At 41.3% G+C, this 144,179-nt stretch overlaps 1 long non-coding RNA gene across 1 annotated transcript; it reads left to right on the top strand.

Annotated features, from left to right (window-relative positions):
- The first annotated feature begins 39,961 nt into the window (after positions 1 to 39,961).
- Positions 39,962 to 125,380, top strand: LOC137501482 (uncharacterized). Its single transcript, XR_011018564.1, has 3 exons — positions 39,962 to 39,999; positions 50,238 to 50,320; positions 125,292 to 125,380. It is a non-coding gene; the product is annotated as an uncharacterized lncRNA (long non-coding RNA).
- Positions 125,381 to 144,179: the final 18,799 nt, after the last annotated feature.

Genomic DNA, 144,179 nt, shown 5'->3' with positions numbered 1-144,179 from the left:
AGTTCACCTCAAAACAATATGAGTGGGAGCTCGAGAGGGTTAGCACTCTCTATCCCAGTATGTAGCTTTAAAAGAGAATAAATGAAAAGAGTAGTTACATTTAGGAAACGGTTACATGGTGGAAAGCTTAGAACCCGCCCCGAGAGTTAAACTGCTGAGCTAGCAAAGAAAGAAGTTATTAATCGGCCATTACCTTGTTGTTGACCGCTGCCGAGGAAAGAGGCGCTTCCCGCCTCCTGCTATGTACTTAATACACTGAAAGATGGAACAGAAGTGGCCCGGAGACCCTAAAATCAGCAGTTTATATCCTCTCGCAGAAGTTTCTAGGCATTAGGGGAATGAAAACACCCTCCCGCACATTCTTTATTGGCTAGGGTACAGAAACATATCCAAGTAGGGGGAAGATACATCGGATTGGTCGAGAAAAAACTCAAAGAAATTCGGGATTGGATAAATCTAAAACAAGGGGAAAAAGAGGGGTATACAGCCAACTTAAACAATAACAGAAGGAAATTTAGCAAAGAACAAACATTTGAAATAAAAATTTCTCCAACAAAATAGTTCTTTGACTGCGCACTAGGTTGCACTATTGTTGATCTTCAGTAGTGTCCTCTAGAAGAGAAAGTTCACACTTCTTACTTCAAGCGAAACAAAAACACATCAAAAATGACACAGTTCAAAAACTCAAAGTTTTCCATGTGGTGACATCTTCAGAGAAAGTAGAGAATTAATAGCGTAGATAAAGTTCAGACTTCCTCCAACAGAGGAGTTTCAACTGGCGCACATTTTGAATTAGCGGTGTGGAGGTGTACCGCCCGGTACAATAATAATAATAATAATAATAATAATAATAATAATAATAATAATAATAATATACCGGGCGAGTTGGCCGTGCGGTTAGGGGCGCCAGCTGTGAGCTTGCATGCAGGGGATAGTGGGTTCGAACCCCACTGTTGGCGGCCCTAAAGATGGTTTTCCGTGTTTTCCCCATTTTCACACCAGGCAAATGCTGGGGTGGTACCATATTTAAGGCCACGGCCGCTACCTTCCCGCTCCTGGCCGTTTCCTCTCGCATCGTCGCCGTAAGACCTATGTGTATCCGTGCGACGTAAAGCAAATTGTAATAATAATAATAATAATAATAATAATAATAATAATAATAATAATAATAATCTATACATTTAAAGAGTTTGCTAAAAGCAGCTTTGGTAAATCCGTTCGTCCGTTCTACTGGATCGATTTATTCCATTTTTGTTTTAATTATCTCCGGAGTTACCTGCCGGTGAGTCATGAGACATTGATAGGTCTTTAAGTTCAGTCAATTTTGAGTAATCATAAAATCAAATCGTTAAATTATCACTTCAATAACTGCAGGCGAAGGCTTACCCCAACCCGCAATTCATGTTTTACTTAGCAGGTTGCTAAGCGACTGACACTGTAATTAATATTCTGATATATGTGATTTTTATCCTTAATAATGCCATTGCACGCTGCCATTTTTGATTAATACCTGTCAAGCCCGATGGTATACACTTACTCTACTCACGGATGAATATTCTTCCCTACTAGATACTCTTTGATTCTCCAACCTTTGCCAGCTTCTTAATATATTCACCAGATGGCAGAGCGTTCCTTATAACTTATATCATGACGAATAGAAGAACAAGTGTGAGGACTCCTTGAGTTCAAGCGCGCCCCGCCGGGCAGCGCTCGAGTGGGCAAGCTCCACAGTACCGATCAGCTGGTCTTAGGAATGATGCCAGAGGAAATTTATTACTCCGTAACTGTTAAGTATATACACTGTCTTTTAAAAATAATGAGATATTACAATCAAAATACCACGGCAGGGTACAATGGAAACAATCATACATCCAGCATATTAAAACAAACACCCATGAACTGAATTAGTCGGTTACTGAACTTTCGAAAGCTTGCGTGAAGATTTGGCACCAAATTAGGGAAAATGTGAGTCACTGCACCTGGACGTAAATTCCATCTCACATGAGAGATATCCACTTTTTCAGCATTCACTATAAATTTATCTGATTTTACTGTCGAAACATCAGAGAAAAGAACATGAAAAGTACTGCTGTTACGCATTAACTCAGTTTCATTCCGTGGAATAGCTTTGGCCCATTTTTCAAATTGATTTATATCCCTCGGTGGAGAAAAAGTTCGCATATCATCAACTAGTCTACCATAGCCTGACTTAGAGCCAGACACAAAACAGTACGACATCCTGAACTATTAAATCAATCAAGCCATATAAGACACATGCTTGAAGTTCACAACACACAATGAACTGAGTTTAGGAACTGAAAGCAAAGAACCTTCAACGTATTCATTGAAATATCTAGCACAGTAACGTCTCCCGCACTTTTCTATACCCGGGTTGCCGGGACTACTGGAGCACGTGTTGGATATAATCGCTTGCAGTGCTTGCAGTGGCGGGACCACAAACCACCATACTATAATGGCTGAGTCCTCACACTTGGTCTTATATTCGTCATGCTTATATGTTGCTAAGAGAATAAAGTCTACGTTCAAACAGACCCCATCATGTCATACGCCTTAGACTTTACCTGGGAACACCTATCGGAAGGATAACCTAGCTACACTAGAAATAGTGAAGCCCATGTATCCTAGAAAACTTATCTGCCTGGCAAAAGAAGCTCCTTTAAGACTAACCTCTACCCTCACAAGACAACCGTTTTATATAGAAGAACTGCCATAAAAAGTACCATTGCCTTATACGACACAATACTAAGCTTTACATCAAGAACTGCGGGATAAAAACAAGCGAATATATGAATAGATTTTTACCAAAGAGACGGCATGATGACGTCAGGATGGATGAATTCTGACTACGAACTGTGCTTCTTATGAAATGTTCATAAAACCATTGAAATGGGCAAGCAAAACAATATGACTACGTCAGGAATATCAAGACGAGTTATCTGACCTTCTTGTAATTATGCGGCAGAGCAGCACGCGTCTTCTAATAATAATAATAATAATAATAATAATTTTCTATCCACGTCTGTGGGGTCGTGGGCGCGAACTGTGGCGCGCATGTAGATTTGGCCTTACGGCCGGATGCCCTGCTGACCCAACCCTATCTGGAGGGAAGTAAACACTGCTGCGTTTTCCTGTGGTGGGTGGTAGTGTGATGTGTTGTCTTGGTATAATGAAGAGAGTGTTGGGACAAACCAAAAAATCACTCCCTGAGCCAAAAGAATTAATCACACACGATTAAAATCCCCTAACAACCGGTGAAAATCGAACTCGGGACGATCCGAACCGAAGATCTCAACGCTGACCATTCAGCCAAGCAATTAGACATTATTATTATTATTATTATTATTATTATTATTATTATTATTATTATTATTATTATTATTATTATTATTATTATTATTATTATTATTACATTGCGGCTATTGATAGCCTGGTGCAGCTCTCCAAAGGCAGACCCTTTGACGAGGGTTGTTGTGGAAGAGGATAATGTTGTGTATGAGTTTCAGAGATTTGAGACATTAGAAACACACCTTCCCCGAGCCAAATGAATTATCCATTTAAAATTAAAATTACCGACACGGCCAGCAATCGAATCCAGGTCGCATTGAGCCGAAGGCCACTACGTTGGCCATTTTGTAATAGTTTAGCATTTACCTCGTTGTTACTATTCTCCTCCTTCCACTATTCTCATGATTTCATACTAAAAAAATTATCAAGGTTCGTGTTGGGGGGTCCTATAGTCACGCCTCAGTTAGTGAACATGAACAAAGGGTCATAGGCTTAGTAAATGATCCTGGGGCTCGGGTTACAGTTACTATGGAACAAGAAGATATCATGAATATATTCTTTATGTTCAAGTGGCTATGACTACCCGATTAACTGGTAGTTCCTGAACCATCATCATCATTATCATCATCAAAAATAATGTCCTTGTTCCATGAGCTATCCATTTTAATGCCATCCACTATTGTTTGATTGTGTTGTACCTTGGTCGTCCTTGTGATGTACTTCCTTCAATGAACCGTTCAGCTACTGTCTGTATACATTCCGAATGAAGCAAGGCATGTCCCAACAGGACAATCCCCAATTGTGAATGTGGTGTACTAAAGATCTTCAAGATTTTCTCTGGTTTACTATCTCCGTTCATTTCATAGCATTGTCAAGGAGGATAGTGAGGTAGTTTCCCCTTGCCTTCCTCACTAGCAATATCCCATATAATGGAAATTCCTTGCATCCGACGTTGTCTTTTATTTTCTTATTTTTTTTTTTGCGTCGCACCGCCACAGATAGGTCTTATGGTGACGATGGGATAGGAAAAGCCTAGGAGAGGGAAGGAAGCGGCTGTGGCCTTAATTAAGGTAGAGCTCCAGCATTTGCCTGGTGTAAAAATGGGAAACCACGGAAAACCATCTTCAGGACTGCCGACAGGGGGTTTCGAACCCACTATCTCCCGGATGCAAGCTCACAGCTGCACGACCCTACCCGCACGGCCAACTCGCTCGGTCTCTTACACGAGATGTTGTTATGGAATTCCAGTGGCGTTTCCTACACTGAACGTTCTCTATCCTCCTACAAGCGCTCCACCGTGGACCCTTGATCCCTAAACCGTAGGAGTGAAAAATCTCAGGTGGTGATGTCGGTGGTGGTGATTATTGTTTTAAGAGGAAGTACAACTAGGAAACCATCCTCTATATAACACTAATCATAGAGAAAAGATGGAAGGGATCCGACACGTTGAAAAATGAAGATATCGGTCAAAGAAATAAAAGGCCCATGAAAGGCGTGAAAATGAAAGATTCCCTAAGCCTCGATACCTAATACCGTTGGGGTCGTAAAAGAACAAGAGCTGACTAAGGGAGGTCGGATAGGATAGAAGAAAGTAAGGAGCCTGGCACAAGTAAGTGGAAAAGGTTCTAGGACTCAGATAAGGGCCCCGTAGTCGCCAACCAAAACTCGCAAGTTCAGAGACGCTGGGGCCACTTTTAGTCGCCGCTTACGACAGGCAGGGAATACCGCGGGTGCTATTCTACCGCCCCTACCCACAAGGGAACGAAAAATCTCACTAGAAGCATCGAGCTTCACAATATTTTTCGAACGCGCTAACAATTTTCTGTTCATTCGTATATTTCCAAATCCAATTCATTTTCTTTCGGTGATCAAGGAATCTTCCTTGCTTATGGTAGATAATTATTTAGTGCGTTTCATTTTCCCGTTGCAAGCTGAAATCGGAAACATAAGATTGTATAGTCGCTCAAAAAATGAGCCCATGGTATTGTATGTTCCTCACATTTAATATTTTATCAGACGTTTTGATAAACGTAATTCACTTCCCATATAGGTACAAACTCTATGGCTACCCACAACAGACAAAATATAGGATATAGGCTACGTTTCTGGGAAAAGTGAACCTACTTTGAACTTAAAAAACACCATAGGCTTATTTTTGGAACGACTGTACTTGTAGGTTATTGTTGATAAATTGATCACCCAGGCGAGTTGGCCGTACGGTTAGGGGCGTGCAACTGGGAACTCACATCCGGGAGACAGTGGATTCGAATTCCACTGTCGGCAGCCCTGAAGATGGTTTTCCATGGTTTCCCATTTTCACACCAGGCAAATGCTTCCCATTTCTAGGCCGTTCTTGTCCCATCGTCGCCATAAGAGCTATCTGTGTCGGTGCGACGTAAAGCAAATTGCAAAAATAGCGATATCGTGATCGAAGCCATACGATCATACGTTTTACGTCGGATCTGAGCCAGAGGAACGTGAGTAAAACATTGGTTAATTTTAAATTATATTTCCTGAAAATTTAATTTTTAGATGTTTATGTACCTTATCCTCAGCTATGATAGTTTGCACAAAAATGTTAAAATTCGATGTATGAGCCGAGATATGGATATAATTTTATATTTACAGAATTATAGTTAAAATTATTAAAATTCTCCTATATATTATATGCATAAACTCTCTTGTGAAAATCTTAACATATACTGTACATGGAGATTACACATGGAAAATCTTTCAGAAATCTGTTGAATAGTTTATGAGAAAAGTGTACATTTATGAATTTAAAAAAATTATGATTGGATCAAAATTTTTAAATTAAACCAAAAACCCTAACAACTTTGCAGCAAGTATGTTAATATAATGTCAGACACGGTACAACATTTAATTTCCTTATCTTTAAATTGTTGGTTTGGTGCATCTTTATGTAAGTATGTGTATTTCATGTACTCTTCGGTAGTCTCACATACCGGGATTAAAACCCTGGTACGTTGCCTTGGTGAGAAGCCGGGTGCCAATGCCAGTAAGCTATCATGCACCGTATTATGTTGACGGGGTCTGAAAGTAGCTCATCTCCTTCCCTCAGATGGTCCTGCGAGAACTGTCTATGTTTTACGAGGCTCCACAAACCGTACTTGTGTTGGTCTGTTCTCGGTCTGACTCTTTCGGCCTCTACCAAGAGCGGGCGCTTTGATGTCAGAGGAAGGGAACGCGATGCATCGCATTGCAGCCGATGTCAATGGCCGGAAAAAGCACGGAATCAGCCTGTCTTCAAGCCATACATGAGAAAGATATGTTCACACTCAGACAAGAAATGAACTGCTGTCTTTCTTCAACTTAGCTATTAGATGTCTCAGAGAGAATATTCATAGCCTATTGTCTAAAACGAAGAATTGTGGCTGAAGTGCCATAGCTTAGGATGTTTCAGTGTCCCTTCATGTCCACATAGCCATAGCATACTAAAAGTCACACACAGTTACTACAGCCGTTCAATGGACTCTCCCGTAAGCGGACGTCAGAGGCATGTCTAGCAATACAGATTTCAAGCGTGCGTGCAATGAAATGCTTACAACATATGAATGAATGTATTATTTGCAATCCTAAACCTTACAATCTCTTTTCCCTTCTCCGCTTTTTCTATTGTTTCTTATTCTTTTGCTTCGGTTTCTTCTTTCATTCTTCATTCAAGGGGATATGTCGGTGTCTGAGAAGTTTCCTCTTCGTGGTGGTGGTGGTGATAATTATTTTAAATCCATGGCTAAATGGTTAGCGTGCTGGCCTTTGGTCACAGAGGTCCCGGGATCGATTCCCGGTAGGGTCGGGAATTTTAACCTTAATTGGTTAATTTCACTGGCACAGGGGCTGGGTGTATGTGTCCTCTTCATCATCATTTCATCCTCATCACGACGCGCAGGTCACCTATGAGCGTCAAATCAAAAGACCTGCATCTGGCGAGCCGAACTTGTCCTCGGACAATCCCGGCAGTAAAAAGCCATATGCCATTTCATTTCAGCTAGAGTACAATCAAGCAAGCATCCAATCTTGACTCGACTCAGAAGATAAATAGCTCCTATCCTTCGAATGAAGATTGAATAAAAGGAAGGAAGGTTTAAAAGTTTTACGGTAGGTAGGACTACTGTAAATTCCGACTGCTGCTTTTGTGTTTTTGTAATTTCAAGTATTTTTTTTGTTTTTAGGTGCTAGGTTCTTCTTACATGCTTTATTGCTAATGAAAAATCTACAGCCCATTTCCAGTCTTTCGACTGGGTGAGAAATGGAATAAATGAAGCCCCCAACCAGCTGCGGGGGTAGGAATTGTACCGGCTGCCGAAGCCTGTCGCACTCCTCTGGGTCAATGAATAATGAAGTGATATTGTAGAGTGTTGATGGAATGAAATATGACAGGATATACCAGAGTACCCGGAGAAAAACCTGTTCCGCCTCCGCGTTGTCAAGCACAAATCTCACATGAAGTGACCGGGATTTGAACCACGAAACCCAGCGGTGAGAGGCTGGCGTGCTGACACCTGAGTCACGGAGTCTGTATGTGTTATTATTAATAATAAATGTATATTGATTAAACCATCTGAAATTTACGGAAATATCACTGTTTGTGATACGAAATAAATAAATAAATAAATAAATAAATAAATAAATAAAGCCCCCTGAGTGGTGTAGTGGTTAGTGTGATTACCTGGCGCCCCCGGGTTCGATTCCAGGCTCTGCCACGAAACTTGAAAAGTGGTACGAGGGCTGGAATGGGGTCCACTCATACTCATGAGGTCAACTGAGTAGATGGGAGGGGGTTCGATTCTCAGCCATCCTCGAAATCGTTTTCTGTGGTTTTCCACTTCTCCTCCAGGCAAATGCCGCGTGGTACCTAATTTATGGCCACGGCCGCTTCTTTCCCTCTTCCTTGATTATGCCTTCCGATCTTCTCATCCCCTCTCAAGGCCCCTGTTCAGCATAGCAGGTGAGGCTGCGCGGGGCGAGGTACTAGTCCGCCTCCACAGTTGTATCACCCCGTACCAAAGTCTCATGCTTCAGGACACTGCCCTTGAGGTGGTGGAGGTGGTATCCCTCGCTAAGTCCTAGGGAGAAACCAACACTAGAGGCTAAACTGATTAAGAGAGAAAGAAAGAATAATAAATAAATAAATAAATAAAATAGTAAAGCAAAGCAAGGCCATCTTCATATAGGCCTTAAAGGCCCTTTTAGGGGAGGAAAGTAAAGGCTTCCAGTATCCATAACCCCGGCACTTGATGGGGTAGAGTGGTTAGCTTTACGCCTTTGCTCCCAAGAATTAACCTGGTATTCATTTTTAGTGTAAAATAAATAAATACGTAAATAAATAAACAAATATTTGGGCAGCAGACCTCCTCTAAAATGACATTACAGTATATTACATTAATTTTCCCAGTTACTTGGAATGAAACTTACGAGTTAGTTTAGATTCATTCATAACATAAATTGTCCTGATGCCATTTATCACGGCCTGTGACGTTCTGGACCACATTTTTCGTACATTCCTGTGTTAGAGTAAATGTGAAATGGTGAGTTTTCTACAGCAATGCCTTTGAACTGGTAAATGATGAAGAGCGCATGAAACAAAAGACGCTGCAAGAAAATAGTTCACATCTGCGTTGCGTGATCTGTAACAACTTCCTTCTTCTCCCAACCATCTGTCGTTCAATGGAGTATTATTACCAGTATTTCTATGCAACAAACAATTATAAGCAATTTCAAAGCAATCACTGTGGAAACTAGTCCGGTTCCATAGCTAAATGGTTAGCGTGCTGGCCTTTGTTCACAGGGGTCGCGGGTTCGATTCCCGACAGGATCGGGAATTTTAACCATCATTGGTTAATTTACCTGGCACGGGGTCTGGGTGTATGTGTTGTCTTCATCATCATTTCATCCTCATCACGACGCGCAGGTCGCCTACGGGAGTCAAATCAAAAGACCTGCACCTGGCGAGCCGAACCCGTCCTGGGATCTCCCGGCACTAAAAGCCATACGCCATTTCATTTACTATGGAAACTAAAAATTATAGACATTAGATTCCATCCAATTAAGTAACATGACAACGTAAGTGAATAGGCTGAAACATATTTAAATAACCTTTGTGTTTAATATATTAATAACAAATGCAAAAAGGAAGTTTATTACTGGTACAAAGTAAAGATCATCAAAGGTAAAATATATACTGAGACAGCATGAAATGAAAAAAAAAATATATTTATGACTACAGAAATAGTTTCGGCAAAAACTTGAAAATAAATCTACATTCTGCCAATCACGATTATATTTAAATTATTATTATTATTATTATTATTATATTATTATTATTATATTTATTATTATATTTATTATATTTAAATGAACAACATTCATTCAAATAATAATAATAATAATAATAATAATAATAATAATAATAATAATAATAATAATAATATAAATCCACCACTTTTCTCACATACTGGTGGGATCATACGTGCTATTTGTGTCACGCATGTACTTTATTCCCGTTTTACGGCCGGGCGCCCTTCCTGATGCCAGCCCTATGTGGAGGGAAATATTCCCTATTGCATGTTTTCGCGCCGTGGTTGGTGTTGTAAAGTCCCTGGGGCATAGGAACTAACCAGACGTCGCTAAAATTCCTTAGTCTACCTATGTGGGAATCGAACCAAAAGTCTCATCGTTTATCATTCATCTAAGATCCGGCTCCTTGGCTTAAGGGCCAGCGTAGTCGCCTTCGGTTCAGAGGGCGCCGGGTTTGATCCCCGACCGGGTCGGAGATTTTAACCTTAAATGGTTCTCTTCTGGCTAACCCCCACATTCCTGCCACTCGCACACCACACACAACACATCCTCCACTACGAAAACACGCAGTTCCCATACACTGTCGATGCCGCCCACCCTCGTTGAAGGATGTGCTTTACAAGGGCTGCACCAGGCTAGGAATAGCCACAAGAAATTATGATTATGATTATTATTATTATTATTATTATTATTATTATTATTATTATTATTATTATTATTATTATTATTATTATTATTCAGCCAAGGAACCAGACGAGTAATATAGTAATTTAATGGCGTGTGGTTTCGAAGAGGCCTGGTGCATGTCTTTCAAGTGGACGCCTTACAGGTGACCTACGCGTCTGTGAAGATGGGGTCCACACAATATTAATTCTAATGCTAAAGACCGTACAGACGCCCAGCTCCTGAGCCAGATGAATTAACCAGTAGAAGGTAAAATCCTCGACCCTACCAAGAATGGAACTCGGGGCCCCTTGGACCAAAGGCCAACATGCTAACCATTTAACCACGGAGCCGGACAAATAATAATAATAATAATAATAATAATAATAATAATAATAATAATAATAATAATAATATATGTCACTTGAGCTATCTGACAGAGAGCAGCGTAGGTATGCTATTTCTAATACCAGAGATGCCAGCATTGATGTACAGCGTATGACAGAGCGGTGATAAAATCAGGTCCTTTTCAATTGCGAGTTTGCTATCAGTGTAGCAGTGTTTACTATGGAGAGAAAAATTGTTGATTATGTTGTCCTTGAACTGTGATGCAGAGTGGTGAAACTAATTTATAATTAGATGTGTAATTGTGAACTTGTATGAGAGACGTAACAGCATTCGTCTCAGATGTCAAAAAGGGTCTTGTTTCTGTAAGCAGTAACTAAGTATGTCCAACGTACTGGATATAGTAACGGCGGAATGTGGTGATGGTGATGGTGGTGGTGGTGGTGGTGGTAAAAAATGAAATAGTGTATGGCTTTTAGTGCTGGGAGTGTCGGAGGACATGTTCGGCTTGCCAGATGCAGGTCTTTTGGTTTGACACTCGTAGGCGACCTGCGCGTAGTAATGAGGATGAAATGATGAAGACGACATATACACCCAGTCCCCGTGGCAGCGAAATTAACCAACGATGGTTAAAAGTCCCGAGGTGGTGGTGGTGGTGGTGGTGGTGGTGGTGGTGGTGGTGGTGGTGGTGGTGTTTATTGTTTTAAGATGAAGTACAACTACGCAACCATCCTCTATATAAGATTTATCAGAGAGAAAACATGGAACGGATCCGACACTTCGAAAAATGAAGGTATCGGGCAAAGAAATGCAAGGGCCAGGAAGAGCGTGAGACTGAAAGACTCCCTAAGCCTCGATACCTAATACCGTCAGGGTCGGAAAAGAACAGGAGTTGACCAAGGGAGGTCGGATAGGATAGGTGAAAGGAAGGAGCCTGGTACAAGTAAGCGGACGCAATGCCAGGACTCAACTAAGGGCCACGTGGTCGCCAACACACGCTCCAACGTTCCGAGCCCCTGGGGCCCCCTTTTATACGCCTCTTACGACAGGCAGGGGATACCGTGTGTCTTATTTTACCGCTTCCACACAGGGGGTAACGACGGGATGAAGATAATCGGTTTCATCTTTCGGGACAACACCAGTCGTGCCAGAACAACGTCCAGAAATTACAGAATGATTTGGAATATTTACAGTAAGATGGAGACCTATCTCCCTCTTCTTCATAGCTGTGGTGAATAAGACTTAAAAAAAGCAAGTAGGTGATAGCACAATGAATGTCTTGCTCTTTGCTGATAACATCTATTTCCGTGGAATGACTGCAAGGATGAACAATGTGATAAGATCGACGTAAACAGTAAAAGAACATGATCTTATTTTCAGTGAGGTGACGATTATTCAGAAAATTAAATCTTTTATTATTTGTTCTACGTCACACCGGTGCAGACAAGTCTTATGGCGACGATCGGACAGGACAGGGCCAGAACTGAAAAGGGAAACGACGTATAACAGTTCTTAGGGTTGCTGACAGTGGGGTTCGAACCCAACTTCTCCCGACTGCAAGCTCATAGGTACATGGCCGAAACGGCTTAGCGAACTCGCTCTGTTATGTAGTTAGTCTGGTAGTTTCATTGAAATGAAAATATTGAAGTAATTAAAAAAATCAGATATTTTAGAAAACGGGAAAGATAATTTCCGCAATTGATTCCATTGATGAGGAATTTACAAGATGTATCTAATCTGGAGAAGCATTTTATAAGAGTTGTTAGAGATACATTATAGGCCTAGAAGTTACCGCTGCCGGGCTGAGTGGCTCAGACGGTTGAGGCGCTGGCCTTCTGACCCCAACTTGGCAGGTTCGATCCTGGTTCAGTCCGGTGGTATTTGAAGGTACTCAAATACGTCAGCCTCGTGTCCATAGATTTACTGGCACGTAAAAGTACTCCCGCGGACTAAATTCTGGCACCTCGGCGTCAACGAAAACCGTAAAAGAAGTTAGTGGGACGTAAAGCAAATGACATTATTATTATTATTATTATTATTATTATTATTATTATTATTATTATTATTTTGCTAGTGGCTTTACGTCGCACCGACATAGACAGGTCTTATGGCGATGGTGGGATAGGAAAGGCCTAGGAGTTGGAAGGAAGCGGCCGTGGCCTTAATTAAGGTCCAGCATTTGCCTGGTGTGAAAATGGGAAACCACGGAAAACCATCTTCAGGGCTGCCGACAGTGGGATTCGAACCCACTATCTCCCGGATGCAAACTCACAGCCACGCGCCTCTAACCGCACGGCCAACTCGCCCGGTATTATTATTATTATTATTATTATTATTATTATTATTATTATTATTATTATTATTATTATTATTATTATTATTATTAAGTTACCGCTGAAGTGCAAGCGTGCTAACTGTCTCGCTTATTTCTTCCCGATTTTGGCCTATGGCTGAGAGGTATGTACCGTGAGAACAAAGATGAAATCGAGATCCATTCAACTGAGACGAGGTCTGTCAGTACCAAGGTTGAAAAGATGACGCAAATTTTGAAATGAAAATATCAGGATATTTGCTAGAGGTTGACAATACTTGAGGATAAAATAACCCTAGTGAAACTCGTGTGGTACTGTCAAATGAAACGAATGGACACCAACAGAAATTATCAACAGATTATACAACCTGCAACAAAACGAACGAATATTAAGAGGTTGGTCAAGTATGAGGTAAAGATACATGATGAGAGACAGTTGGAACAAGGGTAGAACAGAACTGATGGTAAGGGAAAATAAAAGAAGAGAAGTTCGCCTAACTATCGAGTAACCGGAACGACACGGGATGTAGGACATACTGTATGTATGTGTGTAGGCCCTACGATATGTATATAACATTCACTTCTTGAATGGGAAAATTAAAATTAAGGAAGTGTATGATCGAACACTTACACTAACGGTAATTTCTAAGTTTTACGAAAAGAAAAGATCAAATTCCTGTTTCTCGCCGAGTAAATCCCCCAGGTGATGCAATTTAAGAAAAGACTATGATTTCCTCAATTTCACAATAGATTGAAAATATATTTTTAGAACGACCTTAAAAATTTTCTGACAATGTACTTGAGACGAAAGAATATGTATTATTCATATTCCATTGCATTTCATAGGATTTGGATGGTTGGTCTGAAAAAAAAGAATAGCTATGGACCAAGTTGTTAGGTCTGAAGGGGACTTGAAATAGTCTGAAGATCGTACAGTAAAACTTTCATTATGATCCGTATTGACAGTAGTTACAATTGGTATGTAAAATGGGTCCGCCTACTCAATCGTATCGTCGTACTGTAATCTGTTTACCCTCCAGCGTCGGTTTTCCTCCGAACTCAGCGAGGGATCCCACCTCTACCGTCTCAAGGGGAGTGTTCTGGAGCTTCAGACTCTGGGTTGGGGATACAACTGGGGAGGATGACCAGTACCTCGCCCAGGCGGCTTCACTTGCTATGCTGAACAGGGGCCTGGGTGGGTGATGGGAAGATTAGAAAGGATAGACAAGGAAGAGGGAAGGAAGCGGCCGTGGTATTAAGTTAGTGGGAAACCACGGAAAACCACTTTCAGAATGGCTGAGGTGGGAATCGAACCCACCTCTACTCAGTTGAACTCCCGAGGCTGAGTGGACCCCGTTCCAGCCCTCGCACCACTTTTCAAATTTCGTGGCAGAGCCAGCAATCGAACCCGGGACTCCGGGGGTGGCAGCTAATCACACTAACCACTACACCACAGAGGCGGACCGGTCCTACTCAATACCACACTAATCTTCTTTTTCTTCATTTACTACCGCTTTTCCCATACATGTAGGGTCGCGGGTGCGAACTGTATTGCACATGTGGATTTGGCCCTGTTTTGCGGCCAGATGCCCTTCTTGACGCCAACCCTATATGGAGGTGTGTAATCACTATTGCGGGTTTCTGTGGTGGTTGGTAGTGTACTGTGTTGTGTGAATATGCAGAGGAAAGTGTTGGGACAAACACACAGTCCCTGAGTCAGAATAATTAATCGAAAGAGATTAAAATCCCCGACCCGGCCGGGAATCGAACCCGGGGCTCTCTGAACCGAAAGCCTTAACGCTGACCATTCAGCCAATGAGTCAATGCCACACTAATAAAACATGTAATTATATTTGGTCAAACATCAGTTATACTGTGAATATTTAGTACATGGGACCGGTTTCGGCCGCTTGGACCATCATGAGTCGTAAAGATTTAAAAAAGAATTGGCACAACTAAAAACATAAAATACCATGAAACAAACCAAGACATCTAAATAAGTTACACATGGAAATCAATATCAGATAGAAAACTTGGTGTCAGTTACGTCCATGCGTCTACAATATTGTGTAATGAATTTTGACATTGGCGTAATAAAATATCATTCAACATGCCAAGATATCAAGATAAGAGAACACACGTCAAATCAATCTCCGACGGAAGGCTTAGTGACACGTGTCCGTAAGTCATACAATGTTGTGCCCTGGTTTTGAATTGATGAGTTATTGTGTGGAGTCTATTCTTGACTAGCTTGATTTTAACAAGTAACTTACGTACACTTGTGACTGTTTGAGGGGGACTTCAATAGTAAATTGCAAAAATAGGTAGTGACCCAGTAGGTGTTCTGTCGATACGGATCAGACCGATATCCCCTTCTCTCCTTCCAACTTCCACACAGTTCCAAGGGAGTCTGTTCAGACTGATGATGGCCCAAGCGGCCAAAACCAGTCCTATGTACTAATTATATGACAAAATTTGACCAAATATAGTTAGATGTTTTATTAGTGTGGAGCCATTTTACCTACCAATTGCTATAGTCCGAAGAGGTTAGTAAGAAAAAAACTTAGCATGTAAACCGTGTCTGCCGCCTCTCTCCAAGTGCTGCACTGTCCAACAAGGAATAGCAACCACGCGCTAAACTGATAATGGTATAAACCCAAATATGTCAACTGCAATCAATGCTTATTGTACAAAATTTAGCTGTCCACAGCGATAATAATACTTGTTCATAAGTCTAGATAGATACTGGCATAAGTTAACAATGAACGGAAGGAAACTCAACTGTAAACCATGATTAATGTACTAATTTAAATATATTGTAGGTGTTGATATCGTACCGGAACTGGCCGTACATCAAGTATATCTTTAATAAAATACGTCATAAATAATGTATAAAATTTCAGGCCTAGCAAATGTATTTTCGGCGCTCAAGCAGTCAACCAGCAAAACGCTTCGTCATCACACAGACAGCGTGGTGTCAAGGTCAGGTTGCGTCATACGACCTGGAAACTTCCAAGCAACAAATTTTCTATATCCTAAACCAATTGAAGTATCGATGCAGAAATAACGGCTTCTTATAGTGCACATTTTGAAAGACTCCTCGTGTTAATTTCTCGAAAATCGATCCAGGGATTACGGAAATATTCAAGATTTTATAAAACATTACGTCAGAGTTAGATCTGTATAAAAGGCCATAATTCTTCGTCCTGTCACTTCATTTCACACCGGCATCACAAAGATGTTCGTTTGCCACATTATCCGGAGTCGGCCTGCACGGCGAGATTATGCCTAAGTGACGTGCGAGTTGGGAACATAGAAAATTTCCGCCGTTACGGTACTTATAAACATTCAGTAAGTTGAACCTCGTTCAGGAACTTATAAATAATAAAGAAGGTGATTCTAAGATTTGTATAACTAATCTTTATGTGAATGCTAGAAGCGATAATAATGATTTTTCAAAGTGAACTCGACTTAAACTTTAACCTTACTATGTGAACAACAGAATATTCAGAGACACTACTTTTCGTACAACAAGTGTTTAATAATTCACTTCGACATTATATCAAATGCGGAAGTGAAACTGATTTGTTGTTTTTTATGCGAACATAGTTTTAGCGACAATAATAATTGTTCCGAGGTATCTGTGGAACAGCAGAGGTGAAAGAAGGTGCTGGTGGGAATAGGTCTCAATTACGAAATTAAAGTTAATTTAAAATTGAATAAAGGTTATATTTTCTTTTCAAGATAAATAAATAACAGAATATAACAGGTACCAAGTAGCATATCAACAAATTAAGAAAGTACAATTACAGTTTGTTACTGGATTTGGGCTTCGAGCCCCAGACTCACAATCCTTGAGCAATGAGCCCAACTTTACCTATATACAAGGTTCGAGAAAGGGGCAGAAAACCCCAATCATGCCAAGGAACACTTACTCCCAATTACCCAGTAAAGCCTTCCTCGAGGCACACAGAAAATCCACTTTTAAGAAAGAGCAAACCCGCTCTCAAAGATCAAGCCTATTCAAAGGCCACACCAAACTCCACCTTCAAGCTGCCCTCCAGGCACACAAGAACAGGGGTAAAAATACCCAACCTACTGAGACCTATTCACTAAAGAAACAGGACAATAACATGGCCCCAAAATACCAACTTGAGTGGAGGCGTAACTTGCACTCCTAATACACCTTTTTAAAACCTATTTGGCTCTTAGGCCGCTTATCCAAGGGCTAATCCCATACTACGGAGGTGACACGATAGGAAAATTTATTACATTATGAAGCGAAGAAAAACGGTTATGAAAACGTAGTCACCTCAAAAACAATATGAGAGGGAGCTCGAGAGGGTTAGGCACTCTCTATACCGATTTGTAGTTAAAGAGACGGAATTTATACCAAGTGTCTTTTACATTTTAAAGGAAGGTTACATGATAAATGTTTCGAACCTGCCCCGAGGATTAAACTGCTGAGCTAGCAAGAAATGAAGTTAATAGAAGGCCATTACCTTATGGAAGAACTGCTGCCCGAAGGAAGAGGCGCTTCCCGCCCCCTGCTACATAATCACACTAGGAAAGATGTTACTGCAGTGGCCCGGAGACCAGAAAATCAGCAGTTTAAATACCCTCGTGGAACATTCGAGACCTTTCAAGAATGAGAACCCACACCCCCCCTCAACTTTATTGGCTAGGATCAAGCAACATATCCATATCGGAGAAGACGTACGTTATTGGTCAAAAATTAATTAGAGAAATTCGGGATTGGCTAAATTCAAAACAAGCGGAAAAAGAAGGGTTATACTGCCAACCCAAAAAATGACTGAAAGAAATTTTACAAAGAACAAACTTATGAACACAAAATTTCTCAAAAAACAGTTCCTTCACTTCGCACTGGTAGTTCTTCAGTAGTGCCATCTAGAAGAGAATGTTCACACTTCTCGCTATAGAGAAAACAAATATAAATCGAAAAAGACACAGTTCAGAACTCTTCAAAATTTACAATAGCGACATCTTCTGAGAAACTTTAGAATTAACATGGTGGTTAAAGTTCAGGCTTCCTCCAGTAGAGGAGTTTCAACTGGCGCAATGCTTGAATTAGCGGCGCGGAGGTGTACCGCCCGGTACAATAATAATAATAATAATAATAATAATAATAATAATAATAATAATAAAAAATGCTTCGCACAGAATCCAATAGTTAGGAATGCTAGTGATTTTTCCAAGTGATTTACACTATACGAATAGATACAAGTACTCTCATAGACATTCATATAAAATGCAAGTGAACTGTGCTTTTAGTAGATCGCTACAAACATTCAGTTTCTTTAGAATTATAAATAATTCTAAAAGTGAAGTTATCCATCAGACGTTCTATTTATCGCAGTGAATAGGAACATACTGTGTCGTGATGATTTCCAGTGAATAATGCAAATTTTAATTTAGTAGAAAGACTCGACGCAAGTGACAGGAGTCAAAATTTATATTTTTTCCTGTGAAAAGCCACCACAAGTTTCCCAAGAACAACTTATTTTTCAAATTTTACGTTTTGAGTTATAAGTCAGAACCGAGATAACGATTGAAATTCACAAAGTGCTGTGGTTTATGTGAATCATTCCGATACTCCGGGGACAGTTAAATGTGGACACTCGCGTAACATAATCAGTGAGTGACTACGCCGCGCTGGGACATTCAAGAATCAACGACGACCCATTGCTGCCTACAAGAGACCTTGGTTCCATGGTTTGGTTGCTGCACACGAGGGATCGTGTTTCCATGGCTGGGTCGCTGTCCATCAATGAGGATCTATGGAAACAACTTCACTTTAACCAGCACAGATGTAAGGTAAACCTTATGTGAATAAATTCAGTTTAAAGACTTTTGAACTCATTGTAGTTAGGAACTCTACACCCAGTATGCCCTGTGATTTAGGTATCGTTATTCTCCGAAATATCAAGTCATGGCTTACTATAAAATAGTTTCCTGGTACAATATGGACATCGGTTATGCACAAAAGTAAATGAGAATAAGCACATTGGATGAATGGTGCGTTTGTGCTACTGGGAATTGAGCAACTCGTATCTTCAGTGTCCCAGATAACACTGTCAGGAGCGTCAAATATATCACATTCAACTGGAAACATAGCGGCGTTCTTTCAAGCATGCTTAATCATGTTATTGAATGTGGATAAGCACATGAAGGTTCGACGAACTTCTTCCACTGACGAAAAAAGTATACATCCGAAGGTTAAATAAGGGAAGTAGCACGAGGTGGAATGGTTGTTATCTGGTTGTGTTCATCGGGAATTACAAACATATTTTGCTTACGGAATTAAAATGAACGAGTCAGTATGGGAAAGTAAAATTTTCAACACTGTCATTTTTTATGCCTGTTTAAATACCCGCTAGACCCTTCGCGAATGTTCCTTGTAAGACAGCCCTGGTGAAAATGCGAACGTGCGCCGCGTCATTGAGTACCTAGGTAACTGAAAGTGCATATCACATATACAAGGGGTAGGAAACCCGAAGTTTTGACAGCTCTGCACTCCGACCGATCAGAGAAAGGGTGGCCACGGTTCCTCCGTGGCTATACGCCTCTATATATTTGGGAGACGGATGGTGGTTGGTCCCCATCGTTGGCTGTCCTGAGAAAGTTTTCTGTAGTTGTCCATTCTCTTGCACTAAGGCGGATGTCGGTAAGGTTCCCAGTATAGGCCACGGCCCCAACACCCTCACCTTCTGCGAGCACCTTCACCGTAACAAATCTCCTGGCCTGAAAGACAGCGTTATCGTCTAAGATGCCCGACTCATCCTTCGGGAAAGAAATGAAAACATTTTATTATTAGTAGTGACCCAAAAGTTCACCTCTGTGGTGTAGTGGTTAGTGTGATTAGCTGCTACCTCCGGAGGCCTGGATTCGATTCCCGGCTCTGCCACGAAATTTGAAAAGTCGTACGAGGGCTGGAACGAAGTCCACTCAGCCTTGGGAGGTCAATTGAGTAGAGGGGGGTTCGATTCCCTCCTCAGCCATCCTGGAAGTGGTTTTCCGTGGTTTCCCACTTCTCCTCCAGGCAAATGCTGGGATGGTACCTAACCTAAGGCCATGGCCGCTTCCTTCCCTCTTCCTTGTCCGTCCATTCCAGTCTTTCCATCCACTCACAAGGCCCCTGTTCAGCATAGCAGGTGAGGCCACCTGGGTGAGGTAATGGTCATCCTCCCCAGTTTTATTCCCCGTCCCAAAGTCTCATGCTCCAGGACACTGACCTTGAGGCGGTAGAGGTGGGATCCCTTGCTGAGTCCGAGGGAAAAACCAACCCTGGAGGGTAAGCAGATTAAGAAAGAAAGAAAGAAAGAAAGAAAGAAAGAAACCCGAAGTCGAAATGAAGGAACAGTCTGAATCAGTGATTGATTTTCATTATACTTACGACAATTACAGTAAATGTAATTCTATGCTGTCCAGGACTACAGAAGTATAAGTCTAGTACGTCTAGAAATGAAATTAAAAACACAGACCACATAAGCCTAAATTTAATTTTCCTCAGACTTCTTTCTTGCAGATTTTGAAAATCGGGGAACTATGTCATTTACTGTCAGCCGTAACTGATCAGAAACGAGTTTGTTATTCGTTATCTACATTCATTTTCATTATTTTCATTTTTGAAGATAATTGTTCACAAACTTAAGTCACAGAGAGCATGGCTTCAACAGAATGAACACCGGCCATGTCCTTACATCCAGCTTTTATGGTACCGGTATCTTCACATTGCAACTCTGTAAGCCTAAACTGAAGCTCTATCCTCACGAAGACCAATAGCAGCTTGCTGAATACAAATGGAAATGCGGTCAAGAGCCGGCCAGAGAGTGGGATTTGGAGAGGCTGGGAAGCAAGAGAAATGCACAGCGAGTTAAAATCTAATCCCCAGTAAAATTTTCAAGAAGGCTGGTCGAAGAAAACTAATGGACAGTAGTAGATTTGCTATTTAGAAGCCAGGTTACCATTTCTAAATTACTGTGGAAAATGCAGAAACGTAACAGCCTTAACCAATATATATGGGGAAGTATACTCACGGAAACCGTGAAGGACTCCATGCATACTGTATTCTACCCCACTATCATATTTATATCAATTAAATACTCTATTTCCAGTCTAATTACGATAGTTCCATTTCAATTTAGTTTCACGTCACTGTAAATTGTATTTGGCTTTTAATTTACAGTACGTAATTACTATTTCTATTTCAAAGCCCCTGTGGTCACTCATGTTGTACGAGCTGACATCAAGCATTAGGAAATATACCGTACAGTATAGCGTCCTCAATTCGGCAGTAGAATATTACTAAATAATGTCAAAGCATCTAATCTGAGGCGCTTCAAGTTACTGACCAGAAATCAGATAAATAATATAATAACGTGAATCTGGCCTCTGGAAGGGCCTGCTGCAAGTCCTATAGGCAACCTGCGTGTCTGTGAGGATGTGGCTCTATTTAGAATGAATTTATTGTTGAAGCGGGGCAAAAATACAGTCCCGGAGTGAGAGGCAATATCTGGTGAAGCAGTCCGGGAAACAAACCCCGGGCCTCATTGACCAAAGTTCAGCGTGAAAACCAGTTAGCCATGGCACACAAAGCAGATTGTACATGAGAAGTTCAATACAGAACAGTGTTCTTATTCTTTTTCCCGTTCATCCGGGGTCGACGTTTTCTGACAAGTCGTTTGCATTTCCCTTGGTCCCAAACGGCACTTTCTCTTAACTTATTTTTTATGAGTTCCTCCCGCACACAATCAATCCATCTTATTCTGGGTCTACCTATCTCCCTTCTACTTTCCACCTCCATCACAAGCATTCTACTTCCCACATAATTTTCATACCTGCACTTAATGTGGCCAAACTAGAACAATGGATCTTTCCACACATTTCAGTCACTTTAACCCTCCCTATTCCATGCGCTAGGATCATGTGAAGTTTTCGTGTGGTACAAATACGTCATTAGTGATGAATTGTGCTTTGTTTATGGTTTCTTGGAGGGTTTGTTTACACTATAATATGTTTTGTGAGAGTGCTAGTGTTATCTCGTGTGTCTGTATGAAATGTCGTATGGCTTTTAGTGCCGGGATATCCCAGGACGGGTTCGGCTCGCCAGGTGCAGGTCTTTCTATTTGACGGCCGTAGGCGACCTGCGCTTCGTGATGAGGATGAAATGATGATGAAGACAACACATACACCCAGCCCCCGAGCCATTGGAATCAACCAATTAAGGTTAAAATCCCCGACCCGGCCGGTAATCGAACCCGGGACCCTCTGAACCGAAGGCCAGTACGCTGACCGTTCAGCCAACGAGTCGGACCGTGTGTCTGTGATCTGTTTATATTGGTTTTCGACACAAATATTTAGTAACGTATATGCCATCAGTGTCAGCCATCTTCTTCTATAATTACAACCATAGGTACCACTACATAGAGAATCACTCTGTAAATTTCCTTACTGCCTTTGTCCTGAGTATCAGCCATCTTATTTATCTGCCATTCTATCCAAAGATATAACGAAGAAGAAAGACACTCTGAATGTTGTCAACTGCATTGCCAAGACACGGAGTCTATCTTATTGAGGCCATTATTGGGATCTACCACTCTTTACTGGACGTTCTTACAAACGGGTATTATTTTTGCTATATATGCACTGTTTTATTCTCAGCTGAACTGTTAACCCAGAAAGTTGGAAAGGGTTGGCGTCAGGAAGGGCATCCGGCTATAAAAAATTCCTATCAAAAACATACAATACAGAACATTAGATATATAAAAATTTTCTACTCTGAATTTTTTAAACTTCTTTCATAGCTGTACGAACAAGTGACTGATTTTTTCTTCTCCTTTGCCAGTGATGCGAGTGTTAAAATATTTTTTACTCTCTCAGTCTTCTACATTTTAGATCGCCGTGGTAAATTGTAGTTAAAGACCATATTGGTATGTACATAAAAGTCCATCACCTCCTAGATTTCTTGAATATTCTCACTTATCAATCACTATTAGTCTTTAGGGTCGATATTGCTCTGCTTGTTACCCTTCCACTTTTTCTCTCTGAGAATGGCTGCCTAGTTGTACTTCCTCATAAAACAATAATCACCACCGCCACCTGTCAACAACGTAAAACGTGCGGGCATACGCAATTCTCGCACACAAGAGAACGGGCTATTTTACAAAAATACTGTTTATTGCTTGCTGGTATACCTAATACATGTACCGGTAATTTTATCATATTAATAGATTGTGCAAAGTGATCTGATGTGATAGAATCCTAAATGGCCGCTATAGCCTAAACCACGAATCAAAGACATTGCAAGGAAAATAGATGTAAAGGTGGAAGGTGCATGCATTAGAACTGCACATTCTGCATCCAAGAATCGATGTGCCAGGATCGATAAAGCACCCGTCATCTTCTAAATCGGAAGCCTTTTGAGTCCAAATTGCGAGTTCGATCCCGGCTCAGCCCAGTTGTATTTGGATAGGCTAAAATACTTATACCTCTTGCCAGTAGATTTTCTGGCACGTAAAAGAACTCCCACGCGATTAAATTCCGGGGCCTCGGCGCCTCCGAAAACCTTAAACGTATTTAGTGGAAGGTAAAACCAATAACATTATTAATTACTCAGCCCGCCACAGTGAATCACTAATGTTGGAGCAGCTTCTACATTGAGGGCCATCAATATACTGACCAGAAAGCATATTGCGGATGGACAACCTAATCTATAAACTCTAAACATTGTGAACTTTTCCACATGTCTGTGAGAACAACTGACTGGTATTTTCCTGGTTCTCTTTACCAGTAATGTGTGTGTTAAATTATTTTGTATTCTTTCAGCCTCTCTCATTTTAAGTTAAGTAAACTGTAATTGAGCCCTTGCTGGCAAGATGTAGTGTTTACAATGCACTATGTCTTCTGGTATGGGCTAGAGCAATTTGTTACTTTCATTGACCTGTCTCAGTCTCATCCTTGGCTTTGACAATATGAAAGTGACCGGGGTATGAGCGATGCTAGTAATACCTTTCCTTATGCAGCCAGTCCCTGTAATGAATGATGTGAAAATATCGCTCATAGGGTCTGTTGATGTGTGTAAATCAGTGGGCTTGGCAGACTGATATGCAATCGCAACTTCTGACTCGGTGAGGAAAGCAACGGGAAACTACCTGACTCCTCATTTCCCTAGTATGCCTCTTCAGTGACGCCTAGGCTGTCTATGATAGCTTTTGGTGGAACTGTGGAGGATCAAACCAGCCTTCGGGCTGAATACCCAACATACAATATACAAACTGTAATTAAGTTGTCTGTGTACAACCAGAGTGTTCCCAACAATGTGCAAGCAATCGGACAATAGATAGTGCGAACCGAAGACAACAAAAAAAAACAAAAAACGTTTCTATGAACATCCGCCCTGAGTTAAATGGTTTACGGATTTTGCCTGCTTTGCCGGAATGGAAGGAACATTAAAAGAAAACATAATTTTGGAGTCGGGAATTATATCTTGGTCCGCCCCTGTGGTGTAGTGCTTAGTGTGATTAGCTGCCACATCCGGAGGCCCGGGATCGATTCCAGGCTATGCCACGAAATTTGAAAAGTGGTACGAGGGTTGGAACGGGGTCCACTTAGCCTCGGGAGGTCAACTGAGTAGAGGTGGGTTCGATTCACACCTCAGCCATCCTGGAAGTGGTTTCCCACTTCTTCAGCAGGCAAATGCCGGGATGGTACCTAATTCAAGGCCACGGCCGATTCCTTTCCTCTTCCTTGTCTATCCCTTCCAATCTTTCCATCACATTTACTTTCATTATTTATAATAATAATAATAATAATAATAATAATAATAATAATGTTATTCGCTGTTTTAACATTATTTATATTTTAATTATTGCAGTATAGTACAATGTAATATATATACTTTTGTGGCTGGTTAGATGGAAGAGATGGCTTGAAGGACTTCTTCTTCTTCTTCTTCTTCTTCTTCTTCTTAATCTGTTTACCCTCCAGAGTTGGCTTTTCCCTCGGACTCAGCAAGGGATCTCACCTCTACCGCCTCAAGGGCAGTGTCCTGGAGCTTCAGACTCTGGGTCGGGGGATTCAACTGGGGAGGATGACTAGTGCCTCGCCCAGGCGGCCTCACCTGCTATGCTAAACAGGGGCCTCGGTGGGGGATGGAAATATTGGAAGGGATAGGCAAGGAAGAGGGACGGAATCGACCATGGCCTTGAATTAGGTACCATCCCGGCATTTGCCTAGAGGAGAAGTGAGAAACCACGGAAAACCACTTCCAGGATGGCTGAGATAGGAATCGAACCCACCTCTACTCATTTGAACTCCTGAGATTGAGTGGACTCCGTTCCAGCCCTCGTACCACTTTTCAAATTTCGTGGCAGAGCTGGGAATCGAACCCAGGCCTCCGGGAGTAGCCGCTAATCACACTAACGACTACACCACAGAGGCGGACGTCTGTTTTACCATCGCCAAAATAAAGCAAGATTCTCTGAATGATGTCGTCGTGCACGATACTCAACAACTCTCGAAAGTATACATACTGTTCAGTAAATGAAGAGCTAACAGACTTGCGGCACATTTCGAATACTTCTCATAAAATCATGGATAGCTACAGCTATTTGAAGTGGGATGTGCCAAGTACAGCTGTTACCAATAATTCGTAGCTGCCTCTGTGGATCCGTGGTAGAGTGTCGGTCTCCGGATCCCAAGATAGCGGGTTTAAACCCGGCAGAGGTAGTCGGATTTTTGAAGGGCGGAAAAAAGTCCATTCGACACTCCATGTCGTACGATGTCGGCATGTGAAAGATCTCTGGTGATACATTTGGCATTTACCTGACAAAATTAATTAAATCTCAGCCATAGACGCCCAAGAGAGATCCGGTTTACTCTGTCTGCCATCTAGCGAACCTAGAGTAAAACGGAACGTCGAAATTGACGAGCAGACAGCCAGATGGCGTCAGATAGAAATGTCTGCACACGGTAGCTGAGGCCATACGATTATTATTACCAATAATTCGTGTACAACTTTGGAATGTCTGTAACTCGTAAAGAGTCATCCATAGTATCTGTGTTCACTGGGATGTTCGGCGTTGTTTTGAGATGCACTATACACGGTCTGACTATTTCCTGCTCTTTCTTTTGGGAATGCCATGTATGTAAGTACGTCGTTTAATTTCATAGATACACTAAAAGGTTGAAATTTCTAATCTATTCTGTAAAAATAAATCGACTCTTAAGCTATCAGTCTTTGTATTGTCAAGGTAACAGTGGAGGGTATGTACAAGAATCAGCAGCTGTACCCACACTGTAGTGACACTAGTCAACTATCTAAGAATGAAATGAACAGTGTATAGCACCATATGGATTGAATCATTTATAAACTAAGGAATATCCTGGATTAGAATTACATTAGGAAATAAAACCCAAGTTGAGTTGTTGTGGATGTGAGAACATAAAAATGGGGTTGACAATGAAAATCATGACTTTTTCGCATAGTTCTCCATCACTATCTCTTAGGTCTTGCCGTCCAATCTTTCTCTCGAACTCTCGAGTACAGTGTTGTGGTTAATTTATTTGAGCACTGCTGGTCTCACGGTGGGTAACAGATCTTATCTCAATACTCCTCCAATTCAGACATATCTGATTCCCAACAGAAACCCTGTGCTCAAGGAAATGAAACTCTTGACGACTCTCTATGAATGTACTGATGGTGTACGTAATAAACTTACCAGATCTAGGTTTCCAGTAGAAGTGGTCCTCGTATTGACCTTCGGTTTTGAGGATCCAGGGTTCGAGTCCCGGCCGGGCTGGGGATTTTAGCCCCATCTAGTTAAGTCATCTGGCTCGGGACTAACTGTCTTAATGCACACATCCTCCGTTACATTCTATCTGCCTCTGTGGATCAGTGGTAGAGTGTCGACCTCCGGATCCCAAGATAGTGGATTCAAACCCGGCAGAGCTAGTCCCGCAGATTTCTGAACATTGGCCAAAAAATAACCCAGGTCGGTTTTGAAGGGCGAAAAAGAGTCTATTCGACACTTCATGTCGCACGATGACAGCTTGTAAAAGATCTCTGGTGACACATTTGGTGTTTACCCGACAAAATAAATTAAATCTCAGCCACAGACGCCCAAGAGAGATTTGGTTTACTCTGTCTGCCAGCTAGTAGGCCTAGAGTAAAACGGAACGTCGAAATTGACGAGCAGACAGCCAGATGGCGTCAAATTCAAATATCTGCACACGGCAACTGAGGCCGTACGATTATTATTATTATTATTATTATTATTATTATTATTATTATTATTATTATTGTTACTTTAGTCACATACTGTACACTACTCTACTAACGACTACAGAAACTCGCAATTATGGTTATAAACCTGGGCCATATCCACATTTACATTACAACTTGCACCCATGACCCCAGTAAGCAGGGTTGTGAGAAGGGGTGAAGAAAAGAAAATGTGCATATGACCGAGATTTTGGGTGTTTGTATGCATGATCCAGCATAGGTGTCAACTAAACTTGGCATAATACTAAATTTATTTAATGAATTCACACTATCTGTGAAAAATACTGCAGGGGCAAGACACACCTATAAGCCCTAGGGAAGGGGGCGAAATATAATTATAACTAAAAACGACCGATATTAGTGTTGAATCCATAGTTTTCTGGACTACGGGAGAGATTTCAGCCAAACTTGGTACATTTATGACTTACTATCATGAGACAAACTGCGAGAAGGTATGGTAGACCTGGCACGCTAGGGGTGGGTTGGGAAGGGCTGAGATGTAAAAATAATCGAAAATAGTGTGGAGTAGTGAGACGAATATTGATACTCCGGGCGTCGTTCTGTGTATGTTTCTTTCAGCATAGCCCTTATACAAAATTGGTACGCATATGACTTACTATCTGAAAAAAAAAATACTATTGGGTAAAACACCAGTAGCACTCCTCGTGGAGTTGGTGAAATATAAAAATAAACGAAAATGACTGATAATAATGTTTACGAGTTCACTGAGTTTAACTGTGACACTCTGGATGGATAAGTCATACTTCACCGCAATTGGTATGGAGGTTGAGAAGGGGTGAAAATGAATGTAAAAATAACCGTCAAAAATTTAAACATAATAGAAAATAACAGATATTAATGTCAAATTCATTGTTGTGACTCCTTGAATATCGTTTAAGTCGACGTTCAGCCTCCATTGGGACGGTGCACTGAAAGGGGTTTTGTAGTGTGACCGTTCACAACGTCACCTATGGTATGTCATGATATCCAGGAGATGAAATATGCCGTTTTCGGCGTCATTCTACGATAAAAACTGCCCAAGTTAGAATTTTTCTGCCCGCTCCAGGACTCGAGTTGCAATATCCAGAGTCGCGCGACCCAGCTCTAGTTGCTGGTAATTAGCAGCAAGGCGGTGCAAGAGCGCTTGTACTGGAAGTTTTCTCACTCCCACCGCGAGCGAGATGAAACGATACGCGTTATCACGTGACAAAGAATCTAGGTCACTAGCTGAGCCCAGAGAGTACATCCAACGTGAAAACTAACATTATACCCTGTTTTCCTCGCTTATTCACCACTGCCAACTTAACGCATTCAACTGTTTTATTTCTGTTAATTTTCATAAATCGCAAAATACCCAATGGATAATTAAGCGCAAACATTCATTTGAATCAGGGAATTTTACGCATAATTATGAGACCGAGAAGTGCTCTACTTAACTGACAGAGCAGTAACTACGCTGTAAACAAGGGCGCGTCTTAATGACTAACAGATGTTGGACCCTAACCGTGCCAAGGAACACAAGGAATCCCCTGTGCTCGTCATCATTCACCGCCAGAGACTAAAGGACGCTTTTAAGATTGCTTCAAAACCTACGAAGTTATTTTAATAACAGTCACTCAGTGGAGATGGGAATACAGGAGCTACATTTTGATACCCTGTTCGTCACTGTACGTTGCGTATTAACGGACTAACGTGTGAGAAAGGATTGCATTTTTCCCCCCACCCTCAGCATTCGGGTCTCTAGCGTAGCTCGCCTATATATTCATGAGCTGAGGAGGAGACACTACCCAGTGCATTCTCAGTTTAACGCCAGTACGGTAGTATTTCGTCGTGGTTTGTGTATGAGTCGTTTGTGAAGAAATAATCTTGTAATTTGAGCAGTGTAATGCAGATTCATTAAAGCCTGTGAACATCTGCGAAAATACCCACAATCTAAGTAAGTTTTTTTGCGAGTACAGTGTGTCGCTAATTAATATAGTGGGAGCAGCACGAAACCGAAATGACTGCTGTCCGTGTGTCGAAGAGGTCGTGCGTCGAGCCTCATATGTGCCGATACTAATACGGCTCAATTAACCACAATAGCCAGGTATCCCAGTGCGTGGAGTTGTGTGTGTGTGTGTCTCGACATAATTGAGAGATACAAAGAAAGTGCGTGAACGGCTCAGTGTCGGCATAATTAAGGGTAGTGTCACGTCTATAAATCTATAATGCAGTTGAGAGCCTGACTTACGCATGACTAGGCGAAATAGAATATGCTTGAAGTGTGGTCGTGTGAGACGAGAAATTTTAATCCAGTAGTGGCCTAACCAGTGACATTCTTTATTCAGGACCTAGAATAGCTGTATGCTGTTTATAAAAGAATAGGTACATGAGAAGGGAGCAGTGTCGGGCTACAGAGACAATACCGGCATTGGGTTGGAATGCTCGTGCTATTGAGCAGATCCAACCATACATTCAAATTGTGGTGTGTAATAAACTAACGCATTCACTTGAGATAATTTCCCCTCATTTACATGTCTACGAGAACGCCGGAGTGAACGCCGACGTCCAGCTGAATGCCAGAATTTTGCCTGCATATTAGAGAGAACCGGACGCCTAGCTGTCTTCGCCTGGTGTAGCAGAGAACGTCGAGAACGTCATACCAGATCAAGCCGTCATGTTCGTGACCTGCCAGGAAGTCATCATGGGTCTTCACATCGCCGAGGACGTGATGCAAGCAGTCTAAGTCCATGGAGTGCCCTCCTGTAAAGCTGTGAACGTGGTATCCAGAAGGCTGAGTACATTTCCAAGTATTTATATCTTTGAAGGTCGTGTCCCATTGTAAATATGTAGATTTTTCACTTAGATATAACGTAGACTGCAAGCACGCCATTTCAGAGGGATAATAATTATAATTTCATTTTTATTTGGGTCTTTTATAGAATACTTTCTTCATGGTTTGGAAACGACCATATTTTACTTCCATTTTTTTACAAGGGTTTGATAATGCATGACGTAAATTTAAGGACCCCAGATTAATTAAGTGTGAAGTACTGTCAAGTAAAAGGGCTTAAATATTCTACGTAAACGACTCCAGTTATCATCTTTCTACAGCCAATAGGAGTCCTCAAGGATATCTCAGTAACTGATTTTTTATGTTTTTGTACTTCACAAGCTATTAGGAAATCCTCCTTACTAGAAATTAAAACTGCTGGAACAACGAATGGAGCATGAGATTGGGGTATATATCTTACATCGCTAATTAGTTCGCGAATGCGCAAGTTAATTTGGACCCGGGTGGCAGGAGATCATCATTAGATCTGCATCGTGGTCAATGTACCGAGAGGAAATGAAATGGCTGAACAGGCTGTAGCCATAATATATATTGTGAAATGAAATGTGAAATTCCCTTGGAATCTGTCATTAAGACACGCGAGGCGCATATCGCGATGTGAATATGTTGATTACGGCCGGATATAGGGCCGTGATTTGTGTGATGCCATGATGGCCAGTATTGAAAGAAGTGAATAGATTATTTGCCGTGAAGCCATTGCCCGAGAAGGCTAGTGGACCGCTCTTTGAAAGTGTGGCACGGGCAGCTCACAGCTGGAGTTTTATGAGCCCCTTTAAACGGGGGAGTGAAGGCGTTTTCTTCAGTGAAATAGAACAGATACAAGTGGCGAGTTTCTTTTCCTTTCGGCACAAAGATTACGCGTGTTAATTTAAATAGAGCCAACGTCGCAGAGATTCCAAATGAGCATTAAATGAAGGATCCCTCCAATTTATTTCTTTAATTATTCACAGCGTATAGGGAATTCCAGGTCAGATATACCCTGTCTCAGAAGGTCCTGAGTTCATTGCAGGAGACAGTAAAGCTTACTGTCACAAGCGGCAGGTGAATAAGGCCACCTGCGGCTCATTGTGTGTATGTGAAATGTATATATTCTTGTCCATTTGTTGCAGGTAGTGCTATAATAATTTGTTTATGATGTCTGGTATTGAAGTCGCTAAATGCTTGTCCATAGGTAACATCGTTGTGTAAATAATGTCCTGATATATGTGTTGATAAAAATCCTAATGAAATGAGCGTGTTTATCATACTGCATATTTGGCAACGTTTAACTTAAGGTAGTGTTGTAACGCGACTTTCAAAGGATTGGGAGTGTAAATTGCCTATTTCAGTTCATACGATACTAGCAAACTTATATCATAATTTGATGCAAATTGAATATATTAATTCTTGGCAGGTAAACAGATTTACAGCGGGGTGTGTCCATAATGATTAAATATGTGTGTGATGTAATATAAGTGTAGAGTGAAATAATTAGAGAAGAAACGCCTCTCTAAATCTGAGGTAGTGTAATAGTTCGAGGGGGAACGCCTTCTTAAGTTTGAATATTTAAACGTATAATGAAGTGTAGAAAAGGACTACCGAACATTTAAACGTCAAGATCACCCAAGTTACTATATGTAAGGTGTTCGTATGGCATACTCATGTAGATAATGTGTTTCACTAGTATAAGTAAAAAATTTGTTATACAAGATATTGTCTCTCTTCTCATTAGTAATGAAATGGTATTCCTCTCATAATTAACTTTTCCCCCTACTATAGAGACTATTACTAAAGGACTTACCACCCCATCGGACAGTCCACAGACCCGAAAATGCGATACCGACTCAGCTAGCGAACTATTCTAGTAGGGGAGGGTGAGGCTTCGACAAACCGGGCCGAGTTCGAAGCTCACCGATGGTGCTCTATTCTAACGTCATATTTATGAACAATGGTAACTGGTTCATGTACTGATGCCTTGGAAAGGTTACAGTAGTGTATAGTATAAAATGACCGAGATCAGTGTTGAATCCACTGCGTTTGGGGTCTCAAGGCTGATTGACGAGAGTCTCAATGACAGTTGAAATCGTGTAGATCATATCTATACCGTGACCGATAAATACGTGAAGTTATCACTTATTATCTTTTTGAAAGGATCAAATACTTCCCAATCAATTCGAGCTTCCACAAGGATAAAATTTTACCCAAAAATGAAATCATTTAAAACTTGAAATCAAACACATCTAAATAACTGTAAAACAATATAATAGATGGTAAAAATCCATATCCCAGAATGGAATTCTATAAAAATTCACTTTTACATAACTAACTGGTGGTGATAATCTTAAAAGTAAACATCCTAAACCTACCGGGCTACGCCGGGTAGTCAGCTAGTATAGTATAGAGTTCAATTCGGAAAATATTGTTTTTCGAGAGGAGAGGTGAAAAGAAAAGATACGATAAGGTAATAAAGGAGGAGAATTAGTAGATAAGAGATTAAAAGAACTAAACGTTAAAAGAAAATGGGAAAGGGTAGGATAGGGAAATACAGGAGGGATAGTTTGGTGGTGGTGATTATTGTTTTAAGAAGAAGTACAACTGGGCAACCATCCTCTATGTAACACTAATCAGAGAGAAAGAATGGAAGGGGTTCGACACTTCGAAAAATGAAGGTATCGGCCAAAGGAAGACAAGGGCCACGAAGGGCGTGAAAGTGAAAGACTTCCTAGCCCTCGCAAGCCTAATAGCGTCGGGGTCGGAAAAGAACAAGAGTTGACCAAGAGAGGTCGGATAGGATAGATGAAAGTGAGGAGCCAGGCACAAGTAAGTGGAAGCAATGCCAGGACTCAGCTCAGGGCCTCGTGGTCGCCAACCGACGCTCCAAAGTTCAGAGCCCCTGAGGCCTCTTTTAGTCGCCTCTTACTACAGGCAGGGGATACCGTGGGTGTTATTCTACCGCCCCCACCCACAGGGGGAAGGGATAGTTTAGAGTGGGTTAGGAGGATGGATTATTGGAGGTAGGAAACGTGGGTAGGAACTGTGTAAGGCATGGGAAATTGAATTCATGTTTAGAAATTTAGCATTTTTGAGAAGGATTAGGAAGTCGAAAAGAATATTGGGATTTTCAGATATGTCGTTTAAATTGAAATTAGGGTTGAAGTATTGGCCAAGGTGAATAAAACGACTTTCAGTAGTGTTTAGAAGGGGGCGTTTGTTAATGATTTTAAGTATTTTTATGTCTTTTTCAATATTGGTGAAATTATATTTGGAGTCTCGTATGTGTTGTCCTATAATAGAGAATCTGTTGTATTTAATGGCGTTGATGTGTTCGGAGTATCTGATTTTAAAGTTGCGTCCAGTTTGACTGATGTACGAGGAGCTGCAGTTGTTACATTTGAATCTTCATACTCCAGATTTAGAAAAAGCACTAGATTTATTTTGTGATTTAGAGTTGTGTAACATATCAAAAGGACCCCTAGTCGCCAATCCACGCTTCCAAGTTAAGAGCCCTGGGGCTTTCATGTTCTTGTATAAGCTTCACAGAAATTGTGAAAATATGTGATGGAGAGTTAAAAAAGGTTAACTGTTATATTAATGTGAGATGTAGCTCGTGGGGGAAGATTTTATATAGCAATATAAGGTAGTATTTAGAATTTATGGGATATGCATATGGGCTCTCGGGTGGATGAAAGCCTCGATACGGCCTGTATATCACGAAGGAAGTTCTCTGGATAACTGGAAATGATATTACGGTTCAATTTTTGGAAGCTTGGCATGTCGGATTTGTTTCTAAGGAAACGTATAATCTCATTATTGTTACAAAAACGTATTAATATATGAGAAAGTGGCAGCTTCTCATACATGCGACACATAGTAATCACTGATCATTGAGCGTAATGCACCATCTCCAGGACTGAGGTGGAAACTTTACTACAGTATTTGATATCCTTGAAGGAAAAAGTGTCCAGAACAGAATGCGAGGGCAGATGTTTCACAGCCCAATTCAACAATCCTCCGGAAGGAAACAATATAATATACGAGAGAAACTGAGTTCTATTTTCTTACGACCTTATTCCTTAGTGTAATATACCTATAATTTTAAGTTCTGGTAGGAAATAATGGAATTGGGAGAAGCCTTCATTCTGCACCATAATCGCAACACATTCAGTGCGCAGTTAACAATAAGACATAACAGAAACATACTATTGTTGAACAGGTCGCTTACTGTGCAGTCCGCATTCAGTTCATATAAGAAGGATAAGAAAAGTTGTCGCTATTCCCCGTTCACCCAGCACGCGTCCGTAAGGATTCCGGGGGCGATCAAGCGTGCTGACTCTCTGGATGGTTGCCACGGGTGATGGCGGGGAGGGGCCATCACTACGGGGAAGCCTGCTGCGATCGCAGTTGGTACTACCCCACTGTACTTGTTAATATCGTCGGGGTGACAGTCGAACTCGACACGAGGTACTGCTCCTCAGAACAGGGGTTTTCTCTGTTTGGGGATTCAGTCCCGAGTGTCGGAAACGACTGAAACTTCGGAGATATTAACAAATACGCGGGATGAGGTGCGCGTCCGAAAGGATTCCGGGGGCGACAAAGCGCATCGACTTACTGGATGGTCGCCACGGGTGATGGCGGGGAGGAGCCATCACCTCCACGAAAGCTTCCTGCGTTAGGTCAAGGAGGCATGGTGGAGAAGTTCTACCCACTATCTGACAAGAAAGAAGAAACGTGCGGTGAATCGACAAAATGACGCATGTTCAGTTGATGTGAAGAGTTTCTATTGTAAAAAGGTTGGTATCAATGGATGGTAATAAAATCTATGTATGGATAATTTTGTAAACCCCTATGATATTCGCTAAATAAAATTCATCATCACTGTTCTTGACTGCAGTATTTTTTAATATTCAATCAAATAAAGAAGGTTAAATGTATTTACACTGATGGGCTATTGAAAAGCTCACAACCATAGTGTTAACAGGAGATTTAAGATAAGATAATACACACCTTCCATAATTTCGGAAATCATAGAGCCGGGAGATGGTACTGATTATTTTAATCTTAATTTTCGATACATGCAGTTTACAAAAATGATTATAGTATAATTGAAAAACGTGCACTAAAAGCACAAATAAAGAATAACCTGTCCGGAAATATGACGAATAAAAATTTAATACAAGTATTTGTGAGTAATTTAGAAGTTGAACAGGAAAAAGAATGGCCTGAAAAGTGTGTTAGAAATATTATTGTAAGAAATGGAACTTCTCGGACATGCTATCGAGGAAACATGGCACCCGCCCCAAAGAGGTCAGCACAGTAGTTATCCTCAGTTCCTCCATATGTCCGACTCTTGAAATGAATATTAATATTGACTCTCGAAAGAAAAACAAAAAACGTGCAGACTAATAGAACTATTACGATAAAATTATTATATGCTATATCTATAATCCACGTACCTAACTGCTCTACTCTTCAACGGAGTTATATTTTCTAGTATATACATATAAATGAATGTGTGTTTGTATGTCACAAATGGACTCAAAACCTACTAGACTGAAATGTCACAATGTTTTCTTATTACTCTTGGGAGGGTTTAGGAATTCATTTGAACGACCGATGGGTAGTATTTTTGTAATGAGTAATTTTATGTAATTAATGTAATTGCAAACGCGCACCAAGATCGGATCGACTTGATCGACATACTGTCGCTAGGCGACAGCAGCTTACGCTAAATGAAATGAAATGGTGTATGGCTTTTAGTGCCGGGAGTGTCCGATGACACATTTAGCTCGCCAGGTGCAGGTCTTATGATTTGGCTCCCGTAGGCGACCTGCGCGTCGTGATGAAGATGAAATGATGATGACGACAAGACATACACCCAGCTCCAGTGCCAGCGAAATTAACCAATGAAGGTTAAAATTCCCGACCCTTCCGAGTATCGAACCCGGGACCCCTGTGATCAAATGGCTAATCATTTAAGCCATGGAGCCGGACATTTTACGCTATATCATGATAGTCCGGTGAGAAATGCTGTATATAGGAAGATGGGAACACGCCATCAAGCTTTATAAAGTACATTTCATGCTAGTAGGATCAAAACCGTGCCTGTTATTTGGAAATAGCAACCCAATATGCGGCGATGGAGATGTACTGTACTTTCATGTCACAAGACCAACTTTGATAGGTCTGCCCAGTTTGAAGAATATAGCTGCGTATCAGATGTGAGAAAGTTAGGGTAATTGTAGCCTATCTCAAAACTGAAGGTCACAGGCGTGAAAATTGGTACTTGGAATCTGCGTTAAAAAACGAAAGATGTATTTTTTTTTATTTAGGAAAATATTCTTTTTTTCGGAAGATCCACTTAAGGAATGGGGGAGGGGTGTGAAGAAAAAGAAGACTGGGTTGAATTATTTTTATGGGGAAACTTATAAAACTGATGTTACAGACATGGAAATTGTTATTTGGAATTTTCTAAAGGAATGTATTATTTTTCGACTTGAGAGTGGGCTGTTGTCACATGGACAGTTCCATGTCACAAGATCCAATGCCACACGCGGTTTTCAAAACGTTACTGGGGTAAATGAACCTCACTTTTCCTTAAGTTTTTGTGCCTTAAGAAGTTTCAGAAAATCTCTTAGTGCAGTAGCGAGGAATGATTACTTTTATCAAAGTACGAAATCCACGCGAGCAAAGCCGCGGGTAACAGCTGGTAAATAACTAGTCGCAGACCTCCGATAAATGATCAACGTTCTGGTCTTCGGTTCGGTGGGTCGGGGATTCTATTCTTCACGACCGGGTCGGGGATTTTAATTGCATATGGTGAATTCCTCCGACTCGGGGAATGGGTGTCTGGGTTTGTCTTATTATCCTTATCTTCATCTACGTACAACATACCACACTACCAAACATCGCAGAAACAAGTAGTGAATACATCCCTCCACAAATGGTTGACGTCAGGTAGGGTCTTCGGCTGTAACAATGCACCAAATTCATGTCAAGTAGATGAGTCGTAGATTCCTAGTTCGTTGCGAGAATTTCAATCCCAGACTTCTTCGCAAAAGATTTTCATCTCGACAACGCCTTTCTTCTAAGAACTGCGATGGCTACCTTAAAAGGCTTAATTGCGATCTTACCGGGCGAGTTGGCCGTGCGCGTAGAGGCGCGCGGCTGTGAGCTTGCATCCGGGAGATAGTAGGTTCGAATCCCACTATCGGCAGCCCTGAAAATGGTTTTCCGTGGTTTGCCATTTTCACACCAGGCAAATGCTGGGGCTGTACCTTAATTAAGGCCACGGCCGCTTCCTTCCAACTCCTAGGCCTTTCCTATCCCATCGTCGCCATAAGACCTATCTGTGTCGGTGCGACGTAAAGCCCCTAGCAAAAAAAAAAATTGCGATCTTACATAATCACTTCACCGGACCCTAAATTACAAAGTCTGTTTAAAAACAGTTTTTCAAAACCCTTGTATTTTTTATATTTTACTCGAAAACTTTCAACGTAGTAGTTCGTGTTAAGTAAATATTGAAGAGATGTTTATTTTTAATTATGAAATTTTATTGTTCAGTAGGCTTTTTCTTCTGGTAATCCCAAATGGGGAAAGCATACCGTTTGTTATCAAGCATTTTTTTGTAAATGTTATTAGTTAAGTAATAGTGATTATTATGAACAAGTGTAAAACCATTTTACGATACCAATCTGTATTCAGTGCATTAATGATTATGCCTTTGGGATTTTCTTATTTGCTCGGAATATTGCACGCTTTCTCTCAGTTTTCGAATATACTACGGTGACGCCGTTTTTCAGGCCAGGGAGATGTGATAAGGTGAATGAGATGCTGGGAGAAGGTGAAGGGGTTGGCGGCCATGGCCTATAATAGGAGCTGTCCCGGCATTCGCCTTACTGTAGAAGACCAGAAAACCATGGAAAACCATTCTCAGGACAGCCAACGGTGGGACAGCTCCTCTCCGTCTCCCGAATGCAGAGGCGCGGAGCCACGGCCACCGTTCCTATGCTCGGTTGGTCGCTCAGAGTGCAGAGCCGTCGAACCACGGACCAGCCGTGGCCACCTGTAGGCCGAAGTCACTCTGCATCCACTGGCCGCTATCAAGCATACTACTACTACTACTACTACTACTACTACTACTACAACTAATAAAATGTTCTCATTCCTCCCCTGAAGGGGAGGCGGGCCTCTTAAACGATGATGCCGTCTCTCTGACCGGGAGATGTGTTACGATGAAGGAGATGCTCGCAGAAGGTGACGGGGGTGGCGGCCGTGGTCTATTTAAGGAACTGTCCCGGCATTCGCCTTAGTGCAGGAGAATTGGAAAACCACGGAAAACCATTCTCAGGACAGACGACGGTTGGGGCTAGGCGTGAGGTCCAGTTCTGTCCCGTCTCCCGAATGCAGAGGCGTAGAGCCACGGTAGAGCCGTGGCCACCCCTCCTCTGCTCGGTTGGCTGGTCAGAGTACAGAGCTGTTGGACCACGGACCAGCCGTGGTCACTTATGGCCCGAGACCCCACCAAGCATATCAAGCATACTATTACTATTACTACTACTACTATTACTACTACTACTACTACTACTACTACTAAAATGTTTTACCGGGTGGGTTGACCGTGCGGTTAGAGGCGCGCGGCTGTGAGCTTGCATCCGGGAGATAGTGGGTTCGAAGCCCACTGTCGGCAGCCCTGAAAATGGTTTTCCGTGGTTTCCCATTTTTTTTGCTAGGGGCTTTACGTCGCTCCGACACAGATAGGTCTTATGGCGACGATATTTCCCATTTTCACACCTGGCAAATGCTGGGGCTGTGCCTTACTTAAGGCCACGGCCACTGCCTTCCAACTCATAGGCCCTTCCTATCCCATCGTCGCCACAAGACCTATCTGCGTCGGTGCGACGTAAAGCCACTAGCAAAAGAATACTAAAATATTTTCATTCCTCCCCTGAAGGGGGAGGCGGGCCTCTTAGACGATGACGCCGTCTCTCTGACCGGGAGATTTGTTACGGTGAAGGTGATGCTCGGAAATGGTGAGGGGGTTGGCGGCCGTGGCCAATACTAAGAACTGTTCCGACATTCACCTTAGAGCAGGAGAATGGAAAACCACGGAAACAATTCTCTGGACAGCCGATGGTTGGGGCCAGCCATAAGGTCCAGCCCTGTCCCGTCTCCCAAATGCAGAGACGTAGATCTGTAGCCACCCCTCCTCTGCTCGGTTGGCTGGTCAGAGTGCAGAGCTGTTGGACCACGGACGAGCCGTGGTCACTTATGGCCCGAGACCCACTCTGCATCTACCGACCCATCAAGCATAGTCTAACATTTGATAATAAATGCTTCAAAGTCCGGCTCCATGGCTAAATGGTTAGCGTACTGGCATTTGGTCACAGAGGTCCCGGGTTCGATTCTCGGCAGGGTCGGGAATGTTAACCATAATTAGTTAATTTCGCTGGCACGGGGGCTGGGTGTATATCTTTTTATCATCATCATGTCATCCTCATCACGACGCGCAGGTCGCTTACGGGAGGCAATTCAAAAAGACCTGCACTGGCGAGCCGAACTTGTCCTCGGACACTCCCGACACTAAAAGCCACACGCCATTTCATTTTTTTTTTTAATTGCTTCAAAGCGCCTAATCGAGAGAGAAGTGTGAATGTTTACTAAGACGTGTAAATACAAGTTATATGTAAGTTGTTTGTTGCTGTTTCTGAAGATTAGTGCTCCACTTCTACCATTCTTTTCACAGCGATCACCGAATTAAGGCAGGGAACAGATGCGAGCTTCACATTCTCGTATGGATTGGTATTTGATAATGAATTTTCCTGGTCTAGCCTACGTGCTTCTTCGTTCTACCGCTAGAGAGTGTTGGAGCTCACTTTATCTAGTTCTGCCTAGACTAGCTTCAACACTTGCAACAAGTGTCGGCTGTAAATTCGAACATCAAACGTAAGTAGGAGCTGCGATTCCATTCAATTGTTTACATTTCTTCTTCAAAACTAAACTATAAGGAGGAAGCTCCCAAGAATGTGGACATTTCACTAAAGCCTCATGACATAACTTTTAACATTTTGTGGGGTAATAAGCTAGCTGCTTTATTGATTTTAAGTTCCCTCAAGAGAAGGCGTGCTGGTTCATAAAACGCTCACCAACCACTCAGTTGCGGAATGTCATGCTAAATGTGTAAATGACAAACTTTACTTGACAGGTGAAGAGGAATACTGTACTCGGTTTTAAATGATATCCTATGAAGATTATGACTCGAAATGATGGAAGAATAATTGCGTTAAACATTGTTTCGAACAATTTAACACTGTCGTCAATACCATGACACTGAAATCGACTAAAAATGAATACTACTCACAATCTGCTATTATGCTACAGTATATAATTTGAAAAGCCACTGTCGATGTTTAGAGGTTTAGATCCTTGCTCTGATATGAAGTTCCATTTCATTTCATTGTCTGTTTACCCTGTAGGGTTGTTTTTTTTCCCTCGGACTCAACGAGGGATCCCACCTCTACCGCCTCAAGGGCAGTGTCCCGGCACGTGAGACATTGGGTCGGGGAATACAATTGGGGAGGATGACCAGTTCCGCTCCCAGGTGGCTTCATCTGCTGTGCTGAACAGGGACCTTCTGGGGAGATGGGAAGATTTGAAGGGATAGACAAGAAATAGGGAAGGAAGTGGCCGTGGCCTTAAGTTAGGTACCATCCCGGCATTTGCCTGGAAGAGAATTGGGAAACCACGGAAAATAACTTTGAGAATGGTTGAGGTGGGAATCGAACCTCCTTTCTTCTCAGTTGACCTCCCGAGGCTCAGTGGAGCTCGTAACAGCCTTCGTACCAGTTTTCAAATTTCGAACCTGGGCCTCCGGGGATGGCAGCTAATCCCACTACGTAGGTTGGCTTGTCATAAATTTAATACATTTTATTTCCTGGCCTTGTTTTCATTTATCTTGGGTTCGCAATAATGGGCAATAAGCCCAGTTTTACGTCTGGTTGCCCATCCTGACGCTAACCAAATGTGGAGGGATGTATTCACTATTGCATATTTCTGCTGCGATGTGTTGCATGTTAATGTGTATTAATCATTCACAAACACCCAGCCACCAAGCTAGATGAATTAACCAAACGCGACTAGAGTTCCCAGTCAGTTCGGGAATTGAACCCGAGTCCCTACTCTGACCAATCAACCAAGGAGCCAGACCATGAATTATTTTTTAAAAATTTGTTTTACTTCACACCGACACAGATAGGTCTGATGGTGACGATGGGATGGCAAAGGCCTAGGAGTGGGAAGGAAGCTGCCTTGGCCATAACTGAGGTACAGCCCCAGCCTGATGTGAAAATGGGAAACCATGGAAAACCATTTTAGGGCTGGCGACAGTGGGGTTTGAACTCACTATCTCCCGGATGCAAGCTCACAGCTGTACGCCCCTAACCGCACGGCGACCATGAATTTATTACTAAGTTGAGAAAATTGGAAAGGCACTCAGTCATAGGACAAAGCATCCGGATAACTTACCACAGCTTATTTGTAACGGTGACAATAATTCGGCACAACATTACAGATCGTAATAGTCACACAAGTACAACTCGTTACAGTTATAGTGGGTTTGATAGAATTCGGCAAAATTTCGTCATAAACTATTGAGCATCAACTCACTTTTCATAATGGATTTTTAACGTTTTCCTTTCCACAATACTTCATTGTGTTTCTACAGTTTATTGGCAACTTTGATGATCGATGTTTGTTGTTTAAAGGGGCCTAACATCGAGGTCATCGGCTCCTAATAAGCGCGAGGACGAAGAATGAATGGATGGACGGACATGAATTTAAAGCGATCAGTGGATCCGACCCACAGTGCCTCACATGCACAGAAGCTGGAAAAAACAATAGTATTACTGACCAAGGGACTGCTTCTATAGCACGATGCTGAATCGATTAAGCTTATAGTAGAAACGGGTCCAAAATCCAGGTCATCGGCCCCTCATTATGGTATTTATCGCTAGGAAAGTAGAACCATGCTATGTGTAATGTTGCGGTACTAATCAAATGAAAATCCGAAGTACTTTCACTTTCTTTCACTATAATGTCGTAGTTTTTTCATTATTATGACACAAACCGTAAGAGGGCACCGTAGATAGAAAAGGGCAGATATATTGAACGTCTGCAAGCTGGACACTTACCGACTAAGAGGAAATTAAAATATGCTGAGACCGACGCAAATGTTTCTCGCACAATATCAGGAGGAAAGGAACATTACTGAGTATTTCTGGACTTGGCCACAATATAGCAGGAAACCTGGAATAAAATAACAGAAATTTATACGTGACTAACTGAATTATTGAACACCTAATTCTGGTACGAATTCATTGTGACTAATTCTAATTGTTAAAAATAAATTAACTGCGCTAAATTGTGCACCTAAGGCGAATTGTGACCAACTCTGGCGGTGAAGAAAAATTGTGATGAATTCCCATTAAATTCATAAGATAACGAACTTGTTCAAAATCAGATCCTTGGCTACCCTAAAAATACGTTTGTATAGTTCATCAGTCCAACTCAAGCTGAGTGTCTGTAATGAGACTTCTTACGCAACACTAAACTCTCTGAATTACGATTACGTCCAGTAGTGCGAATATTATAAAATTGATAACCACATGTTTTCACATAGATTTCTCATCTTACAGATTGTTATTTATATACCTCGGATTTCTAGGTGGTAATAGGTTAGAATGCAAAGTAATTTGGTTTGTAGGAAGTGCCATGCAACCCGTTGTACCATGTCGGAAGAGTAGCATAAATTCAAGGAGTTCTATAGGCTGTACTCCTAATATCTATGCAAATCTCATAGCATAACCGTTGTCCAGTGTAGGGTATACTTGTTACTGGCTTAAGGAAGTTTGCATTCCAACCTATCAGTATCTAAAAATCCGGACTCTACTTATTTATAAGGAGAAATAAATGTAATTTAAAACGTTATTTCGTAATGGCTTTATTTTCTGATAAGAAAGGTTTCACATAACCTGATTTTATTTCCCTAGTGGTTAATCGTCACACACACACTTGGTTTACGACGACGCTCGGATGGGAAAGTTTCAGAACGGGAAAGATACTGTCCGTGGTGTTAATTTAGAAGCAACACCATGTTTAGGTCTGGCAACGGTGGAGTTCGGTGCGACCATCTCAAGAACACAGGCTTACATGTTTACCACTCGTTCTAGGTAGCCATTTCGCTAAGTCATACCATCTGGTATACACCTCTGTGAAAAAAAAAAAAAAAACAGCCCAATACTATAAGGTTCTATGCAGAATGTAACAAGTACGGTGAAACTCATATTCTTACCACAATTTTACCCATGTCTCAGAAGATTTAACAAAATGTTAAAGAATTTATTTTAAGGCAAAATATCGGAAGGTAAGAACCCCAATGTCGGCAGCCCTGAAGATGGTTTTCCGTGGTTTCCCATTTTCATGCCAGGCAAATTCTGGGGCTGTACCTTAATTAAGGCCACGGCCGCTTCCTTCCACTTCCTAGGCCTTTCCTTTCGTCTATCCTGTCCGACCTCTCATGGGGAACTCTTGTTCTTTTCCGATCCCGACGGTATTAGAGCATTCGAGGCCTAGGGAGTCTTTCATTTTCACGCCCTTCGTGGCCCTTGCCTTTCTTCGTCCGTTACTTCATTTTTCGAAGTGACGGATCCCTTCTTCTTTTTTTCTCTCTCTCTACCCCCTGTGGGTGGGGGACGCAGACGAAAAATACACCCACGTTATTCCCTGCCTGTCGTGAGAGGCGACTAAGAGGGGCGACCAAGGAATGATTGTCTTAGAATCATGAAACTAATTTTGATTAGTACCATCACGCGGGGAACACCATGAGTCGCCTTTACGTGCGCGTAGTACCACTATATTAGGTACGAAATAGGTTTGTGATTAGCATAAGTAGAAAGTTGGTTCTCCTGTGGGTTCCAGTACCCGTGCGTCGTACCCATGTGAACAACACCGTGGGTCTGGGCGTTGCCTGTGAGTTGTACCCACTATGTGAGGAACACCACGGCAATACCGGCACCCGTGACTAGTACACCTAGGTGAGGAACCTCATCGGTTTGCGTTGACTATGAGTGGCGCCATTGTGTGAGAAACACCATAGTTCTGCTTTACCTGTACGACGTACAATACCTGTGAGTAGTACCATCATGTGTGGACCACCGTGAATCTTCGCTACTTTTGATTAGTACCCCAAAATGACAAATACCATGGTTCAACTTTACTAGCGATAAGTGCCATTCTGAGGGGCCTTAGACCTGGATATTGGACCCCTTTAGACATCAAGGATCCTCGATTCAGGATTGTGCTTTATAAGTGGTCTCTTGCTCAGTAATACTCTTATTTATGATTTTTTTGAGTCGGATCCACTTTTTTTGGTTCATGTCCATCCATTCATTCTCCATTAAATGTTTTATTTTGGTCAGTGGATGATTTTGAACTTTTTGTTGACATTTCATTTCATACAATTAGGGGCCGGTGACCTCGATGTTAGGCCCCTTTAAACAACAAGCATCATCATCATCATCATCATCATCATCATCATATGGGCATTTCCTGTCCGATCGTCGCCATAAGACCTACCTGGGTCGGTGCAACGTAAAGCAGTTAGCAATAAATATATATACACATCGGCACACTGACGTCTATTATATATTTATTGAGAAACTGAACGACTTTCCTGACATTATGGACCGCCATAAGGACACATCTTAACTACTTCAAAAATTTAGGCAACAAAATTAAATTGGGGCATATAATATTAAACACCATCTGATAATAAATAATGGCCTATGGCCTCCGGAGAGGCCCGGTGCAGGTCTTTTTCTAGTAGACGGCCTATTAGGCAACCTACATGTCTGTGAAGATGAAGATGTGCGCCCTACCTAGAATTATTCCTAATGTTGAATACGCCACACACACCCAGCCCCCGAGCCGTTGGAATTAACTAGTTAAGGTTAAAATTCCCGACCGAGCGGGAATCGAACCTGGGACCCTCTGAACCGAAGGCCAGTACGCTGACCATTCAGCCAACGAGTCGGACACCATCTGATAAATAGGTCTAATAACTCTATAAAAGAACAAAGCTTATAATACAACACATAGTCTACAGCATAAAAACATTGGAGATATAATATATACTCGTCTGGCTATTTCTTGCCTGGTGCAGTCCTAGTAAGGCAGACCCTCCGATGATGGTTGGCGGCACCTGCCGTGCGTGGGGAAACTGTGTGTTATTGTAGCGGATGATGGTGTTATTTGTAGTATGTGTGTTCCAGGGATGTTTCGGATAGTCCGCGAGGCATGGGAATTAACCATTTAAGCTTAAAATCTACAAATAGGCCGGGAGTCAAACCCGCGACCCTCTGAACCGAAAACCACTACGCTGACCATTCAGCCAAGGATCCGCGAAACATTGGAGATATAAAAAAGAAAGAGCAATACATTCGATATTAAGATATTAACGGGAATAGAAAGGAAATCGAAAACCATGAAAATTTAAAGTATTATTATTATTATTATTATTATTATTATTATTATTATTATTATTATTATTATTATTATTATTATTATTATTATTATTATTATTATTATTATTATTATTATCTTCTGGGATTACCTGAGCATCTCCACAGTACTCTATTTTGTAACTAGCTCTGTGGCCTCCTACAGTTCCACACGTCTTATCGTTAAATTGTTAAAACTGAGTCTAACCATCGCCTCATTATTCTTCCTCTATTTCTCTTACCCTCAATGGCCGAGTTCATTACGTCCAACTTTTGGGTAAGATATCGTTAGTCCGCCCATGATTCACTCAATATAGTAAAGTCGGTCTGATTTTCTTTTTCAAATTGCTTTACCTCACACCGATACAGATAAGTTCTACGGCGACGATGGGGTAGGAAAGGGGCGACCGTGGCCTTAAATAAGGTACAACCCCAGGATTTGCGTGATGTGAAAATAGGAAACCACAGAAAACTATCTTCAGGGCTGCCGACAGTGTGACTCGAACTCACTATCTCCCGAATGCAAGCTCACAGCTGCGCGCCCCTAACCACACGGTGGTCTGAATTAAGTTTCATCCGGGAGATGGCCCCCAGTGTTCCCAGGTCTCTTGAAATTTTAGGAGATCTCCCGATTTCTTTGGAAGATACCAGAAAATCCGAAAAAACAAAAAATCTCATGAAATTTCTTCTAATCCAAAGTTAAAGAAAATGAATAATAATTAATGATACATGATATATTTGTGCCAAAACACTCTTTCCTCGTCTCACTGCGTGGCGTTTTATTGAAAACATCACTCGTGAGGTACTTCCCCACATTCATTGTAGGCTCGAATTATGTGATCACTTCCCTCTCATTGAACTCCAAACTCACGCCTGACTGCATCATTCGAAGGGAAATCCCTGACCCGCATATAGAATATAAAATCTGCATCTTGCTACAACTTCAAAATTGGTACACGATTTCTATGCCTGACGAATAGCTATATCTACAGGAAAAGTGGGGAGAAGGCGAAGAACAAGTAGAACAAGTAGAAGAAGAATAGAGTGGGCAGAGAGTACGGGCGAGTGAAATTTATATTTTTGTCATAATTTCACATGGCCATTGCATTTATTTACATTATAACATTTCAGTGCTCGAGAAACTACCGAAATTTTCATTAAAACTCCCGAACTGTTTACGAGCAGTCTACCGATATTTTATTTGTAAACCTGGAAACATTGACGGCACCTTACGTTCAAAATACTGTTGATCGCAACTGAGGGCTCACTGCTTTAGATTTTCTGCACCTTGATTCAGTTTCACTTTTATTCTACCATCCTGGGTGAACACACATCCTACCTTGCAGTTTCGTATTCCCTACTTGATATTCGTTCTTCTTTTCTTCCCTCATGGCATAATTTTAGTCCTGGAAATGCTCATTTTCAGATCATACTCGTTGCACCACCTTCCAGTTTTCAACATTTTAGATTGCAGACTTTCAGCACAGTCCACCATTGAGACCAAGTAGTCGTCATAGGCCAAACTGTTTACTACATTTCCTTCCTGCCAGTTAAGCCTAATACCTTTCAATAAATTATCAATGTGTATTGTATGTATGTTCACTCTTCAGCCCTAAGGCTGGTTGGATCCTCAACAGCTCTGCCATCAGCTGTCATAGATGGCCTAGGCATCACTGAAGAGGCGCACTAGGGAAATGAGGAGTGGTGTAGTTTCCCGTTGCTTTCCTCACCGAGCCAGATGTTGCTATTACATATCAGTCTGCCAAACCCACTGAAATGCATGCACTAACCGACCCTATGAGCAACATTTTCACATCATTCATAGCAGAGACTGGCTGCATAAGGAAAGGTGTTACTAGTATCGCTCATACCTCGGTCACTTTCATATTGTCAAAGCCAAGGATAAGACAGAGACAGATCAATGAAAGTAACAAAATTGCTCTAGCCTACACCAGAAGACATAGTGCACTGTACACACTAGGTCCTGCCAGCAAAGGCATCAATGTGTATTATGAACAACAAAGTTGTGAGGTTACAGCCTTGCCATGTCCTCGTTGACCTTGTAGCTACTTTGAACCAAGAACTCATTCTTCCATCAATTCTCATTCCAGCCCGGTTGTCAATATAAATGCCTTTGTCTGCCTGTAATAACTTACTCTTAATTCCTTTAGCCCTCAGTACGGCTAACATTAATTCCCTTTTGTACTCTGTTCATATACCTTCTCTAGATCTACGAAACATTAACGTAACTGGCCATTCCTATTGTAGCTTTTTTGATTTCAAGACGTCGACTTGGTGTTATTCGACGGGAGTAGGTTATATGCAGACACCGGATTTCACCCTCCCCCTATTGCATTATCATCAATCACACCCAGACGCGTAGGTCGCCCATGGGTATCACAAAAGAAGGACCTGCACCATATGAGCTGAACACGTCTCCGGACACTCCAGGCACTAAAAGCCAAGCACTTAAATTCTTGTTGAGGTCCCATGTCCGTAAGCGGACGTTGGCAATCATTTCGGCTACGGCATCCTATTGATGGTTGATCGGAAGAGGGATGTTGTGAAAAGCCCGAACCACTGACTTTAGGTTTCCCAGCCAAGAGAACCAACTCTAAAGAATGAGTTGGAGTAGACCATACTTCTACGGATGCAGCATCACATGACAAAAGTAGGCGAGTTTCCAGGTGTTGGTGTTAATAATCTTCCGCTCCTTTCCCATCCTGGTCAGGACGTCTTCATTTCGAATCCGACCTACCCAGCTTACGACGACAGCATCACATCTGGAAGGTCTGAAGTTTTGTCAAAGAAGCTTCTGTTAGTATCCACGTTTCTGCTCCGTAAAGAAGGAATGAAAAAACGGAGAAGACGTACTGTGAGGTCCAAATGAAGTCACGGCCTTTAAGAATTGTCTGGAGCTTGACTCAGTGTGGCACTTAACGTTCATGTATTGGTCCCAATATTCACGCTAAATAAATACATTTCAAAATATTATTTTTTGAGGTGAATTATGTTAAAGTTTGAAACGCTATAGCTTCTCCAGTTTTACTGGTAATTAATGGACATTAATTTTTAACGTGAATATACATGTAGTATGTGAAAGATGTTACTGGTGACACCAATTCAAAAAAAAAAAAAAAAAAAAAACATTGTTGATTTAGGAAAAAATGCAATTGTGTCGCAATTGAAAGATATTGAGAGGAAGACAGCTTATCACCAGGGTTTACAATATACCGGGCGAGTTGGCCGTGTGGTTAGGGGCGCACAGCTGTGAGCTCGCATCCGGGAGATAATGGGTTCGAATCCCACTATCGGCAGCCCTGAAAATAGTTTTCCGTGGTTTCCCATGTTCACACCAGGCAAATGCTTACTTAAGGCCACGGCCACTTCCTTCCCATTCCTGAGCCTTTCCTGCTCCATCGTCGCCATAGAGACCTATGTCGGTGCGACGTAAAGCAAAAAAAGAAAAGAAAAAAAAAGATTTACATAGTGAAATCCCTGACACTCAAAACTATATAAGCTAATCAGCCTGTTAAAATACGAAATGTAACTCTTAGAATGCTAGGTATATATGGCCTTAAGTGTTAGATTTCGCTGCGTCTATGTTAAACAGAATGGATATCTTCTTAAAATGTGTCTATAAATACAAATACTTTCCTGGATATATACAGTTTAATATTAACTAATAATAATTAATAATTTCGTGTGGCTATTTCTAGCCGGGTGCAGCCCTTGTAAATATTAACTAATGATAACTTATTTTTCGGGCACATAAATATGGTGACAACTATGACTTTCCATAATGGCTGCATCTTTCACAATGGAAGCCTGCCCTCAAAGAACGTTGTAAATCAATGTTTGTACAAATTGAAATTTTTCATGGAATAAGTTTGTATATCATCTAAGGGATATCTTGGCACCAGAAGGTTACACTATATTCAAACAAATAAGAGCGAACATTTTGTTTGAAAATTGGCTTCCCTGCAAGGGCGTTGTACATCAACAAACATGGCTGAAGTCTCTAATCCGAGTGTATCACCTCGATCGATGTTAATAAGAGGAGGAAGAGAAAGATTAATAAAATGAATTGGAAGGACAATGTACACAATTAATTGGGGGATAGCGGAAGAAGCTATACATCAATATCAGGGCGTGTAGTGGAAGAAAAGCAACGTACAACGCAGGTAACGGAAGAACGTTGTACACTCGTGATCACAAGAAATCCTGGTGAATGAGTGTACATCACGTAGCCGGTTTTTCCTTTTGTTTTGCTAGTGGCTTTACGTCGCACCGACACAGATAAGTCTTGTGGCGACGATGGGATAGGAAAGGTTTAGGAGTTGGAAGGAAGTGGCCGTGGCCTTAGTTAAGGTACAACCCCAACATTTGCCTTGTATGAAAATGGGAAACCACGTAAAACCATATTCAGGGCTGCTGACAGTGGGATTCGAACCCACTATCTCCCGGATGCAAGTTCACAGTCACGTACCCTTAACCGCACGGCCAACTCGCCCCGTAGCCGGTTCTTGAACGAATCTATTTGAGTAACGCGCTTTTCATGAGAATGTCAGATATTACTTTTACTATTTATCAGACTAGTTTATTACTGATATGTTTGTTTCCTTTTAGGCTCAGATGTTTCAAGCAAGCCAGAAGACAAGAAATTTTATATGGACTTGATATCTATAAGAGGCGGAGGAATATGTTTGCAGGTAGGCCTATTATGGTAATTGTATATTTGAAGTTTATTATATGTTATAGTTAAAACATAGGATACAGACGTGTTGTGTAAACAAAGTATAAATTTATTTGAACTTGCAATGTGTACAAATAACTTCTTTCTTTGCAGGATTTGTTAGATTGTTAAAATACCTCATAGATTCCTCATTGTGATAATAGGAGTATTATGCCTTTATTTCGAGGCCATTTGAGTTACAACAGTACACCTATTCCTTTCTTGATATTGTATTTTTACACAAAACAGTGTACATTTCGAGTTGTCATGTATTTAATACACAAAAGTACCAAAGAATTCACGATGCGATATACAATGTTCTAACCGTCTGGTGATATACAACTTTCTTCCAGGGAGTTTGCAACTTTCTCACTGTAATCCTTCTATAATACCATTTACATAGAAATATACAGGGTGGCGCAAAACTTACTGGGCAGTTGGTTAAAAGAAAACTAAAGTAACAGCAAGACGTAGTACAGTAGGAAGTTTTAACCCGTTAAGTTGTTATTACGAAATGGCGATGATTACGCTTTGTCAAGTTGGTGACAGGGTATACGTATTTGGATATGCTTCAGAATTACGTGGTACCAGGACTTACGACGTGTGCTGAAAACTTTCAAGAAACTTACTTTCAACACGATGGGGCACCATCACATTGTGCATTGCCGTCCGCGATTATTTAAACGAAACTTACCAAAGAAAAGTTATTGGTCGCAGGGCAGGTACTGGCCTGCCTCCGCGCTCACCAGATATCACGCCCACGGTTTTTTCCTATGCGGTGTCGTCAAGGACTCTGTTCATTCTAAAATACCCGGGCCATTGCTGAAATAAGACTACATACAGTACGCATTTCATGATTTGTACAGTGATACCACACTATGCCATATGGTATGTAACAGTGTTCCAAAAAGGACTTGAAAGGTGTATTCATGCAGACGGAAAACAGTTTGAACATAAAATATAATTGTAAGCATTGTTTGTATTTGTAAGGAAACATAAATTCAATCTTTTGTTTAAATCAGTGCCCAGTGTCTAGTGACTTTCGCACCACCCTGTATTTAACCAAGAAGGAGAAAGTGTGTCCGACTCCAAGGCTGAATGGTCAGCGTTGAGGCCTTCGGTGGAAAGGGTCCCGGGTTGGATTCCCGGCTGGGTCGGGGATTTTAATCGCGTCTGATTGATTCTTCTGGCTAGGGACTGGGTGTTTGTGTTTGTTTGTCTCAACACTTTCCTCTTCATATTCCTACATCACATCACACTGCCAATCACCACAGAAAAACGCAATAGTGATTACATCTCTGCACATAGGGTTGGCGTCAGGAAGGGCGTTCGGTCATAAAACAGGGCCAAATCCACATGCGCGAATAGTTCGTACCCGCTACCCCATCAGTGTGGGAAAAGCGGCAGAAGAAGAAGAAGAAGAAGAAGAACCAAGAAGTTTTATTTTCAGAAAGAGTTAAACCCAGACCTCCATTAGGCCTATATAAAAAAACTAGGTGTTTTCTTTCATTCCTGTAAAGTTGCTGAAAATGATATACAACTTTCTTTGAGGGCAGACTTCAGTTTACCATCTTCTTTTATTTTCCTGGCATACGCGTCACAGGACTGCTATAAAGGTACGTACTACGCTATACTGTAGGCCTACTCCTTGACATTTTATATCTTTCGGCTCTTTTAATTTTTAAAGAGGTTGTAGCTGGTATTCGCCAATATGAAATGATTTCAGAAACTTTACCTCATATTTTGGAAGTGTGTGTGAAATTTAACAAGATTTTTTTAAAGCAGAGGTTATCAAAACGTATAAGGCGTGATCAGAACGTTTCCGTTTGAGGGCGTTGCTGCAGCGGATGTGCAACGTAGCGTGACTCCGATGCGGGTGTATAAGCACGGACAGGTAGGCAAGAGGATTAGTGTGTCAGTCATGTCGTGCCGAGATGCGTGCGTTAAATGCGACCACGTGAACTATAGCGACGTTATTACCAAATGCGTCCAAACAGGACCAACGTGCTGTTATTCTGTTCGTGGCTGCCGAAGGACAAACACCCGTGGACATCCATCGGAGAATGAAGACTGTAAATGGGGCAACATGTCTGTCGAATACCACCGTTGTGGAATGGTGCACCAAATTCTGTGAGGGTCGCGTTTCGACATAAGACGCCGTTCGATCTGCGAGGTCAGCCTCATCCATTACGGACAACAAGCGGGCGGTGGATGAGCCGATTAGGGCGGTCCGGCGCATAACCAATCGTACGCTCAAAAATGCCTTGAAGTGTCGACACTTCCTGTCGGACGAGAGTGCAGCAGGCGGAGGAGATCTTCACGCAGCAGGGCACGGAGTTTTACTACACGGGAATCTTCAACCTGGTGCGTCGCTGGGATGAGTGCCTCACGGCTCACGGCGCTATTGCCTAATTCGTATCCCGATTCAGGACTGTACGGCCGTCGAACGGAAACTTTTTGATCACCGCCTACAAAATTAATAACAATATAACAAATAGAAGGAACAATATTTATGCCAAATTATCGGTATCAGAGAAAGTCATCTTATTGTCGTATCTACTTTCGCATGACATCAGCAAGATAGTTGAATGGCTGTTCGCTATAAGCGTTGAGGTTTAACAGATTTATCCATTGGATGTAATTTAATGTTTGGTTTGCCTTATTTATTCAGAATATTTATAGTTCCCAAAGAAAATTTCCAGACGACACAGAAACATCTTTCTTCGAATTTTTCAGGGTTAGTCAATTTTTCCCTTGGACTCTTTAAATAGTTTTATATTTCTGAAGAGCGTCCACTTTATTCTCGTCTATTCCTGCACACATGATGTAAGTGTTCATTGCACAAAGTATATAAAATACTAGCCATGTACTGCATGATTTACAAGGCTTTTAAAATCTCTGCACGGAGCCTGTTATTCCCACCTCGTTCTTTGCCACCCGCGTGCTTTACCTTCTAAGTCAGCTACATAAAATAGAGAGAACTAACCGTTTAATAAAAAGTTGACCTTTTGACGATTGCAACTTCAATCATTTATATTCTCCCAAGGCCAGTATTTCCGTCCATACTGCAGCCTAATAAAGGAACATACCCTTTCCTCAAATAAAGTGCATGAAACGGGTAACCAAAGTCGCTTATCCTTGCGATATGAATATAATTTTGTTGAACTTCGTATCACTGTGCCTAGCCGAATTGGTTCACCGGGGAACACGTGGGTTCCAATTGCCCTTCAGGAAGTCACAAATTTAGGAACGAAATTTCCACTTCTAGAAAGGTCGTAAGATCTACTCACCCTACGCCAAAACTGAGTGGTGGTGGTGGTGGTGGTGGTGGTGGTGGCGGTAATTACTGTAACTGTTTATAACCCATCTAAATATGGAGTTTATGTGGTTGATCAAATGTCTCGTAAGTGCTCAGCGAAAACACCATCCAGGCGATGACCATTTCACACTTTTCGTAATTTATTAGATTTGGCAGGAATAAATTCGTGTGTGGTGTACAAAATACTAAATGAGTCTAAACTTAAGCGCAGATAATTCATTCTGTAACTGATAAAATTATGCAGTACGTAAGGTGGTAAACATGTGCTGATGATCCTGAAGAAATTCCTCACAGACAAGAGAAGCGTACTCGTCAAGTCAAGACTAACTGCGCTAGAAACAAGTCATTTGTGAGGTGTCATGCCTGCAGGAAAAATGTTTGTAGCAAATGCACAACCAAAGGCAACTTATTGTGGGCTACATATGCTCCTCATACCACAGAAGATTACAAAGCCAGCAACGCATGTTTAATATTTGTACTAAACTTCGTGCTATGTTTTTCATTTTCTGTTTAATACTATTAAACATGCTACAATTCTCAAAAATTTAATATTTAGTGATCAATTTAGTGATCATTCCTCAATCGAAAGCACATAAAAAGGGAGGTGGATCGTAAGTGACTCAATCACGGTGCTAGGGGTAAACCAAACTGTCGCGGTTCTAGTGTTAAGGCCATGGCCGTTTCCTTCCCTCTCCTAGCCCTTTCCTATGCCATCTTCGCCATAGAACCTATCCGTGTCGGTGTGCCGTAAAGCAGACTGTAAAAAAAAAGAACCTTATGTCTTCTTACGTTCCGTTTGCAAGTCTCTGTGAATAGATTAAGGGCTTAGAACCGTGGCCTCACGTCATTCTTCATGTTATACCTTTGAATGATAAAAAACTGAATCTAACTGCTGTCATGTACACCTCACCCTGATTCTCTTACCCTCCATAATTCTCCTAGAAAATCTATCCTGCCCCGCTCACCTCACATGACCCCGCCTCCACTGTCAGTTCATTCACACAGTATCAGACATTAATTAAATCTAATTCAATTTAATCTGGCATACAATAGGGTAAACCACCCCAATTACCTTACATCATGCATTTTTCTAATGTGTGTACGCCACTTTCAAAGTATGATAATAATAATAATAATAATAATAATAATAATAATATAATAATAATAATAATGCCGGGCTAAGTGGCTCAGACGTTTGAGGCACTGACCTTCTGACCCCAACTTGGCAGGTTGGATCCTGGCTCAGTCCGGCGGCATATGAAGGTGCTTAAATACTTCAACCCCGTGTCGGTAGATTTAATGGCACGTAAAAGAACTCTTGCGGGAATAAATTACGGCACTTCGGCGTCTCCGAAATCCGTAAAAGTAGTCAGTGGGACGTAAAGCTAATAATGTTCTTCTTTCTTCGTTATGCCCGTTTACAGAGCGCGTTGGAACTTGTTATCTTGATGATGGTTTTCCTTTCTTCTTCTCCTCCCAAAATCTCTTCACGAAATCGCTATGCTGTTTCTTGCGTTCTTCCGTCCATCGTTTCCCTGTGGTTCTTTTAGCCTTTTCCGTGAACATGTGCTTTGCAACCAGATTCCCAAAACCCTTGCGATCCCTGATGATATCTTCTGTGATGTTCATTTCTTTTAAGTCCTACTTTATTTCCTCAAACCAGGTTATTTTGACCTTGTATGAATTAATTATACCAAGCAGTTTTTTGCATATCTAGTGTCGTCCATTCTACAGATGTGGCCATAGAATTTCAATTGTCTCCTGAGTACGGTATCGGTGAACTTGCCGATTGCTTTGTACAAATCTACAGTTTTCCTTTTGATCCATATACCATTTACATGAACGGGGTCATATATTTTTCTCAGAATTTTTCGTTCTTGTTTTTCAATTTCATCAATTTTAGAGTGGTCTCCTAGAGATGTGGTTTCTGAGGCATACAAGGCTTCCGGGAGAACAACAGTCTTGTAATGCCGAAGTTTTGAATTTCGTGACATCACTCCTTAGTGGTTCCATATTATTCGGTATGCTTTCAGGAGTTTGGTGGCTCTTTCTAAATTAGCTTTCCTGACCAATCCGGATGGTACAATGATTTCTCCTAGATATTTGAAGGAAGGGACCTGTGTGATTATTCCATAATTTGTCTGTAGTGGGGATCTTTGGATATTCTGGTGTCCATTAGCCATGATATGAGTCTTCTCATACGATATTTGGAAGCCTGTCTTTGATGCTATCTCATGCAACTTCTCTATGGCAAACCTGGTTTCTTCACTAGTCTTGGTAAAGATAGCTAGATCATCAGCAAAAGCTAGGCACTTCACGTTAATTCTTTGTCCCCGAGTACCAATGTTTATACCTTCGATTTCTTTTCCCCATTCCCTGATGACGTTGTCTAACACTATGTTAAAAAGGATTGGGGAGAGGCCATCTCCTTGTCGAACTCCTGTATGCACTTCAAAAGGCTCTGATAGTTCACCTAGAAACTTCACTTGAGATGTTGTGTCTGTGAGAGAGTGGCGGATTAATTCTGTGTTCTTCTTGTCCACACTGAGCTCTCCTAGAATGTACACAACAGTTTGTCTATCGAAAGAGTCATACGCCTTCTTAAAGTACACAAAGGTGACAAATGTGGTGGTACTGCGGCGTATCCTTAATATCGTCTTCAGACTCCAAATTTGCTCAGAACACGATCTACCTTTTCTGAAGCCTGCTTGGTATTCACCAATCAAATGATCTGTTTGTTGTTCTACTCTGTTTAATAGCGCTTTAGATAGAACCTTGTATATAACTGGTAAAAGGGATATTCCTCTGTAGTTTTTGGGGTCCGCTCGATCGCCTTTCTTTTGTAGCGGATGGATAATGGCATTCTTGCAGTCCTTAGGAATTATCATGGTCTCCCATATTTCTGTTAAGAGCGTATGAATTCTTCTGGTGAGGTCTTCTCCTCCTATTTTAAACATTTCTGCACTTATGCCATCGTTCCCAGGGGCTTTATTATTTTTGAGCGATTCGATTATCTCTTTTATTTCTTGAGTTGTTGGGGGCTGTGAGTCTGGGTTTGGTAGAGGTTTTTCAAACTGTAGTCTTTCAATTGGTGGATCGCAGTTCCCTAGTGATCCGTTAGGTCGACGAAAACTTAATGTTGGTGGTTTGTGCCCTGATAAGTCCTCAGGAAATGTCTTGTAGAAACTCCGAGTGTTGTTTTTCTGGAAATCCTGTTCTATCTCTGTGAGTCTGTTTTTCTCGTATGTACGTTTTTCGCGGCGGATTATTTTTGAGGTCAGTCTTTTAGTCTTAAGGAAATTCTGCCATCTGTCGACTGTTCTATGCCCATTCTATTGATTCCATGCTTTGATTCTGTCATTGATAGCTTCATCACAGGTTGTGTTCCACCATCTATGTTTACGTTTCCTGGGTGGCTGTCCGAAATTCATTGATGATGACTGTAATGTGTTGCGAATATCTGGCCATACCTTAGGATCTTGATCGTGTATGTCACGTATGAAAACGTCAGCGCTCTTCCTCAGACAGTCCGGATCCACTCTTGGAAATCGGTTGCCATTAGGTCTGGATCTGTTTGGTTGGAACCTAACCTTAATTTACGTAAGGTAGTGATCTGAATCGACAACTCCCTTCCGTACTTCAACATTGTGAATCTCAAGCATATTCTTTACGGAATTAGCAGCATGATCAATCTGGAATTCCCCTAGCAATGGGTTAGGTGATCTCCAAGTTTTCTTTTTATGTAAAGGTCTCATAAAGTGCGTTGACATGAGTCTCAGCATGAATGATGTACAAAAGCTTATTAGACGTTCTCCATTCTTACTAGTCCCCGATCTGCAGGATGAAGTCCTACGATTGATCTGTATTTATTCTCTCTGCCAACCTGTGCATTGAAATCCCCTAATAAGATTTTAACGTGATGTTTAGGTATCTTGCTAGTAGTTTCTTCAAGCAGTTCCCAAAAGTCTTCTACTTTATGAGGATTTTTCTTATTGTCTATGTTAGTGGTGGCATGGGTATTTATCAAGTCATATGCTTTGTTGCTTGATTTCACTGTAAGCACTGAGATTCTTTCACGTGGTGATGTAAAGTCGATGACTGAATCTAAGATGGTTTTCCTTACTGCAAAGGCCGTCCCAAGTATTGATAAATTTCCTTTAAATTTATGGCTGATTTACCCTTAAATATCCTGAAGTTTTCAGAGGCAAAGTGGTTCTCATCTTGGAATCTGGTTTCTTGGATCGCTAGGGTTTGAATATCAAATTTGTCCAGGGTGTCAGTGAGTTGTTTGAGCTTTCCCGTTTTCAGCAGGGTGTTGATGTTTATAGTACCAAGGAAGTTCTTTTTCTTGGGGCGAAGAGATTTTGAGAAGCTCCGATCCTTCTTTGAAGCGTGATGTTCCCGATCCCCCAGAATCCGACGATCGGGAGAAACCGGACCAGCGTCCGTGGCCTGGGGTAGTTGCATTGGCAGCGTGTGTTCCAACATGCTAGGATTACAAATTGAAAATACAACTAGCGGTGATCTTTTGAGAAAGATCACGAAAATACAACTCGATTGTTGAGATCGAGAGGTGCCTCGAGATGTTCGTGGTTATGGGCAGGCATTTCCTCCTAACCCAAAAGGTTATGGTTTTCCCCCCAATACTCGGGTGGCTGATTGCAGTGGTTTCCCACTGGGCGATGGGCTCGCCACAACCCTACGCCAGTAAAGCTAATAATATTATATAATAATAACATTACCATTTACGTAGACTATATCGTCGCTCCTATGCCAAAACCGTGAATGCGACAATGTTCTTCCTATCCATTATTTCCCTTAGGACTTGTCACGCCTTCCAGCCACATATTGATAAGCAGTTCATCAGGACAAATTTCATTGAGTTCATTTTCCTATGCTAAAGTGTAAAGGAAAATGAACCTTACTGTACCGTACTCTAGGAATGTATTTTTGCATGACATATTTACCTGCACCTACAGTATAATGTATTTAAGGTTCATTTCCTTTCACACGTAATAATGTAATCTTCATTTTCTTTTATTAATGGGGTCACTTTTAAAGTTTCTGTTATTGTCGACATCGAGGATCGTTTGCTTCCATGTGTTTTCCTTCATCCCCACCTAGTTATACCTGCTCCCTCCAAAAAGTTGCAAGTCCTCCTTATTGGATCTTCTCGTATGTTTCCTCTCTCTTCGCCAGGAATGCCCAGTGTGGAAATTGTAATTGTTGCCAGAGCCTCAAATCCGAAGATAATATGTTCAGCTGATTCTTCTGCATCGTTGCATTTCCTACTTGCATTGCCTCTTACTGCTCCGGTTCTATGTAGGTGATTTTTAAGATAACAGTGTCCAGTCAGCAGTCCTACTACCCATCTTATATTTTCTCTGCTGAGTTCCAGCAATTCCTTGGTATGCTTCTTGTTTTAGCTGTGTATTGATTCTTTATCAATCCTGTATCCTGAAGCATTTTTCCAACTTTCCATTTGTTTCTTTTGTATCCATTTACCTATGTAGAGGCGGACTTGTCTTCAAGAGAACCCACATGCTGGTTCTGGGCCCATGAAAGGTGTTTCTGACTCTTTTATTGCCAATTTGTCTGCTTTTTTTATCACCTGCTATGCCTGCATGCCCAGGTACCCATATTATTTTAACAACGTTGTACCCTGAGAGCCTCAGGAGAAGTGTATGGCAAAACCAAACAATTTTGGATGTAACCCGGACGGCTTCAAGTGCCTTAAAGGCTACTTGGTTATCTGTAAATATGAAAATAATCTTATCCTTGTAGTTAATTTTCAGGTTTTCTTCAAATCATGTAGCAAATGAAATGGCGTATGGCTTTTAGTGCTGGGAGTGTCCGAGGACACATTCGGCTCGTCAGGTGCAGATCTTTGATTTGACTCCTGTAGGCGACCTGCGTGTCGTTATGAGGATGAAATGATGATGAAGACAACACGTACACCCAGCCTCCGGGCCAGAGAAATTAACCAATGATGGTTAAAATTCCATACCCTGCCAGTAATCGAACCTGGGATCTCTGTGACCAAAGGTCAATATGTTAACCATTTAGCCATACAGCTGGACAAAGCATGTAGTGATCGCTATCACTTCAGCTTGGAAAACTTTAGTGTGTCTACCCAGACTCATTTGGATTGATCTCTCAGGCCTTATCCCGTTGATCCCTCCTGCTGTTCCCTTTTCAGTCCTTGAGCCATCTGTCCACCACACTATATCTTCCTTATCATGTTTCCATTTGTTGATGTCCCAGACTTCCGGTTTGGTTGTGTGGGTCTCGCATGGTTTCTCAAAGATATATTTTGGGATCTTATAATCAGCTGGCATGTGTAAAACTTCCCCTGTTATTACTCTGTTAATTTTACGGCGACCAAGATTGGGCCTTTGAGCCTCCCAACTTCCATTTTGCTCCAATAGATATGAGCTCATTCTAGTCTGTCCGTCTATAAAGTTACTTGATGGGGGGAGATCTAGTAGAGTGTTCAAGGCTTCTGTCGGCGTAGTTTTCATTGCCCCAGTTACAGATATACATATTATTCCGTGAAGGCTATTTAGTTTGCTACTGACTTTTACTTGACTTGCTTTCTCCACCAGATGATTGCTGCATAGGTCATCAGTGGTCTAATGATCATTGTGTATATCTACATTACCACTGCCGGATCTAGGCCCCATGTTGTCCAACTGCCCTCTGGCATGCAAACAAAAAGGTATAGGTTCTTAGCACGGGTTGTGTTTCTTTCTATGTGTGGTCTCCAGGTTAACTTTTGTCTAATATTACACCGAATTGCAATACCTGTTCATCCATAGAGATTTCTTGCCCAAAGAGCTTCAGCGTTCTCGTCCCCTCTAATTTATTCCTTCTTGTGAAAGGGTTGACTTTGAGTTGTTCTTCCCGACACCGATTTTCCATCCTTGAATGAGGTCCTGGATGACACTCGTCCATCACCTTACCTCTTACCACAATAACTAGATCATCTCCGTATCCTTGTGTATAAAATCCCTGTTTGTTGATCATGGCTAGACTATGATTTCATTCACCACAAGGTTCCACAGAAGAGGAGAAAGAACTCCTCCCTGTGCACAACCTCGAGTGGCTCTAACCTTCAGGAGTATCGGGAGTATCTCAGCTGGCCCATGAGCCTTTATGGGCTGAAACGTTTTGATTGCCCACATCACATGGTTAGGTTTAACTAATCGGTTGCCACAGTTCCAATCCGCTCTTCGTGATCTGGCCTCTGTTTCAACCATTTCTTCCCCTTGTACTCGCTCAGCCTCAGGAAAATGACGAGCTAACATCATCTCCAGCGCTTGGTTTCCCGTCTGAGTGTATGTTCCATCGGGTTTTTCCTATGTTCCCACTTGATTTATATATATATAGTTTTAATAACCTTCTGGAGCCTTGCTGCTTCAGTGTTTTATTCCACTTTCTCGCAGAACAGTCGCCAAGAGTTTATTTATGCTTGCCGTATCTCTAGGTTATACTAAACGAGTTTCCTATGATATACGTCTCACATACCATCTCTTGGTTATATTTTGTACAACGCTCTAACCTCTTTTTCATTTTGGCTAGATTATTATTTTACCACCTAACATTTTTGGTGGTTCATTTCTCTGAGCGGACAGTTGTCATGGTATGCGGCTAAAATGTCCTCTTCTAATTGTTCCACTGCTTCATCCAATTCCCTCCGTCACCTTACGTTATTTTGATCTTTTGTACAGTCTGACCTAGAACTTCTCTGTATCCATCCCAGTTCGTTCTTTTAGGATCTCTATACATTTCAATACCACATTGTCTCGCATCTATCGCAAATTGGATATGCTTGTGGTCTGCCAAGGATTGTTCCTCCGGCACTTTCCAATCCTTAATGAAGTTTGCAATATGCGTGGTGCTCAATGTGATGTCTGTTACCTCCCTACGATTTTTATTTATGAATGTAGATTTATTTCCTAGTTTTAACATTATCAGTTCTGTTCTAATAATAAACTCTATTAAGGACTCACCTCTTGCATTGCAATTAGTACTGCCCCATGGTGATGTGCATTTGCATCTGCCCCGAGTACTAGTTGTTCACCTTTCCTCTTTGCTTTAAAATTAATTCTTCAGCGTCTTCCGATGGAGGGGATCCGTTGAGTAGTATGGAAGATACGCAGAGCCTATTGTTATTTCTCTGGGTCCTTCCAAATTCCCAAGATCCCTTAAACAATGTTCCTGTAGCAGAAGGCATTTTAATTTTCTGCTTAGAAATAAACATGTTTGGTCATATCCGATGTAATGTTGTACATTAGCTTACCTGCAGATTCCGCCAGTCCTGCTACTCTTGTCTTTAACTACCCATGGCTCTTCCCACGTCGGTAGCCTCGGACTTGAACTTCCTGACGAAATTGGTGACAGCCGCTTTTTTATGTTGAAGGTTGGCCTGAAGAACTCCCAGCACCTTCCTTGCAACGTCGGGTTTTGCTTTTACCCTTAATTACTTGGAATTCTATCTGGCCAAGTCCAAGCTTGGCTTACGGCCTTTAGCTCTTCAAAATGTCTTTCATTAAGAGCCAAAACAATCGTCTTTCCTGTGTTGTCAGAAGTTGTCGCATTCAGCACTCTCCACTCTTTCGTCGGAAGTTTGGTGTCATGCTGATGGATTCTGACAAGAACATCTTTTACGTACATCTAGTCAAATTGAGGTGGAAACTTGGTGATGACTTTCGTAGGTTCGGCACATTCTTAGCTTCTGCCACTTCCAAATTCTCCCCTTTCCACGGGTTGCAATTGACTACTGTCTGTTCCACCCAACTTTTGGTTTCAGGATGTGCACAGATCGGTACCATTGCTCCATAAAATAATACTAATGCGGGAGATAGTGGTTTTGAATCCCAGCGCCGGCAGCTCAGATGATGATTTTCGGTGGTTTTCCATTTTCACACTGGAAAATAATAGTGCTGTAACTTAATTAAGTCCACGGCCGCTTCCTTCTACTAGCCCTTTCCCATCCTTGAGTCACTGAAAACCTTCAATGTGGTTGTGCGACATTGAACTACTAGCAAATAATAATAATAATAATAATAATAATAATAATAATAATAATAATAATAATAATAATAATAATTACTGTACCGGGAGGTACACCCCAAAGCCGCGCATTCTAATTCAGCACCTAAAAGAACTCCTCTATTGGTAAGACAGTGAAACCGAAAACACACCAACTTAGAACTTTATTCAGATGATGTCACCACAAAAATATTGAGTAATTTTGTTATTGTGCTGATGTTTAACCTGAGTGAATTTCTACTTGTTTTGTTCGATATTCATCAAGAAGTTTGGACAATTTTTTCTCAGAGGACACCACTAAAAAATATGATCATGCACCCTGGTGCGAGTTGTAAGAATTTATAATTTAAAGAAGTTTTGTATTTCTAGGTTTTTGTAACTGAATGATGTTCATTTATTTTTGAGTGGGCAATATTTCCTGTTTCTTTCCGCCAGTTTTGAATCTAGCCAATCCCTAATTTCTGTATTTAATTTTCAACCTTACAGGCTTCTTGTTCGATTCTAAGTCTAACTTTTGAATTTATCCAATAAAATTGAGAGGGTGTGGCTAGTTTAATGTTGAATGATCTCGAACCAACCCTGAGGGTTTAAAAATTGCGGTTTTTCTCGTTTCTTGGCCAATTGATAGTCATCTTACTGAGTGTGTGTGTCAGTGTAGGAGGCGGGCGGCCTCTTTCATCGGTCAACCGAACATCTAGCAGGTAATGGCCACATAACCTCTTTCTTGCTACCTCCGCAGTTTAACCCGAGGGAAAGGTCTGACTCTTTAGTTATGTAACCAGCTTTTCTAAAATGTAACTTCTTCCGGCTAATGTAAAAACTTCATAAAATCTTTAACTGTAAATCGGGGATAGAGAGTGAATTTCCGCCTCGAGCTCCCCTTCATCTTGGTTTGAAGTGACTACGTTTTTATAATTTCTATACGAGTCACCTCCGTAGTTTGGGAATAGGCCCTGTTTCATCAGCCTAGAGCCCCTTAGGTTTTTTTAGGGTTCATATCTAGGAGTGCAAGTATACGCCTCCATTCATTTTGTGTTCAGGGCTATTTACTTAACATGTTCTTTTCCGCAAAGGCCCTGTAGGTTGGGTACAAGATACCCCTGTTTCAAATTGTAAGTTGGGCCATGGAAGGCCAGAGAGTGTACGATTTTTGATATTGCCTCGAGGAGGCTGGAAGTAAACGGAGAGCCGGCTAGCTCTTTCTCAAATTTTGTAATTGTAAAGTGTGCCTCTGGGAGGCTAGATATTGCAAATTTAAGAGAAAGTGCTCTTTGAATTAGGGGATTTCTGCCCTTTAATAAAGTTGTCCTTTTTTGAATTGTAAATTTGAGCTGGGAGCTCAAGAATTGTAAAGCGAGGGGCTTGAATCCCAGGACCTGTCGAATTCACTAAGATTGTATTTTCCTTGACTTGTTCCAAAATTGCTAATTGTACCTGTTATATTGTTATTTGTTGATTTTTGAAATTCTAAAGAAATATAACCTTTGTTAAAGTTTTAAATTAATTTTGAGACTGTAGTTAGACCCATTCAAGCCCGCACCTTCTTTAACCTCTTTCTGCTCCATGGGTATCCCAGTAACAATAATAATAATAATAATAATAATAATAATAATAATAATAATAATAATAATAATAATAATAATAATAATAATAATAATAATAATAATAATAATAATAATTTCCTTTTGTTTCGTTATCATTTACCCTGTGAGGCATGTTCTTCTCTTCTCACCTCAGTACTGCCAACAGGTAGTATCCCGAGCTGGACGCTTAAATGGGGAGGGATGATTGATACTTCCCTCAGGCGACTGCATCCAGGGACCGAACGGACCTCTTACCGGGATTGAGAATAGGGAGATAATGGGTGATATAGGGAAGATGAGCTAATATTTGCTCGGGAACGATCTTGGCTTTATGTTAATCATGACGATGGGTGGCCTGAGCAAGCAAATGCAAGTGGTTTGATTTGATGCCTGTACGGTTTCCTGCGCGCCAATTTTGACATTCCTATTTCAAATCTAAAAGAACTACCATCTAATATATTCAGCAATAAGCTTAAGCAATGGTTACTCATGCATCCCTTTTACTTAGCGCAGGAATAGCATGAAATTCATGAATTTGATATATATCAAAACTACAATTCGTTATTAGTTTGTGTATTGAGCCCTTTAGGTCCTTCGTAGGATACCTACCGTCCTTACCTATTAGCAAATCGGCATGAGATCTTTCTCTTGGGTCGTCTACGGGTTCTTCGTCACTTGCTTAGGTAAGAGGCAGGTTTCAGTAATATAAACTATCTACTAAATGAGAGGAATCGAGTCAAGGAAATTGATGTTTTATTGAGCACTGACGACGAAATAAAAACATGTGACATTTTACCATCTCTAAACAATAAACTCAGTCTTGTCCGTAAAAAAACCAATAATCACGATGATGAGAAATACTGGCCTTGGAGACTAACTCAACTGCCTGACGGGCATCCTTACTACAAACCACTGTCTTAAGAGTGAAATAAAGAAAGTCTGGAAATCCCTAAGATCGGCTTCCATGTGAGACTGAACGTACCATCATAATGATTCGTGATGATCCAGCCCCCGCAGCACGAGCTCTGGACTCTTGGTATAATTAAGGCAGTCCAATCGGTATGTGCCACACAGTGGATGTACGGCATGGACCCTTAATTGAATCGATGTGACATGCGACTATGTCATGGACCGACATCTAAATATGTAATATACGTTAAAGTCGTTGTGGATGATAACCGCAAGGAAAATGTGCCATAATGGCAGATGGCCCTAATGTAAGTCACTGAGGTTGATAATCGCACGATCATCCAAATTTCTAAGCTGAAGACTGAACACAATTAAGTTGCAGTAGTTGATGACCAAGGTTTCCACATTAGTAAATCCCCAGCATATCTGATGTTCAAAAAATTAAAATCAAAATGATAACAACAATAACAACAACAAATGCTCACAACACTTGTGGCAGTAAAGACCATTTGCCATCGGACATATCCCCTTAATCGTTACGTTAATAACTTAAGATTTCCCAGCAAATAAAACGAAGATTTCCAGAATACAGTTTCAAGTTAGTCACTTGGTTTTAAGCTAATTCTCAAATACGATTCCACTGAATTAAATACATTAATAAATGAAGTAATCTCATAATCCTAATTAACAAATAATTTTTAATCTATCCCGGACGAATGGTTTCTTTAAACTCCCGAACTATTTAATTGCATTATTGTTTTATTGCTCATACTTTTATTCATCGCTGCTGAAAATGCGATACATTTTTATAATTATCAGTACTATTTATTTCATGACGCCACCCAGCAAGCTTACGTTATAACACTAACAGTTATTAAGAAACTAGCTTGGATAATCCTAACATTAAATCCTACAATCGGCATAAATTAACACACAACGCAAAATAAACTAATCCCTGTCACATCACTTCGTGACATCCAAATAAAACTTCGTACACCCTCAAATGGTATCAGACAACATCACTACCGATTCTCAAATGGTTATTTCCAGTAAATCGTACTATCGTCTCATTTCCGTCGCTTTCAAAATGAATTCAATTCTCTATTAAAACGAATCTCTCTAAATAACGGAATCTAATTCCAAACATTTTACTATAAATGACAAATTTCAGTTACAGTTAGTTTCTTTCTAGTAGCGAGCTAAATCGACTACCTAACAGCTGGCTGGAGTAACGGGAACGCGAGCCTCCCTTCGTTATCGCCTCGTAACTTTCCTTCAATAAAATTTTACATCGCTTAACACCACGGTGTGCCTTTATGCCAACTGTAACTGAATCATCACGGATTACGCTTACATGAATTTCATCTTTACACTGAACAGAATTTTATGATAAATTAATGTCTTAACTTTGGCAAACCACAAATATAGAAAAACATGTTATTCGTATTTTAACCTGCATCAAATGAAAGAAAAAACTTGCCTCGCTGGCAACTCACATGAAATATAATTCTTGACTCACATCGATTATGCGAAGAGATTTAATTTAAGACGTCACTAGAATATTCTTATCCATCACATCCTACGGAATCCTAATTATAGACTGACCCTAATTCCATCTCAATAAATTACACAAAATAATTCCTCGGGTTTCCTACACAGAATATCCCGGTATCAACACTACAGGATTCCAACAACCTGATCCACAATCCTTTCTTTCTTTCCCTTTTCGCAAGACTTGAAACACTCGCTATCACAAATTCTCTACACGACAATAATATGGAATATCTCTCTTAGGTGACCCACAATGTTGTTACACAAACACTCTGTGACAACTTATCATCTCCCCTCGCACATTTGAGCTAATATTTCCAAACCGAAACTCGCAACTTGACTTACAAAAAATGTTACCGTTATTTTCCTCTCATCAATTCTATACAGATTTCAACAGACTTTGGAATAGTAATCCCTGTAACAAAAATTTATCGGTCTCGCCTCGTAACTTTCCTTCAATAAAATTTTACATCGCTTAACACCACGGTGTGCCTTTATGCCAACTGTAACTGAATCATCACGGATTACGTTTACATGAATTTCATCTTTACACTGAACAGAATTTTATGATAAGTTAATGTCTTAACTTTGCCAAACCAAAAATATAGAAAATAAACGTATGGAAATGATACTTTGCTTTAGACATTATATTCGTTTCTCAACCATCAAATAACTACTCTACAACACTTCACACGCTAGTTTCGCGACTTTTCCGATTATCCAAGAAACATAAAAACAAAAGACATTTCGTCATATTCCTCTGAAATTTTGACGAAATAAAAGTGTGACCAAAATGCGTCACAGATACACACACACAAAAAATGGTGACATCATGAAATAAATAAATAAATAAATAAATAAATAAATAAAAGCACTTGTAAATGTGATAATTCACATACGTGTAGTCGTACGTTGTCTTCCATCATTACAGATCAACCAGCATCTGAATATTTATTTAGCCATCTCTACAGATAGTGGCTTTACGAAACATATTTTTCTTTAGTTTTTATTTCCATTCACCTGAAAATAATGACATAAACAAAAAATGCCCTTCGCACGTTCTCTTGTTCGAGAACCGAAAACGCTTGTCGAACCACCGACCCACACACGCGATTTCCTTTATCGAAAGAAATACTTTGACTGACTGATTTATGTTATGCAGGTTTCGGTAATTACCGACCTCAACCCTTTAACACAACAGTTTAAATCGTAGTTCATAGAATGTTTGTGACTTCGTACCTTTATAAACCTATCTCCACTTGGAGATGATCTTACAACCACATTCGGCCAAAACCTATCTTCCCTTTTGGGAACATATCCATGCTGCCTTTACACGTGCTGATGACGTAATTTCTTTAGCGTGAGAATGAGAAACACCACCTGTTCTTCCACGTTCCGTCTCTGGTACGCTGGTTTGAAATGTTATTCTCTGAAATGAGTGGAATCTTCTCGAATTCACTGGGCACAATGCGAGATTGGAAATGGCGCACCGGTCTTTTATACAATTTACTCCCACTCTCATGCCATTTTCATTTATCGCCACAATTTTTGCAGACACTTTTCCTACCCCATAAAAATGTACTGATGGCAGATTGTGATGTAACACAGTTGTTTAGTTTAATAGCGGTGTTGATATTAAACATTTAAGGATTTCTCTTAACCAATTGAATTGTTAAATTACCTCATATGACAGGCACTATATTTGGTCGATGTAACAGAGTTCGAACGAACAGGCGCGTCTTTTGACAAATTTCCTTCTGGAGTCATTTAGAGATCTAAAACCTTTATCGTTAATGACCAAATTGTTTCACTTACAATTTCCTAACGTTTACTACGGCAGTTTCATCGCCAATTCTTCTTAAAATGTATTTTTTATTCGAACAGATAATCCAACATATCCATGCTCCCTTTACACGTGCAGATGATGTAAGTCCTTTAGCGTGAGAATGAGAAACACCACCTGTTCTTCCACGTGCCGTCTCTGGTCAGAGATAAAAGAAATATACCTAGAGCTCAAGGCTTGTAATTTATATGGACCTCATGTAATTACTTCATTAGGACGCTCGTTCCTTATGACACATATGTCATGGATTCAGTATGTACTGTATATTATGATTTTACTTTTTGACAATGTCTATTGTACGTAACATACTTAATAACTGAATAATGCTCTATTCTATTATTATCATTATTATTATTACATACATCGATGCAGTCAGCTATGGAGTATGGTTACAGAAACTCTTAGGCTTACAGCTTTTAGTTTACATTGTAATCAGAGTTTTTTCAACTTCCCGCTCCTTTCAAGCCGTTCTTCCGCCGAGATATTCCGCGGTTTAGCAGGGTCTTCCTTTTCTTGATCATCCCTCAACTCCGCAACTCTTCCTAAACGTGGTCTTCTCCATTACGTCCTTTGGTCTTATACCATTTACCCGCATGACTTTGTGCATCTTCTTCAACTAAAGGAAATGAGCTTTCCAGTTTTCCTGGAAAGTGAACAATTTGTGCCCCATTCTCTCGGGTTCATTCTCTTCAGATGACCATAAAATGTTAAACTCCTTTTTCTTTCATGACGGTGGTACTCTTTTCGACTCTCGCGTACAGTTCCTTGTTTGACCTTAGGGGGAAGACAAAACCCTCGGAGATTTTTTTAGTACCCAAAACAGTATTATTATTATTATTATTATTATTATTGATACAAAAATATCGTGGCACAGAGGTGTAAGAAGGTGCCAGTGTGAATGGGTGGATAAAGAAATAACCAGAGTAAATGTTAAAGCGCTAAATTTTGAAATTTTATTTCTTTCTTCCTTTCTTTGAGTTGAAAATTTGATAGATAGAAAATCTGAACAAACAAAAACAACAAGTAAGTTTGTAAGCTCTGATAACAACAGCGGACTATAAGTTCAAAAATCTGGCACAAAAACAAGAGAAAATTATCCATACGATATTCTACAAGGGATGTGCAATATAGCTCTACAACAGTACACTTACATGAGAGCATATTTGCTCCACTAATTTACATCCTAGGAGACTGAGCTCCAACTGTAGTCCAGCCTCTCAGAGGCCCAAGCTTCTTACAAGGTTAAGCTTGACAAACGTCAAATGATGTACTTGCAGTCACCTCTGCTCAACAGTTTGTTACACACTGGCCTATAAACCATTACAACTAAACAAGGGCAATGAATACCCATTCTAAATGGTGTTAATGTAAAAATGAAAAGGTTTCATATGAATGGCCATGAACAAAAGGCTAGCAGGGGAAATACTTGCACACCTTTTTGAAAAACTCCTAAAAACCTAAGTGAACTTTTGGCTTGAAGGTACAGAGGCTAAGCCTGTACTACATAGGGGTGACTAAACGATAATTATTAAATCTCAAAAGTGTGTTTTGAATTTAGAGGTTTAGACAATTTTAGTTACCCCATACTAAGTTGAATGGGAATCAACGGAGAGTGATCACTGTTTGTTCCCCCCAGCGGTGATTAGAACAAAGTTCTCAGACTTGCCAAAATTTTACATTAAAACAATAAATTAGGACTTTGCATGAAATGAAGGAAGTGTGAAACCCTTCCCCTCGTCCGACTGTACGGAATCACAACAATAGCTGGTTGTTGTTTGTGGTAGTAGCTGATCAAGTCTCCTGAGAGACTCTTTGAGAGTTCTCAGGTTTGCAATTGCGCGAGCATCCCAAGAGTGTCTCATAAGAACCTATGTATAGCAGCCATCTTGCGTAAGCACCCTTAAGGAGTCATGTATAGCCGCCATCTTGTGCAATTAGCGTTGAGAGATAGCTGCTGTAGAATTTTTTTAATTATACGCCACCATATTTCAAAGGTAGTAGCTAAAGAGTGCAGCACTGAGGTTTGCGATGCAAGATGGCGGATGACAGCTGACGGAATTGACCGCAAGATAGCAGCACGGTGCTCTGTGAATTAAAGATGGCTGCTGTCAAAAAGCATTTTTCAAATTATCCGCCACCACATTTCAAAGTTATGTACCTAAAGAGTGCAGCACGGTGCTCTCTTGATTAAAGATGGTGGATGACAGCTGTCAAAAAGCACGTGAGTTTGTTTCCAAACAAGAGAATGTGGAATTTTTCAAATTGCCACCACCACATTTCAAAGGTAAGTAGCTAAAGAGTGCAGCATGGTGCTCTCTTGATTAAAGATGGTGGATGACAGCTGTTAAAAAAGCACGTGGATTTGTTTCCAAACAAGAGCAAGTGGAATTTTTCAAATTGCCGCCACCACATTTGAAAGGTAAGTAGCGAAAGAGTGCAGCACGGTGCTTTCTTGATTAAAGATGGCGGATGACAGCTGTCAAAAATGCACGTGGATTTGTTTACCGATTCAAATCTCGCGCTAGTGAGGTTAAGTTGGCAGCGTTGAGGTTTAGGCCCGTCAAGATGGCATCAGTGAGGTTAGCGATGCGTTGTTGTCGATGATAGCTGTGAAAAAGCACGTGGCTTTGTTTACAAATTCAAATTTCCCGCGGGTGGAGGAGTGGGCCCCTGGGAAGGCCCCTCGGGTGGCGGCGGCGGAGCGGGCCCCTGGGAGGCTTGCGGCGGCGGCGGCAGAATCCCTGTATTGAACTAATTATTATTACTATTATTATTATTATTATTATTATTATTATTATTATTATTATTATTATTATTATTATTATTATTATTATTCATTTGAAAGGTAACTTTCAGTGGTAACTGTCCTCGGTTGATTTGGAAAGACATGGTTGGATCGGATGGGGTGAGGTTAATTTATTCGTGGTATGACAACAGTTTTTCCAGAATCACCGAGCGAGTGGCTTCATGGTTTGAATCACGTAGCTATCAACTTGCATTCGGGAGGTAGTGGGTTCTAACCCCACTGTCGGTAGCCCTGAAGATGGTTTTCCGTGGATTCCCATTTTCACACCAGGCTGTACCTTAATTGAGCCATCGTCGCCATAAGACCTCTCTGTGTCGGTGCGACGAAAAGCAATTTGCTAAAAAGAATCCATAGTCAATTAATCGAGCAGTGACAGTGTAATCATGGAGGTGAGTGAGAACCATTTTTGCCCCATTGATTAAGCCCTGTTTAACACTCAAACTTCTGATCTGCATGACAATAGTGTTTTTTCTTCAAAATTAATTGATATGTTTGGGTTTAAATTAATTAAGATTACTAGAGGGTTCAACTGGATGTACTGTAAGTCCCTTCGTCCGATTGTACGAAATAACAATTGTAGCTGGTTTGTTGTTTGTGGTGGTAGTTGATTGAGTTTCCTGAGTGGCTCTTTGAGAGTTTCTCGGGGTTACAAGGTGTTGTTATCTTTGGTTAAGCGTGTGATTCGTTCCCAGCCATTTAGTGCGACGTCTCTCTTTCACTCCTTCAAGGGGTTCTTTACAACTTGCTTTATCATCAGCATGATTTCAGATATTAAATAACTTAAATTTGAAATAAACAATGTTTTAACATAAACTGAACATGCCATGTCGGAAGTTGGTAAAACATAATATCTAGTGATACCTAATTCATCGCTGCAGTCTTTGTATGAGTTCGCCTGTGTGGTGGAGTGGTTAGTGTGATTAGCTGCCACACCGGGATGCCCAGGTTTAATTCCCGGCTCTGCCACGAAATTTGGAAAAGTTGTACGAGGGCTGGAGAGGAGGGGTGCACTCAGTCTCGGGAGGTCAACTTAGTAGCAGCCATCCTCCAAGTGGTTTTCCGTGGTTTCCCACTTATCCTCCAGACAAATGCCGGGATGGCCACGGCCACTTCCTTGTCTATCCCATCCAATCTTCCCATCCCCCACAAGGCCGCTGTTCAGTATAGACGATGAGGCCGGATTGCGAGGCTCTGTTCCTCCTTCTCAGATGTATCCCCCGACCGAAAGTCTCACGCTCCAAGACACTGTCCTTGATGCGGTTATGGGGGTGGGATCCCTCGCTGAGTCCGTCGGAAAAACCAACTCGAGGGTAAACGGATGAAGAATTATAGAAAGAAAGAAAGAAAGAAAGAAAGAAAGAAAGAAAGAAAGAAAGTAAATCTTTGTATTAGTTGAGAAACACGGACATTGACAACGGAAAAAATATATTATTTTAATTTTAATTTTAATTTTTATTTTTATTTTTATTTTTATTTTTATTTTTATTTTTATTTTTATTTTTATTTTTATTTTTATTTTTATTTTTATTTTTATTTTTATTTTTATTTTTATTTTTATTTTTTAATTTTATTTTTATTTTTTTATTTTATTTTTACTTTTTTTAATTTTAATTTTAATTTTAATCTTATGAGTTAAACGTCCGGCTCTTTGGCTGAATGTTTAGCGTAGTGGTTTTCTGATCAGAGGCCCCGGATTCGATTCCCCGCCGGGTCGGGGTTTTTTAAATGCGTATTATGGTTAATTCCTCTTGCACGTGTATGTGTCAGTTCGCATCTCTTCATCTACACGCAATATTTCATAGTACAAACCGTTAGAGAAACATGCAATATTGAATACGTCCCTCCATTTACGTTTGGACCGGGTGAGTTGGTTGTGCGGTTAGGGAAGCGCAGCTGTGAGATTCCATCCGGGAAATAGAGGGTTCGAACCCCACTGTCGGCAGCCCTAAAGATGGTTTTTCGTGGTTTCCCATTTTCAGACCAGGAAAAGGCTGGGGCTCTACCTTAATACAGGCCATGTCCACTTCTTTCCCACTCCTAGGCCATGCCTATCCCATCGTCTCCACAAGTCCTATCTGTGTAGGTGCGATGTAAAGAAAATTGAAAAAGAATTAACGTTTGAGGTCAGGAAGGGCATCTAACCGTAAAAACGGCGAAATCATTGTGAGGTGCCGGTGCTGATAATTTCGAGAAAAGTCCTAGAAGAAGATGATTGTTATAATTAAAACCTGTCATATTAGTTGTGATTCTGAGACACAGTCCCTCAAATCTGGTTTTAGAACGTTCTAGAACTGGTAATCGAACACGCTCCAACCATGTGGGACTACACATTGGCTCAGTAAATCAAATGTACATGATAAGTAACTCTGTGGATTTGTGGCCAGTAATAAACTTTAACAGATTAATGTAGTATCTTCGACGACTAATGCCCATGACTGCTAGAACCACAGTGGCCACGTGAAATGTGGATGGTGACTGGAAGCCTGTGATCTCACTTGCAATACGTCATCTTATCTGCTCGTGACCAATTCTAGCAATTTACAGTGACCTTGGCAGAACGCACCTAGCATCAACTAGATAGCCATGTCCAAAAGCCTTCTTCTTTAAAGAGAATGGGAAAGTGTCCTAGGACACTACTCTAGTCACAAGAATGTACATAATTGTTTAACACGTAAATATGTAATGCTGTTTCTTCCTGTTAAGAGAGCTTGAAACTCAGCACTCAACGGAATAATAACACTGATAATAATATTAATAATGCCCAGCCCCATGGCTAAATGGATAGCGTGCTGGCCTTTGGTCACAGGGAACCTAGGTTCGATTCCCGGTAGGATCGGGAAATTTAACAATAATTGGTTAATTTCGCTGGCATGGGGGCTGGGTGTATGTGTCGTCTTCATCATCATTTCATCCTTATCATGACACGCAGGTCGCCTACGGGAGTCATATCGAAAGACCTGCACCTGACAAGTCGAATTTGTTCTCGGACACTCCCGGCACTAAAAAGCCATACGCCATTGGAATAATAATAATAATAATAATAATAATAATAATAATAACAGTCCATCTCTGTGGTGTAGTGGTTAGCGTGAGTTGCTGCCAGCACCGGAGGCCCGGGTTCGATTCTCGGCTCTGCCACGAAATTTGAAAAGAGGTTCGAGCGCTGGAACGGGATCCAGTGAGCCTCGGGAGGTCAACTGAGTAAAGGGTGTTCGATTCCCACCTCAATCATCCTCGAAGTGTCTTGCCCTAATTAGCGGCCCCCCTTCTGCATGGACGTTGGAAAACCCTGATAGGCTGCTGATAAGTTCACAGTGATCGCAAATTGGACACGAACTGGTCTTTCTTCTCATTATTTTTTTTCCACTGTAATGAGAGTGATCGCAAATGGGACAAATTTTGCTGTGATCGCAAACGGGACACAACCACCATGCCTAACGTCAGTCACATTTTAGATTGGTAAATTTGTTTATAATGGAAGGGAAACTTGCATACTGACAATCAGAATGGGGCAAAGGAATTTTGAAAAAAAAATGCATGCTCCCTTGCCTTCTGCTAGTCAAATCGAGAAGGGAATTATTCATTACAGTAGTGCAAAGGAGTTTGAGGAGGACCCCATTCCTAATGCCAGTCAAAGTCGATATGGAGAGTACTGATTACAATAGCAGACGCCCTCCTGTTGACAGTCACTATCGATTTGTAAAGTATTAATTACAATGGCAGACACAACCTTTCGAGATTGCTACAAATAGACTTCAATGAATAAACATAGATCGACATACGGAAGTACTATGTATATGCATGTTGTTCACCTTCATTTACAGAATAACTGCTGCTAACCGGTACATCATATCGAAAAACAGATTGTATGATAAGACACATCTGGCTTCATTTAGCGATTTAAATGGCTGGTCCTATGATATGTTCTCGTATTTCATTCATTTAAGGATACGATTTTTTTAGAAACGTTTAATAGGGTGAAATTTGTGTAAGGTTTTCACACAGTGAATTACTTTTCAGATACTTATATGACAGCTTCAAACATAGAATTTGGCTCACGTATGGCTGCTGGGAGGGCAAATATTCGTGTAGAATTTGATGATCATATCTTTCCTATAAGTGATTCAAACCATCAATTATACGTGTACAAATTGTAAAATTTAGGTACAATCCATAAATAGAGTGAAATTTAACGTATAAGGGATAGATATACGACAAAATGTCATAGGACGAAAGTTGTAGATAAATTCTAATTCAGGGCCTCTCAGGGTGCATGCGCGTGGTGCATGCACTGTGCACGGTGCAAAAGACGACTTGGCTTGGTTGACCAGAGTGCAGACGCCCACTCCTCGATTTGGAGCAATAGCGCTAACTCACTCTTTCCTCACGCCTGTCTCGCTCGCTCCGCCTGTCTCCCTCTCCCCCACTTGCGCCGTAGCGCTCCAAATCCGTGCTGAGTTGAGCCGAGTATAGCCGAGTAGAGCCGAGCATAGCCGAGTAGCCCAGAGACGAAGCGTTGATCCGAGCCATACCGAGCGGCACCGAACGGCACCGATGCACAGTGCACGGAGCTCTTGCGCCTCGCTCTGCACGCGTGAGATTTTGGGCGTTTGAGAGGCCCTGAGCTAATTGAACGGAGATTTGCCATCTGTTTTGTGATACGACTTGACGTTTAGCCGCCAAATACCTCAAAAGGCAGATCTGCGCCGTCATTAAAATTGCCTGGAAATTTTGATATTTTTCTGGGGTAAAGAATAAAAATGTTAAACATCTCGTAATAGCTAAAAGCTATAATTTTTCCCAATTTCAATTTCCTGGCTCGTCTGGCAGATTGTGCCACCATCTTCATATGGGGGAGGGAGTGAATAATTAGGACATTCAGGAAACTTTTAAGTCCATGAAACCTATAGGTTATCGTTTTGGATAAATATATCCGACTGCGTTCTTATGCAAATTTGAGACTCCCAGCGTGTCCCCCTCAGAGAATTTTGAGAATTTCTAATTTTTTAGGGATCCTGAAATCATCAGCATGTCTGGTACCAAGTTTTAAGCTTTTAAGATGTCTGGAAGTGTCTCATTAATTCACAACTGTTTTAATTATAATACCTTAATTTATAAATGTATACACAGACCAAACCAAAGCAAAGCCCATGGCACTACAGCCCTTGAAGGGCCTTGGCCTACAAAGCGACCGCTGCTCAGCCCGAAGGCCTGAAGATTACGAGGTGTCGTGTGGTCATCACGACGAATCCTCTCGGCCGTTATTTTTGGCTTTATAGACCGGGGCCGCTATCTCACCGTCAGATAGCTCCTCAATTCTAATCACGTAGGCTGAGTGGACCTTGAACCAGCCCTCACATCCAAGTAAAAATTCCTGACCTGGCCGGGAAACGAACCCGGGGCCTCCAGGTAAGAGGCAGGCATGCTACCCTTACACCACGGGGCTGGCTATATATAAAATAACATGTCCTGACTGACTGACTGACTGACTGACTGACTGACTGACTGACTGATTCATCATCGCCGAGCCAAAACCACTGAACATTAAAAAAATGAAATTTTGAGGATACATTTATATTACAATATAGGTGCTCACTAAAGGAGGATTTACCGGGCGAGTTGGCCGTGCGCGTAGAGGCGCGCGGCCGTGAGCTTGAATCCGGGAGATAGTAGGTTCGAATCCCACTATCGGCAGCCCTGAAGATGGATTTCCGTGGTTTCCAATTTTCACACCAGGCAAATGCTGGGGCTGTACCTTAATTAAGGCCACGGCCGCTTCCTTCCATCTCCTAGGCCTTTCCTATCCCATCGTCGCCATAAGACCTATCTGTGTCGGTGCGACGTAAAGCCCCTAGCAAAAAAAAGGAGGATTTTCGGATATTCCATTGATAAGAGGGTGAAACGGGGGGGGTGAATTTTTAAGTGAGTGTATCTCTATCTCAAAAACGTAACAGTTTAAAGAAGTTAACATTGGTATTCGGAATCTTCTTTAAAAATAAAGAAACAAGTACTTTTTTTTGGAAAACTTAAGGGGTGTGAAAAAAAGGTGAAAAATGGGTTGAACACCTTTTATGAGGATACTTATACCTCAAAAATTGCAGGTGTTAGTGTCTTGAAAATTGGAATTTGAAATCTTTAAATATAAAGAAACATGTATTTTCTGTTTTTGGAAAATCTTCTTAAGAGGAAGTAAACAGGAGTTACAAAAGGGGTGAATTTTTGAAATGAGAATATCTACGATATATCTCAAAAACGTAACATATTACGGATGTGAACATTGGTATTTGGAATCTCTTGTAAAAGTAAAGAAACACGCGTAATTTGTTTTATGAAAATCCTCTTAAGGGGAAGTGTTAAGGGGGGGTGATTTTTAAAATGAGCAGTCTGTAGTATATCTCAAAAACTTAACATATTACAAAAGTGAAAATTGGTATTTTTAATCTCTAAAGCAACACGTCATTTTTGTTTTCATAAAAAACACTTAATGGGGGGGGGGGAATGACTGAAAAAGGGTTGAATAATTTTTATTAGAATGCTGGTATCGCCAAAACTGAAGACATTACAGACGTGAAAGTAGGTATTCGGAATCTCCTTTAAAAATAAAGAGACACGTATTTTTCGAAAAAAAAATACTTAAAGGCAGTTAAAATGACTGAAAAAGGGGTTGAATTATTTTTATTAGGATACTTGTATCTCCAAAACTGGAGATATTACAGACCTGAGAATTGGTACTTGGAACATGCTTTAAGAATAAAGAAACACGTACTTATTTTCGGAAAGATAACTGAAGGGTTTGTAAAAAGGACTGAAAAACGAGTTGAACTCTTTTTATGAGGATTCTTATGTCTCAAAAGCTGAAGAAGTTATAGACATGAAAATTTGTATTAGGAATCGCTTTAAAAATAAAGAAATACGTATTCTTTTGTTTTCGGAAAATCCACTTAAGGGCGTGGGGTGGGTAAAAAGAGCTGAAGAAAGTTTTGAATTATTTTTATGAGGACACTTATATATCAAATACTGAAGATGTTACAGACGTGAATGTTGGATCTACTGTAAAAGTAAAGGAATACGTATAATTTGTCTTCTGAAAATCCACTTAAGGGGAAATGTTAAAGGGGGTGAATTTTCTAAATGAGCATTACTACAGTACCGGTATATCAAAACAACTTACCACATAATACATACATGAAAACTGGTATTTGAAATCTCTTTTAAAAATAAAGTAACACGTATTTTTTGTTTTCGAAAAAAAAAAAAAAACCACTTAAGAGGGGGAATCAATATGACTGAAAAAGTGGTTGAATTATTTTTATTAGGATACTGGTATCTTCAAAACTGAAATATTACAGACGTGAAAATTGGTATTTGGAATCTCCTTTAAAAATAAAGAAACACGTGTTTTTGTTTTCGGATAATTCACTTAAGGGGGCTGTAAAAAGGACTGAAAAGTGAGTTGAACTCTTTTTATGAGGATACTTATATCTCAAAAACTGAAGATGTTGCGGACATGAACATTTGTATTTTTTTTTATTTGCTTCACGTCGCAAGACACGGGTAGGTGTTATGGCGACGATGGGATAGGAAAGGCCTAGGAATGGGAAGGAAGCGACCGTGGTCTTAATTAAGGTTCAGCCCCTACATTTGCCTGGTGTGAAAATGGGAAACCACGGAAAACTATCTTCAGGGCTGCCGATTGTGGGGTTCGAACCCACTATCTCCCGGATGCAAGCTCACAGTTGCGCGCCCCTAACGGTACGGCCAACTCTCCCGGTACGTATTCTTTTGTTTTCGGAAAATCTACTTAAAGGGGTGTGGTGGGTGAAAAGAGCTGAAGAAAGTGTTGAATTATTTTTATGAGGACACTTATATATCAAATACTGAAGATGTTACAGACGTGAAAATTGGTGTTTGGACCTTCTACAAAAGTAAAGGAACACGCATAATGCTTTCTGAAAATCCACTTAATGGGATGTGTTAAAGGGGGTGAATTTTTAAAATGAGCAAATACGGAAGATATTACAGACGTGAAAATTGGTATTTGGATCTTCTGTAAAAGTAAAGGAACGCGCATAATTTGTTTTCTGAAAATCCACTTAATGGGAAGTATTAAAGGGGGTGAATTTTTAAAATGAGCGAATCTACAGTATATCAAAAAACTTACCACATATTACAGACATGAAAACTTTATTTTTAATCTCTTTTAAAAATGAAGTAACACGTACTTTTTGTTTCTTAGAAGACACTTGAGGGGTGGGGGTTGTAAAAAGGACTGTAAAAGGGGATGATTTCTTTTTATGAGGATACTTACATTTCAATTACTGAAGATGACACTGACATGAAAATTTGTATTCGAAATCTCCTTTTAAAAAAGAAACACGTGTTCTTTTGTTTTCAGAAAATCCAATTAAGGGGAGGGGGAGATAAATTAATTGAAACATGAGTTGAATTCTTTGTTTGAGAATACTTATATCTCGAAAACGGAGGATGTTAGGGACGAGAAAATTGGTATTTGGAATCTCCTTTAAAAATAAAGACACACGTATTTTGTGGCGGGGGAGGGGGTGGAATCAACTTAAGGGGGCGAAAAACGAGTTCAATTTTTTTTGTTAGGATACAAATAAGAAGTGGACTTAAAACAATACACCCCTAATGAGGTTTTGTCTGGGGGTGAGGAATGATGACAAAAATATACATTTATATGAAACCGTTTGAGTTATGATGTTAAAATTCCAAATGATATCCTAGGCATTAAATTACAGAAGGTTTGAAACAAATTTAACCGCTCAGAATGTTAAATGGGGGTTAAGATCCGAAAACAAGTATGCTCATTCCTTCCTCCGAAACGGTTTAACGTACGAAGACAAAATTCCAATTCCAAATCCTAGGTGTGAAATAGAAAATACTTTTTAACGTTCCAACCTTAAGTGTTAAATCTGTTTGACGTACAAAGTTGTAATTTTACTAGAAGGGTGTTCTTTTATGTCCTGGGTATAAAATATGGTATATTTCAAAATGTTTTCTCCCCTAAGTCTGCGCTATGGGGTTAGATGGCGGTTGACCCTCCAAAACCCTTTCAGGCACCAACTTACTTTTTTCATGAAAGTTGATCTTCTGTACTCTAGATGTTAATAAATATTTAAAAACATTCACCCCTTAAAACGTATATTTTCCTCCATTACTGTTTGACGTACAAAATCAAAATTTCACAGGTTGGCCGCTTTTACATACCAGATTTTAAATAAGATAGGGTTTAAAACATTCAAATTCTTTCGTATGGTGTTCAAATGAGTGTTAGATCAGAAAATAAAATAATCATTCTCCCCAAAACATTTCATGTACGAGCTGAGGGCGTGTTTTATGGGCTTAGCTGACAGTGGACCCTCCAAAATGTAAAACTTTGAAAAAATATTTTCAGTTTAAAGCCGTAGCGAAGCACGGGTATATTGCTAGTATATATATATACAGTACAGTATATAATATAGATCGCTCCAAACTGACTTCCATTTATTAATATGGATTATATTTCACTCCCTTTCCTAGTAGTTCTAGGGGTGTCTTAATCCCAGAATATATTTTCAGGTAGTAAGTCACACTTGTTACAATATTGGTTGATACCCATGCTGGAACATAGGCCTACATACGTCCATTATCTCGGTAATTTTGGACACTATTTTTTCACCCTTTCTCACCGCCTATACCAAAAGGAGCTGAGTTTGAACTTATAAAATCCAGGATGTTACTATTCATCTCAGCGACCCCGAAAAATATGGATTCGACACTATTTTCGTTTATTTTTACACCTAACCAACCTGACCCCCACCCCTAAGGGTGCTACGGATGGTTTTACCCCCACGGTGCTCGTCTTCACATAGTAAGTCATAAGTGTACCATGTTTGGTGGTTTAGAAGGATATGTGTCATTTACACACACACATACAGTACATCCATTTTTATATATAGTAAGATTTTTGTTGGCTCCCACAAGGCCAACCCCTCGTCCACGTCATGGGAGGTGGGCAACGGCATGAAGTAGGATATTGCCTGTAAGGGTGATGTACAGGAGGGACTGTGTGTGCCCCATGACCGCTACGGTAGCTGTGAAGGCCCTACAGAAACCCTGAAAAGTGACGGCTAACGCGACTCTTGCGAAGACCTCAACGGCAGCAACGGTGGAGAAGTCCTTTGGTACAGCTAAGCTGGCGGAGAAGTCCTTTGGTACAGCTAAGCTGGCGGAGAAGTCCTTTGGTACAGCTAAGCTGGCCGAGAAGTCCTTTGGTACAGCTAAGCTGGCGGAGAAGTCCTTTGGTACAGCTAAGCTGGCGGAGGAGGCAGCTCTTCTTCTTGGGGATAAACAAGGAAGAAACCACTGCCTTTCGGTAAAGAGGGATCTTTAAAGGCTAAGGGAGGTAACCCCTACAGAAAAATCCAGCGGTCTAGCGCAGACAGGAGGCAGCTCCTCCACTGGCCTTAGAGTGCTGTGGGCTAAGAACTCGCACACCTGAATTAAACTCATTACAGAAACCCGGAGGCCCTATGTTCCACCTGGAATTAAAGGAAATAAGTCAAGTAAGTCAAGATTTTTGTTACCCTCTATCTAGCAGGAAATCGCTAAATGGTGGGAGGATAGACTGCGTTATGTCCCCAGTGGAACTGTTAAACTAGTCAGTAATGGACACTATCCTCACCGTCTTATAAGCTAGAACCTCCCTTCCTAATGTTATATTAAGCAATTCTAAAGTAACAGAGAGAGAACTGTAAACACAGCACTGCTATACCACATCAGTGCATCACTGGCAACCTAAGCATATGCTCTGCTGGATTCTATCTACCCAGGCATAGTGGAGAACACTAAACTGAATCAGGACCAGTCAAGGTAGACGTAGAGATTTATTCCACAACTGGGAATGGCGGACATCACCAAGCTGTGAATGTAGTGACCAATCACAAACTATGTATAACTTACATTTAGTGTTCGAGTGTCTTCTCCGAGCTGTCTAGGGTAGCATGACGGTCGTACACTTCATGACAGTCGCAACTATTCACGTTAAGCTACGCTATGCTAAGCAATGCCAAGCTATGTTGTGCTATGTCACGAATATAAGCTAAGCTAAACTATGCTACGCAGCCGTTTGAAGATGGCGGATCACCTGACGAGCATACTTTTTTTTTATTGACCTCTGTCCACGAAGACGAAGAAAGAGAAAGGAAGAAATAGAAAGAGGAGAATATTCTGTATACGTACAATTTGAGGGAGAATAATAATCATGGTGAATTCCATCATCTGATTCAAGCATTGCACGGAAATGATGAAGAATTAAAAATAATTTTCGTCTCAATCAGGAACAGTTTCATGAACTTCTCTCAATTAAGTAAAACTGAATGTGAAGTACTCAAATTATGCAATGTAGGGTAAGGCAAGGCACGGGTGTATTCTGCCCGAAGGCAGGTCCGAACCTCCTCAGGGGCGTGCCTGAGCCGGAGTTTACGTACGGTAGGGCGGTCAGTTCCTTTCCACTCCTCCATTCCCTTACCCCCCACCAATAGCGCGTGGCAACTCATCCAAATCTAGACCACACCCAATGTTGCTTAACTTCGGAGATCTCACGGGATCCGGTGTTTCAACACGGCTACGGCCGTTGGCAATGTAGGGTTAAAAGTATGTAAAAGCAATACATGATACGTACAATCAATGTCTAGAGTTTAATTTGTTTGTTGCCAACACTTGTCTTTCAATGTTATATCTCTAATAACTTGACAGACAAGTATTTTTTTGTATCTCTTCAATCAGTCTTTTAACCATAGCCTTCCATGATAATGAATGAACACAGTGACAATTAAATTAAGCAATATAATAGCTACTGTACTGAGGTAATTTACGAAAGCTACACACATGAAATGACTGTTTGCTAGACGCCGGGCAAGAAAGGTGACTGTGGGCATGCATGAAGCCAGCTACAGGTATGAAAATCGTCTCCTTGGCGATCTGTAAAATTTAGCTTGGTATGGCTTAAATTAGCTAAGCTTTCTATGTGTGGTGGCCTTAAGGCTATCAGAAAATTAGCTGCAGTTGACTTCATTCACGTGTGTCACTCTTCGTTATGAAATGAAATATCGTATGGCTTTTAGTGCCGGGATATCCCAGAAAGGGTTCGGCTCGCCAGCTGCAGGTCTTGCCATTTGACTCCTGTAGGCGACCTGAGGATGAAATGATGATGAACACAACACATACACCCAGCCCCCGTGCCATTGGAATTAACCAATTAAGGTTACAATCCCCGACCCGGCCGGGAATCGAATCCGAGACCCTCTGAACCGAAGGCGAATACGCTGACCGTTGAGCCAACGAGTCGGACTCTTCGTGATAATGAATACTTACTTCCTCCACACATCAACACACTACGTCCTTGTTGTGCTCCAGAAAAATGTGCTCTATCGTGACAGTGGAAACGCATAATGCCTGAAGGACTACTTATCGACTATCGAGAGCCATAAAGTAAGATGGTAAGTGCATCCGGCAAGTCCTTCCGGTGGTGGAAGTGTAGTAATTAGAGCGCGCATATGTGTGACAGACTACGACACTCACATACGTACGATAGCGCATCCCATGAGAAAATAACCGAGACAAAATCTAACGGAAGATATATTACAGATTTGTTCCGGAAAAACCGTATAAAAAACACACACACACACACACACACATACACACACACACAACGTCAAACACGTTTTAGTAAAACTCACGTTTTTCTTTGATTTTAATGGATTATCTCTAAGTAGGCTGCATAAAAATAGTGAGGTGTCCTGCGATGTATCTAGGCCTATATCGTTATGCCTGGTTGTTCATTAATTTATGAAGCTAAAAAGATGCTATTGGCTTAACGTCGCACCGACACAGATATGTCTTATGGCGACGATGGGACAGGAAAGGGCTAGGACTGGGAAGGGAGCAGCCGTGGCCTTAATTAAGGTACAGCTCCGGCATTTGCCTGGTGTGAAAATGGGAAACCACGGAAAGCCAGAGCTGCCGACAGTGGGCTAAAACATGAAACTTACCTCGAATATATTAAATGTACTCTAGGTTAATATTACAAAAAGCAAGTTTCGTATCAAGCTCCAGATAAAATATTTATCAACACGTATCTTTAAGGAAGGTAATACTGAATACGGAAACTCAGAAACTTGGTTCGAACATCATTCTGTGTGCATAAACTCGAAAAGCAGGATGAAACAATATAATGAGGGGAGGAACTCAAAATTAGATTCTAAATAATAGCAAGGAAAGGAATTTAAAACGAAAAAATATAACGAAAAATAGACATTCCTGTCATTATTACTTTATTTTTGGCTCAGTTACAGTAAAACGATTAAAAGTTAATCACACCAAGTCGAATTAAAAGAGATTTCCCAAATCAACAGTCCCTTCACATAACACTGAAATTTTTTGGCTATCCAGTATCTAGAGTTAGGGCCTCAACATTTTGGGATTGAGTTTTGATTCATCACTCATATGGGTTGAACAGATACAGGGACTATGCAAAAGATTTACATCAACGCAACCTTTATACATACAAGTGTAATGTTCTCTAATTTGTTGATTTACAAAGTCAGAAATAAATAATACACTCCAAATCCCTATTTGTAGCAAGTATAATGCATTCACTCATACAATACTGAAAGTAAAAATAAATTTCACGTCAATTCCACAAATTAAACTAAACATAACATCAATATTAGTGTCCATGACTCACCCCCAGTTCATATTTGGTTATGCGTTTCATTACCTTCATTTACCTAAGCGGATCGGTGGTCTAACCAAACCAGACCAATGACCTAAGCAGACCTATGCTGTTGTCCGGTTGATACTAGAGGCCTGTAGGCCGCTTCAATTCGCTTGTCGAGTAACGATGGACTTGTGACTGTCTCATGAAGGGTTGCGCCCGCACACCGCCTTTGCTTGCCGTACGGGTGTAGGCCTCTCCGCTCGCGAACATAAAACACGCTGCTGTGTATATAAGTGAGATTGAATCAAGGTGCTGTAAAGCTAACTCAGTGAGCTCGCAGTTGCCATCAACAGTATTCTGTAAGGAGGAAGTCAGCTCCCGGAAGAAACTATCTTCACATCGGTCTGTTTTCAGACCAACTTTGCTTCACGGAAGTGAAAGCTAAGTGGATTCAGGGTATATTATTTATTAGCTAGAAGTAACAGACATGAAAGTAGCGAGAATGATTGCCGGTACAAACAGGTAGAACCAATAGCAGGAGGGTACTCGGAATGATGAAATAAAGGCTAAGTACGCATAAACCGGCGTCGGTGGTGGGATCATGTGAGGCAAATGGAGGAGGGTAAGTTATCTAGGAGAATAATTGATTTTGTTATGGAGGATAAGGGGAGTAGAGGAAGACCAAGAAGATGGTTGAACAACTGTTTCTAACGATTTAAGGGATATGGTACTAAGCGGGGCCAGAGAACTGGTTACAGATAGAGGATTGTGGACACGGTTATTAAATTCAAAGAAGCTTGCAAACTGAATGTTGAAACGCAAAATAGTCTATAATGAAGATGTATGTATGCGTATATTTATGCGCCAAATTTGGCTGTCCTGTTTAATAAAATCTAACATCGTACGAGCCAAGCCCACAATCGAATATTTACGAACGTTTTTAATGTACTATCTATCTATCTATCTATCTATCTATCTATCTATCTATCTATCTATCTATCGACTCACTAAAGCTCGAACCAGGTGATTGCACGATATCGAACACTATGTGTGCATTAAGAACAAAGAAGGTTAAACACTACAAGACTACATGAACCTCAAACACCGGTAACAACATTTTGATGAGATATTTAACAGTGAGTTCCTGCACCCACCTTTTCCTGAAGACATCCGAACGGCTGGCCCCATTCCAGCTAATCACATTCGAGGAAGTCACCACTGTTATCATTTGCATGAAGAACCAAAAGAGCGCTAGCACCGGATGAACATCCCGCTGACTTCTGAAAGTTGGGGGAAATAAAAGACACTGCGATTAATTGCTTGATCAGTTTTAACAACGCGGTAGTAATCTCTGGCTGCGTCTTCGTCGAATGGCCCATGAGCATCATAAGTCTTCTAAAATAAGGTGACCCAGATGGCTGCTCTAACTAAAGTCCAATCAGCCTCCTATCACACACTATGAACATATTTGGGAGAATCCTCGAGCAGTACCTGCCTGAAATCACCAAAATTAATATCAAACAGTGCGGCTTCTTTTCGGGTGTTCGGACATCTCATACAGCCTCTCCGTTAAAGTCGGTGTCCACCAGAGATCAGCACTGTCACCACAGCCTTTCATGGCCGTTATGGACGTCATCACTTGGGATTTGCAACTGGGTGTTCCTTGGACCCTCCTATATGCCGACGACGTCGCGCCCGTGGACGCCACCCAAGCACAAATGCAATGACGAGTTGAAGAATGGAACAACCGTCTCTCTCTATATGGACTTCGTATGAACATCAGGAAGACGGAATAAATGGTAACTAATCCAAGAGATGGCACCATCCAAGTCATGGGTGAGAGATTAGCTGAAACAGATAGCTTCAAATACCATGGATCCCTCCTGCAGAGTGACTGTGGAATTAAACAACGAAGTGCAACTTGGATGCGGTGGAGGAATGTTACTGACGTATTTCGCGACAAAAAAGTCTCTTCGTCTAAAGCCGAAGTAGTACACCATACTACGTCTAGTTGCCCTATGTGGTGCTGAATGCCAACCGTCCAACAAAAGCACTGAACCCCAATATCACACCATGCAGATGCGAATGCCCCACAGGTCGATGGGCATCTCCTTACTCCACCACATCAGGAATGACACAATTCGTCAGCAAATGGGCATCACGTCAGCTATGGAGAAAATGCGGGAAAGGCGTCTCCGATTGTATGGCCATGTTCTTCGAGCAGTACCTGGCTTCTTTGCCAACCTCTCCTTTCACTTTGACGTGAAAGGTGTACAGCCACCTGGGTGACCAAAATAGCGCTGGCTAGATGCGGTAAAAGATGATATGAAGGCCGTTGGCTTGAGGTAAAATGAAGTCCACGATTCATTCATTCATTATTTATTTATTTACCATAAAATTTACAGTACCTATGGAAGGCGGGGGTAAAAGGACAAGCCCCCTACATGTGCAAAATGGCGTTTAAGGACTCGAAGAGCGGACCCTACACTTGTGGGATAACGCTAGGTTGTATAATAATAATAATAATAATAATAATAATAATAATAATAATAATAATAATAATAATAATAATAATAAGGAGAATATGATCTCCAAATTATGAATAAAATACTTTATCTATCCAGAACCTTGCCATATTAAAAAATCGACTTGAAAGGAATGCGATATATGAATAAAACATATTCTAGTGTACACGAAATTCATTCTTAACATCATTGGAACTCATTGGATTAGCTTTACAACTCTTAAATTCTGTTTCACTTCACCACATTTTCACCTTGTAAATAAGGCACGGCCTAAAGATTTTTAAATAGTTGTGTATGTTCGTGTAGCCGCTTGGTTTTAATGTTTTGGGACGTCGATATTTAAATACTCGTGTACTATACCAGGTATGTATTTGTGATTATTAGGACACAGGGTTAGGAAAGGAGCAATTTTGGCCTAGATGTTGGTTGAAGGTGGAAAGACAACTTTTAGGATGGCAAAAATAGGGCTTTTATCTTTTTGTATAGGGCTATCGTTAGTGACAGGGTTATAAATCGGTTACCAGTTTTCTAGCTGTATTTCTGTAGCTCCCCTCAGCGTGTAAAAATGGTAAAGGGATAGAGACTATAATAATACCTTATTCCCTGCATTTCAGGTTATTAATTCGTAGAAATGTATTTTCTTCGTCTGTAATTATAGTGAAACAAGAGGAGCTGTTATTTAACATGTTAGCAGTAATTGCTTTTCTGATTGTTTTGTTTTTCGAAGTCGTTTAACGTCACAATATCGCAGATTGGTGACCATAATTACGGGACGTTGCATCATCCTCCAGGTGTGAAAATGGGAAACCACGGGAAACATTTCCAGGTCTGCCGATTGTCAGATTCTAACCCACCACCTTACGCACAAAAACCTTCCACACGACCTAAATTGCAAAGTAAATACCCCCGATTATTATTGTGTTAAGGGGAAGTTGAATTAGGTAAATTTTTTTTGCTAGGGGTTTTACGTCGCACCGACACGGATAGGTCGTATGGCGACGATGGGATAGGAAAGGCCTAGGAGTTGGAAGGAAGCGGCCGTGGCCTGAATTAAGGTACAGCCCCAGCATTTGCCTGGTGTGAAAATGGGAAACCACCTTCAGGGCTGCTGATAGCGGGATTCGAACCTACTATCTCCCGGATGCAAGCTCACAGCCGCGCGCCTCTACGCGCACGGCCAACTCGCCCGGTGAATTAGGTAATTACTCACTCTAATCAGAATAGAGAAAGGAAGAGGTCCGATTTTCAGAGACTGTTGGTATCGGCTAAAAATGGAAAGGAACTTGAAGGGCATAAAAAATGAAAGACGCCACAGATCTCACAAACCTAATATCAAAGGGAACGGAAGAAAACAGATGTCATGAATGCTTTCCATAATGGGGGCCTCAAATAAACCGTTATCTCCGCAATCGTATGGACAAGCATTTTAAACAGCCAGCGTTCTCATTGTTCTATTTCATCTCAGTTTAACGAAAAAAGCAGAAAGTCAGACCCGCATAGTGTCACAGATAAGTTAAAGGCTGAACTAGTCATGCTTTCCAGCAAGTAATCAATTAATCGTCACGGACACTTGACACTGGGTTAAAGACGTTCGTGATCTAGGACTAGTCCTCATGGGAGAGCGGCAACAGCAGTTAAGTGATTTATTAAACTTCATCTGTCTTCATCTTTGTCAGGGACTCGTCGTGTTTTGTTACTCTACAAGTTGTAACATTAGAGTAAATTATGTACAGTACTTCTCTCTTTGGCCATAGGCGGGATGATGGAAGAGATATAACAAGATAATCTGCAATGGCTCTACTTCATGTCTTTATAACTTCATCCTTCACAGAATATTTTACTGTCTAAGTCGTTAGATACTTCTAGTTCTTTCTTACACTGAATTTCGTAAATTCATCTGCCTTAATCGGACTACACACCGTTACTTCTGTTTTAAATATTTGAGAAAAATCTGTTCAAAATTCGCAACTTCAACGTTAAGAAAGTTGTGGATAAACGCAAAGACACGTATGATAAAACGCACATGGAACGTATCCACGATCAAGCGTGGTACTAGTTTTAAATGATTTTAACCATAATTAACCATAATTGGTTAATTCTGCTGGTACGGGGCCCGGATTTGTATATCGTCTTCATCATCATTTCATCCTTGTCACGACGCACGGGTCGCCTACGGGCGTCGAGTCAAAAGACCTGCATCAGGCGAGCCTAACTTTTCCTCGGACACTCCCGGCACTGAAAGCCATGCGCCATTTCAATGTCATGGCAGTCGATAATATTCAAATACTGCAATGCATTATTATGGGATATTCTGCCCGAAGGCAGGTCCGAACCTCTGCAGATGTGTGCCTGAGTCGGAGTTTTCGTGCGGTAGAGTGGCCAGTTCCTTTCCGCTCCTCTATTCCCGTGGCAACCCATCCAAATCTTGACCACGCCCAATGTTGCTTAACTTCGGAGATCTCACGGCATCCGCTGTTTCAACACGGCTACGGCTGTTGGCATAAAATGAAGTAAAAATATCACCCTTTGAACAGACATCACTGATTTTTTTACTTCTCCATCTTCAAGACTCTTCGACCTCTGTGTCGCAGTTACCAAGATAGCGAGCTCAGACACAATGATATTTAAGGGGAATTGGAACCCTACACAACAAACATTTTGATATGTTTAGATTTTTCTTTCTTTCTTTCTTTCTTAATCTGTTTACCCTTCAGGGTTGGCTTTTCCCGCGGACTCAGCGAGGGATTCCACCTCTACCACCTTAAGGGCAGTGTCCTGTAGCGTGAGACTTTGGGTCGGGGGGATAAAACTGAAGAGGAGGACCAGTACCTCGCCCAGGCGGCCTCACCTGCGATGTTGAACAGGGGCCCTGTGGGGGGGGGGTTATGGGAAGATTGGGAAGATTGGAAGGAATAGACAAGGAAGAGGGAAGGAATCGGCCGTAGCCTTTAAAGTCAGGTACCATCCCGGCATTTACCTGGTGGGAAGTAGGAAACCACGGAAAAACACTTCGAGGATGGATGAGGTGGGAATCGAAACTCCTCTACTCAGTTGACCTACCGAGGCTGAGTGGACCCCGTTCCCGTCCTCGTACCACTTTTCAAATTTCGTGGCAGAGCCTGGAATCGAACCCGGGACTCTGGAGGTGACAGCTAATCACACTAACCACTACATAATAATATAAAATATCCAGATTAAGTAAGTATATAAATTGTCTAGAAAAATAATCTGGGAACATGTTTACTAAGTGATGTTTGAATGTTATTTATTTATTTATCTATTTATGATTTATCTTAAAACTTTCTCTCGTTGGAGATAGTCCCATCGGACTCGGTATACTCTCAATTTTTTTACAATGTACACATTTTCATTCATATAGGTGATGGACTAAATTTGGCATGATTCGCCTCGTAAAGATTATGGTAATCCGAATTTCTTCCGAAACGATTCAGAGATTTTCGGAATATCACCCCGTGACCCTCTTAGAAGCCTCATTATTTTTAGATGTTTTAGATGATATTTTTCCTCGAAATATCGAATTCTTTTCAACATTTACTTCCACTGGCTGATTTGCAAATTTTACAAATCTCTTACCTCTGTAGTTTCAAAACCAATGGACGCACAAGGATATAGTTTCCAGAAAATCACAATAACAATGATGATAATAATAATCACAATCGTAAGGCCTCAGCTACGCGGTATGAATATTTTAACTTGTTGCATTCAGGCTGCATGGGTATCAGTTTAGATGTTCCACTTTACCAGAAGGCAGAGTAGCTGGATCTCTGTTGGCTGATCTAAGACAGAGTTTTATTACTGTTGTCGGGTAAGCACTTAGTGTGTTACCACAGATTATTTAGATGCCGATATCGTACATATATGATGAGTGTCGAATGGACTTGTTCTCATCCTCCAAACATTCGGCTACCTCTGCCAGATTTGAACCTGTGACCTTCGGACCCGGAGGCTGATACTCTACCACTGATCCATAGAGGAAGCTAATTTTCAGTAATTTGTAGAGATATAATATGGCTGCCTAGAGTGAAGTGCATGGCTTGCCGTTCAGCGTTTTATTACGTGAGTAATGAAATGAAAAGTCGTATGGCTTTTAGTGCCGAGATATCCCAGGACGGGTTCGGCTCGCCAGGTGCAGGTCTTTCTATTTGACACCCGTAAGCGACCTGCGCGTCGGGATGAGGATGAAATGATGATGAAGACAACACATACACCCAGCCCCCGTGCCATTGGAATTAACCAATTAAGGTTAAAATCCCCGACCCGGCCGGGAATCGAACCCGGGACCATGTGAATCGAAGGCCAGTACTTGAGTATTCGTAATGAATTACTTCGACGCAGATTTTAACATTTATCGTTTCCGTGAAAATGGGACCACCCAAACTATTGAACAGTTAGTATTATCATCATCATCATCATCTGTTTACCCTCCAGGTTCGGCTTTTCCCTCGGACTCAGCGAGGGATCCCACCTCTACCGCCTCAAGGGCAGTGTTCTGGAGCTTCAGACTCTTGGTCGGGGGATACAACTAGGGAGAATGACCAGTACCTCGCCCAGGCGGCCTCACCTGCTATGCTGAACAGGGGCCTTGTGGAGGGATGGGAAGATTGGAAGGGATAGACAAGGAAGAGGGAAGGAAGCGGCCGTGGCCTTAAGTTAGGTACCATCCCGGCATTCGCCTGGAGGAGAAGTGGGAAACCACGGAAAACCACTTCGAGGATGGCTGAGGTGGGAATCGAACCCACCTCTACTCAGTTGACCTCCCGAGGCTGAGTGGACCCCGTTCCAGCCCTCGTACCACTTTTCAAATTTTCGTGGCAGAGCCGGGAATCGAACCCGGACCTCCGGGGGTGGCAGCTAATCACGCTAACCACTACACCACAGAGGCGGACAGTTAGTATTATAATTTCCATTTATTCTTTGAGACGGTTAATAGAAGGCACTGAATTAAAATCGTAACTTTTTTCTTACAATTGGTTTTAAGTCGCATCGCCACAGATACGTCTTATTGCGAAGATGAGATAGGAAAAGGCTAGGAGTTGGAAGCAAGTGGCTGTGGCCTTAATTTTTGTACAGCCCCAGCATATGCGTGGTGTTATAATGGAAAGCTGCGGAAAACCATTTTCAGGGCTGCCGGGAGATAGGTTACACCTAATTCCACCAGAGGCACGGGCAGACTTACTACCTTATCTATGCCAAACGTCGTGGAGTTAACACAGGTTTCATCTTGCACCAATCGTAGAAGCATATGTACTCTACCACTTGACTTGCTATCTTCTCAATAACATTGGCATGAGCGTTTACTACTCTCTTCGAGAGTATCTCCCAGATACAAGCTCACAGCTGCGCAACCCTAACCGCACAACCAAATCGCCCGGAAAAATCGCAACAAAAGCTGCCTGAATTCGATAAACTTCTAAAATTTGGTTCCTGTTATGTAAATACAGAAAAATAAATACTCAATCCATGCTTTTTTATTTATTTATCTATTGATTGATTCTCTTTTACATCTTTTTTTTTACGTCGCACCGACACAGATAGGTCTTATGGCGATGATGGGATTGGAAATAGCCAGGAGTAGGAAGGAAGTGACCGTGGCATTAATTAAGGTACAGCTCCAGCATTTGACTGGGGTGAAAATGGGAAACCATGGAAAACCACCTTCAGGGCTCCCGACAGTGTTGTTCGAACCCACCATCTCCCGCATGCAAGCTCAGAGCTGCGCAACCCTAACCGCACAACCAACTCATCCAGTGTTTAATTATAAATTAATGCCTGTCTGTATATGGCGGGGATAAGTATATAAAGCGTGCCGAATCTTATAATTGAGGCACTGACATGGAAAAGTTAGTACTTAAAAAAACATCGAAATTTCGTTTTTTCTTGAAAACCGATGTTATGGAGAAGATAGCAAGTCAAGCGGTAGAGTAGATATGCTTCTACGATTGGTGCAAGATGAAACCTGTGTTAAGTCCACGAGGTTTGGCATAGATAAGGTAGTAAGTCTGCCCGTGCCTCTGGTGGAATTAGGTGTAACCGTTGCGATTAAATTTGTTGACTGTGAACTGCGTGTAAACCTTGTTCATAGTTCCTCATAGTTATGTTTCAGTTGCCTATTCTATTGAAAATGCCAGCATCTTGGCATGATGTTCCTACTAGTTCTTAGTTTTTATAAATGGGCATTACATGTGTCCAACAATGGTCCCAGAAGAAATTGCAGAAATGATCAGAGAGACTGAACATTTTCAACTATTTCATGTAATCATGATGGCGCCTGGGGATTTGTGTGACTTCGCCATAGAAAGCAGAAGCTATTCGACACCTTACGATTAGCTCTGTGACCTAGATAAGGATTTCCAGAGCTGAACTTGCATCAGTCAAGACAAAGCAATCATTCAAACAGAACCGAGGAAGGAGCACAACATCCTCAAAAGAGGACGGTCCTATCAGCGGATCAACAACACACAGTTCCTACAACCATTTGGAAGGAGACCAACCATCTGCGAACGGAAAGGAAAGGACTTATTGGCCATGCTGGATTTCTTCGATGAAAAATATCTTGCGTTTTACCGTGAAATGTGTGCTTGATGTCAACTGACAAACTGATTTGACAGTGATTCTTCACAATGTGTTTTGTCGCATAATTTGGACCCGAAACATAATTAGCATAACTTTGCTTGTTAAACTGATAAACGAATAACTCCATGATCTTACAATGATATTTGTTAATATCATCTGCTTCACAATGCTGACAAGACAATTGTTTTCTTCTCCTGTAAAATTCACATTTTATGACTTACGACCTTTCCCATGTCAATCCCTCAATTATACAGCTACGTAAACTGAATATGCTGTGCCTATAACTATTTAAATAAAAATTTAAAATTAACATAAAGTGTTCATTGAAATTGAAATTAGACTATCATGGACATTATTATATTGAATGATTAAAAATCTAAATCTACAAAAATAAACTTTAATATTATTAACCCTTACATTTACGTCATACAAATCGCGCGGACACTTGCTCAGTAATATGAAGCATACTGGTAGAATGTGATTAGAAACAACACAACGCAATGAAAGCAAGTGCAACATGGAAACATAAGCATAGCGGAACACTACGCACACGGCCGTTGTGTTAGAGTCGCGCAGCTGTTCGCTTGCATTCGGGAGATATTGGGTTCGAATCGCACCGTCAGTAGCCATGAAGATAGTTTTCATTGGTATTCCATTTCCACACGAGACAAATGCTGGAGATGTACTTTATTTAAAATCATGGCCACTACCTTCCCATTATTAGCCACTTCCCTTCGTTGCGTCGCAGAAAGCCGTTGATGTTTTAATGCGACGTTAAACCAATAGCAAAAAAAAAAAAAAAAAAAAGGATAATTAAAAATAACTATACATAATAAAACAAGTTTTGCGGTAAACAGTGACATTACGTACATTTTATGTACACGTATTACAAATTGAATATTATGCATATATACGCTGTTTCATAATAATAATAATAATAATAATAATAATAATAATAATAAACTTCTTTCTTTGTTTCTTCCTTAATCTGTTTACCCTCCAGGGTTGGTTTTTCCCCCGGACTGAGTGAGTGATCCCATCTCTACCGCCTCAAGGGCAGTGTCCTGAAGCGTGAGACTTTGGGTCTGGGAATACGATTGGGGAGGAGGACCAGTAATTCGCCCAGGTGGCCTCATCTGCTATGCTGAACAGGGCCCTTGTGGGGGATAGGAAGTTGGAAAGGATAGACATGGAAGAGGGAACGAAGCTACCGGGGCCTTAAGTTAGGAACCATCACGGCATTTGCATGGAGAAGAATTGGATAGCCACGAAAAACCACGGAAAACCACTTCGATGATGGCTGAGGTGAGAATCGAAGCCTTCTATACTCAGTTAACCTTCCTAGTCTGAGTGGATCTCGTTCGAGCCCTCGTACCACATATCAAATTTCGTGGTAGAGCCGGCAATTGAACTGACCCTTCGGGAGTGGCAGCTAATCGCACTAACCACTGCAGCACAGAGGCGGACTATAGTAATAATAATAATAATAATAATAATAATAATAATAATAATAATAATAATAATAATAATAATAATAATAATAATAATAATAATAATAAACAGAGTATTTGGATTCTAATATATCACATGTTTATACCTTACTTACCACAACAGTACAGTGACACATCCAAACATATATATACAGTCACATGAAACACCGGTATTCAGCAGTCATAAATTCGTGTCTGCCTCGTAGTTTGTTGCATCAACTGTGAATGTATTCTAATGTCACGACCCAGTCACAACAAGAGATGTATTGTACATAAAGGAGCGGTTGACAGGAACACCGAGCGAATGTGTATGTGTATGTGTCCATCCCAACACTCTCCACATCATATTCAGAACACATACCACACTACCAACCACCAAAGAAACACGCAACCGAGATTACATCCCTCCTTATAGGGTTGGCGTCAGGAAGGGCATCTGGCCGTAAAACAGGGACAAATACGCACGTACGAAACAGTTCGCAACCGCGACCCCACAGGTGTGGGAAAAATCGGTAGGAAAAGAGGAGGACTGTGTGGCTAATATGACATCAAAGACACGCAGAAGACTATACATTTTTGCTCCTAGTTACGTAATTTAAGACCATTATTACCATCATTTTCTTCCCCTTCTTAAATAATAACAGTCCATATTAACACAGATGAAGCCCGGTTTTATAGTCGATGCCCTTGCTGGCGTCAAATCTATGGTGCGTGGTTCTGAGATATAAAATAGAAGACAGCGTGTGATAGTACATATATCACACCCCAGAATTATATGTAGAAGTTAGAGATATTATTGTCAGTATTCGATTTATTATTATTATTATTATTATTATTATTATTATTATTATCTGTATTTCATTTGTATGTTTTGTCATTTATATTGGTAAGCTGGAAGATATCCACATATGTAGGTATGAGTAATTTGTTTTGCACGAGTGAAAAAACATTGCTTTAATAACTCTGGTAATTTGAATGAGTCATATGGCTACCTCAGTGTGTGTTGTGATGTACTTGTGTCAGGAAATTCCATTAGTCATGTATATATCCCAGCCTGATGAGATGAGCTTGTTGTTGTATTAGGAAAGTTTGGTGAATCATGGAATATACCCCAGAGTTTGTTTATCTCTTGGGAGCTAGGTCTTGACAAGAGGTTCACTCATGATTGGCTGACAAGCACCAATCCAGACGTATCATCTGAGAGGAGGGGGATGTTGATGTCTATAAAGGTTGATCATACGGCGGCAACCAAAAACATTGTAAGAAACATTGTAAGGGTGATGGTGAGAGTGATTGTAAAGGAACGAGAAGGAACAACTACAACTGACGCACTGTACGGGAAGGAAGTGGTGCTGATACACGGTACTGGAGTGACACGGCTGCAATGGACTGGACTTCAAACGTTCGTGGAGCGTAGTCTTGTTATGTTCGTGGAAAGTGGTTGATTGTGGAGAGTGCTTGCGCATTAAGTATGGTAGCACTTGTGGCGGCCTAGCATTATATGTTGGTGAAAGCTATCTCAGACTTTCCATAAATTTATGTTGAGGATCGACAGACGTGTGTATATATCTTTACAACAAGTGTTAAAATATGTGAACACAGTAGTACAAGGTGATGTAATAACTGCCGATTATGAGAATCGGTAAGTCGAATTGATATAGAGACAGTGAAGGGTATTTATCTTCATACATGTACATTGTTCTTCGGACTATCTACAAATGGTAGCTTAGTTCTCGCTTTCGTTTTCCCACGATTTTCATTATTGTTGTTGTTGTAAATATGGAGTCTTCCAGCAATATCTTATGTGTGTATTATATGTATAATGTTGTATGTTGATGAGGTGCTCATGCACGGAATTTGTTAAGAATATAGTTAGCTATTTTAGAATCAGTGTTATTGATGAACCTAGGTGCAGTTCCTACCTAATTAGTCGTTTTCAGGAGGTTAGGTAAGGCCTGCAGCAGATGTACCAGTACGCAGCATTATGTACACGCCCTGGGATATAAAGTTTATCATGCTCTTATCTAAATTCGAGGGATCCATTCTGGTGAACTCTGGCGCCCATACTACGGACATTTCGGTTAATTATGCTTATTAATTTTATTAAGTTTTTGAGTAATTTTATTTCTATATTTTTATTTATTTATTTATTATTATTATCATCAAAATAGTTACAACGACTTTCTTTGTTTACTCCTTAATCCGTTTACCCTCCAGGGTTGGCTTTTTCCCCCGGACTGAGTGAGTGATCCCATCTCTACCGCCTCAAGGGCAGTGTCCTGAAGAGTGAGACTTTTGGGCCTGGGGATATGACTTGGGAGGAGGACCACTAATTCGCCCAGGTGGCCTCACCTGCTATGCTGAACAGGGCCCTTGTGGGGGATAGGAAGTTGGAAAGGATAGACATGGAAGAGGGAACGAAGCGACCGGGGCCTTAAGTTAGGAACCATCACGGCATTTGCATGGAGAAGAATTGGACAGCCACGAAAAACCACGGAAAACCACTTCGATGATGGCTGAGGTGAGAATCGAAGCCTTCTATACTCAGTTAACCTTCCTAGTCTGAGTGGATCTCGTTCGAGCCCTCGTACCACATATCAAATTTCGTGGTAGAGCCGGCAATTGAACCGGCCCTTCGGGAGTGGCAGCTAATCACACTAACCACTGCAGCACAGAGGCGGACTGTAGTAATAATAATAATAATAATAATAATAATAATAATAATAATAAACAGAGTATTTGGATTCTAATATATCACATCTTTATACCTTACTTACCACAACAGTACAGTGACACATCCAAACATATATATACAGTCACATGAAACACCGGTATTCAGCAGTCGTAAATTTGTGTCTACCTCGTAGTTTGTTGCATCAACTGTGAATGTATTCTGATGTCACGACCCAGTCACAACAAAGGATGTTTTGTACATAAAGGAGAGGTTGACAGGAACACCGAGCGAATGTGTATGTGTATGTGTCCATCCCAACACTCTCCACATCATATTCAGAACACATACCACACTACCAACCACCAAAGAAACACGCAACCGAGATTACATCCCTCCTTATAGGGTTGGCGTCAGGAAGGGCATCCGGCCGTAAAACAGGGACAAATACGCACGTGCGAAACAGTTCGCAACCGCGATCCCACAGGTGTGGGGAAAAATCGGTAGGAAAAGAAGAGGACTTTGTGGCTAATATGACATCAAAGACACGTAGAAGACTATACATTTTTGCTCCTAGTTACGTAATTTAAGAACATTATTACCATCATTTTCTTCTCCTTCTTAAATAATAAGAGTCGATGTTAATATAAATGAAGCTCGGTTTTATAGTCGATGCCCTTGCTGGCGTCAAATCTATGGTGCGTGGTTCTGAGATATAAAATAGAAGACAGCGTCATTTAAAATATGCAGTTCAACTAGTGCTAGCTGTGGGCTTCGCTAGACATAGTTTTAACTATAACTGCATATACTGTAATCACTGTTACCGATTGAGTTACCCAATAGTACGTTATGCAACAAGCCTATCATGGCAATAATTAAGACACGAGTACTTTTATAAAACGAGCGAAGCGTTACTATTATAGGCGAGTTGCATACGATTGTTCATGCTTGACGATAATTATAATTCTATTTCTAAATATTTATACATTTCTGTCGAGATGTCGCTTGACAGTTGAGTTTACTGAACAAAGCGCAGAGCGCATGCGCTGGGTTATTGATTTTCCGTGAGTGGATCAGAGACCTTGACAATGTCATAAGTTTTCAAAGCTTTCATAGAAGGTTATCATAAGCTAGCTTTATTTCAACTACAAATTGTTTAATGTACAGTTGGTGAAGTGAATTTTCGGGAATGTGCCGTGTGGTTGTGGAATATTGGAAGTAGAAAATGAATTGATGTTAATATGTGTGATTTTGGAAACAAGTGTGAAGCTAGTGCGTTGAGCGCAGGTACGGTACTATCCTTATATAATTGGTCAAACAGTGGTATCGTAATGAAAATCTGAACTCTGATTGGTGGAGAACCTATATCATAATGAAACTTGAACTATAATGAGTCTCATTAAGATTCAGTTTTCTGGCATATAATGTTTATATTTCGGCATCGTCGAGCATAAAATAATTATTAAACTTGGCCCATAGTGGCTTTCAAATTAAGGGACCTAAATACATTAAGATACGTACATGCATTGTTGTCAGCCTCTGTGGTGTAGTGGTTAGTGTGATTAGCTGTCACCCCCGAAAGCCCGGGTTCGATTCCCGGCTCTGTCGCGAAATTTGAAAAGTGGTACGAGGGCTGGAACGGAGTCGACTCAGCCTCGTAAGATCAACTGTGTTAGAGTGGAGTTCGATTCTCTTCTCAGCCATCCTCGAAGTGGTTTTCCGTCGTTTCCCACTTCCTCTCCAGGCAAATGCCAGGATGGTAGGCTACTTAAATTAAGACCACGGCCGTTTCCTTCCCTCTTCCTTGTGTTTCACTTCGAATCTTCTCATCCACCCACAAAGCCCATGTTCAGCATTTGAGCATAGCACCTGGGCGAGCTACTGGTCCTCCTCCCAAGTTTTATGTCCGACCAAATGTTTCACGCTGGAGGACACTGCCCATTAGGCGGTAGAGGTGGATTTTCTCACTGAGTCTGGGGAAAAACCAACCCTGAAGGGTTAACGTATTAAATAATAAATATACATCATTTCTTTCCGGTAGATGTATTTTTTCAAAGTGTTTTAACTTCACACCGACTCACATTTTTTGGCAAAAAGAATGAGACTCGGAAGAGGAAGTGATGGTGCCTTAACTAAGGTACTTGTCTAAAAATGGAAAAAATCTTGGAAAACCATATTCAGATCTACCGATGGTAGGTTTCGAACCCACTATCTCCGAAATGCAAGCTCACAGTTATGTGACCCAAACCTCGTAGCCAACTCTCTCAGTGTGTAGATCCATTTAGCATGGTGCCGATGCACGTGCTTTCTTCCTAGGACATTTCATTATTAATGCTGATATTTATCGATCCGGACAGAAACAGCCCCCTTTTAATCCAGATTGATACTCTTTCGCTAAATATTGTGTTTGTAACACATCCCCTCACCTCCTGCCAACCAACAGGATCACCTTAATAGCGTTTTCTCAATCCGAAAATTGATTGGCAGCAATTCTTCTCCTCCTCGCCTCTCTATTCCCTGTTAGCCACTTCATTTCCTCATATGAGACTGCTCCTACACCTTCTTTGATCTACAAAGTATTATAGTCTAGATATCTCTCTCTCTCTCTCTCTCTCTCTTTCTCACCTTGAGTCATTCCTCCCGTTATATTAACTTTTGTGATTGTAGCGATGACTAATCAATTGGTCCCTTTTGTTCTTTACTGTTCGTAGTAGAGATCATTTTCCACGAATTAGCCAAATAATTTCTTCATTTGTGAGCTTGGCTCTTCACGAGATCTTCTCCATTCCTTTCCAGGGCTTCCTTGAAAAGTCAGTTATATATGCTCACCGTCCAATATCTGGAAATCGGGTTCTTGATGTCTTGGTCTTCTGTCGCTTTACAAAAGGAGTTACTCACTACGCGAAATGGCACTTTTACTTGCATACTTACAATATTTTGTTTCAGTACCTTAAGTCATCCCGCCTCACCACCACAACCACCAGCACCATCTTAGTACCCTCGAGGAGTTTTGGAAATTTCCAAATTTTCTTAAGGTTTCTGGGGCTGTAGCTTAATTAAGACCAAGGGAGATTTCTTCCCATTCCTAGCCCTTTCCTATCCCATGATCGTCATAAGACCCCGGCTCTGCCACGAAATTTGAAAAGTGGTACGAGGGCTGGAACGAGATCCACTCAGCTTCCGCTTCTCAAATGAGTTGAGGGGGGTTCTATTCCCTCCTCAGCCATCCTCGAAGTGGTTTTCCGTGTTTTCTAACTTCTCTTCCAGGAAAATGCCGGGATGGTACCTAACTTGAGGCCACGGCCACTTCCTTCCCTCCTCCTTGTCTATCCCTTCCAATCTTCCCATCCCCCTACCCCATAAGGCCCTGGTCAGCATAGCAGGTGAGGCCGCATGGGCGTGGTACTGGTTCTCTTCCCCAGTTTTATCCTCGACCCAATGTCTCCCGCTCCAGGACACTGCCCTTGAGGTGGCAGAGGTGGGATCCGTCGCTATGTCTGAGGGAAAAGCCAACCCTGAAGGGTAAACACTTTAAGAAATAAATAAATAAATAAATAAATAAATAAATAAATAAATAAATAAATAAATAAATAAATAAATAAATAAATAAATAAATAAAGATAACTAATCACAATGAATATACACTGACGAAAATGGAAATTGCAACACCCAGAAGGAGTGGTGCTACATTGCTGCAATTGAACACGCAGGACGAGTGTTTGGTTGCCATTCGATGATTACACTTTCAGGTCTCTCTGACCGCAAGTTTGGACAACAATCAATACAGGATGTGCCCACCACGAGCTGCAATACATTGATGAATTCGTCGAGGCATGGAGTCAATAAGGCCCTGGATCGCTTCCGGAGGAATTGTGACCCATGCTTGCTGCACTGCACGGGTCAGTTGTTTCAGAGTTGTGGGTGGCTGAGGACGGTTGGCCAGTTGTCGACCCATCATGTCAACACATGCTCAATAGGACTGAGGTCCGGGGATCTGGCGGGCCATTCTAAGGTTGTGATGTCCTGGGGAGCTTCTCCGGAGATGCGTGCAGTGTGAACTCGGGCATTGTCCTGCTGAAACATCCCATTAGAAATGTTCGCCATCATAGGGACAACCGCTGGATTGAGTACCCTATCAACGTGCTGTAGTAGTCACAGTGACTTCAACAAGCACTAATTGTGATTTCACATTAAAGCCAATAGCTCCCCAGACCATAATGCTTGGTATTGGCCCTATGTGTCTCTCGACAATAAGATCTGGGCGGCCCCTCTCCCCGGTACATCGGCGCACACGATTTCGGCGATCACTGTGGGCAAGACAGAAGCGCGATTCATCACTAAAAACGAACCTATGCCATTCGTCGACCCACGTCGTTCTTTCTCGGCACCAGGCCAGCCTTACACGTCGCTGGGCTCGAATTTACGCTGCTGTTGCATGGGGTTCCACCCGGGCCATCCGAATGATGCGGCGATCCTCTCACACAGTTGTCTGTCGCGCTGGGCCTGTGCCAGGTCTACGAGTGTGGGTACATTCATTTGACCACTGCTGCCATACACGTTGTACCGTAGATGCCTGTCGGCCAACACGTGCAGCGACAGTCCTTAGCGATAATCCAGCCTCACACAGCCCAATTATCCGAGCCCTCTCAAACGACGACAGTTGATAGCGTGCTCTTCTCTGTCGTCGAGACATGTTTGACGGGGAACACTTTCCTGCACAGACTGCAAGTCAACTACGCTACACCAGAGTCCGTATACTGGAGTTGATTCCTCCGTGACCAATCGCGTGAGGAGACCTGTAGCAACAATCCAATGAGTCTGAAACTTTGATCGCTTACATACCTACATGTCATCGTTCTATATCTTGAAAATCAACACAAACGACCAATGCCTTCATGGTGTTGCAATTTCCATTTTCTTAAGTGTATCACCTTAAGATACGAATCACTTTCTAAAAAATTCCTGGTAAGAAAGAATGTGCAGGGACAAATGTGAAAGAATGAACACAGTCATAAACAGTGAATTAAACTAGTAGCATCCAGTCTGGACTGTCACAGCCGGAGTGTCTTTCATGAATTCCATCCCATGGTCAGGTTCGACACAAATAGTAGAGAAATTATTGTGTAATGCGTACATTTTGTTCAAATAACTGTTCGATATTTATCGAAAAGTAATTGGGAACTTGTCAAAATGTAATGTTTGTCTGTTGGTCGAAATCAACTTTCAACCTATTAGGTCGTGTTACGAACATTTAATACGTGCTGAAGAAATGTTAAGTACAGAACAGAAATGCCAACTGGACACCAGTGGGATCCGAACACAGGATCCCCCGATTTCGCTTCGGTTGATCTACCAGTTGAGCTATCGTGGCCTAGGTCACATTTGTTCTGTTGGAGAATATCTAAGCTACAGGTCTAGCACTACTGCCATCACATTGTAGAGTGCGTGCAAATCGCCCGTTGTGGGCCAAGGCGATGAATATTGAATTTTTTCTACCACACTGTAATCGAAATCGGCTTTCAACCTGTTAGGTCGTGTTACGTACATTTAGTACATTTACGTGCTGAAGAGGTGTTAAGTACAGAACATAAATGGCCAAACCGACACCAGTGGGATCCGAACCCACAACCTCCCGATTTCGCGTCGGTTGCACTGCTGTCCGGTTGGCCATCTTTATTCTGTATTTAACATCCCTTCGGTCCGACTCTGAGGTGTAGTGGTTAGTGTGATTACCTGCCACCCCGGGAGGCCTGGGTTCGATTCCCGGCTCTGTCACGAAATTTGAAAAGTGGTACGAGGTCTGGAACGAGGTCTACTCAGCCTCGGGAGGTCAGCTGAGTAGAGGTGGATTCGATTCGCACTTCAGCCATCCTGGAAGTGGTTTTCTGTGATTTCCCACTTCTCCTCCAGGCAAATGGCGGGATGGTACCTAACTTAATGCCAGCCTCTTCCTTCCCTCTTCCTTGTCTATCCCTTCCCGTCTTCCCATTCTCCACCAAGGTCCTGGTTCAGCATAGCAGGTGCGGCCACCCGGGCGAGGCACTGGTCATCCTCCCCATTTGTATCCCCCAACCCGATGTCTTACGCTCTAGGACACTGCCCTTGAGGCGGTAGAGGTGGGACCCCACACTGAGTCCAAGGGAAAAGCCAACCCTGGAGGGTAAAGAGATTAAGAAGAAGAAGAGCATCCCTTCAACACGTACTAAATGTACGTAACATGACCTAATAAATTGAAAGTTGATTCTGATTACTATACGGTCTTGAAAATTCAATATTCTTTGTCTGGTGGTGTTTGTTTTTACAGAACCCCGCGGAACCACCATTCGCTGCTATGACAACAGCCACCGTGTCAGGTATCATTTCGGCTAGGTTATGCAGGACGTCCATTGGAATACGTCGCCATTCCTCTTGCAGCTATTGGGCAGTGAAAGTGGGCCGCACCTTTACGTTCATTTTGTCCTATATTTTGTTGAGTGTGGAAGTCTATGCAAGCCAGTTCATCCGGTGATATTTTTCTTTGCATACCCTCCATAACAGGGGCTGCAAAATGACATCTGGCATAATCAACCTGAAAGATACAGGGGACCAATCCTTAAAAGATGCAGGAACATTTCACTGTCTAGAATTTTACAATACAACTATAAGTTTATTCTGCTATGAACAACTGTCAGTAGTCCTCCACTACACTGCCAGAGTAAGCGCCAAATCCACACATATCTATCAGACATTAACATAGAGCTACTCATCCGCTGCTCCAGTGTCCAGTTACTATGTCCAAACACTACTCATTACCCCTAGATTTATTAATCTTCGTGATATCCAGCTTATGAGCCATCTTAAGCGTCTGAGTATGGTCAAGTCTTGCGGAGATATATTGAACGGTCAGAAAACTACATAGTTTCGATGATTATCAGCAGATGTCACTACTTTTCTTTCGGGTGCCACCTAGGGATTTTGAATTAACTCTCCTTAGTGAAGTGTTGTAATAGTTAGGGGCTGACACACTCTGGATTATTTTTTATGTCCAGGAGTTGCCCAAACTTTAATTTCAAATTTGAACCAATCAATCATTGCCCAGCTCGCCTTTATAAATCAGATCGCTCTTAGATATCGATATCCATCTGGATTAGTGCATTGACTCATGAGGATCTCCCTCATAAAGGGAGCAGATGAGCTGAAGCAACATTTAAGGTAGGCGGTTAAAACGTTATCCCAACATGTGAACTTACTTGCGTGTGGTGACAGGAAAATACCAGCATTCCCCTCTAGCATGTAACGATTAGGGGTTGTGCCGTGGATACTTTACTTTAATATAGGGTTTTCTATACTTAGTTTTTAAATGTAGGTTTCTAGGTTTTCTTGCTACAAATGTAATCACTCGTGATGGGTGTCATGGCATAAGGAAGCACGAGTGCAGACCCTCGTTTCCCTGGTTAATTTTGTGTTAATGTGACTAAGCTTTTCTAAATTCAACTTCGTCCTTCTTACTTTTCAATCGTTAGCTTTCCTTTTCACAGTCACAATGTAGCATGGTTTATCCTCTGTCACCGGGACTTCCGCCCCATTAGATTTTATTGTGACCATGTCTTAGGATTGCTTGAGTGGATTCAGCGTCACCTTCTATTTGTTATTGGCCTTTTTGAAATTGAACATTCTATTTATGTTATTATAGGCTTTTTGCATGAGATTCTGCTCCTGTTTCCAGGTTTTGATTTTGTTACTTCCCTATAAAATAAGGGCAGCTAGCGTCAAGGTCCTAAAAGCTTGTAAACCTTTCATGTTTTCTCTTCTGTGAATTTATTAAGTACATGCCTCAATGATGTTACTAAGCCATTAGGGTATTTAAGGTTGGGAGTTCTATCTCCCTGAGAAGTGTACATTATAATGCATCCATCAATTGGAACATCATTCTTCCTGATTGTGAAATACGGTATACTAAATATTTGCCTTACAGTGGTAAAGGCAAATAAGTCTTGAGAATATTGGGAGCTCATTCTCCCCGGTTATTAATGAAGCTCCAAAATTGGACCTGTTATTTTTTGCTACTTATCATTGTTAAGGCGTTTTCTAGATATTAATTTCTGTTATCTATTGTTAATTGCAGTTGTTGTTGTTGATTTTTCGAAAAGACAAACAGCAAAGAAAGAATCAAAACGACGTTTAGGACATGCAAAGGTTTTTGGTGTGGTCATTTGTCTAGGATCCTAGGCCCTGACACTTCTTCCCCTCTACTGCCCTCGTTGGGTAACAATGATTATTATTATTATTATTATTATTATTATTATTATTATTATTATTATTGTTATTATTGTTACAGTATTATTTGTTTAGGGTCATTGGAGACCAGGTTAGAGTAAGACAATTTGGAAGTTTTTGCAGCCTATTGCTGTGTTCCTTCTCTCGCAGCCTGTCTTCCTTCCTCCGTCAACTTCCCCCTGTAAGGAGGCGGTAGAATAACATCCATGGTATCCTCTGCCTGTTATAAGAAGTGACTAAAAGGGGCCCCAGTGGCTCTTAACTTGGGAGCGTGAGTTGGTCATTGCATTGCTTCCGCTTACTTCACTTCATACGGGATAGGAGTTGAACACACATAGAGAAGCGGAATAATCGGCTCTGCGGCTTACAACCATAGTTCTAACGACGGATGGTGTAATCTATACCGTTGAAAGACTCCATGAATTATTATTATTATTATTATTATTATTATTATTCATACTCTGTTTCTTGTCCAGAGTTTGTTTTTCCCTCAGAATCAGCGAAGAATCCCACCTTTACCGCCTCAAGTGCAGTATCCAGGAGCATAAGAATTTGGGTCGGAGGATACAACTGGGGAGGATGCCCATTACCTAGAGTTGGCAGCCTCACGTGCTAGGCTGAACAGAAGTTTTGAGGAGGGATGAGAACGAAGCGACCGTGGCCTTAAGTTGGGTACCATCCTGGCATTTGCATGGAGAAGAAGTGGGAAACAACTTCGAGGTTGGAATTGAACCCCCTTCTACTCAGTTGACCACCCGAGGCTGAGTAGTGCCCGCTCCAGCCCTCGTACCACATTTTAAATTTCGTGGCAGAGCCGAGAGTCAAACCCGGATCTCCGGGGGTGGCAGCTAATCATACTAACCACTACACTATAGAGGCGGATATTATTATTATTATCATTATTATTATCATTTCTTATTATCACAATAATAAGAATCAAACCATATTTTCTTTAGCGCTCGGAACCGAACCACACTACTATTATCCATACAGTGACACTCTCCACGCATTGCTGTCATACAGCTCGCGTGGTGAGAGGTCTGACCTTTGAACTCTGGGCAGGAAGAACTATGGGCACGGGCTCGTGGCGAAACGAGAGCCAAGCTACTGTTTTCTACAAAGCTGCCATAACTTATCAGATGGAAGTATCCGCGATTGTTCTGCTTGGTCTGAGTTCCATATTTATATTTCCAACAAAGTTAGGACTGAAATAAGTATTTTATTCGTACAAAAGCTTGATCTTCGTTTTTTTTGAAGGCTCTTGGTGTTTACTGATCTGTAGACACCAAAGTAGTACGTTCCGCAACATGACTGTGGTTTAAGACGTCATGGGGTTCGATTCAACTGATTTTAAGGAATGTTTAGATTACAGATTTCGTATCAAACTGCATTACTTTACCCGCTCCGGTCCAGTATAGTTGAAAATTGTCAGCAAGAGGGTTTGTTCCTCGTTTCGTTGACGGAATGGTCAGCGTACTGGCCTTTCGTTCAGAGGGTCCCGGGTTCGATTCCCGGCCGGGTCGGGGATTTTAACCTTAATTGGTCAATTCCAATGGCTCGGAGGCTGGGTGTTTGTGCTGTCCCCAACATCCCTGCAACTGACACACCACACACAACACTATCCTCCACCACAATAACACGCAGTTACCTACAAATGGCAGATGCCGCCCACCCTCATCGGAGGGTCTGCCTTACAAGGGCTGCACTCGGCTAGAAATAGCCTCACGAAATTGATTGACTATAATAGTCCTGATAGATACTCTTTATAACGACCTGTGTTTATTCAAGGGCATTTTTTAAAACCCGAAATACAGAGTGTCCCTGAGAAAAGGTTCTAATGTTTGAAGACTAGGCTGCGCGCATCAAACGGAGGAAAATAGGTCTTATAAACATTGGTCGCAAACCCAATAACTTCGTAGTTATGGCCCAATACATCTACTATCAATGATTACGATGTTCCAACAATTTACGGAGGGTCGTATACAACAAAAGACGGAAATACGTTTCTACCTAAACATTGCAAATGTGGTACATGCATGATGGGGCACCAGCCCATTTTCATCTTAGGTTTAGGTGACACCAAACATGGATCTTCCATGAGCAAGGGATTGGTTGGGGAGAGCCAATATTTTGGCCTTCCTGCTCGCCTGACCTTAACCCTTTAGAAATTTGGCTTTGGGGACATGCCAAGTCCTCATGAATGATGTAGATACAGTTCGAGAACACGTGTTCCAAGTCCTGCGTTATAATCTGGCAACAGCCAGAGGTGTTCCAACGAATGCCTGATTCCATGTGACGTAGGGTAGAAGGATGGATTACAGTGGATGGTGGTCACAAGAATTGTGATCACTGGGAACGGACCATAACTTCCAAGATATTGGGTTTGCGACCAATGACCAATGTTTTCTTCTTTCGTTTGTTGCATGCTGCCTCCTCTTTAAATATTTTAACGTATTTATATTACTTTTGATTTTTCAGCGTTCAGTGCTCAGTGGACTTTGAATGAACAAAGCATTTTCATAAATTTCTTCTATTAGCAGAGCTGTGTGTTCTGCTTGTTGGCCTCTGACCATAGTCCACTACGTCCTTCAGTGCTTCGTTATGCTCCATGGCAAACTGAGTCATAGGTGGCACAGCCCACAACTGTCGGCTGATTGTTCTACCGTGGCTGAGTTGATCGGTAGCTCTCCATTAAGTCACACAGCACATGCAAAAGTGGGACAAGAAAATTAGTCGCATGTTAAGGCTGCCTTTAAATTAATATAAGACCAAATACAACAACAACAACAACAACATAAACAACACCAACACCACCGCCAACACCACCACCAATAATAATAATAATAATAATAATAATAATAATAATAATAATAATAATAATAATAATATTTTACGACTAAATTAATCCCATCATTTTGTCGCTGATGGCAACAATATTTTAGAAAAACTTTGTCCTGATACATTAAAATCAAAAATCCTTTTCACTTGCTTGAGTGATTGGGAGGAAGTATTTTAATCCTAAACGACAGCGTCCTTCGACTTCACAGTGTAGTATTAGTCGTCAGGCTGCCCATAACAGCATTTTACCTCATATCGTGTGGCCAAGGTATGCTGAATCTCATTGGTTGACCGGTTCCGTCGACATACCTCACTTCTTGGAAGTAGAGTGTTGGTTTCATTAATTTAATTTGCTCTTCAAAGAGCCTTTGTTTTTCTTCACATAAGGAGACGAAATTTTAGAATGATTTATTAAAAAGTTGATTCCAATATGCTGATACAACAATAATTCGTCAATCCTCACTCTAATATCTGCAGCAACACCGATGAACATTCTCCCTCATCGAAAGTGTTATTTTTTAGAATAATTAACTCTTTAGAATAGTGATATAGGAAGTAATTTGGCACTAAGACTCAATTTTACTCATTGAAATCTTTATCTTCTTGATGTTACGAAATACAGAGTTGATTGTAAGTAATCGTGAAGTGTTCCTATTATAAACAGTAAACATTATGTTCTTATTAATATGCCAATATTTTAGGTCCGACTCCTTGGATGAATGGTCAGCGTTGAGGCCTTCGTTTCTGAGGGTCCCGAGTTCGATTCCCGGTCGGTTCGTGAGATTAATTCTTCTGGCTAGGAGACTGGGTGTTTTTTATCATCCCAACACTCTCCTCTTCATATTCATACAACACACCACACTACCAACTACCACAAAAACACGCAATAGTGATTACATCCCTTCATATAGGGATGCCAACAGGAAGGGCATCTGGCCATAAAACAGGGCCAAATCCGCACGTGTGCCACAATTCGCATCTGCAACCCCACAAATGTGGGAAAAGCGGTACAAGAAGAAGAAGACTGTCAATTATGGACTACTCAAGCGATGTGGCAAGCCATATCTGGTTCATGCAGGAAGACATTGATTGAATTCCCGTTAAAAAGTCAGTAAATCTAGAAGCGAAACCTTCACTACTAGCGAGACACATAGCCTTGCCGTTCACTGTCCTCTCTATACCATATACTACCGTGGCTGCGAATAGTGGAAGCCGCGTTCTTCTACACCTTCAGAGGCAATCATGGTGTATGCGGAGATGGTTTTGCTTTAATATAGCTATCAGCTTGCTTCCGGAACCCCACTGTCGCAACACTGAAGATGGTAAACAAAAGAATTAGAACGCCTAACAGAGTTGTGTTATGGAGTGTATATTCATAGTGTGTGTATTTATATCGGGAAAAGCTGAATAACTTATTCCACAGTCTTGTTAAAGAGCCGTATCCGCACAATAGTGACTTTCAAAACAGGGTTCACATCATCGGAGTGAGAGTTTGCGTCCTACAGATACAGTGTAGGATGCAACATGTCCGTCGTAACGAGAATTGTACGAAGAAGGGAATAACTCATCTGAATACTATAATGTAAAAAGGGTCAAAGTCTAAGTGCCAATAACTCAACATGAAATGGATCTGGTCATCAGGAATAGACCGCATCAAGGGAAGATCATCATCTCAGGATGATGGCTTTGCCCGATCAGGCATCACCAATAGTGGCGTTAACGGAGCTGTGTTGTACAGTTTCACATTCTCCTGTTTCACCTTCTACTATGCATCGTTGTCTATTATAGTCTATATTATAAACCATTGTCTATAGTCCTGCCTAAGTTGGTGGCATGTACTGGTACAATCTGACATCACATTGTAGTTTACGGGCTCGAACCTACCCAATTGAAATGAAAGGTTTGGATAAACTAACTAAAATGTATTAATCATGAAGCAAGAAATTGTCAAACCGACAAAGTGTTAATAAAACAAACGACTATGACAGGAAGTAGTAGGTTTGAAATTGCCAAAAATTTACAATCTTACGAGGTCGTGCGAATTCAGAACAAAATTGACATCGTGTGCCTGAGGGGCTATTCAAACTGAAAACTACTCTTAAAATTTACTTCAAACAACAACAAGAACAAGAACAACAAGAACAAGAACAACAAGAACAATAACAATTACAACAACAAAAACAAAATCAACAACAACAACCTGGAAGTTTTCCTTTGGCTTTCATGAACAACCTTTTGATTCCTTTTGAGTCCCTTTTGGTTCTAGAAAGTATAAACCTCAGGCCCGATTGCTATCGTTGACTATCGTTGGGGCTGATGGCCAAACATAACTTTCCAATGTTAGAGTCTGATGGTTCGAGGTCATTAGATTAACATTCATCTCTTTGCCAATAAATTCGCAACATCAAAATCTGTTAGATATAAAAAATGCTCAACACTGAATTTTACACAAACTAAGTGCCAAAAGTACACAGCGCGGTTTTCAATAAATGATTGAAGTTAATCTTCAAGAAAGACAAAATCTATAACCTCCACGTTACCAATTCAACACTCGAGTTGCGATTTTAATTAAATAAGTTAGCACTGAACAACTATCCGAATTTAACAGATAAATGTTTAGACAATACTACTCCGAACCGAAGAAATGGTTTTCAGTGAGACAGTAAACTCCCCAAGTGGTTAACTGTGAACATTTTCTTTATAATATTTCTAATTATTGTGGTGGTTAGTTTGAACAAATACCATTGTTCTTGATGAGTCTGTAAGAGAAATCCTGCGTAGCCTACATATACTAATTTACCATGCTAACAGTCCAGTACGTAGTTAAAGAAACATTACAGTAAATTTATTCATTTCAAATTAAATCGTACGTGACCCGTAAAATAACTAACTTCAGCTAAGGAGTCCATCTACATTCGCATGATACACTAATCCACAAAGCAAATATAAATTCTCCTAAAACTCTAATAATTGTATACAACATGGGAAAACAAACACTGGTATCCATTTGACTAGTGGTAAATTGCAGATTCTCCTGTGCAGACTAGGTGACTCAACAATAATTCAGGATGAGTGATCTAGCTGCATCAATTAATCGGACCTGCCATGACCGAAAACCTACTCCCGTAACACAATCCAGCCAATAACCTATGCCCAACCACTACAGTATCATACATCACAAACACCATAAATGAAAACACAACACCTCAGTGGACAACGAATGCATCTAGACTTCAAATAAAATAAATATCGACCTGGATTGATGACTATCACTGTGCCTGCCCAGAAAATAAACCGAAAGATGAACACTAGAACTTCACTGTTACCACTGGTCATTAATAATAGGGCCTACTCGAATATATGCAGGTCACCTAATCGCGAAACAATTGATGATACAACCGAATTTCCACGAAGTCAATTCTAGAACCTGAGGATACAATTAAACTTTCGCTGAGCTCAAATCTCAAATGGTCCTAACACATTATCAGCGCAACAGATGTCCTCATCTAAGAACGTGACCTCCAATGACTCGGTCACCCTACACGTACAAGCGAACAAGCACTCTCCCTGAATATCCCTACATATTCACAAATGGCTATGTTAAGGAAGCTCAAAAATTACTAGTAAATTTCCAAACGGAATCTGAGCCATTTCTTTCGTATTTCCATCTAATGAGATCTACAGAGTTACTATGCATTAAATGAACTTCACTTGGACCTATTGGATATAAACAAACTACGCCTTAGATATACGCTTTTATGCAAAATCTAAAGAATGGGATTTCTATACAATATTTTCTCACACCGTTCAAAATTCATCGGGCATTTAAACAGAAATCCCGCTGGTAACTACAGAACATTCCTTTAGGACTCTCAGCCTGGAATATCACTCACAACAACATGGATCGCAAGGACTCGTAACTACCTGGACCAATACGTATCCTCAACACAAAAACAACACAGAACGATGGATGAAGTAACTTTCAAATAACAATCCTTCGCTAGGAAAAACATAATATTCCATAAAAGACGTCACAACTTCCAAACGCCTTAACATTGATCTCAAAACTCATCGACCTAACCCTGACAGCATCATCTCTCGACAAACATCTCAAAATTATCCGCTTCCTACAAAATTCTCCCATAATGAAATTAGCTTTAACACGTTAATGAAATTATTACTAGTAGCATTTATCTATCTATATATATATATAAAAGTCATTGTATGTATGTGGGTGGGTGGGTGGGTTTGTACCACATCTCCTCCCAAATCATTGGAGCGATTTCAACCAAATTTGATACACTTATGACTTGGTATCAGAAGACAAACCGCGTAGGGGTAAGACATCCCAAACACCCCTGGGGGCGGGGGGGCGAGGGGGTCATATGTAAAAATAAATGAAAATAGTGTCGAATCCATACTTTTCGGGGTCGCTGAGATGAATAGTGACACTTCAATTTTTTTATTTAAAGTCCAAGTTCAGCCCCTTTGGGGGGGGGGCGAGGGGGGAGTGATATATACAAATAATCGAAAATAATGTCGAATACATAGTTTTCGGGGTCGCCAAAGTGAATAGCGACACTCAGGATTTTCATTATCAGGAGACAAACCACGTGGGGGTAAGGCACACCAGGAACCCTTAGCGGCGGGGGGCGAGGGGTGTCATATAAAAAAATAAATGAAAATAGTGTCGAATCCATACTTTTCGGGGTCGCTGAGATGAATAGTGACACTCCAATTTTTTTAAAGTCCAAGTTCAGCCCCTTTGGGGTGGGGGCGAGGGGGCAGCGATATATATAAATAATCGGAAATAGTGTCGAATACATAGTTTTCCGGGTCGCCAAAGTGAATAGCGACAATCCGGATTTTCAGTATCAGGAGACAAACCACGTGGGGTAAGACACCCCAGGAACCCTTAGGGGCGGGGGGTGAGGGGGGTCATATATAAAAATACGAAAATAGTGTCGAATCCATACTTTTCGGGGTCGCTGAGATGAATAGTTCTACTCCGAATTTTTAAAAGTCCAAGTTCAGCCCCCTTCGTGGTGGGGGCGAGGGGGGGAGTGATATATACACATAATCGAAAATAGTGTCGAGTCCATACTTTTCGTGGTCGCTTAGGTGAATAGTGACAACCCGGGAATTTTTAAATTCCAAGTTCAGCCCCCTTTAGGGTGGGGGACAAGGGGGGAGTGATGTATAAAAATAATCGAAAAGAATGTCAAGTACTCTTCGGGGTCGCTGAGATGAATACTGACACTCCGGATTTTTACTATCAGGAGACAAACCACATGGGGGTAGGGCACCCCTGGAACCCATAGGGGCGGGGGGCGAAGGGGTGCGACATAAAAATCATCGAATGTAGTGTCGAATGCATCCTTTTGGGGTCGGTTAGATGAATAGTGACACCCCGGGATTTTTTAAAGTCCAAGTTCATCCCCGTTTGGGGCGGGGAGCAAGGGGGGTGAGATATAAAAATAATAGTATTTAGTGTCAAATATACAGTTTTCGGGGTCGCCGAGGTGAATAGTAACTCTCCGGAATTTTAATATCGGGAGACAAACCACGTGGGAATAAGACACCCCAGGAACCATTAGGGGTGGGGGCGGGGGGCTTGAGATATGAAAGTCATCAAAGTAGTGTGGAATACATACTTTTTGGGGTTGCTGAGATGAATAGTGACACTCCAATTTTTTAAAGTCCAAGTTCAGACCCTTTGGCGTTGGGGCGAGGGGGAAGTGATATATACATCTAATCGAAAATAGTGTCGAATACGTAGTTTTCGGGGTCGCCAAAGTGAATAGCGACACTCCGGATTTTTAGTATCAGGAGACAAACCACGTGGGGATAAGACACCCCAGGAACCATTATTGGCAAGGGGGGTTATATATAAAAATAAACGAAAATAGAGTCGAATCCATACTTTTCAGGGTCTCTTAGATGAACAGTGACATCCCGGGAAATTCTTAATTTCAAGTTCAGCCCCCTTTAGGGTGGGGGGCAAGGGGGTGATATATAAAAATAATCGTAATTAGTGTCGAATCCACAGTTTTTTTTGTCGCTGAGGTGAATAGTGGCACTCTGGACTTTTAAAGTCCAAATTAAGGCCCCTTTTGTAGTGAGTGGTTAGGAAGGTAGATATAAAATAATCGAAAATAATGTCACATCCATGGGTTTAGGTGTCGATTAAATGAGGAGTGACACTCCGGTTGTCGTTTAAGTCCAAGTTGATCCCCAATTGCCAGGCGGGTGAGAAGGAGTCAAGAACAGAAAATATCCAAATGACCGAGATTAAGGATGTTTTTGTACGTTCCAGTATAACTGTCAGCAGAACTTAATGCAAATATTACCTAATACCTGAAAAAAATACTAAGGGGGAAAGACACCCCTTGAAGGCTTAGATAAGGGTACGAAATGTAATTAAGACTGAAAATGACCGATATTAGTGTTGAATCCAAACTTTTCGGAACTACGGGAACAATTTCAAACAAACTTGGTCACTTATGACTTATTATCAGGAAACAAAGTGCGTGGAGGTATGACAACCCTAGCACACCTACGACGGGATGAGATGTAGAAATAATCGAAAATAGTGTCGAATCCATTCTTTTCGGGGTCGCTGAGATGAGTAGTAACGCTCCAATTATTTTAGAAGTCAAAATTCTGCCTCCTTTCGTATAGCGGTGAGAAAAAGTGAAAAACAAAATTTCGAAAATGACCGAGAGAATGGACGCATGTGTGTATACTGGACCTACTATCTGGAGAAATATACCCTAGGGGTAAGAGACTCCTAGCCTCTAAAGTAGGGGCGAAATGTAAATATTAACCAAAATGACCGAAATTTGTGTCTAATCCATAGTTTTCGGGGTCGCTGAGATGAACTGTAACACTCTGGATGCCGTTTAAGATAAAGCTCAGTCCTACTCGGCAGGCGGATGAGAACTGGCAAAAAATTGAAAACGTCCAAAGCGACAGAGTTTAAGGATGTGTGTATGTTTTAGCATATCTCTCAATCAAACTTGGTATACACATGACTTACTATATAGAAAACATTACTGTGGAGGTCAGATACACCTAGCCCCCGCTGGTGTTGGGGAATGAGAGGGGCTGACGTGCAAAAATAAGGAAAATAACCAATATTAATGTCGAAATCCATTGTTTATGTGTCGCTGATACGACCTGTGACGCTGTGGATAGCGTTTAAGTCCACGTTCAGCCTCCATCGAGGCAGGAGCTGAGAAGGGCTTAAAAGTAAATAGTATAAAATGACCGAGATTAGTGTTTACTCGATAATTAAATAATCTAAAACATGAAGTCAGATACATCTAAATAACTATAAAACTAGATGATAAGTAGTAAAATCAACATCTCAAAAAGAATTCTATAAGCATTCACTTCACACTCAACTAACTGGTAATACAAATATTAAAAGTTAACATTCAAAAACTATCCGGGCAACGCCGGGTACTACAGCTAGTTATTAATAACGGTTGACAAAGATTTTTTTAAAATTTACCACTCAAAATGCTCTACATTCCCAGATGTGAAAATATTACCTTAACTTAACCGCTGAAGATGTCCGACTCGTTGGCTGAACGGTCAGCGTACTGGCCTTCGGTTCAGAGGGTCCCGGGTTCGATTCCCGGCCGGGTCAGGGATTTTAACCTTAATTGGTTAATTCCATTGGCACGGGGCCTGGGTGTATGTGTTGACTTCATCATCATTTCATCCTCATCACGACGCGCAGGTCGCCTACGGGAGTCAAATGGAAAGACCTGCACCTGGTGAGCCGAACCCGTCCTGGGATATCCCGGCACTAAAAGCCATACATTTCATTATTACCGCTGAAGATCATTGTACGTTCTAGGATATGAGAGACTCTAAATACTACTGCTGTGACGATAATACACGCTCAAATGCCGTCACACGGATCCCTTAGCATGAATAATAATGATAATAATAATAACAATAAAAATACGGGGCGAGTTGGCTGTGTGGTTAGGGCCGCGTAGCTGTGAGCTTGCATCCGGGAGAAAGTGAGTTCGAACCCCACTGTCGGCAGCTCTCAAGATGGTTTTCCGTGATTTCCCATTTTGACACTAGGCAAATGCTGAGGCTGTACCTCAACTATGGCCACGGCCACTTCCTTCCCACTCCTAAACATTTCCTATCCCATCGTCGCCATAAGACCTATCTGTGTCGGTGCGATGGGACTACAGCCCTGAAGGACCTTGGCCTACCAAGCGACCGCTGCTCAGCCCGAAGGCCTGCAGATTACGAGGTGTCGTGTGGTCAGCACAACGAATCCTTTCGGCCGTTATTCTTGGCATTATAGACCGGGTATAATAATAATAATAATAATAATAATAATAATAATAATAATAATAATAATAATAATAATAATAATAATAATAATATCAACACGTCCCCACGGCAACAAATGACCAATTTCTACCTCGAACACTGAGATACTCCTATATCGCACGCGTACGTCGTAACAAATCTATAAAATTTTACCCACACTCGAATTAAACATCTCAAATTACCCTACTTTACACAACGGAAACATGAGGCGAACCTGCCCTACATATTCTGGAATATTAGCTTAGTAAGTACACAGGGCTACATAAGCGAAATTGTTAAATTATAGACCTAAAGTTGATTCCGACCTCCATTACCACAATCCGCCAGCTACTTCGGGTATTCTTCTTCTTCTTCTTAATAGGTTCAACCTCCGGGGTTGGTTTTTCCCTCAGACTCAGCGCGGGATCCTACCTCTACCGCCGCTAGGACAGTGTCCTGGAGCGTGAGACATTGGGTCGGGGATACAACTGAGGAGAATGACCAGTACCTCGCCCAGGCGGCCTCACCTCCTATGCTGAACAGCGGCCTTGGTGGGGGATGGGAAGATTGGAAGGGATAGATAAGGAAGGAAGCGGCCGTGGCCTAAAGTTAGGTACCATTACGGCATTTGCCTGGAGGAGAAGTAGGAAACCACGGAAAACCACTTCCAGGATGGCTGAGGTGGGAATCGAACCCACCTCTACTCAGTTGACCTCCCGAGGCTGAGTGGATCCCGTTCCAGCCCTCGCACCACTGTTCAAATTTCGTGGCAGAGGCGGGAATCGAAACTGGGCGTCCGGGGGTGGTAGCTAATCACACTAACCACTACACCACAAGGGCAGACTCGGGTATTCTTAATTCTTATGATTTATGTTTTTTCATTGATACATGTTTGGCACATGACATTTAATACCTTTATTATATTTACTGTATGTCATAACTTAACCTAAGAATCTGAAAGAAAAAAAAAATAGATTTTATAAAAGATGCATATTGAACCCTTTAGGTCCATATAGTGGGATACCTACCTTCCTTACCTATCAACAAAGTTCATGAGATCTGTCTCTTGGGTCGTATCGGGTTCTTCGTCACTTGCTGAGGTAAAGGTAGGGTTCAGTAATTCTAATCTATTTACTGGAATGAAAGGTCTGTTTAAAAGATTCCTATTTATTCAGGAAAATTCTGAAGCATTCTGATATGTCAGTGGTATTATAGAAGTCAATTGTGTCCACTGGACACCACAATCATTTTTACATAAACGTCAGAACACTGGTGTGAGACTTTAACGTAACTGCCTGACGGGCATTCATACTAGAAACCATTGTCTCAATTATTAATCATTTAAGAAAGGGAAGTCTGGAAATCCTTAAATTCGGCTTCCATGTGAGACCACATGTACCATCATAGTGATTCGTTATGGTCCAGCCCTCGTAACACGAACTCTGGACTCTGGGTATAATTAAGGCAGTCCAATTGGAGTGTGCCACACAGTGGTTCTACGGCATGGACCCTTAATTGAATCGATGTGACCTGCGTGTATGTCATGGACCGACATCTAATCTTCTAAGTTACTTTAAAGTCATTGTGGATGATGACCGCAAGGAAATGATGCTACAATGTCATATGGCCCTAATCCAAGTCACTGAGGTTGATGACCCCCTGACCATCCAAGTTTCTAGGCTGAAGGCTAAACACAGTTAAGTTACATCGGTTGATGACCAAAGTTTCCACTTTACTATCCCCAGCACATTCACTGCTCAATCAATCAAAGTTCAATAATTACAACAATAGCAATGCTCACAAACTTTGTGGCAGTAAAATCCATTTCCTTCGGATATGTCCCCTTACTCGTTACTTTACATTTAAATATTCCCCAGAAAACAAACTAAAATTTCCAGAATGCATCTCCAAGTTATTCGCTTGATTAAAGTTATTTCAAAATGCGGTTTCACTGAATTTAATAATTAAATAAATTTAAATGATTTATCGAAATGTTAAAGAACAGTAAATTTTATCTCCGCGGACTCTGGTTTCTTCACAAATTCCTACGCAGCTGTGATGTGAATTCAATATTGTGATGTTTGTCTGGCTGGAAAAGAATTGTTACATAATTCATGTCCAGTCATATATATCTTGTCTCGTGAGCTCACACTTTTAAGATCTAATCTAGTCCTAACCGTTATTAACACTTGGATATCCTACTAATCTACGTACAAACCAAACAACTCGCCATATAATTACGATGTCATATCTCGTCATTACCATTTATGAAATTTGCACATCCCTCACAGACAAACCGATCATCACAACCATCGCTCTATATTTTGAACAACCCTGACTTTGGTTACTCTGTTCCTTATACTCAAAGTTCGTGATTTCAAATGTTCATTACGTCCCCAATTACAGTATTTCACAATACTCAGATCATTACCGGCTATGAATTTCAACTAAATCCAGCATTTTAACGTTTTCCCTGGCCAAGAATACAGTACAATCTCAATTCCACGCCTGTCCCGTTATCACAGTTGAGGCCTCTCACCCCCCCAAGTTCGCTTGGCAGTTACATGAAACACTCGGTTCGTTCTACCTGACTGACTTCTCAAAATGCTCCCTTTAAACTCTGCCGACATAATTAAACAAATACGATATCCTAACCAACAAAATGCACAGATTAAGCTTCAACATGCCCACACTAATTATACGCGTCGCCAATTAATACCGCTATGGATTTCTATGAATTTCTTTCCATTCCCAATATAAAACATTCCTCGGGCTTCCATGTCCCGGCTTCAATGACAGGTCCAACCTGATTCACAAATCACATATCAACAAAACTGTTTCCCAGCTCCACAATTATCATCGACAAAGAACTGGAATGAAATCCTCACTAGAAATCTGGACGTCTAATATCGCACAATGCATTAATCATGAATAACTTCGCATAAATGATATCGTATTTAATAACTTGATTTTTACGAGAAATGACTGAAACATTCTACTAGATCTTTTTATTGTCAGTCAGACACAGTTTAAAATGGGCATAGAAAAACGTTTCTCTCCGTGACCAAATTCATCACCCTAGGTTCTCACCCGACAGCGCGCTTCCACTCGATTGAAAATGAATAACCATGGATTATTATTATTAACGTCAAATTGCAGACAGGAAAAATTTACGTCGAATGAACATCTTAATTTGACATCACAAAATATAGGCAGTACACTCACACGGATGACGATCTACATTGGACGTGATATCACTTCGGAACCCTATTCAATAACTTTTTACAACATTATACGGCACTCGCAAGACTTCAAAATTTTATCCAAGTGGAAAATAAAACAAATGACTCTTTTAGTCGTACTCTCACATTTACAAAACTTAGTAGGGGTGACAACTGCGTCGTATATCCCCATTCAAATACACCTTTAGAGATCACGAGACAAGATATAAGAGGTAGTAAGATGGAAAGTCACCTACCTTATGTAGTCATAGGAATCACCTGGGACCCTGGCATTTTATTTAGCCATTTTTACATTCATTGCTTCACAGTTCATTATTAATTTTCTTCAGGTTTCCTGGAATAAAGCATAAAAAAAAGAAAATACCCTTCACTTGTTTGCTGAGCGCACACGATGGACTATAATCATTTCCGCACACGGATTACTTAATCACATTAGAATTTATTCAGTACTTTGACCGTCCTATCTGGTACAATTATTTCACTCAAGAAAACTATCTCCTCACGGAGTCAAGACCTAGCCGCAATGGCTAAAATCTGCAGTTGAACTCAGTCTACTTTCGTTGTTTGATTTCGCAGAGCAGCTCAACAATTTTTCGTCCGCTTTGTAACACAAATGCCGGAGAAGGAGACTTCGTCATGGCGTCCCTTCATATTTATAGCAGTTACCCCCTCTCTTCGGATATCTCCCTTTGCCGCCAAGAAAATTTCTATAAATTTTCTGACTTACCTAAACTGTAATTTCAAGAGTTTTGAAAGTGACTACATGCTTGCTACATTTCTGGCGGTAGTATTCATGGACATTTAAAATTTTTACGGGTTCGATTTGCGAGATGATTGAACCCCTTTGATAGGCACTATATTTTTTGACTTGGCTTGGTTCACGCCATGTACACGCGCTTTGAAATAGTTCACAAAAATGACTTGAGATTCTTCCGCCGTTGACACGTGTGGCTGACGTTACGTACCCCAGAGCGAGGGACCGAAGGTAATCACCTCCTCGTCACGTGTCAAATACATGCTATCAAGAATCCAACTTTTAAATGATTGTCGATTTATGCATAATGTTCTTGGGGCACAAAGGTCATGGGTTCAGTATATACACAAAATTCCACACACGGATAAGAGCACTCTTAAACTGAATGCTAATTCTCGTCTGCACACGCGATTGAACATTTCTATAGAAAAGAATATGGCAATAAGATCAATGAGATTCGTCTATACGAGAGGAAATTCAGACCGTTCTTATCTCGTTTACCTTACTGCGGCACATTAGTGACCACCTATTGGAGATATTGCGGTCGATTCGTACTTGCATGAATTCGCCTTTCCGAAGTTCTCCTTAGATTAACAGACAACGAATATTCTTCCCGCCGGCCTGTCTCTCGTAAACTATGAGTTGGGCTGAGTAGTTCGACTTCCAAAGGATATCAAAGTCGCTATTTAAGTTTTCTCTCACGTGAACAAAGTAGATTTTAAAAAAACCAGATTACAGACTATTGCTAATTATCACAATTCCCTATGATAGTAACATTTACTTTCCACACGTTTAATTCTGCGTAGTGTAAACTCCACAAGACAATTTGTTTCGAATTCAAGTTTCCCACAGGATGACTTTACAATGATAATTTTTCCAGTCTTACGGAGCTGACAGGGAAAAACGTGGAGTACCATCGAAATCTTGACTCAGAGCGTAATGGCGTCATTTGTTTTATTGGCGATGGGTCTTCCGTCAGAATCCCATGGCAAAATTCTGAGAAATGCTGTCAAAATATTCAGAAAAATCCGGCCATCACGGATTCACTGCCCAAATTATTGAATGGGTACGACTTAAGCTTGTAAAGTCGTGTACGTCTGTCGGACTATATTCTCCTTCTTGGCGGCTGTATCAGTCCGCTTCACAATATTGGCGCATGTGTAAATGGCTTCACACGTTATCCATATTAAGTAATGTATTTGTTTAACTGGCATATCTCCTCTTCACTCCCTGAGACTTTAGGCTTTCCAGTAACCGTAAAGGTTTGTCCCACCGGAGCCCGCGTGAATATGATAGCTCGCCACGTGGCAAAGTCAGACCAGTAGATTTTGATGAAGACGGATCGGATATCGATCGCGGTTCTTTTTTATGAGAGCCGGCCACCCATTGGCGGTGTTAGTAAATCTGCACGTGGCTTATGACCGGATTGAGAGCGCCAATAATAAATAAAAATCTTCCAGGGGAGGGACTTGAACAATGACCTCCCTGCAGATAGGCTTGCCCCATATCAAGCACGCTGCGGTGGCACTGGCTGAAACCCACGTTGTGTTACTGTTTGATGCTCATTTCTCGACGTGGCTCTCAAGCCCGACCAAGCCACGTGCAGATTATGCAACACCGCCTCGTAAAGCACATTTGAATTCGCCCGCGAATTAATCTGATTGGTTAACTTCAGCAGCTGATAAAATGACAACGCCGTGGGATATCGACGTAATTATTTAAAATTACTTATCAGTATGACCAACACTCTAACATTCATACTCAGTTCACGTTGTTTCTGACCGCCCTGTACATCGGTCTTTGGAGTTTATCCCTGTTATCTAGTAACATGATTTGATTGGCAGGAGAAAGCATTGGATTTATGGGAGGTAATACCATGTAGTTCCATTCCAGGAAGCACAATTTCTTTCTACCTTTTAGACTAATTTCTTCGTCAATGTACGTACATATATTACACAATGTTGGAATGAGGCAACAACATTGCACAACTACTGTATTAATAGGTATTAAACCAAACCAAACCCCATGGTACTACAGCCCTTGAAGGGCCTCGGCCTACCAAGCGACCTCTGCTCAGCCCGAAGGCCTGCAGATTACGAGGTGTCGTGTGGTCAGCACGACGAATCCTCTCGGCCGTTATTCTTGGCTTTCTAGACCGGGGCTGCCATCTCACCGTCAGATAGCTCCTCAATTCTAATCACGTAGGCTGAGTGGACCTCGAACCAGCCCTCAGGTCCAGGTAAAAATCCCTGACCTGGCCGGGAATCGAACCCGGGGCCTCCGGGTAAGAGGAAGGTACGCTACCCCTACACCACGGGGCCGGATTAATAGGTATTACTTCACTTAATTTGATCCCGGATTTAATGCTCTTGAGTACGTCCCAATCAGATATGTAAATTTCTCGTGCGTTATCCTAAACTTGTATTTTGTTCCCAACAGGAACTTGCACTGGACTCCAGCGTTCACGAAGCGCCTCATAACTCTCAAGAGCAAGGTAGATGTGCAACGATACGTGTCATGAAATGTCCTTCATCTTTGTGTTATGCACTTTGAAATACAAACTAACAGCAAAGTACCTCATTAATTCCTAAACATGACAGGATGGTTTTATCAAGAAAGCAATTACCACCAGAGCTTGTGATATACCTGTATCTCAGAGACGGCTGGCATTTATAGTAACACCGCGACATTATTATTTAATTACATTGAAATGTGCTTCAACTTGAAGACAACGTGACGAGAATATGATAATTAAAATTAACAAGACTGAAGTGATATCTGAAGACGATGGATGTTAAACGACTGATTGCCATATTCAAAATTTGACTCCATGGTATTATTGGTCTGAAGGGCCTTTGCCTACCAAGCGACCGCTGCTCAGTCTGACGTTCTGGAGATTGTGAGGTGACACGTGGTTAGCTCGACGAATTTCCCAGCCGTTATTCTTTGCTTTCTAGACCGGGGCCGCTATCTCATAATCAGTAGCTTCTCATGTAGGGTGAGTGGACCTCGAACCGACTCTCAGATCTAGTTTATTTGACACTCTGTGTCGTACGATGTTGGAATGTAAAATATATCTGGGAACAAATTTGGTGTTTATTCGACAAAATTTCTTTAAACTCAGCCATATACCAACCAACGGATATCCAATGTACACTGCCGTTTAGTGAAGTGAAACGGAACGTAGAAATCGACTACGTTAAAACGCCTGAGGCCTTACAAAACTGTCGCCACTAGGATAATCAATACATAACAAAGATATACGACATCTTTCCGACAAAGGCAGAATATCCATAAAATCGCTTCACAATTCCTTAATTATTCTCTGTCGTCGCCATAAGACCTATCTGTGTCGGCGCGACGTAAAGCCCCTAGCAAAAAAAAAAAGAAAATTATTCTCTGTGTCGGTCAGTACCGGATTCATTATTCTTGTTGTCCTTTGTTTTCCAGGCCGATATTCCCGCTGAGTAATGATATCTTCAGGAAACTAAAAGAGAAGGACAGGAAAGGTCGGCGATAAGAGAAATTGTGAACAATGGTAAGAGAGTATTCATAATTTAAAGTCTAAATTAGGAATGAACACGTTGTATGATAATCTGTGTATGAGTTACCACCATGGTAAGAGAGTCATTAGTATCCAATAGCACAAATAATGTAAGGTCGGAGTGAAATGAAGGCCCACCAGAGCAATTTCAGCTCTTCCATTACTTCACTTTTCAAAATGTCAATTACATGAATGAATGTGACTGATCAGCAGGACTCGGAACTTGAAGACCTATAACTTTCCTAAGAAAGACCTATAAAAAGACCTAAGGTGGTGGTGGTGGTGATTATTGTTTTAAGAGGAAGTACAACTAGGCAACCATCCTCTATATAACGCTGATTAGAAGGAAAAATGGGAGGGCTCCGACACTTCTAAAAATGAAGATATCGGCCAAAGGAAGCAAGGGCCAGGAAGGGCGTGAACATGAAAGACTCTCTGGCCCTTGCAAACCTAATAGCGTCGGGGTCGGGAGAGAACGAGAATTGATCAAGGAGGTCGGATAGGATAGATGAAAGTGAGGAGCCTGGCACAAGTAAGTGAAGAAATGACAGGACTCAGCTTAGGGCAAAAAGGATGTAAAAAATTGTGATCCAAATTCATTCGTAATTTTAGTTTTAATTACATGTATAATGAAGGAATATAATATTTAAAAATGCGAAATTCTGGTGGTATGCAACATGCAGTGCACAAATATATCAGGCAGTATATACCGGTATATTTAGATTAAAATAATTTTAAAAATGAAGTCCGAGTTTGTTAAAAAAGTACTTTCAAAATTTAGAATGAAGTATTTTTACGCCTAGAGTGAATTCAGCGAACCCGCTATGGACATCATGGAGAAATAAGTTGAAATTAGTATAACTGGAACCATGTTTGGCATAACCACACTAATGTTATAGAAATTAGAATTCGGAACCCTTACCTTAGTTGGCTTTGTAGCGTATCGCAGTAGTCATCTACAGATTCACGTTGCAAAACATCGAGAAACTTCTCTCCTCATCAAAGGGTTCAAACTTGAAAAAGGAAATGAGATCATCCTCTTCAAAAACACTCACATCAAAACTTTCTTCTTTCAACATTTCACTTATCTTGCACATAATTTGTAACCCCTGGATGCTTTCAATCACTAGTTTAATTTCCTTTTCTCTCTTTTCAAATATATGTATTTTTTTCTAGAGATATTTAAGAGGTGATGGACTTTTTAATCTTGGATACTCGAGTTCAGGCTTTAATTACTAATGAACCAATAGGCCTATAGCAAAATAAGTTGTACCAATACTTTCCGTGTTTAATTTTGCATCAGAGTGTATAAGACAAATTGTTTTTGAAGTTCATTAATTCTGTGGCTTGGTTCTAAAAGGGCAAATGTCATTTTTTATCGAGATTGGGATATTAACTGATACAAACGCGTTTTATCCTGACTTGCAACATGTTAAAAGGGCCAATGTCTCTGTTAAGTACTAAACGAACACTAAACGTTTAATTAAATAAGCCCTTGCCAATAATGTTAGATTACCAATAAAGATTAGAGACCTGGCAATTTTTAAAGAATACGATAGAAAAGATTAGCGTTTAATAAGGCGACTTCCATAAAGAAAGTATAAAGTTATTAAAAGTTAGTTGTTGAAAAAATTAATTGGAAATCTATAAGCAAAACTTCAAATGCTCATAGCTCAAAAACAGGTTTTTGGACATTGGCCCTTTTAGAACCAAGCCACAGAATTATTTTTATTTATGGTTGTAGTAGATACTGTCAGAGTTTTTGGCTTCTTCGTTACGAACCGTTCACTTAAAAATATATACATAGAAAACTACTTATCTGATAGTTAGGAAACTTTCATTTGTTACTACCGCATGTATTCGTAGTGTAATACTTTAATTAAATTTCTTCAACAACCCCAAAGAATATTCTCATCATTTTTCTACCGGAACTTTTTCTCAACTCAGGATACGTAGAATAAGAAACTTGGGCTTGTTTTGAAGCACCCCGTCGTAGTTATTAGGAACTACAACCAATGTAACCTTACAGTGTGATACCGACTTTGAGAAGAAGAATATTGATGGGGTTGTGTGCGCGCTGGACCATGCGATTAACATCAGAAGGGGTAGTAAATTCGGGTACAGCGTTGCCACGTTCATTAGTAAACACAGCGCGCAATAAACACAGTTTTTTGTATGCTTTCAATTTTGATTTTATTTCCTCGTAAAAATTCCAGTTCCCATAACCTTTTCTCATAAGGATTTTGGGCGTTCATCTACAGTTTTAAAAATGATTGGGTTCCTAATTAAGAAATGTCACACTGTACAATTTTCCCTTGGTTATTTACATGTATTTACAATATATAATTATGTCAATATCCTTCATCTTAAAAATCACCATGTTCCGATGAACCGGAACTGCTGTCATTCACGTTGATTGGCTCCAAATGAAAGACATTTTCAGGCAGTCCATCTTTCTCCTAGTGGTAGTCTTCCTTTTTCTTATCGAGTTTTCTTACATTGTTTCCAGAGATTCAAAAGTGTAGAAATGGACATATCAGTAAAATACCCCATATATTCCAAAAGTTTCAGGAGGAGGATTTTAATTGTTGGGAATACCTTACCCATCTAAAAAACGTGTGTTGTGGCCGAACTAAAATCATCGAGTTGGATTTTCGAACGGCTCGGCCTCAAACACTGCTTCTATCTTGATCTGGATATTATATTTCTATCACTCCCCTTTGAAGTGGATCCTATTCTCTTCACTGACGACAGCGATAATCCAACATAATCGGCCACTTTCTGGTGCACGGGGAACCTGTGTCCCCTAATTTACCCCCCATCCCTCACTTTGAAAGAAACAAAAATCACTCAAAACCATTGCAAGTTCGCCCTCTGACAGCGATGGTCTCAGAGGCACCTTGAAGTGATGTCCGTAACATGCAGAACACAGGCAGACTGCAAAAATAATATGTGAAGAAACCGTGGTCAGGGTAATTTCACAACTGCTGGGGGCGAGAGTACGCGGCAACCCTGTACCCGATTTCACCACCCCGCCTGCTGTTAATCGCACGGTCCAGCACACACATAACTTCCCATCAATATTACTCTTCATAAACTCATTATCACACTGTACGGTTACAGTGGTTGTAGTATCTGATAACTATGACTGAGCGATTCAAAACAAGTCCAAGTTTCCTGTTGTATGTTTATCCTGGGCTGAGAAAATGTTGCTTTAGAGAAATGATAAGTACTCTTTTTGCGGTAGTTGGAAGAAATTATAACTTGAGTATTACACCACGAATACATGTGGCTATAACATATAAACATTTCGTTACATCATACAAGGTGTTTTTCGCTTATATATATTTTAAGTGAGTGGTTCCTACAGAAGAAGCCAAAAACTCGGACAATATTTACTACAACCAAAATAAAAAATAATTAATGCACTTTAAAAACAATTATTTATAATACAATATGATGAAAAATTAAACAAGGAAAATATTCGTATAACTCATTTTGAAGTAGGCGTGTTGGTTCGTTTGCAATTACGACCTAAACTCGATTGTCCATAATAAAAATCTGGCGAGTAATGAAGATTCGAATGGAAAACAAACGTAGTTGGAAGAAGGTGAAATTGTAAAACAAGCTGTTAAGACTTAAAGCATGGCTCAAAAGGACCATTAAGCCAGAAACTCAAAAAAAGGGGAAAAAGGACAAACAAAAATACAACATTTTCTGGCGTACAGTGACCCAGAATGAACGTATATTAGGCTATGTTGGGCCTCATCTTCCGAGACTCGAGAAAAAAAGGGATTTTTCCTCATCTTCCGAGCCCTATTGATCACTAACATAAGCTTATGAACCGACATTTCTAAGCAGCAAAATCAATGCCGGAAAAATGGTCCCCACACCATTGCACCACCACCTTCGTTCTATTTACTGAAGCGTTGGGTGTTTACAAAGGAGGCGCAGACAACTTGGAAGAAAAAAAAACATATAACTTGATATGAGGAGAACCAGAGATGGTTCTTCATTCACTATTGTATAATTGTTGGAAGGACATAGACATTCATAAACTGTTCCTGCTTGAGGCAGAGGTTTTATTCATAACTGAGTAACTTTTTGGTTGAAGATTAATAATTGTTGCGCTGGAAAATTTGTTAAATTTTCACTGTCCGAGTGCTGGTGGAAGAAGGTTGTTCATTAATATACAGTAAAATTAAAGTTGATAGAAATCATAAGCTGAAAAGTTGATATAAGTTCGAGGTTCTTGGTTGGTAAGAAGTGTTGTTGGAAAACTGAGGTTGAGTGTTCAGTTGTGAAAAGTGCTTAGTTATCTATGGTCTGTTTTCAAGGTGTAGATTAAAAGCGAGTAATAATACAAGAGAATAATGCAAAAGGTACAGTATATAGTGATTGTTTAGAATTTACACTTCATCAAATATATACAAATATGTTTATAAGGGGCGTGATTGATTTAACTTGCAAATCACAGCAAATAACGGAACGCTACATTATAACGAAAGTTCTTCGTATCTCAATACTAGGTATATTGATTCAAGTGAGACCACATAGAGGTTTTTTGGTTACAACGTAAATGAACAGCCCCTTCAATTTACCATACCAACAAGCATACATTTTAAATACAATAAAGTTTCACAAGCATTATTACGGGTGCAGTTAGAAAATACACAACTCACTTCATGATTTCAGCTGAACAAATATCTAACAACGAGGAGTGCATGTATTTATCCTGAAACACCAGGGAATAAAAGCAAATATGTCTGAAAGAATGATTTGGAAAGTAATACATCGGATGTAAAATGTTTCTCCGTCTGAATCAGGAAGGTACAACCTGCGCTTTCTTTTACTTCATGTAGTAGGTGCCACAAGCTTTGAGGATCTCCGAACACACCAAGGTATTACCTACTCAACATATAAAAATCTGGCAATGAATCTTGGACTGCTCCTAGATGATCCTGAATGGTGATGCTGTTTGTTGAAGGCATTAATTTTTCAAATGCTCTTTCAATCGAGATAGTCATTCTCCAAAATATGCAAATTTCATCAGCCTTGATATGGGAGTCACTTATGTTAAATGTATAAAAACTGTATCAATAGGATTTATTTAAAGTCTACTGATGCAAACATAGCTTATCAATTGTCTCTTATAGATATTAATGAATCCCTGAAATTGCATGTTTTTCTCTCCCAAGTTGCCAACTATTTCTGACTTAAACAAGTAATGTACCAATTTTCAACTTTGATTTGGCCTCTCATAGCAATTCAGAAGCAACTTTCAATTATTAATGAAATTATTGACATGCTCAAACAAAGCAACGCAAATGTTAAGAGTGCATTTTTCATTTGCGGTTCCGAGGGTACTGGAAAAAATTCATTTATATCCCGATGCTTAATGTTTAAGTGTTACAGTTTGGAGCATCATGTTATATCAGTAGCGTGGACAGGAATATCCGCTGTTTTAATGCACAACGGTAAAGCAGTGCACAGTAGATTATAAATGCTTCTAAATTTAAACGAGAGCTCGGTGTCTGGATTACAATTAAAATTGAAATCACTTGACGATATTCGATTAAGCATGGCTAATAGGATGGATCCCCAGTGGCAGAAAACATTCATTCGCTAATGTGTGTGATTCGTCTTCTAATCGACATTAGGGGTAGTGGCATTCCTTTTGATGGGAAAATCATTGTTCTCACTCACATCATTGGCCCTTCTTCAAAATACGCCTCTTATATAAAACCAAGCGGGAAAATCCACAAAAAATGAAATTTGCTGATTTATTGCACCTCTGTGAACCTCTGTGGATGGTGGGGGATCATATGTTATTGAATTACTAGCCAGAATGTTAGCACATGTTGTTATAGTGACTGAAATATATGGCAAAACATGCACTTCTGCGAAATATATCATCATTGTCTCGAAAGTTGCCATTCTTACCCCCAAATATGAACACTGTAATGAAATTAATTTGAAATCATTAAGATTATACACGGCAATACAAAAACATACACGAGGGTTAACATATTTATTACTGAAGATGAAAGCCACCTACTTCAATTTCCTGCAGAATTCTCTAATTCCTTGGCATTAAGTGGTTTACCTCCACATATTCTTACTCTAAAAATTGGAGCCTCGAGTTGATTAAACACCAATCATAAAACACTTCTTTTTTCTTTCAAGAGGCCCCAATTTTCAATTCTCGTGGCTTTTTGTATAACTTTTTTTTTGCTAGGGGCTTTACGTCGCACCGACACAGATAGGTCTTATGGCGACGATGGGATCGGAAAGGCCTAGGAGTTGGAAGGAAGCGGCCGTGGCCTTAATTATGGTACAGCCCCAGCATTTGCCTGGTGTGAAAATGGGAAACCACGGAAAACCATTTTCAGGCCTGCCGATAGTGGGATTCGAACCTACTATCTTCCGGATGCAAGCGCACAGCCCCGCGCCTCTACACGCACGGCCAACTCGCCCGGTTTTTGTATAACTATCAATAAAGCTCAAGAGGAAACACTGGAAAATGTAGACTTCTATTTACGTCAGCTGTTTTTCAGTCATGGCCACTTACAGGTTGCAATACTCGTTGGCTGAACGGTCAGCGTACTTGCCTTCGGTTCAGAGGGTCCCGGTTTCGATTCCCGGCCGGGTCGGGGATTTTAACCTTAATTGGTTAATTCCAATGGCACGGGGGCTGGGTGTACGTGCTGTCTTCATCATTATTTCATCCTCTTCACGACGCGCAGGTCGCCTACGGGAGTCAAATAGAAAGACGTGCACCTGGCGAGCCGAACCCGTCCTGGGATATCCCGGCACTAAAAGCCATACGACATTTCATTTCACAGGTTGCAATGTCGAGAGTGCGAAGTTTGACGCCCTTATATTTGCAATAGTGCCAAAAAGTAATATTACATGGAATGTTGTATATAGTTCTTAACTGTATATAGTTCTCAGGATTACAATTCCTGACCCGGCTGGGAATAGACCTCGGGGCCCTTCGAAACAAAGCCCAATATGCTGAAAATCTAGCCAAGAGGCCCGTATTTTCTTTTGATTACATGTTCTGTCTTCCTTTACCCTGTGAGTGGGTGTGGTAGAATAAAATCCACGATATCTTCTGTCTGTCGTAAGAGGCTATTAAATGGCTCCAGGAGCTCTAAACTCGGAAGAGTGGGTCGGTGATTATGGGGCCCTTACCTGAGTCATAGCATTGCTTCCACTTACTTGTGCCAGGCTCCTCAATTTCATCCATCTTATCCGACCTCCCTTGGTCAACTCTTGTTCCTTGCCTATCTGACGATATTAGGTTTCGAGGCTTAGGGAGTCTTGGATTTTCACGTCGTTCGTAGCCTTTGCCTTTCTTTTACCGTTGCCTTCATTCTTCGAAGTGTTGGACCTTGTCCATCTTCCCCTGATTAGTGTTAATAGAGAACATTTGCCTGGTTGTAATTCCTCGTAAATCAATAATCACCACCACTACCAAATCTGTCATTCTATCCTCTCTTATTGTTCCTTTCGTCATTCTTTGACACTCATGTATGTTTCATTCTTATTGGGGTGGCCGATCTTCGCTATATAGAAGGCTACCAAGGGGCTAAACTTGACAGTGGGCAACTAATGAAAAGTGAAACATTTATTCAAACACTCTTCCTTGTCAGCAATTTAATACACGTCTTGATTTACTTACGTACTTATATTTGAGTTATTTTTCAAAATAAGGAACTACGTCAAATCAAACTGACGAATTAAATGTTGGTATTAACTGATAGTGACAAGAATAAAATCATTACAAGAAGCAGTTCACGCCCTTGAAAAACCTCATGAAATTATAGCTAAGACTTGGCTCCAAATAGGCCTATGGTATGAATAAAATCGGTACATGGAAGGATCTGCTCGTTATCTTGTTTTTTTTTTCTTTGCTTTACGTCGCACCATCACAGATATGTCTTATGGCGACGATGGAATAGGAAAGGCCAGGGAATTGGAAGGAAGCGGCCGTGGCCTTAATTAAGGTACAGCCCCGGAATTTCCCTGGTGTGAAAGTGGGAAACCACGGAATACTCGTTATCTAGATATGAAACCTCTAAAGACTAAATTCGGCCAAATTAATCAAGTGAATTAGTGTAATAAAAAAAGACCTTCAGGAAATTGCCATCCCATAGGAAATTGTACAAGATCGACTCCAGTTAAAAAAAAGCAGTGAATAACCATCATTTTGCTGAGAAAATTAATTCCAGGACCAATAAATCATGGACTGAAGAACGGAGGAAAATGGCCAGTGTCCAGATGGAGAGATTTTGGGAGAATAAAAAATCAGCATCAGCTAAATAAATTCTATTGCACTCCACAGATGGGCATAACGCTTTAAAATAATAATAATAATAATAATAATAATAATAATAATAATAATAATAATAATAATAATAATAATAATAATAATTGTAATTGTATGACCTCATCTACCGAGGTGCAGACCTTCTAAAGTGACATGTAGGCAGTCTGCGTAGCAATTTTGACATTCCGATTGTGCTGCTACCTAGCAACGAAAGCAGAATTTCTCTGGAACAGATAGGGGAATTGTTTAATAAAATTCCAGTTTCTTTGCAATCATTTAAGAGAAGGCTAGGAAAACAACAGATAGGAAATCTACCACCTGGGCGACTGCCTTAAATGCAGATCAGTAGTAGTGGTTGATTGTGGCTGAGTTAAGTTTTTCGCGTGGCACTGTGTGTCACCAGCCAACACCAATGATATGCAGGGCAAAGATTTTTAACCACGTTTCAAAAACTGACTACCGAGCGCAATAGTTGCAGTCACTTAAGTGCGGCCAGTGTCCAGTATTCAGGATATGGTAGGTTTGAACCCCACCATCGTCAGCCCTAAAGATGGTTTTCCGTGGTTTCCCATTTTCAAACCAGGAAAATGGTGTGGCTGTATCTTAATTAAGGCCACGGCCGCTTTCTTTCCGCTCCTAGGCCCTTCCTGTCCCATCGTCGCCATAAGACCTATCTGTGTCGGTGCGACGTAAAGCAAGTTGAAAAAAATTGACTCCCTCGGGCAGAATCGACTCTGTGAACTTCAGGTCTTAAGTCAGACACTCCATTCCTTTCTGCTTTAATTCCGTGTGGACATTATTAGCCCTGGTAAGGCAGACCCACCAACGGGGTGTGGGTGGCTTCTGCCGTGTAAATGAATCTGCGTGTTAGTGTGGTGGAGGATAGTGTTGTGTGCAGGGTTGCCACCTTTAGTGCTTTAGTACTAGATCTAGTACTTTATGATCATTTTTAGTACGATAGTTCTTTCTGTGGGTATCTAGTACCTTTTAAGAAGGTAGAGTATAAACTCTTCTAGTGAAGCAAAATAACAAGAAATAAATTTATAAGAAGTTTCAGAGCCATCTTGAAGTTTGTGATCAGATTTTTAAGACGGTGGATATTCGTGATCCTATTTTGAGAAATCTGTCCATGGCAAATCTGGAAAATTACTAATAAAATCGCAGTTTCATCAGTATAATCCCATTAACTATATATTTCCCTGTTGTAATTACAGAAAGTGTTAATGAAGATAGACAGGAAACAGTGGTTAGCTAAGTCCTCAGGAACTTAAAAGCTTTTCAGCCTGGTGTGAAAATGGGAAACTACAGAAAACCATCTTCAGGGCTCCCAACATTGGGGTTCGAACCCACTATCTTCCGGATGCAAGCTCACAGCTGCGCGCCTCTAACCACACAGCTAACTCGCCCGGTGTTTTTGAAATTAAAAATCCTGTAGGCGACTACACCTTTCCAAATTTAACGAATATTTTGAAGGCAGTTTTCTGTTTACTACATTCTTCTGTTGCAACAGAACGGGTAATTTTTCTGCTGTTACTGCCAATAAGACTAAATTGAGAAACAAACTCAGATCCTGTATGTTGATTGGGCTCCTTCTGACAAAGGAGGAACTAAAACATTCGTCTGCCCATAATTTTCACATTTCAAAACAGTTCTTTGCTTTGGCAATGTTTTCCAAGGATTAAGAGAAGAGCAAAATATGAAGATCAAAACCGGTAAGTTCTGTTCTTATTTAATAAATGTGGAGTTTTAATAAGTATACTTTGCTTTCTATAACTTACTGTCTTTATGAATAAACCTATTCCATTGTAAATAAATGATTTAGTACTTTTTTCCATAATCTAGTACCTTTTCAGGGGAAAATTTAGTACGAAAATTTTTTGCCCGGTGGCAACCCTGGTTGTGTGAGTGGCAGGGATATTGGGGACAGTACAAACATCCAGTCCCTGTGCCAGGAGGATTATCCAGTTAAGGTAAAAATCTTCGACCCAACACGTGACATTCATATGGACATAGCACTAAATATCAAAGAACATTTCCTCTTTCCGGCTCTATTCTTGGCATATAAATTGTTTCTCAGTGTAACACTTTTCTGTGCGATATTCTGTTTGCTTCTGGCACGTGGAACATCTGGACGACACTTACTTTCGGCGGGGATCTCTCTTGTAAACGCTTTACCAAGCTTGTGAGTTTTTTCCAGCCACTTGTTTCATACCTCTTTTTTGTTTGCGTCCTCTTTTAGCAATGTGCTTTCTATTGCATGACGTCAGCTAGGTTCCTAGGACTAGACCAAGTACTGATGCCAGTACCGTTTAGGAGAAAGCCTCGTGTGTTCCTTTAGAGACATGAAACCTAGAAAACCGGGCGAGTTGGCCGTGCGCGTAGAGGCGCGCGGCTGTGAGCTTGCATCCGGGAGATAGTAGGTTCGAATCCCACTATCGGCAGCCCTGAAGATGGTTTCCCATGGTTTCCCATTTTCATACCAGGCAAATGCTGGGGCTGTACCTTAATTAAGGCCACGGCCGCTTCCTTCCAACTCCTAGGCCTTCCCTATCCCATCGTCGCCATAAGACCTATCTGTGTCGGTGCGACGTAAAGCCCCTAGCAAAAAAAAAAAAAAAAAAAAAAAAACCTAGAACATGGGTTAACATCACAGTTTACTTCTGTGTGCGTGGGATTTATTATACATACTGCCGGGCTGAGTGGCTCAGACGGTTAAGGCGCTGGCCTTCTAACCCCAACTTGGCAGGTTCGATCCTGGCTCAGTCCGGTGGTATTTGAAGGTGCTCAAATACGACAGCCTCGTGTCGGTAGATTTACTGGCACGTAAAAGAACTCCTGCGGGACTAAATTCTGGCACCCCGGCGTCTCCGAAGACCGTAAAAGTAGTTAGTGGGACGTAAAGCAAATAACATTATTATTATTATTATTATTATTATTATTATTATTATTATTATTATTATTATACAATCTGTCCTAAAAATGTAAAAATGCACCGAAAGAGTGGCTGCGTGGTTTGGGTCACTTAGTTATCAATTTGCATTCCGGAGATAGTGGGCTCGAACCCCACTGTCGGCAGGCCTGAAAATGGTCTTCCATGGTTTCCCATTTTCACACCACCTTAATTTTTTTTTTTGCTAGTTGCTGTACGTTGCATCGACACAGTTACTGTAGGTTTTATGGCGACGATGGGACAGGAAAGGGCTAGGAGTGGGAAGGAAGCCGCCGTGGCTTTAATTAAGGTACAGCTCCAGCATTTGCCTGGTGTGAAAATAGGAAACCACGGAAAACCATCTTCAGGGCTGCCGACAGTGGGGTTCGAACCCACTCTCTCCCGAATACTGGATACTGTCCGTACTTAAGCGACTAGCTTAATTAAGGCCACGATCGCTTCCTTTCCATTCCTAGCTCTTTCCTACCCCAGTCGTCGCCATAAGACCTATCTGTGTTGATTCGACATAAAGGAAATTGTAAAGGAAAAAAAAAATATTCACCTTCAGATAAAAGTAATGATTGCTATCTTAATGTAGGCCTAATTTTAATAATTCTGTGGTATTTTCGTGATAGTCGTGGTCATGAATTATTGTGACTTATCTTGCACTGAACAGAATTTCTATCTTTCCCATCGATAATTTTGCCCCTCTAGTTGAGGGCGCAAAAGTATTACGGTAGATTTTTCGAAGGAAAGCAGAAAATTCAACCGGCTACAGCGATGGCATGTGAATAGTGGGCTTCTACTGCAGCGGTCCAGTATCAAGGTGGATCATTCCAGTTTACTGAATCGGGACGTTGTGTGAAAGAATGTAAGTCTCACACTGCGTTAGGCAAAAAAAAGAAAAGTGATTCGTTCCGTCAGTTCCAAGAAACGCCATGGACCTGTCTACGATCTTGAATGAAACGGCGAAGTTTCGAAACTGGCTTGTGCAGGTGATTCCAGAATTCAGTGCAGATGTTCATCGATCAACTGGCTATCAATGTATGAGTGACGTACACAGGGCAGTGTCCTTCAAAGGAGGGAAATTAGCAAGAAAATTCCCTTTGCGATTTTAACAAAGTGACGTGTAGTTACATGTTGAAATAAGCCATAGAACTGCTAGAATATTACTTCCTAATGTTTTCCTCTATATGCAAGACACAGAAGGAAGCTTAGGACCACAAGTCAACAAAACTGCTCAGCAGTTTCTCGAGAAGTACAGCAATGTCCATGTGTCTTTATTTGCTCGGTTCTCAAAACCACCTTTTTACATTTTTTTAAAATACACTGACTGACAGAGCAAATGCAACACCAAGAAGGAGTGGTCAGAACTTTATGCCAATTGCAGGGTAGACTGACGTCACTGAGGTATGCTCATGATGTGAAATGCGCCGCTGTGCTGCGCACGTAGCGAACGATAAATGGGACACGGCGTTGGCGAATGGCCCACTTCGTACCGTGATTTCTCAGCCGACAGTCATTGTAGAACGTGTTGTCGTGTGCCACAGGACACGTGTATAGCTAAGAATGCCAGGCCGCCGTCAACGGAGGCATTTCCAGCAGACAGACGACTTTACGAGGGGTATGGTGATCGGGCTGAGAAGGGGAGGTTGGTCGCTTCGTCAAATCGCAGCCGATACCCATAGGGATGTGTCCACGGTGCAGCGCCTGTGGCGAAGATGGTTGGCGCAGGGACATGTGGCACGTGCGAGGGGTCCAGGCGCAGCCCGAGTGACGTCAGCACGCGAGGATCGGCGCATCCGCCGCCAAGCGGTGGCAGCCCCGCACGCCACGTCAACCGCCATTCTTCAGCATGTGCAAAACACCCTGGCTGTTCCAATATCGACCAGAACAATTTCCCGTCGATTGGTTGAAGGAGGCCTGCACTCCCGACGTCCGCTCAGAAGACTACCATTGACTCCACAGCATAGACGTGCACGCCTGGCATGGTGCCGGGCTAGAGCGACTTGGATGAGGGAATGGCGGAACGTCGTGTTCTCCGATGAGTCACGCTTCTGTTCTGTCAGTGATAGTCACCGCAGACGAGTGTGGCGTCGGCGTGGAGAAAGGTCAAATCCGGCAGTAACTGTGGAGCGCCCTACCGCTAGACAACGCGGCATCATGGTTTGGGGCGCTATTGCGTATGATTCCACGTCACCTCTAGTGCATATTCAAGGCACGTTAAATGCCCACCGCTACGTGCAGCATGTGCTGCGGCCGGTGGCACTCCCGTACCTTCAGGGGCTGCCCAATGCTCTGTTTCAGCAGGATAATGCCCGCCCACACACTGCTCGCATCTCCCAACAGGCTCTACGAGGTGTACAGATGCTTCCGTGGCCAGCGTACTCTCCGGATCTCTCACCAATCGAACACGTGTGGGATCTCATTGGACGCCGTTTGCAAACTCTGCCCCAGCCTCGTACGGACGACCAACTGTGGCAAATGGTTGACAGAGAATGGAGAACCATCCCTCAGGACACCATCCGCACTCTTATTGACTCTGTACCTCGACGTGTTTCTGCGTGCATCGCCGCTCGCGGTGGTCCTACATCCTACTGAGTCGATGCCGTGCGCATTGTGTAACCTGCATATCGGTTTGAAATAAACATCAATTATTCGTCCGTGCCGTCTCTGTTTTTTCCCCAACTTTCATCCCTTTTGAACTACTCCTTCTTGGTGTTGCATTTGCTCTGTCAGTCAGTGTACTACTTGTTCGGGGCGTCGACCTATGAAGATCTTTTCCCCTACTTGGACCATATGTGAGGAACCTGCGTGCATTATGTAAATGGCGGAAGTGTAAAGTGTTGAATGTGAGGAAAGGAACGTTAAAGACGACACAAACACCCAGTCCCCACGCCAGGGATATTAATCCTTTAAAATTAAAAACGCCTGCCCCGCCGGGAATCGAACCCGGGTCCGCCGGGTGACAAGCAGACATGGCCGGACTCTCAAAACCACACCGTGGCCCCGAACAACCCGTGATAATTTACGACTCAGTCGGCAGACAGACCGACGCTGCACGGTTTACCAATGATGTTTCCAATGATGTTGGGAACTGTTTGGCTACAGCAGAAATAATTTTGTCCGCCTCTGTGGTGTAGTGGTTACTGTGATTAGCTGCCACCCCCGGAGGCCCGGCTTCGATTCCAGGCTCTACCACGAAATTTGAAAAGTGGTACGAGCGCTGGAACCGGATCCACTCAGCCTCGGGAGGTCAACTGTGTAGAGATGGGTTCGATTCCCACCTCAGCAATCCTGGAAGTGGTTTTCCGTGTTTTTCCACTTCTCCTCCAGACAAATGCCGGGATTGTACCTATCTTAAGGTCACGGCCGCTTCCTTCCTTGTCTATCCCTTCCAATCTTCCCATCCCCCATCAAGGCCGCTGTTCAGCATAGCAGGTGAGGCCGCCTGGGCGAGGTACTGGTCATTCTCTCCAGTTGTATCCCCTGACCCAATGTCTCCCGCTCCAGGACACTGCCCTTGAGGCGGAAGAGTCGCTGAGTCCGAGGGAAAAACCAACCCAGGAGGGTAAGCAGATTCAGAAAGAAAGAAAGAAAGAAAGAAATAATTCCTCCGCACTTCGTAATCTCCTGTTAAACGTGTGATGTTTACTTTTTCAGTCAGGGCAAAAATGTCATTTAAAAGTTTCAAAATTCTGCTGAAGTGGCACGGAACTTTCCAGGCGTAAGGACTCTTGCTATTGCTCATTCTCAACTATCATCAAGATATTCACACACATGATTTTGTATGCCTCGGTTTGTATTGTAAGTAACCGGTGAAATATCTATTATACTTAACGTCAGTTACCGACCTCGGTAGCTGCAGTCCCTTAAGTGCGGCCAGTATCCAGTATTCGGGAGACAGTAGGTTCTAACCCCACTGTCGGCAGCCCTGAAAATGGTTTTCCGTGGTTTCCTATTTTCACACCAGGCAAATGCTCGGGCTGTACCTTTATTAAGGCCACGGCCACTTCCTTCCCACTCCTAGCCCTTCCCTGTCCCATCGTCGCCGTAAGACCTATCTGTGTCGGTGCGACGTAAAGCAACTATCTAAGTTAACGACAATTAAGTCTGGCTGCCTCCCGGGAGGAAAAATTAAAAAATCTTGCCTCTCAATTTTGAACGTTGCTTTTTATTCATTGAGCACGCTGTAGACAGTTTGTTTCGCATGCTAATATGGTGACCATTACCATTCAATTTGTCCCAGATGTACACCTAATTGAATTGAAAAATGATGTTCATTTACGAACACTAATTTTCGTTGAATGTTAGGCGATACAATATACCACTAATTACAAAACAATAATGTATCCACGTTCCAAAAATTGTTTAAAGTCCTTTCACAGAATGTATGAAGCGAGAAAACAGGTTTCTGCGCAGGCTGCATCATGGATGGCTAGTCCGATGAACACACAGTGCGAAGGGAATAGAGTGGGAGACGGAACACAACACTACCACTACATATTTGGTTGTTGGTCTTAAACCACAGAACATGCCAAAAATGGGAATGTGAAATACGTTTCGTACTGAAAATAAGAGCTGAATACTAATATTTTGAGATAACGGTAGGCTAAGTAAGAGAAGTCAGGTGCATCACAATACAGTTTTGGTATGTGTTTTAAAGATATGTGTTATGCACGAAACGGTACGTGAGAGCTTCACAGCAATCTTAACTTGCCGGCTTCCTTTCTGAGAGCAATTGGGTGAAAGTATACGGAGCATGCGCTACCTGGCTTCGCCCTGTCCGGAGTTGTATCATGTGCGACGATACTTTACAGATTCCGTGTACACATTGAAATTCATATTTGTTTGAAGATCATACGTAGGTGCACCCTATCTTTGATAACACAGTCTGATTTATTCTAGGACATGTGACAGAGATTTAAGAAATTACAAAGGTAAGGTGTGGTGAACTTTCAATAAAACATTCTCAAAACAGTAACACAAACAGTTCCTCTCTCTCTCTCTCTCTCTCTCTCTCTCTCTCTCTCTCTCTCTCTCTCTCTCTCTCTGTAACTCTCATCATAACTTCAGTAGTGGTTATAGAATAGCAGATGTATCAGGCAACTTATGGCAAGCCGAGATGATAATAAACGAGCTTATGGTAAAGTTTATACAGAGTGTCCTTGAAATTTTTTTCCAATATTTACAGAGGAGGCAGCAAGCAACAAAAGAATTAAGAGATACCATATAAACATTGGCCGTAAACACAACATCTTCGGAGTTATAGTCTGCTACCACTACCATCAACCTTCAGAATGTTCCAGTAATTTATGGAGGGTCGTATGCAACAAAAGACGGAACTACGTTCCTACTTAACCAGTGATCGTAAACCTACTAGTGTTTTTTTTTTAAGGTCTTATTATGATGGAGCGTCGGCCCATTTTCATCGTAGTGTTAGGTGACACGTAACACGGGTCTTCCATGAGCGATGGATTGGTCGGGGAGGGCCAATAACTTTGCTTGCCCGATCGCCTGACTTTAACCCCTGAGATGTTTGGCTTTGGGGACATTAAAGACCATGGAGTATGCGGTCACCCTGAATTATGTGGATACACTACGAGAACACGTGTCCAATGACTGTGATGCAATGCGACAACAGTCAGGGATGTTCCAACGAATGCGTGATTCCATGCGGCATACGGTGGAAGGCCGCATTGCAATGGATGGCGGTAGCTTTTTGCGAGGAATAAGTCTTTTTTTTTTTTTGCTATTTGCTTTACGTCGCACCGACACATATAGGTCTTATGGCGACGATGGGACAGGAAATAGTTAGGAGTGGGAAGGAAGCGGCCGTGGCCTTAATGAAGGTACAGCCCCAGCATTTTCCTGGTGTGAAGATGGGAAACCACGGAAAACCATTTTCAGGGCTGCCGATAGTGGGAATCGAACCTACTATCTCCCGAATACTGGATACTGGCCGCATTTAAGCGACTGCAGCTATCGAGCTCGGTAGGAATAAGTCAAAGACATGATGATCATTGATGGTAGTGATAGCAGACTATAACTCGGAAGATACTGGATTTGTGAACGTTGTTCATGGGACCTTTCCTTCCTTCGTTTGTTGCGTGCTGCCTCCCCTGTAAATTTTGGAACATTTTTCTAGGACAATCTGCATTTAGCATTTTCTTGCCCACATGCACAAAGAAAAAACAGATAAAAGATGAAATATTAAGGGAGAATAAAATAAAAATTACAAATGAGGCATCGGCTCACCTCGAACGAGAGACGTTCGCTTGGAAGTAAGGGACGCCGACCAGTAGCCAAGAGCTTCTACCGATACTCGCACACAAACTGCCACTAGGCATACAAGCGTTTAATTTGAAAGGATAATTTCTCCTTAAATGAGATCCACTGATACAAATCCTCTGACAAATATCACTTTATTTTTGACGTAAAGTTTTTTTTTTCTTTTTTTTGCTAGTTGCATTACGTCGCACCGACTCAGATAGGTCTTATGGCGACGATGGGACAGTATAGGGCTAGGAGTGAGAAGGAATCGGCCGTGGCCTTAATTAAGGTACAGCCCCAGCATTTGATTGGTGTGAAAATGGGAAACCACGGAAAACCATTTTCAGGGCTGCCGATAGTTGGGTTCGAACCTACTATCTCCCGAATACTGGATACTGGCCGCAATTAAGCGACTGCAGCTATCGAGCTCGGTGACGTAAAGTTTGAGCGAAATCGGTGACTCTATAGCTGTGACAAAACCGGTGTAGTAAATTCAAATGGAATACAATGCAGACACCGCACCACCTCACATCCAAATGGAATAAATCCTTTACTTGTTGTGTGGCTCGCATATTTATAACTCCTACAATGTACGAAACTATCAAACCCCATTATCACCGCATCCTTATCCAACTCTAAGACCGGCCACCCCCCTAGAACGGACTGTGTCGAGGAAACCTGCCACCCTACCTCTCATGATCATCATTCATCACACCAACGGCAGAAGACAAATTGCCGGCTCTCCTCACCATCGACCTAGCCCACTCACCATCAAATGATATAAAATTATCGTCGTTGTGCCTCGAAATACTGCTATGTGACAATGTTGAAGGGAGAAATACTGGCCCTCAGCACATGTATCAGTTAGTAAGAAAATTCATTGGTACAGTTCAAGCAATACTGAACTTTACATGACGAGAACCTTTCTGCTCAGAGTTCTAAGCTGGAATATTATCACATTGCGGTTTTTCTCGGCGCAACGTTGATATATGCATATACACGCCAGTTGTTCCATACCCATTAGATCAGGTTAAATCCATTTTTCTTTGCAAGTCGTAGTCTGTTCGTGAGTATAACGGTACCGTTATGGTAGTCAATAAACATATGTCAATTTTTCTTTCCACCTGTTTGTTAAACCCAATATGTAAGTAACTTACTCTTTTGTTTTGTATGTCTGTCTGTCTGTTAGGTCATCAGCCCAGAGGCTGGTTGGATCCTCAAATAGCACCACCAAAAGTTATGCGGTTATAAGAAAAC

The sequence above is a fragment of the Anabrus simplex genome, chromosome 7, assembly GCF_040414725.1.
Source record: "Anabrus simplex isolate iqAnaSimp1 chromosome 7, ASM4041472v1, whole genome shotgun sequence".
Taxonomy (NCBI): domain Eukaryota; kingdom Metazoa; phylum Arthropoda; class Insecta; order Orthoptera; family Tettigoniidae; genus Anabrus; species Anabrus simplex.
This window is presented reverse-complemented; position numbering and strand designations above follow the sequence as displayed.